Source organism: Vulpes lagopus, chromosome X (assembly GCF_018345385.1).
Source record: "Vulpes lagopus strain Blue_001 chromosome X, ASM1834538v1, whole genome shotgun sequence".
NCBI classification, from domain to species: domain Eukaryota; kingdom Metazoa; phylum Chordata; class Mammalia; order Carnivora; family Canidae; genus Vulpes; species Vulpes lagopus.
In genome coordinates this window covers 44,884,972-45,001,338 of record NC_054848.1, presented here as the reverse complement: position 1 = coordinate 45,001,338, position 116,367 = coordinate 44,884,972, and the positions used below count along the sequence as shown (strand labels likewise).

Sequence of the window (116,367 nt, the reverse complement as noted above, 5' to 3'; positions counted from 1 at the left end):
CTGTAGTCCTGCACCCAACCTGCATCCAAATGCCCTGCAGAGCCTGTGAAGTGTGGATCCCCAGACCTACTTCCCAGAAATACTAATCTAGGAGGTTTGAGATAAGTCTCCAAAATCTGTATTTTGACAAGGCCTTCAGGTGGTTACTTTTATGCCTACTGAAGTTTGGACACCATGCTCTGGAGAGGGAGGAAAAACCCATGAGTCAAAGATAAATTCATAGTGGAAATTAGAAAATATTTTGAACTGACTGATCATGAAAATATTACATTTGAAATCCTGTGGGGGTGCTGCTAAGGCTATGCTTAGCAATGTATAGCCTTAAATTATATATTATTTTTTAAGAGGCAGCAAATCCATCTCAAAAAGTTAGAAAAGTAAACTACACTTAAAGGAAGTAGAAGGAGAGAAATAACAGATGAGGGTAGAAATCAACAAAATAGAAAATAGAACTATTACAGAGAGGATCAACAAAGCTAAAGGTTGGTTCTTTTAAAAATCTAGGAAAATGATAAATCACCAAAACTGATCCAGAAAAAATATGTAGGAGGCACATAACTAGTATCAGGAACAAAAGAAGGAAGCACAACACCGTTCATGGGTATGTTAAAATATAAGACAATATTATGAAGAAGTTTATACCAACAAATTTGAAAATTTTGATAAATGGGAAAATTCCTGGAAAAATACAATACACTAAAACTCACACAAGAAAATAATTTAAATATAAATAAACCTATAACTATTAAATAATTGAACTTATAATTAAAAGGCTTTCTGCAGTCCTCCAGATTCAGAGACTGTCAATGGTGAATTCTATAAGATATTTAAAGAAGGAAATTTGGCAATTTTCTAACCTTGCACAAATTCTTCCAAGGAATTGAAGAAAAATTGTATGATCACTTCAATATATGCAACAAAAGGGACGCCTGGGTGGCTCAGCGGTTTAGCGCCTGCCATAGGCCCAGGGCATGATCCCAGAGTCCCTGGGATCAAGTCCCATGTCGGGCTCCCTGCATGGAGCCTGCTTCTCCCTCTGCCTGTGTCTCTGCCTCTTTCTCTCTCTCTCTCTCTCTCTCTCATGAATAAATAAATAAAATCTTTAAAAAATATATATATATATGCCAAAAAGCATCACAACAAAGTTTACTAAGAATATAAGGGAGGGGCACCTGGGTGGCTCAATGATTGAGCGTCTGCCTTTGGCTCAGGTCGTGATCCCGGAGTTCTGGGATCGAGTTTTGCATCAGGCTCCCCACAGGGAGCCTGCTTCTCCCTTTTCCTATGTCTCTGCCTCCCTCTGTGTGTTTCTCATGAGTAAATAAATAAAAAAATTTAAAAAGAGTATAAGGGAAATTTCTTAATTTAATACGTGTTATCTATCTGAAACCTATAGCAAATATCATACCTAATGAGAGATGTTGAATGCTTTCTGTAAGGATGCCCATCATAACTACTTTTATTCAAATTGTGACGGAGTCCACTAATGAAAGAAAAATAAATAAAAGACATAAGGATTAGAAAGGAAGATGTGAACATACAACATTAGTCAAGAAAATATGCAATAAGTCAACACCCTAAAGAGACTAAAAGAAAAAGACAATACTGAAAATTGCTGAGAATGTGGAGTGACTGGAATTCTCATACAATGGTGATGAGAGTATAGATTGATGTAATAGTTTGGAAACTGCTTAGCAATATCAACTAAAGGTGACCATATGTCCACCCCATAACCCAGCAATTGTTCTAGATATATGCCCAACAGAAATGCTTATATATGTTTACCAAAAGACATATGCATCAATGCTCATAAAAACACTATTTGTAATAGTCCAAACTAGAAATGACTCAAATGCCAACAGAAAAATGAGAAATTAATTGTGGTATATTCTCACACTGGAATACTACACAACGAGAAGAATTGCCCCACATCTACATATATTATGGATGAATTCTACAAACATTATGCTGAGCAGAATTACCAACATACAAAAGAGCACCTGCTGTATGATTCCATGTAGAGCAAGTTCTGAAACAGGTGAAACTAATCTATGGTGATAGAAGTCAGATTCGTGATTGCCTTTAAGGACTGAGTAGGAGGCCTAAGGAGACTTCTGGAATGCTAGAACGTTGTGTTAATTGATTTCCACTCTGATTTCAGGGGTGGTTACTTAGTAACAATTCATTGAGAGTTGTGTATTTATGCCTCCTTGTACTTTATGTGTGTCATACTTCAATCAAAAAAAGTTTTTAAAAATGAAGGAGTAAAATAAGCAGTCAGATTGTTTCATCCTAATGGGAGGTAAAGGTGTGAATTGGGAGTTGTGGGAGCTCAAGGATGTCAGGGGCAGTTGGGGAGAGGTATTGATACCCAAGATAAGTGTAGAAGAAGTGAAAGTGAGTTGAAAGGAGTTTAAGAGTCAATAGTGTATGCCTAATAGCATTTACTCTAGCTCCAGGCTCCTCGAAGTTAGGAATCCCTGCCTCTCACCCTCCTTTCACCTCAAGTTCCTTATCTGTTAACTTGGGGTCATAATAGTGCTTACAGCATAGGGTTGTGAGGATAAATGAGGTAATATTTGTAACATGTTTATAATAACGCCAAGAGGGCAGCCTAGGTGGCTCGGCGGTTTAGTGCCGCCTTCAGCCCAGGGTGTGATCCTGGAGACCCGGGATCGAGTCCCATGTTGGGCTCCCTGCATGAAGCCTGCTTCTCCCTCTACCTGTGTCTCTGCCTCTCTCTCTATATCTATCTCTGTATCTCTCATGAATAAACAAATAAAATCTTTTTTAAAAAACCAATATAATAATGCCAAGAGAGGGGCACCTGGGTGGATCAGTGGTTGAGCATCTGCCTTTGGCTCAGGTTGTGATCCTGGGCTCCTAAAATCAAGTCCCGCCATCAGGCTCCCTATAGGGAGCCTGCTTCTCCCTCTACCTTTCCCTGTGTGTGTCTCTTATTAATAAATAAATAAAATATTTTTAAAAATAACACCAAGACATATAATTAGTACCATGCACATCTTGATTAAATAAAAAAGTGGTTGTCTAGGTAAGCAGAACATCCTATGCAGAATTTTGGGGATCCCAAAAGGCAAGATGTGCTTGGAGCATGGAGAAAGCAATTTGCTATGGCCTGGATGAGGGATGTTACTCTGGCATGGGCCATACCCTGAATGCCAGGCTGAGGATCTCAGACTTTCTCTTGAAGACAGAGATACTGACCTTGACTTCTGCTATCTTGGTTTCCCCTCAGTTAGCTTCCAACCCATGTCCTTCTAAGGCCCTCAGGAGAAAGGATTGTTCTGGTGAGGTCACTGGAGATGGTGAGGAACAGCGATGAGCAAAGAGGGGGGCATAGAAGAGGCCAGCCGAATTCAGGCCCCCCAACCCTATCCTCTGCCCTGAAGCAGCCTTCTTCCCTTGGCAGGGGGAGGAAAGGGTTCTCTCAAAAGGCCTGCCTATGAGATAAGCACATAGGAACCAACAGGCAGAGCTGTAGGGGGAAAAGACGGGGGAAACTGAGTCATTCACTTATAGCTAGTCTCCCATCTTGAGCCAACTTCAACATTCTAGGAATAGGAGACCCCTGCCTTTCTTCTGCTTATGCCCCTCTGTTTACTCCCTGAGCAGGTAAGCACATTTTTAGAGGATTGTAGAAGTTCCTTTTTCCCTGTTGTTCCTTTCTCTGAATGACAGTACTCCACCACCAGGTGGGCAAAAACACCTTAGAAGGGCTGCTGTGTTCTGCTTAATGGGTCTAGTCTCTATCAAATTGGGAGAAAGAGTGCCATGTTGTACCATGCAGTTATGCTTTCAAAAGTTAAACATTTTAAAGTGTGAAATGCAATATACAGATAGAAATGTATATAAGATTTATGCATGCAGATGAACAAATAGTCATACAGTGAAGACCCATGTAACCACGGCTCAGCTCATGAAATAGAACGTTAATGGTATCCAAGCCCCTAGCATGAATGATTCTTTTATTTTAAAGAAGAAAAAAACCACATTCCTATCATAAGGAATGTTCTACCTGGTATCTACTACTGTCATAGTTACTGGATCTAAATGAGGCTTTTACTCCAGGCTTGAATAAAAATGCTTCTTTCCAATTTTTTGGACAATTTTCTTAGGGCTCTCGTTCATTCTCTTAACAAACTTTAATTTTTTATGAACGTTTCAAACATATAAAGTGGAGAGTTAGCATGAACACACAGACACGCACACACACAGTACACCATGAAGACTGGACAATGAATAAGATTCTGCCATATTTTTCCATCTTTTCCATTTTTCTCTTTTTTTGAAGTATTTCAAAGCAAATCCCAGATATCACATCACATTCCGATATACCTTAGTATACATTTCTAATAAGGGACATAATTTAAAAACTCCTAGGCAAAAAAAAAATCCTAGGCCGTTATTATACCTAAGCATAACAACAATTCCTCGTTAATGTCTAGTAATAAGCAAGTCCACAGTCAAATTGTCTTCATAATGAAATGTCTTTTTTCAGTGGGCTTGTTCTAATCAGAATACACTGCACAGTCTGATGTGTCTCTTGAGGGTCCCTTAATCTAGAGCATGTCCTCTCTTCCTGCTTTATTGTGTGTCATGTTCTTGACTTGTTGCAGTTGTGCTATAGATGGACTCATATTCTGATTTTGTATGTTTGCTTCCTGGTGGTGTCATTTACGATGTTTTTTACTCTCCATTTTTCCTGGAGATGGAAATTCGCCCTGAGGCCTCTATTGCACTCAGATTATTTATTTTTATTATTATTAGTCTTGCAAAAACACTTCATTAGTGAGGTTCCTATTTCATCACACCAGGAGGCATACGATATCTGGCAGGTCCTACTTTTAATGCTGTTAAGGTTCATCAGTGGGTTAAGGTGGTAATAGCCTGATCCCATAAATGGATGATGGAAAATTTCCCCATCATCCATTTATCTAATGATCTCATCTGTTGATGATTGTTGCCTGAATCAGTAATGTTTTGAAAACTTTTCTAAAATTCTATTAATTTTCTACATTCTTATGTAAGTAAAAACTTTCCTTCATCAACTTGGGCTATTGTGTTACCAAAAATACAGTTAAGACAAGATAGAGATGTAATTCTCTCATTACAAATGCCCATTTTATTTTTTTTATTATACTACTTTTACTTATTTTTTTTAAAGATTTTATTTATTTATTCATGAGAGACACACACAGAGAGAGGCAGAGACACAGGCAGAGGGAGAAGCAGGCTCCATGCAGGGAGCCTGATGTGGGACTCGATCCCAGGTCTCCAGGATCACACGCTGGGCTGAAGGCAGCGCTAAATTGCTGAGCCACCTGGGCTGTCCACAAATGCCCATTTTAGAGTAATTGATGTTTTATGGTTCTGATGGTTCAAATGAGGTTTTGTTTAGACTATTTCTTTGTTTTTTGCTCCTTCTTGGTTTTATTTTTTTATTTTTAAAATATTTTTATTCATTTGAGAGAGAGAGAGACAGGGAGAGAGAGCAAGAGCTTGAGCAGTGGGGGTGGGGAGGAGGGACAGAAAGAGAGAGGGAGAGGAAGAAGCCAACTCCCTGCTGAGGAAGGAGCCAGACTCTGAGTTTAATCCCAGGACTTTGAGATCTGGACCTGAAGGCAGATGCCCAACCCACTGAGCCACCCAGGCCCCCCACACCTTCTTGTTTTCTTTTTTTTTTTAAATTTTTTTTTAATTTTTTTTATTTATTTATGATAGTCACAGAGAGAGAGAGAGAGAGAGGCAGAGACATAGGCAGAGGGAGAAGCAGGCTCCATGCACCGGGAGCCCGACGTGGGATTCGATCCCGGGTCTCCAGGATTGCACCCTGGGCCAAAGGCAGGCGCCAAACCACTGCGCCACCCAGGGATCCCCCACCTTCTTGTTTTCAATGTCACTTGGAACTTATGGGTTTTTAAAAGTACATATTTGGTGTGTTTCAATCCATTGTAATCATTATTCTGTTTGGTGTTTCAATTATCCCTCATTGAGCCAGTGGGGAACCCCTTCAAGTTTGCTGCTGTGCTTTTTTGACATAACACTGGTAGTTTCTGATAGTTTTCTTGGTTTCTAGTATGGAAAGAGTCTGGGACTCATATTGGGCATTTCCTGCTCCAGACCTGGAATATATATAACACTCACACTTTGCATACCTCTCCTTTCTTAAGCTAAAGGCAGAAGACTGGATATACTTCTTTACACCTTCTGCAAGCATCTACTGAGTGGTTATTATATTTCCAGCACTGGGCTGAGCAACTCAGGCAAGAACAATCCCACTTATCACCATGTTCTAGTGCATTTTTCGGTATTAGAGTTAATTAGGCTGCTGCTGTTATCTCTGTCTCTTAGGAGAAAGTGCTCCTGGGTGCCACCTCAGTGTGATTTATTTATCTCTTACTATCTTGCAGTAAGCACTGACAGTGACAAACAGTTGTCCCTCAACATGTCAAAAGAGTAAACATATTTTTAATTACACAAGTTATGCATGAGAACATGCACATTGTGAGACGCTTGAACAACACAGAAGTGTATAGGATAAGAAGCCATTGTCTGCCTTCACTCTCATCCAATCCCACCACACTCGACTGAAATAATTATTCCGATAGTGGTTGCCAAATGGTGATTTTCTAACTCCATTATTCCTTCTACATTTATTAGTTCACATTCTACACTAAGGAAGAGCTTTTTCTTCTCCTCCGTTATTTATTTATTTGTTTCTTTATTTAGTTTTGTCATAGGGATTTGTGGGCTCTCATTTATTTTTTTTGAATGGGTTATACATTGCAGCATTCATTATTTATTTTGATGCACAGACTGCCCGAGAATTTGACAAGGGGCATCTTTTCAAGCTTGTTTTTGTGTCCTTTTGATATGCCCATCATTCCTTGAACACTTCCTTATTTTCTGGAACAGTAAGATGTTCCAGGCTCATCTTGTACTGTTCCTGCCCTAGCTCTGGAATCAGCTATTTCTCCAAGAATTCAGCCTTGGTTCCTTTTGGTAGAGATACCAAGATATGGGTATCTAGTGTACTCGTTTCTTCTAGGCCATTTCAGCGGGCAGAGCTAGTATAGGAATATATACATGTACATACACACTGCCTATGTCTGTCTATCTATCTATCTATCTATCTATCTATCTATCTATCTATCTATCTATCATCTATCTATCTATCTATCTATCTATCTATCTATCTATCTATGCAATCTCTGTCTTAAAAATCATCAATTCATCTTGGTACTTCAATTCCAATCTCAAATCATGAGGTTCATTGTAGCCTTCTCCCTTTCTATATTTCTAATTCCTTTCTCTAACAGTGAGAAACCTGGTTCTCATTATCCACAATACACTCACTTGTTCAATTCTAAGATACACATTTAGTACTTTCAGAACTGCCAACCCACACCACCATGAAAAATAAAGCTATTAACTAGGGTTTAATATTTGTTTACAGTTCTTTCTGGTTTTCCTCTTCAGTGTAGTTATGTTATTCTTTTGAATTAAGCTTATTTGTATCTGTTCATATTCCATTTCATTTTCCCCCATTGTTGATTGTGTAAAACGTGAACATAATTTAAAAAGTCAAATCTATAAAAAAAATAAATAACCAAAGAAGTGGGTATAATTCCCATTCTCTGTACCCATTCCCAACCACCAATTCTTTCCAAACCATTCCCACTCACATTTTGTGGATAATAAATCCCACTAGTTTCTGATTTACCCTTACTGTGTTTCTTTTTGCACAAATAAACAATATATATTTTTCATTTCTACTTCTTACACAGAATATAGCATACTATACATTTTGCACTCTGCTCTTTTTTCTACTATTTGTTTTACAAATACATCCTGAGAATGTATATACTTATAAAAACACTTTAGTGGTAAAATATAATACAGAAAAGTACATAAAACATACATTCATTTTTAAAGACTAATTATATGACCACCATGCAGTTTAAGAAATAGACATTGTCAGCACCCTAGAAGTCCTCTGGGTGACTTCTGTCAGTCATGGTTCCCTCTCTTCTCATCCTGAATGTTATGGTATTTATTTCCTTGCTTTTCTTTTTTCTTTCTTTTTTTCTTTCTTATTTTCTTTCTTTCTTTCTTTCTTTCTTTCTTTCTTTCTTTTTGTTGTTGTTGTTGTTGTTGTTGAAGTACAACTGGCAATTTCTTTGCTTGTCTTTATGGTTAACCACCTTAGTTTAGTTTTGCCTTTATTCAAGGGTAACACACACAAAAGCACACAAAAATTATGGACAACTTGATAAGTTTTCACAAAGTGAACATATCCAAGTCAAGAAACAGATCATGACCAGTACTCAAGGAGCCCCAACTGTGTTCAACACCCCACCCCCCGCAACCGGTCACCCTCTACTTTAGGGTAGCCACTAGTCTGACTTCTAAGAGCATGGTTTATTTTTGCTCTTTATATAAGTGTAAAGCTAATGGAGTATGTGTTTCTTTTACTTATGTTTGTGAGATTTATCCACTCTGCTGTCTGAAGAATGAAGGATGTCTCAACATTCTTATTGTTGAATAGCATCCCATTGTATAAATATACCACAATTTAAAAAACTGGTTCCACTGGCATTGTTGGGAACTTGAGTTGTATATATATAGCCTGTAAATGAAAGAAAAATAACCTGAAGATCACAGCCTCATAGGTGAGACAGACAAATGAGGCAGAGTTGCAGAACAAGCTCTCCATGAGGGCTATACATGTGGAGTTATGGATAAATGGACTTTGAGATGTTGAAGGTAAGTTTTGAAGGATGAGAATATAGGATCTCTCTAAGAAGATACATAGAGAGAGACAGACAGAAAGAGACAGGGAGCTTCCCGGCAGAGGGAGGGCATGGTGAAGATCGGGGAACTGGTAGCATTTTGGGAAGGCTGAGTCAGAGGGAGCTGCATTTAGAGGTGGAGGGGAAAGCTGAGGTTGCAGGGTCGGTTGGTAAGGCAAAGGATGTGTCACAAAAGTCCTCGGGTGCCAGAATAAAAAATGAGACATTATCCCTTAGGGAATTGGAATGCTACTGAAAGATTGTTTTCTCTCCTCATTTGTTTTTGTCCACTTATTTTTTTAAGATTTTATTTACTTATTCATGAAAGAATACAGACAGAGAGAGAAGCAGGCTCCACGCAGGGAGCCCAATGTAGGACTCGATCCCGGATCCCGGGATCACACCCTGAGCTAAAGGCAGATGCTCAGCCACTGAGCCACCCAAGCGTCCCTGTCCCCTTATTTTTACAACGGGGGCATCATATGGACGGTTTTGCAGTTTAGAAAGGTCCCTCCGGCTGTGGCAGGAATGATGGACTGGAGGGGAAGAGCAGGAGGCTAGGAGACATATTTGTGGTTAAGAGTGAAAGTCTTGGAATCAGTCTTCCAAATTTTATCCAGCCCAGTTCTCTTTTGATCTCTAGACTCTCATATCCAACTTTCCACTCAACATCTCCACTTGAATGTCTAATAGGCATTCTCAAACTCAACACAACCAACAATGAACTCCTGACCTTGCCCCTAAAACTGGCTCCTCTTCTAGGCTTTCTCTTATTGTGTTGGCAACTTCATCCTTCTGGTTGTTCAGGCCACATTTTTAGAGTTCTTCTTCACTCCTCTTTCTTTCATACCCCACATCCAATCCATCTTAAAGTTTACTAACCTATCCATTTGCATTTCCTAGATTCCATATAAATGGAATCACACAATATGTTTTCTTCTTTTTTGCCTGCCTTCTTTCACTCAGCATAGTTTGAGATTCATCCTTGAGGTTGCGTGTGTCAATAATTCATTCCTTTTAGTGCTGAGTAGTATTTCATTGTATTTATACACCACAATTTCTTCATCCATGCACCTGTTGATGGACATTTGGGTTGTTTCTAGTTTTTGTCTATTACAAATAAAGTTGCTATGAGGGCACCTGGGTGGCTCAGTTAGTTACGTGGCTGCTTTTGGCTCAGGTCATTATCCCAGGGTCCTGAGATGGAGTCCTGTGTTGGTCTCCCTGCTCAGTGGGGAGCCTGTTTCTCCCTCTCCTGCTGCAGCTCCCCCTGCTTGTGCTAGTTTTCTCTCTCTCTGTCAAATAAATAAATAAAATATTTTTTTAAAAAGCTGCTGTGAAGATTGGTGCACACAGCTTTGAATGGACATATGCTTTCATTTCTCCTGGGTAAATACATAAGAATGAGTAGGCTGAATTGCATAGTAGATGTAGGTTTAATTTTTAAAATATTTTATTTATTTATTCATGAGAGACACACAGAGAGAGGCAGAGACATAAGCAGAGGGGGAAGCAGGCTCCTTGCGGGAAGCCCAATGCAGGACTTGATCCCAGGACCCCGGGATCATGTCCTGAGTGGAAGGCAGATGCTCAACCGCTGAGCCACCCAGGCATCCCATTTTTGTAAGAAACAGTTAAACTGTTTTCCAAAATGGTTGTACTATTTCATTCCCATCGGCAGTGTATGAGACTTCCAGTACCTTCATATCCTTGCCAAAACTTGCTATCGTCAGTCTTTCACATTTTAGTCATTTTAATAAGTGCGTAGTAGTACTTAATCGTGGTCTTGATTGGCATTTCCCTAATGACTAATGATGATGAGCATTTTTTTTCACATGCAGGTTTGTCATCTGTATATTTTCTTTAATGAAGCGTCTATTCAGATCTTTTGCCCATTTAAAAAAATCGAGTTAACTTCCTATTATTGAGTTTTCAGAATTCTTTACATATTTTGGATACAAGTTCTTTATTACATATATACAGCATTATTCACAATAGACAAAGCATGGAAACAACCTGTGTCCGTCAACAGATGAATGAGTAAAGAAAATGTGGCTTGTGTGTGCATTATATATGTATATATATATTACATATATACATGTATGCACATACATATACACAAAAGTTATATATATTTTTATATGTGCATATAAATCATACACACACACACAGAAGAATATAATTTAACTTGAAAAGAGAAGGAAATCTTGGGGCACCTGGGTGGTATGAGCAGTCAGTTGAATGTCCCACTCTTGGTTTTGGCCCAGATCATGATCTCCCAGTCGTGGGATGGAGTCCCATGTCAGGCTCCATGCTCAGCCCAGAGTCTGCTTGAGACTCTCTTCCTCTCCCTCTGCCCCTCCCCCTTCTCTAAAAATGGATGCACAAATCTTTAAAAATAAAAGAAACCTACTTTAAAAAGAAGGAAATCTTGCCATCTGCAACAACATGGATGAACTTGAAGAGCATTATGCATGATATCGCTTATATGTGGAATCTATTTTTTGAAAAGTTGAAGTTATGGAAATAGAAAGTAGAATGGTGGTCGCCAGGGGCTGAGAGGTGGGGAAAATAAGGAGAAGCTGGTAAAAGGGTACAAACTTTCAGTTATAGGATGAATAAGGTCTGAGGATATAATGTATAACATGGGGACTACTATAGTCACTAATACTGTGCTATATAGTTGAAATTTGCTAAGAGAGTGAAACTTAAATGTTCTAAAAAAAAAAAAAAGAAAGAAAAAAAGAAACCACCAAAAATCAAACAGGTTAATATGTGAGGCAATGGACATGATGGTGGGAATATCTTCGCAATGCAAACATATCAAATCATCATGTTGTACACTATTTTTTTTTAAATTTTACTTACTTTTAATTCAAGTACAATTAACAGTGTTATAATAGTTTCAGGTGTACAATATAATGATTCAATGATTCTATACATTATTCAGTGCTCATCACAATGAGTGCGCTCTTAATCCCTTTCACCTATTTCACCCATCCTCCCACCCATCTCCCTACAATTCCATTTGTCAATCATATCTCAATCAAGCCGAAGAATTTTTTTCTGTCACCCCTTTTTATTTCTTCATTGACACAATATTTAGAAGTGTTATTTTGCTTCAAAATATTTACATATTTCCCAAATATCTTTCAAAAATTTATCTCCAATTTAATTCTATTGTGTTGAGAGAAAATATTTTGTATGATTTCAATCTTTTAAGCTTATGGAACTTTGTTTTGTGGTCCGCAATATGGTTGTATTCATTCCCTAAGGCTGCCATAATAAATCACCACAAATTCTATAGCTTAAAACAATAGAAATTTATTCTGTCAAATTCTGGAGGGCAGAAGTCTGAAATCAAGGTATAGGCAGGGTTGGTTCCTTGTAGAGACTCTGAAGGATAATCTGTTCCATGCCTCTTTTCACCAGCTTCTGGTGGCTTCCAGTAATACTTGCCATTCCTTGGCTACTAGATGCATTACTTCGATCTCTGCCTCTGTATTCACACTGCCTTCATCTCCTTGTCTCAAATCTCCCTCCACCTTTATTTTGTAAGGACAACTGTCATTGGATTTAGAGCCCACTCTAACTGCCCTGACTAGAGCCTCTAGTTGCTTTAGCTTGTTGCTCTCAGAGAGCTACCAGCTTTTTCTTAAATGCTTATCAGCAGGATGTCCATTGTTTTTGAGAGTATACTTAAGTTTGAACTTCTACAAATTCTGTTTCAAATAAAATCAGTTTCTTTGAGGATAAGCTGGAGTTAAGGGATAAGCTCCCTTATGAACTGCCTCTCTTCTTGGGCAAAATCTATGAGCCATGGCTCCAGGCACTGAGTGAGGATCATAACTTCTGCTTTTCCCAGCTAAAACCTCTTCTCACCAGTGAGCTGGGGCAAAGGCTATAGAGGCTCTAGTATTTTTGGCCTGCTGTGCCTGGGGTAAGGTTTCTACCGTAGGAGTGGAGGCTAGATGGAGGAAGGGAATACCAGACCTTTCAGACACTTTCACTAGGAATTTGGCCTCTGCAACAGAATGGCAGTGGATGAGAAATGTTGGTATCAGGTCCTTTCCAGTGAGATATTATATCCCTTGCATGGCTCAAGTGCCACAGACTCTCACTGTGAGATTTAATAGATTTTCTTGAATAAATATTTCCTTATTTGTGGTATTCCCTTAGGACAATTTCTGGAGACTTTAAATGTTTTGATTGTAAAACAATAATTTTTACTAGTCCGCAGAACTTATGTTGCCTTTCTGGAAGTGGAATCCCCTGAGTGGCCTGTCCTTTTACTTTTAACTTATTTGTATCTTTACATTCAAATTAGGTTTCTTTCAGGCAGCATACAATTGAATATTGCTCTTTTATGTAATCCTAAATCATTGTTTTTTTGAAGACTTTATTATTTATTCATGAGAGACACACAGAGAGAGGAAGAGACATAGGCAGAGGGATAAGCAGGCTCCCTACAGGGAGCCCAATGCGGGGCTCCATTCCCAGACCCCAGGATCACAACCTGACTGAAGGCAGACGCTCAACCACTGAGTCACCCAGGTGTCCCATCATTGTTTTTTAATAGAGTCATTTAAACTCTTCACATTTAATATGATTATTGGTATGTCTGGGTTTAGACATTCCATATTGTTATTTGTTTTCTATTTGTCCCATCTGTTCTTCATTCCCAGTATCCTCTTTTTTTTAAAGATTTTATTTATTTATTTATTTGACGGCGGGGGGGGGGGGGGGGGAAGAGGCAGACAGGGAGGGGGAGAAGCAGGCTCCCCACTGAGCAGGAAACCTGATGTAGGGCTTCATTCCACGACTCTGGGATCATGATCTGAGCAGAAGGCTGACACTGAACCACCCAGGCCCCCAGTATCCTCTTTTTATGCTTTGTTTTAGATTAATGTAGTGGTTTTTTTTTTTTTTTTTTTAATGTAGTGGTTTTTTACTCCATTTTACCTCTTTGTTGATTTGTTGGGTTATTTGCTATACTCTTACTTTTTAGTAGTCAATTCAGGGTTTATAATATATATCTACAATTTATCATAATATACTCTAAAGTAATATTATACCACTTTGAATAGAGTATAAGAATTTTACAACTATATAATTCTATTTTATTTCTTCTAGGCTTTTTTTGCTTTTGTTGGCATATATTTTGCTTTTACTTATAACTCCCCAATATATTATTTTTGCCCTAAACTGTCAATTTTTAAAGTTATTTTTAAAACTAAGAAATGGATGGTTTATATTTATCATTTCTGATGCTATTTCTTTGTGCAAGTCCTAATTTCCATCTGGTATAATTTTCATTCTATCTGAAGGATTTTTAAAACCTTTTTTTTTTTTTGAGAGGGAGAGCATGAGTGGGATGGGGGAGAGGCAGAGGGAGAGAAAGAATCTTAATCAGGCTCCCCGCCTAATGTGGAGTCCGACGTGAGGCTCCATATCACAACTCCGAGATCATGACCTGTGCTGAAATCAAGAGTCAGACACTTAACCAACTGAGCCACCCAGGCATCCCTAGGACCTTTTTTTTAACCCTGCATATTTGCTGATGAATTGAGTCTGTATCTCTAAAAAAGTCATTATTTGGTCTTCATTATTGAAAATTATTTTGTCTGTTTTCAATTTTATTTTGACAATTTTTTTCTTTCCCTACATTAATGATGTTGCTCCACTGTTTTCTGGTTCCCATTGTTTCTGAAGAGAAATGTGCTGTTATATTTTACCTTTGAAACATAATGAATCTCTTTTTCCCCACTGTCATCTTTTAAGATTTTTTCTTCTTTACAACTTTTAATCATTTTGATTATAATGTAATTTGGTGTCGTTTTCTGTATATTTCTTGCACTCCAGATTCATTGAGCTTTTTGGGTGTAGGTTTCTGGTTTGCATTAAATTTGGAAATTTTTCAGCTAGTATTTCTAAAAGCATTTTTTCTGTCCACCTCCCTTTGGCAACTCCAATAATAGGTATATTAAGCAATTGGAAGCTGTCCTATAGCTCATTATTGCTCCATTCATTTTTAACAAAGCTTTTTTTTCCTATGTGTGCTTCATTATGGAAGTTTGTTTTTTTTTTTAAATCCCATTATGTCTTCAAGTTCACTAATCTTTTCTTCTGAAATGTCTAATCTGCTGTTAACCTCATACAATGTAATTTTCATCTCAGGCCATATATTTTTTATCTCTAGCAGTTCAATTTGAATCCCTTAAAAATAACTTTATGTCTCCTATTAACATGCTCACTCTTTCCTTTATCTTTTCCAACACAAAGAATACATTTATAATAGCTGTATTAGTGTCCATGTCTATTCACTTTATCACCTGTGTTATTTCTGGATCTACTTCTATTGATTGATTTGTATCCTCATTATTGGTTGCATTTTCTTCTTCTGTGCATGCCTGATAGTTTTTTTAAAGGATTTACTTATTTATTTTAGAGAGGAGGGGAGGGGCAGAAGGAGAGGGAGGAAATCTCAAGTAGATTCCTTGCTGAGTGCGGAGCCTGAGGTGGGGCTCCTCATGAGATCATGACCTGAGCTGAAATCAAGAGTGGGATGCTTAAGCAACTGAGCCACCCAGGTGCCTCTGCCTAATAGTTTTTATTGGATGCCAGACATTCTGAATTTTACCTGTTGGGTTCTGGTTTTTATAATAGTAATAATTCCTTTAAGCAATTTCGAATGTGCTGGGATGCAGTTAAGTTACATGGAAACATGTAACTTTTATCCTTTTGAGGCTTGCTTTCTAGCATTATTAGATGTAATCAGAACAGTCTTTAGTCCAGGATAAAATTTATTGAGTACTGAGAAAATAACTAACTGAAAGATCTACCCTATACCCTGCATATTTGGGGATTTTCTTACTCTGGTTGGTGAGAAGGTGAACTATTTCCATCCCTCTGTGAACTCTGGGGTTATTCCACTCATTCTTTTTTGGTGGTACTTTTCCCTGGCTTGGGTAATTTCTTCATACATATGCACTGATCAGTATTCAGCTGGAGATTCCAGGGGAATCCTATGCAGATCTCCAGAGTACATGCTCTCTCTCTCTCTCTCTCTCTCTCTCTCTCTCTCTCTTTCTCCAGTTCTCTGCCCTCCAAGCAGCTCTCTTTTTGCTGGTCCTCTACTCAAGGAATTTTACTTGCCTTGGCCTCCCTGAATTCTCAACTGTTTCCTCAACTCTGGGAGGCCATGGGCCTCTGTTTGAGTTTCCTCTCCCTGGGCTGAGGCCTGAAAACCCTCTTCAGGCAGTAAGATGGGGGATATTATACTACTTACTTCATTTCCCCCCTTCTCCAGGGTATTTCCCCCCTTCTCTCAGGTATCAGTATCCTGAACTGCCTGTTTTACCATGTCTAAGAATCATCTGTTCCAATTTTTAAAAATTATTTATAGTGGGAGGATAAGTCCATACCTGTTTCTCCATCATGGCCAGACACAAATCCTAAGTCAGTCTTGAATTAATCCTTGAATTCTACGTTAAGAGGATCAGCTATCAGGGCACCTGGGTGGCTCAGTGATTGAGCGTCTGCCTTTGGTTCAGGTCGTGATCCCGGGGTCCTGGGATCAAGTCCTGCACCAGGCTCCCCTCAGGGAGTCTGCTTCTCCCTCTGCCTCTCTCTGTGTGTCTCTCATGAATAAATAAATATAGTCTTAAAAAGACCTAACCCTGGGAAAAGAATAAGGGGTAGTGGAACGGGGTGGGCGGGGCGATGGGGTGACTGGGTGACCAGCACTGAGGGGGGCACTTGACGGGATGAGCACTGGGTGTTATACTATATGTTGGCAAATCGAACTCCAATAAAAAAATATACAAAAAAAATCGTAAAAAGTAAAAGAGGGTGGGGTATGGGGTAAATGGGTGACAGTCACTAAGGAGGGCACTTGACAGGATGAGCACTGGGTGTTATACTTACTATATGTTGGCAAATTGAATTTAAATAAAACTTTTTAAAATAAAATATTTTTTAAAAAGATCAATTGTCTTTCTCAAATGACATGTACACACGTGTCCTGTGATGAAGAGGTTCAAGGAAACTCCCAAAGTTCCATCAATGTAAAGGTGTTGCTATCCTAACAATTACCACTATTTATGATAATGAGGATGTTAGACAATTTTGTGTAATAAAGCATGTGGCATGTGTGCACCATTAAAGAGCATCTGCTACTAGAGACAGAAGGGAGTGCTGTTTAGGTCTGTATACCTAGAGTCACAAAGTACAGTGTGTGAATCCAGGCTTTGCTGTGGACTAGCAGGGGGACCCTGGGCAAGTTGTCTAACCCTTCGGGTTAGACATAAGTCTCCTCATTCACTGCTCTATCAACAGAATCAGGAGTGAATATGGGCTTTGCACCCACTCAGAGGGGAAGAGTGCCAGGAAGGAGGTTGTAAAGGTTCACCTGGATCCAGGAGCAGGGTCTCTAGAACATGGGACCTCAGCATGTCCCACGTGGCATTGCAGGGAGAGGTGGGTGTTGCTTAGATCAGCCTTGGACATGATTCTGCAAGTAGCTAAGAGGCTTCTGGACAACAAGACCCACAGGATGAATTCTACAGCCCATGTGGGGCATGTACAGGGAGGAGTGACTGACTGAGGTTGAGAGTACTCTGGATATCTAGTCTTTCCACATTATATTGTGGGGACCATATTTGTTTCAGGGTCTTTGCTTGGCTTTGGCTATCTTTATGATGACAGCAGCTACTGCTGTCACAGACACTGCTATTAAAAAAGGCACAACCAGGGGTTGGGAGCAGGAGCTCCGGGGTCAGACATACCTGGGAGTGAGTGTTGGCATCTCTTCTCCTGTCTCTGGTGAGCTTGAGTGAGACAGTTAGCTGATACATAGTATATCAGTTACTCACCTGTACAACAGTTTTTAATAATAATAACCATCTCTCAAGTATGTTATGACTATTAACGGAGTTAAATCTGGAAACGATAATAATGACAAAAACAATAATAATACGGGCTAGTGTTTATCTTATGTTATTCTGTGTTGGGCCCTGTGAAAACCCTTGCTGGGACCATCTCATGTGATTTTCACTACAACCTATGAGGACTGGCACTATTTCATGGTGGAGAAGACTGAGGCACAGAGAGAGTGAGGGAAGATCCCGGAAGATCCCCAGTCACACAGCTGATATGAAGAGAACAAGCTGGGGCTGACACTCAGAACACCAGAAACCAAGATCCAGGCCACTGCCAGGGATAAGGGTAGGGCATGGAGTGGTCCATTCCAGAAGGGGCTCTGCTGGGGCTGAAAACTCAGAGAAGCAATCAGAATGGGCTGCTGGGGGCAGTGACTACTGGGAAAACACATCAAGAAGATGAAGGGGTTACAGAGCAAGCGATGATGCCCTCCAGACAGTGGGGATCAGAGTACAGATCCAGGACTTAAGAACAAAGGAGAAAAAGAATTGGGATGCATTGGTTCATACATTTATCATTTTAATAGCATTTCCCAACCTCTTGATGTGTTCTGAAAGGGATCCAGAAGGGTTTCAGGAAAATCTGTCTTGGAACAGAGGCTTCAGAACCAATCTCACTCCCAGACACATTGTTCTGTATGACTTATACAGAGCTAGCTGAACTACGATTTTGTGAATTTAATTTATTTCTATCATTTACAACAACAGGAGATGACAAGTACTCAGATTTCTGGCTACACTGGGAAAATCACAACCGTTGGCCCTGCAGGGATCTCATTCCTGCAAGGATAGTGGGTGGTAGCTGCACTGTGGATGCACCCTCAGATGGGGACACGATTAGTACCCACTCCAGAGGCTGATCCACAGGGAATGTATCATACCCAAGCGCTGCTCTTCCACACCTTGAGATGAGCTGGGTTCTCTTATGTACATTTGCTACATCGTCCCGGTACATGTAAGTCTGAGAACTCTGTTCCTGGACACCCTTCAGACGCCCTCACAAACAAATGCTCTGTGGAGCAGGTATTGATTTCATCACATGACTTTGCTTTATAAAAAGTTCCTCAGGGCACCTGAGTGGCTTAGTGGTTCAGCGTCTGCTTTTGGCTCAGGTCATGATCTTGGGGTCCTGGGATAAATTCCTGCATCTGGCTCCCCATGGAGACCCTGCTTTTCCCTCTGCCTATGCCTCTGCCTCTGTGTCTCTCATGAATAAATAAATAAAATCTTAAGAGAAAAGAGTCCCTCAAATAACATATGAATATGGGCCAAGTGTAAAAGATTCCATCAATACATCAGTGCCTGCCTGGGCCTACCCCTAGAGTTACTTCAGGGTGTTTCTTTCAAATATATTTCTCTATATTTAAACCATATGTGTGGGCGTGCGCACGTGTGTGTGCGTGCACACACACACACACACACACACACACACACACTCACCCCAGGTCCCATTATGAGCGTCTCCCATTTGTTCTCTCCCCCATTATTGGCATATCCTGAAAGGATCCCTCTGATCAGTGTAAACTGGTCCCTTCATTCAGTTCCATAGCCAGTGGGACCTCCATGGTAACACATGAACCCACCCTTCATCTCTTAGCTACCATCCAACAATCACTGACTATGAATGGACACTTAGAGGTTTCTCCTGATTGAAACCTACTACCTTCCTTGAATATACAGCTCTGATCATGTGGGTGATGATTATACATTCTTTTAAGGGGAATTGCTGGGTCAAAGATCAGTCATTCACTAATCACAGTCAGTGTCCATTATACTATGTAGTGCTAGGCACTACAGAGACTAAGGATATTGAAAAGAAAAAGTCCCTGTCCTCATGAGCCTAGCATCGCAAGGTTTTTTTCAGGTCGATACACGCTGCCACGATGCCATCCCTAACTGGTCCAGGGGAAGAAAAGTGTATTGACTAGCATCCTCACATCTTTCTGGGGCAGGAACTCTGAGGCAGGGTACTAGACACTTAGAAATGTGACCCCATCAAGATCTTTAGGGCCTAGGGATAAGACTGTTATCTAGGGGTGTGGTGGGGTGAGGAGGGTGAGAGACAGGAAAGGACTGGTTCACTAGTAATGAGGTGGAGAGAGATGGGAATCAGAGTTCACTCCGTCATTTGGGAGGGAGGGTGCGCCTGCTTAGAAATGAAAATTCCTGGGCCCCACCCCAGATATACTGGATCAGAAACTCTGGGGGTGGGGCATAGCAATCATGCCTGAATAAGACCACCAGGTGATCTTGAAGTTTCACATGGGCATCAGAGCCACCAGAATGATCCACAGGACTTAAGTGAGGAATAGCCCCTCTGAGGTGTCACCTCCTAGGGGTGGACCAGGGATGAGGTGTGAAGATGAAACTGTGGCCTGTGAGACCTAGCAGGCTGGTGCAGAGATGGACCACAAACACTACAGGATGTACCACAGGGGAGGGTGTGTTTATTACGTAACAATACAAATACTGTGTATGGAGGGGCAATAAGTCCACCCTGCCCCAGGGTGATTAGCCCCAACCACTGACAGAGGTGAGGATGATGCCGTCTCACACCCCAGGCCCCAAGCCCAGCATGGGCAGACACCCATTCTAGGACATCCCCACGGGGCCACTCCAGTCCGATTTTTGCCACACCATCTCCTGCACATTTGAATAACACGGGAGGTGGCAGAGGGGGAGGTGGCAGAGGGGAAGGGGGCTGGGGGCGGGATGAAGCAGGCAAGAATGCAGGGTGGCTCTGGTGGTCCATCTGAAGACTGCCAGCTCTGGCTCTTGCAGGGCACAGAGGAAAGGAGCCCCAAGCCCAGGCTCTGCGCTCACATGATCAAGCGCTGTGCTCCACGGGCAGGCATTTGTAGTGAGGGACTGGAGGACCAGTTCAAGCCATTCTGCAGTAGTGGTCCCCTGTCCAGGCAACAGGGCTGAAAATGCTTGCCCACCAGTACAGGGTTTAGTGAGATCACTCTAGGAGTCAGAAGCACCCTGTGCACCTGGTTCTGAGTGTTAGGGGATCATTGATCTGTTTTACAGGGTCCCGAGAACTTCCTAGGTGCCAGCTCACTTAATCCTCATTAGACCCCCTTAGAAGAAAACCATGTCACACCGATGAAGACACTCAGGCCCAGACAAAGCAGGTAACAGACTCGGGTTGTCCTGCTACCTTAGGGCCCAGCTGGCCAGAGGCTAAAGCCCATAAGGACAGCCACTGGAACACTAATGTGATCATGCTGCCCCAGGGCCTCCCAGGGTCCCTTCTCTGTGCTCACAGACCCAGCCCTGCACAGCGTCATCCCATATCCTGATGGGACACTTACTGCAGCTCCTTCTCTCAGAATACCTTCCCTTTACCCTCAGCCCAGGGGAATTGCCCCGGACTCCCAACGTGGGGCTAGCATTTCACCTGCATCCTGGAGAATGTCCAGTTCCTCCTTAACAGGGACCTTATGACAGACCCCTGCATCGTAGCAGGAAAGACTTCTATCCTGCCAATGTTGTGCACTTGCAGGGAACAGAAAAGGCCCTGAGTGGCTGCTCTGAGCCAGAGCTGGGGTGCTGGTTGACAGGACAAAAGGGGGAGAGACAGGGTGCACTTGAGGCCCTGTGATTAGGGCCGGGGAAGGGAGCTAAAGAGGCCCCTGGGGTGGAAGGGGATGCCTGGTGGCTGACAAGGGGAACAGGGAGATTTCTGCAGAGAGAAGGGGTGTAGCAGCTGCCACCAGAAAAGGTGGTTTGGGTGAAAAGACAGGGATGTTCAGAGGGATTTAAGGGGGTTGCCAGGGGCAATGAGAAGGGAAGGCCTCTCCACTCTCCAGGATACTGTATCCTACAGTGGGTGCTAAGAGATGGCAGAGATGACAGGATCCATGGGTCTCCTTTTGTGGATATAGGATTCACCCTAACCCCGAGGGGCAGGATGCAGAAGTTACTATGAACACAGGTGACCCGGGTGGGTCAGATAACAGTCATCCCCAGGATCTAGACTTGAGAGGTCACTCTCAGAACTCTTCAGTCCCAGAGAAATCCCCATCCCTGCGGCAAACCTGATTTCCCAATGACAATGACATGCTGCTGACTTCAGACAGCTGGAGGGCTACAAGACACCAGGCCTCTCCCCCACAGGGTGGACGGAACAGAGATTCACTGTCACTGCCCACATGGCAGCCCTGAGCTGAAGAGCTGTGGCTCTAGGTCACAGAGTACAGCCGGCAGCTCTGTGAGTGGGTGTGTGAGGCCCCTGAGCTGAAGGGGAGCTATTTCCTAAAGGAAATCTCTTAGCCAGTTGGGTCTACGTTGTCAGGTGTGACATTTTTGAGCTGTTTGTGGTTAGTGTCTAGGACGAGAGGTCTCTGAATGACTTGTGGGTCTCTATCCCAGGATATGAGGTCTCTGAACTACTTGAGGGAAGGGGGTCTTTGTCCAGAGGGTTGGGTGTCTGAGGTAGTTCATGTATCTGCATCCGAGAATGTTTTTGAGAGGAAGGCAGGATGGACCTCACTCTCACAGGGCTTAGCACTAGGTCAGGGACTTCACATTTGCTGTGCTTTCTCCCATGCCCGCCCTGCTACCACAGGGATGCTTTTCAAGCATGAAAGCTTAGGCTCCCCATCCTCAGGGAGGGCCTTTCCTCAGTCATATAAAAGGAATACCTGCTAACATTACCCCCATCCCTCCTAGGGGCAAAACCCTGTGACAAACCTACGTATATATGTATTAACTCAGTTAATCTGCCCAGTCCCCAAGTAGAAGATCATCATTTGCAGGTGAAGAGGCTGAGGCCCAGGGAGGAAGGGCAATCTCAGCTCGTGAGGAGGAAGAAACTGGATGACTGAAGCTCTCTGAAGGAGGCAGGCAGAACTCAGCACAGCAAGGCCAGGTAGCGGGTGACCAGGAAGGGGGAACGGCTAGGGTTGCCCTGGGCCACAGGATCCTGTAACCAACTCACTTTCAGGAGGTCTCTTTCTCTCCCACTCACACAGCCTGTTCCCCAGCTCAATACTTGATGTATGAAATGTGGAGGAGGTGGTGGAAGGTAGAGAGCTGAGGGAAGTACCTCGGTGCATCAATTCGCCTAAAGCCTCAAGCAAACCTAAGGATTCCTGCCTTCATTTCCCTCCTTGCAGCATTTTGGGGCTCTGAGATCAGCAGGAGGGCAGGCAAGGGCATGAGGGGGTGTGAGGAACCATGTGTACAACGTAAGCCTCTCCATAACAAAAACAGGTCCTTGTCCTGTGGGCAGAGGGTCCTGATGTAGGTCAAGGCAATGCAACTGAGGCCAGGCCACAGGCAGCTGAGTTATTACCTCAGGGGCATCTTCTGCTCTGGAGAGACAGGCACATTATCCAACAGCAGAGCTGAGGGCCCATAGGTGGGTACAAACTCAGTGGGGCCAGTGTGCTGCCAGAGAGTCTCTCTGTCCTGGTCTCACTAATGTTCTTCCTTTCTGTCATCTCTGTGCCTGTAACTTTGTCTCCGTTGCTACCCACCTGGGTAGGGTCTCACTCATGCCAGGGGGCCCTTGCCTGGCCTCTCCTGAGGTTATTATCCTTTGACAGGGATGCTCATGGGGAACTGTTGCGGAGATGCTCACGAGTCTATGGAATTGTCCAAGGAAGGCATGTTCAGCTGCATAGGAGTAGAAGAAAGGTTCTCCACTGGGACAAGCAAGGAGCTGCTCCCCATACACTGGGTGGCCTGGGCCTCTGAAAGAACCCTAGGGGGTTCTCTACCAAAAACAACAACAAAAAACCCTCAAACCAAACCAACATACAAAAAAACCCAAAACCCAAACCTCCATGACTCAAACAGTTAAAGTCAAAGCCCTCACCATGGCCCTGAAGGTGCTACAGGATCTGGCCCCATCACCTCTCTCCCTCAACCGTGCTCAGCCAGCCACACCGGCCTCCTCACTGTACTTCATACAGCCTGGACTAATGTCCACTCCTGCACTTTTCCACTGGCTCCTACCTCTGTCTGGGATACTTTTCTTGCAGATCTCCTCTAGGTGTCCGCTCAGGGATCACATGCTTTGAAAGACCTTCCTTGACCTGTTTCTAGAAATTGACCCCTCTATTTCATTATTCCGATTTAAATTTAACCGCAGCAATTGCCTGACAACTTCCTTATATTTTTGTGCTGTATGATCCCAACAGAACGTAAGCTCTATGAGACCAAGGTTTTCTTGTGTTTTTTTTTTTTCCTATTTCCAGGGGATTGTATTCCTAATATCCATACTATTACCTGACACCTAACTTGGAGGGAATTAATGAATGAATAAGAGAATGAATAAATAAATGCAAGGCTGTGGTGAGACCCATAGCTGCACACGCCAAAGTATTTTCCTAGGGAACATATTCAGGGGCGACAGGATGGTGATGAACTCGGTGGACATGATCTCACTCTCTCAGTGTCCTCGGGCCTCCTGGGAGATGGCCCCTTCCCTAAGAGAACCAAAGCTCCTGCTCTCCTTCTGATCTATTACCGATAGTCAACCACAGAGACCTGTCCCACACCAGGCCCCTACCATAGTCCAGTGCTCTAATCCGTCCTGCCCGGTTCCCCCACTAGACCCATTCTGCATTCCCTGGGGAGACAAAAGCCAGCACAACGCCCAGCACATGAAAATCGCTTGTAACGCTCCCTGTTGCAATGGCGGCCATTGGAGGGAGTTAAATTTCAGCTTCGGAAGATTTTCTCCCGAGTCCAAGACTGCAGGGAGCTGTGGGGTGTGCACCCTGGCTTTGCCCTCCCTCCCCTTGGGGCCAGTTTAGAATGGCCCATAGCGGGCTGTCTCCATCAGCCAGCCGTTCCAGGTTCGCACCACCAAGGGGCGCGCGAGATGGAACAGGAAGAGTCACTGGACGAACCTCTCAGGGGCACAGAGGTAGGACCTTCCACACCTAGAGGGAGGTACCACTAGGGCAGGGGCGTCCGACTTTAGAATAATCCATTGGGTATGGGACAACACCGAGGGTCGGCATACGCCGCGTGTGGCATCAGCCACGGTTTCCAGCGCAGGCGCCAGGAGCCCCGCCAGGTACTTCCCCATCCGCTCCATTCCATTCCATTCTCCTGACGCATTTGAGCCCGAGTGGACACCCAGTCTGAGGTGGGAACCTCCATTTTAACATCGCCGACTCCACCCCTCCGTTTCTACTTGGTCTCGTCCAGCTGGGCAGCAACAGGGTGTGAGATTGGCTCTCCGACGTATGGGGCGGGGTCAGAGACTTTCTAAGCGGTGATTGGTCCCGGCGATATAGCCGGAGAAGGCCCTTCCCGGGCGCACCTTGCCTCCCGATAAACCCCCTAGTCCCCGCCCCCGTCTTCGCCTACCCAGTTCCCACTGGCCCTCTGGCTGGGACAGGCAAGATCATGGCAGAGCGGGAGCTCAGGGTGAGGGGTGTGTGTGGTTTTTGTGCATGCGTGCTTCCGTGTGTGTGTTTGTGTGTGTGTGTGTGTGTGTGTGTGTGCGCGCGCGCGCGCGTCTGTCTGTGCGAGCGTGTACCTGTGTGTGGCCTTTCAGAATTTCTCTCCCGAGTCGAACTACTCACCGACCGACTGCCCCGAGGGGCTGAAGATGCTGTCCCAGTCGGTGGTGAGGTTCCGCGCAACATCTGGCTTGTAGCCAGTGTCTGGCGCTGGACGCGCGCGGTGACCGTGCCGTCTTCACGTGAGCTCTTTCAGCCTTGGTTCAGCCCTAACTCAGTCACAAGCCTAGGCGGGTGCGTTTGGCACGGCACTGTCAATCGTACAGATGCAATCAATTAATGTCCAGGGTGAGGTCTGTGCGCTTGTTTGGCGTCCCTGTCTAGGAAGGAAAGTGTCAGGCAGTTTGGGGATGTGTATCGCTATAGATAGGACAGTACTGATGCAGTTTGGGTACATTAGATGTTTCTGAGCCTTTGGGGGGATTGTGAGTGAGTGGGATATGCCGTCTGAGTGGATTGTGTACGCTATGGGATAAGGTCTTTTAGGCTGATGTGCCTGTTCATCTGGGGGTGCACTTTCTGAGCTTTTTGTGCATTGGTGTCCCTGGGTCTGAGATCTCTATGTTGGTGTCTGGACCCTAGGGTGTGAGGTCTCTGAGCTGTTTGTGATTCTGGGTTTCAAGTTGTGATATCTCTGAGCTGCCTGGGGTGGGGGCATTGTCTTAAGGTATAAAGCATCGGAGCTGTTTGGGAGTCTGTATCCAAGGTGTAGGTTCTCTGTTTTGTCTGGGGGCTTTATCTGAAGGTTCTGTGATGTTTCTGAGTTACTTGAACTTCTTTCTGTTTTTTGAGGTCTTTCCATTAGCTTGGGAGGTGTCTGCATGGTTTGGGAGTCTCTCTAGGATGTGACCTATCTGAGCAGATGTCTGTTGTGTTCTAGATGAAGACGTTGGTCTGTTGGGGTGCAAGAGTAGACTCCGTGCGTATGGCTTCTGTTGCTTTGGGGAGCCTGTGGCTCGAGTTGTGAACTCTCTGTGCAGAGATTTTTGGAATCTTTTTTAGGTTGTGTTCAGTGATCTCTCTTTGTTGTCTCTGGGTATCTCAGCTGTTTGGCGTCTGTGTCTCAGAAGTAAAATCTTTTACCTTTGTGATTGTGAGGTCTTTGTCCAGGAACTGAGGGTTTGGGAACGTGGCAGATAGGATGCCAAAGCCCAGAGCCCCAAATTCTGGTTCTGTGTCATCGGGCAAGTCACCTGTCTCCTGAAGCCTAAGTATGTATCCTCTTCAATAAAGTGGGGCCAGGGACTGTCTTGGAAGGTACCTGTACAACTTAGAAGTGTGTGTAAAGGTCTTGACTCCCAGCCATCCTTCCCCATGAATTTTCTGATCACCTGCCGTGTGCCTGAGTACTTTTCTAGGAGTTAGGAATGCAACAGAAGACAAAATTGACAACATCTCGCATTTCGTAGACTTAGCCAGTACGTCTATATTGACTACCAGAGGGGCAAGTGCTACATAGAAAGATAAGGCCGGTTAGAGGACAGAGCATGTAGGGAGCATGTTGTTATCTATTCAGGGTGATGAAGGGGAGGACTCCCTCAGACGGTAGTGACTGAGCAGAGAGCGAAGGAAGTGAAGGAGCAGGGCTGTGGAACTAACTACCTGCATTGTTAGATCACTGCAGGCAGAAGGTACAGCAAGCGCATCGGCGCTCAGGGGAAATCCACTGGTTGTGTTCCCGGATATCAAGGAGTCCTGTGATGCTGGTAAAAACCCTCATCACTAGGGTTGAAATCAAAAGGTGTCTGGTATTGCTGTCTCTGTTTCTCCCACAACCTGGGAGGGAGGTGGTCTTCATCCCCATTTTACAGACAGAGGACCCAAGGATCCAAGAAGTATGTAGAATCTGCTCTCCTGCTTACCCTGAAATTGCTAAAAGAGGGGGAAACCTTGTGCTCTGTCACAAGAGACAGAGGGCTTAAGTGTCAGAGCTCCAGGGTGGACACCATCCACGCTGGCTGTTAGCCAGCCAGCTGCTTTAAGCGATAATACAGGCGTCATGACCCTCATTACGTTTCTACACTTGATGGAGGTCAGGACTGGGAAAGAAGTGGGGGTAGAGAAGAGAGGCAGGAAGGGAAAGCTGAAGAGCAGTGAGGAAAAAAAAAAAAACACTGGCTTCATGATATTGCCCAGATTTGGCCCAATTCACCTTAATTAACTGATCAAATTGAGATATATTTACCTCTTCCCTCTCCTCTTTCTTTCCCATCCCTTCCCCTCCCCATTCATCCCTAAAGCCATTCGGTGCTACAGAGCAAGGCAAGTGTACGTGTGTAGGGGCATCTTGTACTTGAGGAGTCAGAGCCCAGGCACGGTGAGAAGGGCATCCATACAGAAGAGCAGGCTGCCCTGGGGACAGAGCCCAAGGTGGTGAGGAGGATGTCCCTGGGGGTTGGGTGGGAAGAAGGCTGACTGGCTCAAAGGATCCCAACTTGAGGGCTGTATGGAAGTCAAGGTCAGAGAATGGTTCATCAGAGCATGTGGGGGTGGGTGTCTGTTGTGCAAGAGGGCTGGCTTATATGCATTGGGGTTCATCAACTCAGTAAATGTGTAAGGATATTGGGAGACACAACTCTCACTTTTGGAAAAGGGAATTTCAAATACAGAAAGGAAGGAAACAACAAAGCTGAGGTGTTACATTGGGATTGGAGGTCTCCGCATGAACTCATGCTTTTCAGTGTGTATGTGTGCGTATATGCATAGATTGAGAGATAGAGATGTATGAATGTGTGTGTGTGTTGGAATGGGAGAGGGAAAGGACCAATGAGCCTGGCTCAGCTTATGGTACCAGGAATAAGGGACAGTTCAAGGAAGGATTGGGTGATGCCAGAAGGACACAGAAAATTGCCTGAAGGGTTCCCAATGGAACATTCTGGGGATAATTTTATTTTTTCAGCTTTATTGAGGTACTACTGATATACAACTTAAGTAAACGTAAGATGTACAAGGTGATGATGTGATACATGTATATACTGTGAAATATTCACTATGTGAGGTTAGTTAACACTCTGTCCCTTCACATAATTATCATTTCTTGTGGTGATAACATTTAAGATGTCCTCTCTTAACTTTCCCTATATAATACAGGGTTATTAATGATAGTCATGCTATCTATATTACAATAGATCCCCATAACTTAATTATCTTCTGGCTGGAATTTTGTACCCAAGACCAACGTGTCCCCCCCAACCTCTGGCAGACACGATTCTAATCTCTTTCTGTGAGTTTGGCTTTTTTGTTGTCCACATATGTGAGAACATACAGTATTTCTCTTTGTCTGTCTGACATATCTCAGCATAAAGCCTTCAAGGTCCATCCAAGTAGTTGCAAAAGGCAGAATGTTCTTCCCTTTTTAACGGCCAAATAATATTTCATCCTGAATCTATGGCACATTTTCTTGATCCGTTGATCCCTCCATGGACCCAAATGTCATTTCCATATCTTGGCTGTTGCTGCATAGTAAATCATAAAATTGGTGTTACTCCTCCAATTTTCTTTTTCTTTTGCAAAATTATTTGACCGTTCTAGTTCCTTTGCCTTTGCACATAAACTTCGTTATCAGTGTATATTACCAAAAAGAAAATTACCAAAGAACATGTGATCATGTTCTTTTTTGATATGATTTACTAATTATTTACTAATAATTACTACTATGATTTACTAATTATTTTTTAAAAGATTTACTTATACTTAAGAGAAAGACAGTGTATGTGTGTGTGTGTGTGTGTGTGTGTGAGTGTGAGCTGAGGGTTGGGGGAAGGAAGCAGAGGGAGAGGGACAAGCATACTCCCCGCTGAGCACGGAGCCCGACATGGGGCTCCATCCCAGGACCCTGAGATCATCATGACCTGAGCCAAAACCAACAGTTGGACGCTTGACCGACTGAGCCACCCAGGCAGCCCTACTAACTGATTTTTGAAAACTACACTGCCTTTGCATTTCCAGGATAACCCAGTTGGGTCAAATGGTCTGATTTTTTTTATATATATATTATTGAATGTGATGTTTGTACTGTCTTTGATTTTGGTATCAGGGTAATTCTAATCTGATAAAATGATTTTTTTATTTATTTATGATAGTCACAGAGAGAGAGAGAGAGGCAGAGACACAGGCAGAGGGAGAAGCAGGCTCCATGCACCGGTAGCCCGACGTGGGATTCGATCCCGGGTCTCCAGGATCGCGCCCTGGGCCAAAGGCAGGCGCCAAACCGCTGCGCCACCCAGGGATCCCTGATAAAATGATTTGAGAAATGTTCCCTCTCTTCTATTTCCTTGAGAGGGTCATGTAGAATTGCTGTCAGTTCTTCTTAAATGTCTGGTAGGATTTTCCAAAGAAAATCACGGCCTGGAATTTCTTTCTTGAATGTTTTTAAATGAAAAAGAAAAAGTAAATAATGTGTTTTTCAGATTATCCAGGTGATTTTTTTGTTTTTTGGTTTTTGGTTGAGCTTTACTTTTTTTAATTTGTAAATTGTCTTTTTTTAAATAATAAATTTATTTTTTATTGGTGTTCAATTTGCCAACATACATAATAACACCCAGTGCTCATCCCGTCAGGTGCCCCGCTCAGTGCCCGTCACCCATTCACCCCCACCCCCCGCCCTCCTCCCCTTCCACCACCCCTAGTTCGTTTCCCAGAGTTAGGAGTCTTTTTTTTTTATTTCTAAATTAATTTTTATTGGTGTTCAATTTACAAATATACGGAAAAACACCCAGTGCTCATCCCATCAAGTGTCCCCCTCAGTGCCCGTCACACTTTCCCCCCACCCCCCGCCCTCCTCCTCTTCCACCACCCCTAGTTCGATTCCCAGAGTTAGGAGTCTTTATGTTCTGTCTCCCTTTCTGATCTTTCCTACCCATTTCTTCTCCCTTCCCTCTATTCCCTTTCACTATTATTTATATTCCCCAAATGAATGAGACCATATATTGTTTGTCCTTCTCCAGTTGACTCATTTCACTCAGTGTAATACCCTCCAGTTCCATCCACGTTGAAGCAAATGGGGGGTATTTGTCATTTCTAATGGCTGAGTAATATTCCATTGTAAACATAGACTACATCTTCCTTATCCATTCATCTTTCGATGGACACCGAGGCTCCTTCCACAGTTTGGCTATTGTGGACATTGCTGCTAGAAACATCGGGGTGCAGGTGTCCCGGCGTTTCAAGGCATCTGTATCTTTGGGGTAAATCCCCAACAGTGCAATTGCTGGGTCTTAGGGCAGGTCTATTTTTAACTCTTTGAGGAACCTCCACACAGTTTTCCAGAGTGGCTGAACCAGTTCACATTCCCACCAACAGTGTAAGAGGGTTCCCTTTTCTCCACATCCTCTCCAACATTTGTGGTTTCCTGCCTTGTTAATTTTCCCCATTCTCATTGGTGTGAGGTGGTATCTCATTGTGGTTTTGATTTGTATTTCCCTGATGGCCAGTGATGCAGAGCATTTTCTCATGTGCGTGTTGGCCATGTCTCTGTCTTCCTCTGTGAGATTTCTGTTCATGTCTTTTGCCCATTTCATGATTGGATTGTTTGTTTCTTTGGTGTTGAGTTTAATAAGTTCTTTATAGATCTTGGAAAATAGCCCTTTATCTGATACGTCATTTGCAAATATCTTCTCTGAAACTGTAGGTTGTCTTTTAGTTTTGTTGACTGTATCCTTTGCTGTGCAAAAGCTTATCTTTTTTTTTAAAGCTTCTTATCTTGATGAAGTCCCAATAGTTCATTTTTGCTTTTGTTTCTTTTGCCTTCATGGATGTATCTTGTAAGAAGTTACTGTGGCCGAGTTCAAAAAGGGTGTTGCCTGTATTCTCCTCTAGGATTTTGATAGACTCTTGTCTCACATTTAGATCTTTCATCCATTTTGAGTTTATCTTTGTGTATGGTGAAAGAGAGTGGTCTAGTTTCATTCTTCTGCATATGGATGTCCAATTTTCCCAGCACCGTTTATTGAAGAGACTGTCTTCTTCCAGTGGATAGTCTTTCCTCCTTTATCGAATATTAGTTGACCATAAAGTTGAGGATCCACTTCTGGGTTCTCCATTCTGTTCCATTGACCTATGTGTCTGTTTTTGTGCCAGTACCACAAGTGTCTTTTTTTTTTTTTTTTTTTTTTTTTTTTTTAGTACCACAGTGTCTTGATGACCACAGCTTTGTAGTACAGCCTGAAATCTGGCATTGTGATACACCCAGCTATGGTTTTCTTTTTTTATTTATTTATTTATTTATTTATTTATTTATTTATTTATTTATTTTTTGGTTTTCTTTTTTAAAATTCCCCTGGCTATTCGGGGTCTTTTCTGATTCCACACAAATCTTAAAATAATTTGTTCCAACTCTCTGAAGAAAGTCCATGGTATTTTGAGAAGGATTGCATTAAACGTGTAAATTGGCCTGAGTAGCATTGACATTTCGACAATATTAATTCTGCCAATCCATGAGCATGGAATATTTTTCCATCTCTTTGTGTCTTCCTCAATTTCTTTCAGAAGTGTTCTATAGATTTTAGGGTATAGATCCTTTCCCGCTTTGGTTAGGTTTATTCCTAGGTATCTTATACTTTTGGGTGCAGTTGTAAATGGAATTGACGCCTTAATTTCTCTTTCTTCAGTCTCATTGTTAGTGTATAGAAATGCCACTGACTTCTGGGCATTGATTTTGGATCCTGCCACACTGCCAAATTGCTGTATGACTTCTAGCAATGTTGGAGTGGAATCTTTTGGGTTTTCTATGTAGAGTATCATGTCATCGGCGAAGAGGGAGAGTTTGACTTCTTCTTTCCCAATTTGAATGCCTTTAATGTCTTTTTGTTGTCTGATTGCTGAGGCGAGGACTTCCAGTATTATGGTGAATAGCAGTGGTGAGAGTGGACATCCCTGTCTTCTTCCTGATCTTAGGGGAAAGGCTCCCAGTGCTTCCCCATTGAGAATGATATTTGCTGTGGATTGTTCGTAGATGGCTTTTAAGATGTTGAGGAATGGTCCCTCTATCCCTACACTGTGAAGAGTTTTGATCAGGAATGGATGCTGTATTTTGTCAAATGCTTTCTCTGCATCTAATGAGAGGATCATATGGTTCTTGGTTTTTCTCTTGCTGATATGATGAATCACATTGATTGTTTTACGAGTGTTGAACCAGCCTTGTGTCCCAAGAATAAATCCTACTTGGTCATGGTGAATAATTTTCTTAATGTACTGTTGGATCCTATTGGCTAGTATCTTGTTGAGAATTCTTGCATCCATGTTCATCAGGGATATTGGTCTATAATTCTCCTTTTTGGTGGGGTCTTTGGTTTTGGAATGAAGGTGATGCTGGCCTCATAGAACGAATTTGGAAGTACTCCATCTCTTTCTATTTTCCAAACAGCTTTAGTAGAATAGGTATGGTTTCTTCTTTAAACGTTTGATATAATTCCCCTGGGAAGCCATCTGGCCCTGGACTTTGTGTCTTGGGAGGTTTTTGACTGCTTCAATTTCCTCCCTGGTTATTGGCCTGTTCAGGTTTTCTGTTTCTTCCTGTTCCACTTTTGGTAATTTGTGGCTTTCCAGAAATGCGTCCATTTCTTCTAGATTGCCTAATTTATTGGCGTATAGGTGTTCAGAATATGTTTTTAAAATCGTTTGTATTTCCTTGGTGTTGGTAGTGATCTCTCCTTTCTCATTCATGATTTTATTAATTTGAGTCTTCTCTCTCTTCTTTTTAATAAGGCTGGCTAATGGTTTATCTCTCTTATTAATTCTTTCAAGGAACCACCTCCAGGTTTTGTTGATCTGTTCCACAGTTCTTCTGGTCTCGATTTCGTTGAGTTCTGCTCGAATCTTTATTAACTCTCTTCTTCTGCTGGGTGTAGGGTCCATTTGCTGTTTTTTTCTCTAGCTCCTTTATGTGTAAGGTTAGTTTTTGTATTTGAGTTCTTTCCAGTTCTTGAATGGATGCTTGTATTGCGATGTATTTCCCCCTCAGGACTGCTTTTGATGCATCTCAAAGATTTTGAATGGTTGTATCTTCATTCTCATTAGTTTCCATGAATCTTTTTAATTTTTCCTTAATTTCCTGGTTGACCTTTTCATCTTTTAGCAGGATGGTCCTTAAGCTCCACGTGTTTGAGGTCCTTCCAAACTTCTCTTTGTGATTTAGTTCTAATTTCAAGGCATTATGGTCTGAGAATACGCAGGGGACAATCCCAATCTTTTGATATCGGTTCAGACCCGATTTGTGACCCAGTATGTGGTCTGTTCTGGAGAAAGTTCCATGCGCACTTGAGAAGAATGTGTATTCAGATGAGTTTGGATGTAAAGTTCTGTAGATATCTGTGAAATCCATCTGGTCCAGTGTATCATTTAAAGCTCTCGTTTCGGGATCCCTGGGTGGCACAGCGGTTTGGCGCCTGCCTTTGGCCCAGGGCACGATCCTGGGGACCCGGGATCGAGTCCCACGTCGGGCTCCGGGTGCATGGAGCCTGCTTCTCCCTCTGCCTGTGTGTCTGCCTCTATCTCTCTGTGTGTGACTATCATAAATAAATAAAAATTAAAAAAAATAAAGCTCTCGTTTCTTTGGAGATGTTGTGTTTAGAAGACCTATCGAGTGTAGAAAGTGCTAGATTGAAGTCACCAAGTATAAGTGTATTATTATCTAAGTATGTCTTAACTTTGGTTATTAACTGATTGATATATTTGGCAGCTCCCACATTCGGGACATATATATTGAGGATTGCTAAGTCCTCTTTTTGGATAGATCCTTTATGTATGATATAGTGTCCCTCTTCATCTCTCACTACAGTCTTCGGGGTAAATTTTAGTTTATCTGATATAAGGATGGCTACCCCTGCTTTCTTTTGAGGACCATTTGAATGGTAAATGGTTCTGCAACCTTTTATTTTCAGGCTGTAGGTGTCCTGCTGTCTAAAATGAGTCTCTTGTAGACAGCAAATAGATGGGTCCTGCTTTTTTATCCCGTCTGACACCCTGCGCCTTTTGATGGGGTCGTTAATGGGCTTAAGCCCATTCACGTTCAGAGTTACTATTGAAAGATATTAGTTTAGTGTCATCATGATATCTATTCAGTCCTTGTTTTTGTGGAGTGTTCCACTGGACTTGTTCGTAAAGGGGAATTTTAAGAGTCCCCCTTAAAATTTCTTGCAGAGCTGGTTTGGAGGTCACATATTCTTTCAGTTCCTGCCTGTCTTGGAAGCTCTTTCTCTCTCCTTCCATTCTGAATGAGAGCTTTGCTGGATAAAGTATTCTTGGTTGCATGTTTTTCTCATTTAGGACCCTGAATATATCCTGCCAGCCCTTTCTGGCCTGCCAGGTCTCTGTGGAGAGGTCTGCTGTTACCCTAATACTCCTCCCCATAAAAGTCAGGGATTTCTTGTCTCTTGCTGCTTTAAGGATCTTCTCTTTATCTTTGGAATTTGTAAGCTTCAGTATTAAATGTCGAGGTGTTCAACGGTTTTTATTGATTTTGGGGGGGGGGGAATCTCTCTATTTCCTGGATCGGAATGCATGTTTCCCTTCCCAGATTAGGAAAGTTTTCAGCTAGGATTTGTTCAAATACATATTCTGGCCCTCTGTCCCATTCGGCGCCCTCGGGAACCCCAATTAAACGTGGGTTTTTCTTCCTCAGGCTGTCGTTTATTTCCCTTAATCTATCCTCATGGTCTTTTAATTGTCTGTCTCTTTTTTCCTCAGTTTCCCTCTTTGCCATCAACTTGTCTTCTATGTCACTCACTCGTTCTTCCACCTCGTTAACCCTCGTCGTTAGGACTGCTAATTTGGATTCCATCTCATTCAATTGATTTTTAATTTCTGCCTGATTAGATCTAAATTCTGCGGTCATGAAGTCTCTTGGGTCCTTTATCCTTTTATTCTAGAGCCACCAGTAGCTGTGTAATAGTGCTTCTGAATTGGCTTTCTGACATTGAATTGTAATCCAGATTTTGTAACTCTGTGGGAGAGAGGACTGTTTCTGATTCTTTCTTTTGAGGTGAGGTTTTCCTTCTAGTCATTTTGCTCAGTGCAGAGTGGCCAAAAACAAGTTGTATTGGGAAAAGGAGAAAAAGAGAGGAGAGAAAGAAGGAAAGAAAAGAGAAAAAGAAAAAAGAAAAAAGGAGGAAAAAAGAGAAGAAAAAGAGAAAGAAAAAGAAAGGAAAAAAAAGGGTGGGGGAAGCCAACAGAAATCCAAAAGCAAAAAAAAAAACAAAAAACAAAACAAAACACAAAAACCGAAAAGCAAAAAACAAAACTAAAGGAAGAAAACACGGGGGAGTATCTTCTGATTCTGCATACTCTAAGTCCCTTGACTTCCCCTGGAACTTGTCCGTCTAGCTGGTCTTCTGGGGGAGGGGCCTGTTGTGCTGATTTCCAGGTGTTAGCAGTTCGGGGAGCTGCTCAGCCCCCTGCCTGGTTCAGGGCTCAGTGAGTTGTTTATTTGGTGAGGCCACCATGACGCCCAGTGGGGGTTGTTTACCTTGTGAGGCCCCCGGAGGAACAACAGCAGGGGCGGAGGCCAGCTCTGGAGCCCTGGATTCAGCTCCCACAGTAACTACGGAGCTCTCCCTCTGCAGGGGCCTGGAGGCTCCGGGTGCGGGGCCGCTGATCTGCTCACCTTGGGGCAGGAGTGTCCTTGCTGTCCTGGGCCCTCCTGGCCTCTGCCTGTCCTGGGGGGCGGTCGGATCCTGGGCTGTGTCCCGGGTGCCCTGTGCTCCCAAGCGAGCCTGCGCTGTTGGATTCGCGCTCCCGGCAGGGCAGGCCCCTCTCCACGGAGCTGCCACCAGAGCCCCTCCGAGCTGCTCCCGGGTCCAGCCCTGTGTGCGCTGCAGCCCTTAGGGAGCTCGGCGCACTCTCCTGGGCGCACCGCAGGTGTCTGTTAGTGTCCCAGGGAGCCCGAGGGCATCCCCGCCCTCCTGGGTCCTGCTCTAACTCCCTGGGGGCCCCTTTGCACCCGGGAAGGTTGGTGCAGCTCCTGCTTCTCCAGGACGGGGCTCTCCTGTCCTGGGGACACTCGCCCCGGCCTTAGCCCGGTTCCTCGCGGGGCCCCTCCGCCTTAGATGCCTTTTGTTTCTGTATTTCTCCCCTCCCCGCCCCCCCCCCCTGTCTTCCTACCTTGATAGAAGTGTGAACTCTTCTCACTGTAGCATTCCAGCTGTTCTCTCTTTAAATCTCAGGCCAAATTTATAGATTTTCAGGATGATTTGAAGGTTATCTAGGTAATTTGGTGGGGACAGGTGACTTGGGGACCCTACTCTTCCGCCATCTTGCCCCTCCTCCTGGTTGAGCTTTGTTTGTGCCTTTCAAGCAATTCTCTGTTTCATCTAAGTTGCCAAATGTAGGTCCATAGAGTTATTTTGTTAGAATCCTGTTAACTTGTTTGTATATTTTTTATTGGAGTTCGATTTGGCAATATATGATATAACAGCCAGTGCTCATCCTGTCAGTGCCCCCCTCATTACCCCACCCACCTCTTCCACTACCCCTTTTTCGTTTCCCAGGGTTAGGAGGTTCTCGTGTTCTGTCACCCTCTCTGATGTTTCCCTCTTCTTTCCCCTATAATCCCTTTCACGATATTTTATATTCCCCGAATGAAGGAAACCATATAATGACTGTCCTTCTCCAATTGACTTACTTCACTCAGCATAATACCCTCCAGTTCCATCCACGTCGAAGCAAATGGTGGGTATTCGTCGTTTCTTATGGCTGAGTAATATTCCATTGTATACATAAACCACATCTTCTTTATCCATTCATCTTTCCATGGACAACAAGGCTCCTTCCACAGTTTGGCTATTGTGGACATTGCTGCTAGAAACATCGGGGTGCAGGTGTCCCGGCGTTTCATTGCATCTGTATCTTTGGGGTAAATCCCCAGCAGTGCAATTGCTGGGTCATAGGGCAGATCTATTTTTAACTCTTTGAGGAACCTCCACACAGTTTTCCAGAGTGGCTGCACCAGTTCACATTCCCACCAGCAGTGTAAGAGGGTTCCCCTTTGTCCGCATCCTCTCCAACATTTGTTGTTTCCTGTCTTGTGAATTTTCCCCATTCTCACTGGTGTGAGGTGGTATCTCATTGTGGTTTTGATTTGTATTTCCCTGATGGCAAGTGATGCAGAGCATTTTCTCATGTGCTTGTTGGCCATGTCCATGTCTTCGTCTGTGAGATTTCTCTTCATGTCTTTTGCCCATTTCATGATTGGATTGTTTGTTTCTTTGGTGTTGAGTTTAATAAGTTCTTTATAGGTCTTGGATACTAGCCCTTTATCTGATAGGTCATTTACAAATAACTTCTCCCATTCTGTAGGTTGCCTTTTAGTTTTGTTGACTGTTTCTTTTGCTGTGCAGAAGCTTTTTATCTGGATTAAGTCCCGATAATTCATTTTTGCTTTTGTTTCCCTTCCTGGATGTATCTTGCAAGAAGTTGCTGTGGCCGAGTTCATAAAGGGTGTTGCCTGTGTTGTCCTCTAGGATTTTTTTTTGTTTTTTTAAATATTTTATTTATTTATTCATGAGAGAACAGAGAGAGAGAGAGAGAGAGAGGCAGAGACACAGGCAGAGGGAGAAGCAGGCTCCATGCAGGGAGCCCGACGTGGGACTCGATCCCGGGACTCCAGGATCATGCCCTGGGCTGAAGGCAGGCACTTTAACTGCTGAGCCACCCAGGTATCCCATGTCTTCTAGGATTTTGATGAAATCTTGTCTCACATTTAGATCTTTCATCCATTTTGAGTTTATCTTTGTGTATGGTATAAGAGAATTGTCTGGTTTCATTCTTCTGCACGTGGCTGTCCAATTGTCCCAGCACGATTTATTGAAGAGACTGTCCTTTTTTAAAAAAATAATTTTTTAAAAGATTTTATTTATTGATTCTTGAGAGACAGACAGAGGCAGGCAGAGACACAGGCAGAGAGAGAAGCAGGCCCCATGCAGGGAGCCCGATGTCGGACTTGATCCCGGGTCTCCAGGATCATGCCCCAGGCCGATGGCAGACACTAAACCACTGAGCCACCCAGGGATCCCCAAGAGACTGTCCTTTATCTAGTGGATAGCCTTTCCTGTTTTGTCGAATATTACTTGACCAAAGAGTTGAGGGGCCATTTCTGGGTTCTCTGTCCTGTTCCATTGATCTATGTGTCTGTTTTTGTGCCAATACCACACTGTCTTGATGACCACAGCTGTGTAGTACAACTTGAAATCCGGCATTGTGATGCCCCCAGCTCTGGTTTTCTTTTTCAATATTTCCCTGGTTTTCCGGGGTCCTTTCTGATTCCACACAAATCTTAAGATGATTTGTTCCAACGTTCTGAAGAAAAGTCCATGATATTTTGATAGGGATTGCATTGAATGTGTAAATTGCCCTGGGTAGCATAGACATTTTCACAATATTAATTCTCCCAATCCATGAGAATGGAATATTTTTCCATCTCTTTGTGTCCTCCTCAATTTCTTTCAGAACTGTTCTGTAGTTTTTAGGGTATGGATCCTTCCCGTCTTTGGTTAGGTTCATTCCTAGGTATCTTATGCTTTTGGGTGCAATTGTAAATGGGATTGATTCCTTAAATTCCCTTCCTTCAGTCTCATTGTTAGTGTATAGAAATGCCACTGACTTCTGGGCATTGATTTTGTATCCTGCCGCACTGCCGAATTGCTGTATGAGTTCTAGCAATCTTGGAGTGGAATCCTTTGGGTTTTCTCCGTATAGTGTCATGTCATCTGCGAAGAGGGAGAGTTTGACTTCTTCTTTGCCAATTTGAATGCCTTTTATTTATTTTTGTTGTCTGATTGCTGAGGCTAGGACTTGTAGTACTACGTTGAATAGCATTGGTGAGAGTGGACATCCCTGTCGTGTTCCTGATCTTAGGGGAAAGGCCCCAGTGTTTCCCCATTGAGAATGATATTTGCTGTTGGCTTTTCGTAGGTGGCTTTTAAGATGCTGAGAACTGTTCCCTCTATCCCTACACTCTGAAGAGGTTTTTTTAATACATTTTTTTTTTATTGATGTTCAATTTGGCAACATATAGAATAACACCCGGTGCTCATCTCATCAAGTGCCCCCCTCAGTGCCCGTCACCCAGTTACCCCCACCCCCTCGCCCACGTCGCCTTCCACCACCCCTAGTTCGTTTCCCAGAGTTAGGAGTCTCTCATGTTCTGTCTCCCTTTCTGATGTTTCCCACTCACTTTTCTCCTTTCCCCTTTATTCCCTTTCACTACTTTTTATATTCCCCAAATGAATGAGACCATATAATGTTGAAGTCGAGGGTATTATGCTGAGTGAAATCAGTCAGTCGGAGAAGCACACACACTCTGAAGCGTTTTGATCAGGAATGGATGCTGTATTTTGTCAAATGCTTTCTCTGCATCTATTGAAAGGGTCATGTGGTTCTTGTTTTTTCTCTTGTTGATATGATCTGTCACATTGATTGTTTTACAAGTGTTGAACCAGCCTTGCATTCCAGGGATAAATCCCGCTTGGTCATGGTGAATAATCTTCTTAATGTACAGTTGGATCCTATTGGCTAGTATCTTGTTGAGAATGTTTGCGTCTATGTTCATCAGGGATATTGGTCTATAATTCTCCTTTTTGGTGGGGTCTTTGTCTGGTTTTGGAATGAAGGTGATGCTGGCCTCATAAAACGAGTTTGGAAGTATTCCGTCCCTTTCTATCTTTCGGAACACCTTTAGTAGAATAGGTATTGCTTCTTCTTTAAATGTTTGATAGAATTCCCCTGGGAAGCCATCTGGCCCTGGACTTTTGTGTCTTGGCAGGTTTGTGGTGACTGCTTCAATTTCCTCCCTGGTTATTGGCCTGTTCAGGTTTTCTATTTCTTGCTGTTCCAGTTTTGGTAGTTTGTGGTTTTCCACAAGTGCATCCATTTCTTCTAGATTGCCTAATTTATTGGCATATAGCTACTCCTAATATGTTTTTTAAATCATTTCTATTTCCTTGGTATTTGTTGTGATCTCTCCTTTTTCATTCGTGATTTTATTAATTCGAGTCTTTTCTCTTTTGTTTTTAATAAGGCTGGCTAATGGTTTATCTATCTTATTAATTCTTTCAAAGAACCAACTCCTGGTTTTGTTGATCTGTTCTACAGTTCTTCTGGTCTCTATTTCATTGAGTTCTGCTGGAATCTTTATTAACTCTCCTCTTTTGCTGCGTGTAGGTTTTATTTGCTGCTCTTTCTCCAGGTCCTTTAGGTGTGAGGTTAGCTTGTGTATATGAGTTTCTTCCAAATTTTTGAGGGATGCTTGTATTGCGATGTATTTCCCTCTTAGGACTGCTTTTGCTGTATCCCAGAGATTTTGAACGGTTGTGTCTTCATTCTCATTAGTTTCCATGAATCTTTTTAATTCTTCTCTAATTTCCTGGTTGACCCATTCATCTTTTAGCAGGATGCTCTTTAACCTCCACGTGTTTGAGTTGCTTCCAAATTTCTTCTTGTGATTGAGTTCAAGTTTCAAAGCATTATGGTCTGAAAATATGCAGGGGACAATCCCATTCTTTTGGTATCGGTTGAGACCTAGAATCCTGTTAATTTCTGTGGAGCCTGTAACCTTTTTCTTTTCTAATATTGGTAAGTTGTGTCTTTGCTTAACTTATGTTTCTTTTTGTGTCGGTATGGATAGAAATTAATGAATTTCATTGACCTTTTCAAAGAACCAACTTTTGGAGTTAAAAAAAAAAAAGATTTTATTTATTTATTTGAGAGAGAGAATGAGCCTGAGAGAGAGAGAGCCTGAGTAGCAGGGAGGGGAGAGGGAGAAGCAGATTCCCCGCTGAGCAGGGCGTAGGACCCTGGGATGGTGACCTGAGCCAAAGGCAGATGCTTAACCTACTGAGCCACCCAGGCGCCCCCCAGCTTTTGGTGTCATCGATATCTCTGTTCTTTTCCTGATATCTGCTCTAATGTCTATTTCCCTTATTTGCTTGCTTTGAGTTTATTTTTATTTTTATTTTTTTCTAGTTTCTTAGGGTGGAAGCTTTCATTATTGATTTGGATCCTTTATTCTTTTTAATACACACACTTGATGCTGTACATGTACTGTTAAACACTGTTGTACCTGCATCCTGCAAATTCGGATATGTTGTATTTTCATTTCCATTCGAGTCATCTGATAAAGGGTTAGTATCCAAACCATTTTCCAATTTCCCTTGAGACTTGCCCTTTGTGCCATGGATTATTTAGAAGCATATGGTGTAATTTCCTTGTGTTTTGTGATTTTCGTCTTAACGTTTTCTTGCGTATTTGTAGTTTTTCTCTTTTGCTCAGACAGCATTCTCTCTGATTTGAACAATTTTATAACTCGTAATATGTGTTTTATGACCCAGGATGCATTGTACCTTGGGGAAACTCCCATATGCACTGAACTTGGAATGTATATTCTGCTGTTGTTACGTGAAGGGTTCTATACTTGCCACTTCCATCCAGGTAGTGCATGGTGCTGTTCAGTTCACCCACATGTTGCTAATTTTCTTTCTGTTCCTTCTGTATATTACTGAGAGAGTGTTAAACTCTACAGCTATCCTTTGTAGATTTGTTCATTTATCCTTCAGTGCTGTCTGACTTGGTTATGTATTTTGAGGCTTTGCTGTTGGTTGTTGTGCAGAGAAGAGTTAACGTAGCAGGCCTGACTCTACTGTCCTTGCAAAGATCAGCATGTTGGCCCTCGCTTTGAAGCCAGGAACTTGAATTTCAGAAAGTTTCCCACCATTCCCTACCTGAGCAGGATGCTTATTCTTCCTGAACTTTCCAAACAGTATGTTTCATGCTCAACACCTGCTTTCCTTCTGGGAATCTGAAATCTCGGTACATGCTAGGCAGAGAGTGCCTATGTGACCAGCCCCCAAAACAGCCCTCAGACACTGTGTTAGTCATGAGCTTCCCTGGTAGGTAACATTTCACATGAGCTGTTGTGATTTCTTGCTGGAGGCCCAAGTAATGTGACTCTACTGGGAAAGGACTCGTGGAAGCTTTCCCTGATTTCCTCCAGATGTTACCCAGGGCACTTTTTCCCCTGGGTCCTCTGGTGTAATAAATCTTAGCCTTGAAGATGACTGTATGCTGAGTCCTTTGGGTCCTTCTGGGGATTCACCAAAAGCAAGGGTGGTCTTGGGACATCTGAAACAGTGGTGGCAGCCATGGGACACACTAGCAAGAAGACCTTGACTCGCTAGAATATGGTCAAAGACTTCTTTGAGTAAGGGAAGGATGATGTGATAGAGATGATAAACCTTTGGTGCCTTGGTGACTATAGATGTACCCATGGTATGAAACAGCAGCTGAGCTGTTCTGAGAAGGAAATGTTACTTAAAGAATGTAAAAACAAAAGAGCCAACTCCAGGGGTGTTAGCACACAGTGTGCCTTGGCTGCTTTAGCCATGCTGGATGATATGAGGGAACAAGTGTAGCCACCATATGACTTGGGTCTTTATTTTCTCAAGGCCAGGAAGAAGGATACAAACCTTCCCAAAGATGAGCTTTGGGTCAGCCAAAATGTTGAAAGTTCAACTTGTTCTCTCCTCCCAAGTGGGAGAAAACGAATCTAATCAGTTCCCTGAGCCGGAAAGAGCTTTCCATAAACTAGAGGCAAAGACGGGGGCGGGGAGGGAGCACTCCAGGCTTCTCTTCAGCTTGCTTATTGCTGCTGTGGCTGCCCCTCCCAGCATTCCAACAAGGATGTCCTCTGGCCCTTGTATGGTCACCTGGTAAGTGTCAGGTTACTGCTCTGAGTTTTGATAAACTTTCAGTGAGAGGGGAAAAGGGAGGATTTCAAAATGGCTTCAGACACTGTGGCTGTTGGCGTCTGGATGTATGAGAAAATTGATTCAAGGTGTGAGGCAGGGGCACTATTCAATGCAGCTGCTCCCAGCCAGGGAACCACCTATTGTAGCCTGGTGGCTGCGTAAATGAGAGAGACAAAAGAAACAGGAGGCGATGGAAATCCATGCTGAAAATTTTGAAAAGTCAGAATTTCATCCTGACCAATTCCTGATGATCATGAGACTTTATCGTTATGTAGTAGGTTTTTCTACGGAAATACTTTTGTCCCTTTTGGGGTTTTTTTGTTGGTTTGTTTTTTAAAGATTTTTAAAATTTACTTATTCATGTAAAACACACACACACACACACACACAGAGAGAGAGAGAGAGAGAGAGAGAGAGAGAGAGAGGCAGAGACATAGGCAGGCTCCATGCAGGGAGCCCTATGCGGGACTCGATCCCAGGACTCCAAGATCATGACCTGAACTGAAGGCAGATGCTCAATCGCTGAGCCACCCAGGCATCCCCCTTTTGTCCCTTTTGATAACAGCCCCTCATACAAAAAGTTTGGAGGAGAGTAGGGGATAAGTAAAGAAATATAAAGGTTCGATTTCAGAATTGTACACACTGATTTTGTAACCGTGGAGAACACACAAGCCTGGCACCTGGGGAGACACAAGGGAAGGAAGCAAAGATTTAATGTCCTCTGTTTGTCCAAATGGTTCCTCGAAACTTGCTATTTTTTTTTTTTTAAGAAATACTCGCAGTACAGTCCTTCCAAGCTGCTGTGAGCACTTTGAATGCAGACTGGCTGCTGCACCTACAGCCACACCTGCCAGAGCGCAGACTGTGGGACAGCAGGCCCAGCCCCAGCTCTTGGGATTTGTAGCCACAATACTTCTACATGACCTCCGCCCTCAGAAAGAGGGTGAACTGGTGTTGCGGACAGAACAAACTTTTGGAGCTGACTGCCTTCAGACAGCCCTCTGAAACCAAGAGCTCAAATGAATATTCCGACTGGACAGGGAGTCCTAAAGGGGAAGGTCCCAGAGTGGGAGGCCACAGCAGGGCCCTGGTGACCTGTGTTGCCTGATCCCTGTATGTCTGGCTCTGGGTTCCCTAACAGTTGTAAACTCTGTTTCAGGAGTATCCCGTGTGCCCACTGGAGTTAGACTTCGTGTGTGTGTGTGTGTGTGTGTGTGTGTGTGTGTGTGCGCTCTGACTAGCCCGACACTGCCTCAGCCTGGAAGACTTTCAGGTCAGCTTCTGCTTCCTGACCAGAGCGTGCTGTGCCTGAATTTGGGCCTCGGGCCAGCTAAAAACAAGGTTCATGCAAAAACTTAAGCAGTAAAGCTATCTCTTTTTCTGCGTTAGACCTTTATGGTTAGAATTGTTGTAACTGGTTAAATCTAGGACCCCTGAGGGACAGAAGGGAGATCAGTACTGTAGGCTGGACTTACCCTGTTGCATGGCTCCTAAGTCCAAGATCTGTGGCACTTCCCTCCCACCCTCTGCAGCCTGACATGGTTCAGCCTGGACATGATTGTGTCATATGGTTCATCATTATGACACCGGGTCCAGCCATTCCCAGTTTACTTCAATTCCACGAGCGTGGACTGGTCTTCTGCCAAGTGTCAGGTCCTTTGCCCTGAGGACACCAAGATGAACTGGGCATGTTTCCAACCTTCTAAGAAGGAGTAAGAGTCTGGTGAGGGAGACAGACATGGAGACAAAGCGGCAGTGGTTAAGCTCGTTTTGTTCAGCCACTCCTGGCAGATGTTCACATTATGAACATCTCCCACTTATCCTGATATTTCCCAGCATATCCTGGAGAAGATCCATCAGGTCCATACAATTGCATTCCCCTCATTCTCCTTCCTCCATGCACAGCCACAGATATCAAGTGATACGGGCATATGTGGTCGCAGACTCAAAGCCAAGAATCCTCCCTGAGCTGATTGTTTTCCAAAATAGTCCAGGGTTTTGGGTTTGTTTCCAGGTGGAACAACATGCACATTTCCCTCATTTACAAGGAAGTTCCACTTACGGTAAATCCAGTGTTTTGAAGTCTCTGCAGAAAAGGTTTGCATCCCTACAACTTTCCCTTCCGAAATGCCAGTACCTCCCTTTCATCATTTCAACAATCAAAATGCCTTCTGAAATTTTCAAAATGCACCAGTGTTTTGGCTTAAATATTAAGTATTCTGTGGTTTTAAACCACAGGAAGGTGATTTTATGCAGGTACCCCCCAAAACCTCTTATTCACAGCCAAAGGATAAGAATGTTGTGGTCCTTGCCTGGCTTTGGTCAGGGGAAATAGCATGGCAGTGTGGGGTAGGGCACAGTACTGCCCAGTAAGGATTCCGGGCCCCTTCCTCTTCTGTTTGCTTACTGTGATAAGAAAATGTTTCAGGGACAGCTGGGCTGTGAGGTAAAGGTTTGTTTCAGGGTCACCAGTGCCATGGCATGTCAGTGCCCAGGATGGTTTGATGGTAGTTATGGCTCTTAGCTCCTGGAACTGGGGTTCTCCTCATTGATGAGAAGGCTTTCCCACGTAGGGACAGCAGAGTGAGGGGCTGGGCTAGGGCTTTAAGCTACTGTCCTGTTTGGGACAGCAGATGAGACCACAGAAGGACAGTTGAAAGAAGAGGGACACGATCTCTGAAGGTCAGGGGCAGGTTTCCTGCAGGTGAAGGGAAGACGTTTGGCCCAAGTTCTGGTTGTTCCAGGCTGATGTGGACTGGAATGTGGGTGCAAGAACAAACCTAAGGCTGAGAGGAGATGGGGATAAGAGATCACATGACCTCACATCATTTGAGTTACATGGTCCCCTAGAAAAGTCTGTGCCATCATGGGATCAAAATGTCATCTCCTGTCACCACTCCCACCGGCCGGCCGTGAAGGGAATAGATTTGAGATCAATAGTGAAGCCTTCAGGGAGAAAGGCCAGTGGGAGCGTGATGTCTTCTCAGAAAATCCACTGCCCTGCCCTGGGTTTGACTCTCACGCTGTGTTCCTTAAGTCCTGTCTTCCTGCGTGCTTTCAGGCTGGTCTTCTCATGTGCATGTCTGTCAGGAAAGAGTCACTCCATTGGAGACCGGCTTGCTGCCAAAGGGATTTAATAAAGTTCTTGACAGTTTCCTAGGCAGAGTTAAAAATCACAGATTCTAGGGCACCATTGTGGCCACACTAAACGAGATTCGCTGGGTGTGGATCACAGCGTGTGCATTTTTTAAAAGTTCCTGGTTTCTGACTTATGTGGACAGCTTGTCTGGGAACTACTAGGGCAGGGGAATGGTCCTGTTTGTCCTGCCACCTGGCCTCTCTCTCCATTGTGAAGGTGGAGAAGTGACAACAGTTTGATACCTTTGCTGATGCACAAACCCAGGACCTTCAGCTAGGAGCCTGACATGCTGGGTGCTGTACTAGGGAGGCTGAGAGTACTGTTTCCATACAGTATCCTGAATCCAGTCCTGTCGAGCTTCCATCTAAATGATTGCTGTTGAAATCACATTTCTGTTTACTGCACAGTTCCATGCTACAAAACCAGTTTGTGTTAGATGTTAGCTCTTACTCTAAATATTTTCCAGTGGCCATTGGAGGTTGACATGGATTGAAGAACTACGTGGCACAGTGGGTTTTCCACAAAGCCTTCAGACTGTGCCTCCAGCACTTAGAGCTGGGCAACACTGAGCAGGTTGCTTAACGTCGGTGTGCCCCATTTCATTTAGCAACAAGGAAACACTAGATAGTTCTTGGGGTGGCTTAGAGCACTGACTCTGTTAAGACAAGCAAGGTTGTCAGGACAGTGCCCAGCATGTGGTGAGCTGCCAGTCAGTTCTAGCTGCTGCTGTTCCTGTTTTTCTCTCCACATTTCCCCGAAGCATGTTCTGGGCAGATGGTGGCAAGACTACCTTTGACTCACCGGCCGGACTTGGCACTATCACGTCAGCTCCTCAGGGACTCGAGAATCGAGTCTGGGGGAGGGGGCCACAAGGGAGGACGTATTTTTATGAGCATGATGAGTATTCAGCTCTCCTTATGGGCTATTGTGATGCCTGAATGCAGGGCTGGGCTTCATCATCGTGTGCTCCTATGGACAGTCTGAATGGAAACCTCTCGAGGAAATTAGACCAAATGACCTGTTCAGACATTTTGTGTGATGGTTGGAAAAGTGAGTGGTCACTGGATAAGGATAGAACATGAGTCCAAGAGTTGGCGTAATCCTTTCAGGGAGAGAAACTTAAAGGCCAAAGAACCTCCTCACATGGCTTCTTTTATTGCCATTAGTTCTCTGGAGTCCAGTTCTCCTGTGTCAGATTGGTCACATTTGAATCTGGGAACGACATGACACTGCTGTTGCTAGTCAGCTCGTCATCGGTAATACTTCATTTCTCATGGAGTTTTCATATGGCCACTTTCATTGTGTTGATTTTTCTCTTCCACTAGCATTCATTATTGATTTAATGAAAGGCCGATGCATTCATATTTTCTGAGCTCAATCATGAGGAGGTGGTAAACAGTGTTTGTGGCGAGTCTGAGGAAAGGGGCAGTGGGGAGGGAAAGGGAGAGGGCGAGGTGAAGGTGTCTGTGGGGCAGGAGGAGAGAAGTTGGTGCAAACAGGAGGGAACGATAATGGGCACCAGTAGAAAGCAGAACTAGAGAGACTTAGGAATAGATGCTCACACTTGAGGAGGCTTACTCTAGGCCTGGCATTGTTTTTAGCCCTTTATCTACAGATACAATTTTTTTTTTAAAGTGTTACATCTGTATTTATTTATTTTTTAATAAATTAATTTTTATTGGTGTTCAATTTACCAACATACAGAAAAACACCCAGTGCTCATCCCGTCAAGTGTCCCCCTCAGTGCCCGTCACCCACTCCCCCCCACCCTCCACCCTCCTCCCCTTCCACCACCCCTAGTTCGTTTCCCAGAGTTAGGAGTCTTTATGTTCTGTCTCCCTTCCTGTACAGATACAATTTTCAAAGTCATCAATACTACATCATCACTACAATACTGGGAGGTATTTTTAAAGTTAACATTCCTTTTTTTACAGACCAAGAAACTGAGTCACGCCGAGGTTAAGAGGTGAGGTAACTTACCCAAAGCCACCAGGCAGCAAGGGTGGAGTTGGGGTTGTACATAAAGAGACATGGGATTTGGCCCTGACCTGCGATGCACCTCGGTGTCAAATGTCCTGTGGCTCAAAAAGCAGGTGAACGTGTGCAGCAGCTTAATCTGATTATGCGGGATCTGTGTATGGAGTGAACAGGATGTCTCTTCAGTGCAGGAAACACTATGGGGTGATAAGTCAGTATAGGTACATCACTAAGTGGATATCTGGTCTGGATCAAGGTCTGTACCTGTGGATGTGAGCACCAGTATCCTCATCGTTGTTATCGTGATGGACAGTAGTTTATGGTATAAAGTTAGGAAACAAAGCAACAGATGAAAGAATGTAGATGACCTCCCCACTCCAGTCTCATAATTCAAAAGATGCATAGAAAGAAGCCTGGAAGGGAGTACACCACATTGAGTCATTTTCCCTAAGTGTGAAACTCTAGATAATTTTCAAATAACATTTTATTCACTGTTTTATTTGCTGTGTCTTCACTATTGTTGCACACAGCCCTTGTGTTTCTGCTACAAGTTTTAGGTCGTTTCTCTTGCATATCTTGACGTTTCAGGGTAACAGATTGCTTTTATATCCTTGCCAGGTGAAAAACCAATCAGTACATTTAGAGCATAGGAGAGAGCTGTGGTACAGTAACGAAGCAGTAATGAAGTGGGGGAAGCAGAGAGGTTTGGATGGAAGGCTAGCCAAGTCTGCAAGTGCAATGAAATCGCCCCAGATGATGGAGGGAGACCAAAACCAAACCAAAACGGACAACAACTTCATGTCCCTAAGAGGAGACAGTTGTGATATTGAGATGAATATCTGCATTAAGATTTCTCAGGCCTTTGCTCTCTTTGGTTCTTATGAGGCAGCACTGGTTTGCGTCATGCTGCGGTTGAGAGTGGCAGCCTCACCTGAAGCACTCTCCTTTTGTGGACCAGTGGAGTACTTTTCTTGAAGTCTGGAAGCCTACAGATTCAGAAGAGAGAACAGAAAATATATAGGACAGTAGTTGGATCCAGCCCTCCTCCGGTAGATCCCTACATCGCAAGTGAAATACAGGCACAGGTGTTGTAGTAGTTGGTTGGAGTTAGCAGGGTTGGGTTGAGTGACTCAAAGAAGAAACACAGAAGTGAGTAAAAGGAGAGAAAACACATCAAGAGGGGACAAACAACAAAAAGCCTGATTTCTGATCTCACTTTTCTGCTAAGAAAATAGTGTGCTCTATTATTTTGCGGAGAGAGCACTGTAGTCCAAGGTCTGGGAAGGAATCACTGCACTTGGTGATGAGCATTCTGAGGACCCACCATCAGCAGTAACAAGGGGACACTGAGTGTGTGAAGGCACAAAGGTCTCAGCCTCTACCGTAGACTCAGAAAGCTTCTTAGCCCTGCCGAGAGTGATGCTGCTTCACCTTACTACAGAAGCTCAGAGCTGCCATCTAGCAAAACTCCTGGTGCTCCTCCACCTCCTAATCCAGCTCAGGGTGGCTGCCTGGGCACTACACACTGATCTTCATAAGGATGATGGTAACAGTGTGTGTGTGTGTGTGTGTGTGTGTGTGTGTGTGTGTGTGTGTGTGTCTGTCTATGTCTATGTCTATGTAAGAAACACAGGAAGAGAGACTCTATTCATTTAACTGTGATTCACCAAGCTCCACTTACTATCTAGATAGTGTGTTGGGTGCCTGTGGATACAATAAAAAGCAGTTCCCTGATTTCAAGGAGTTTATGCCAAATCATAAGAGAATAATAATCATAACCCGAAATAGAAAAATTACACCTGTGATTAGTGGTACCAAAGCGGTACTTTTTATTGAGGTATGATTGATAGGTAAAGCTGTATGTATCTCGTGTACAACTTGAGTATGTATGCAGATGTATGCCATCACTGCATCAAGGTCATAGATGTAGCCTTCACCTCCCAAAGTTTCCTCCCACTCCCTTTGGTTTTTTTTGGTGCAGTTGTTATTATATTATTATCATCAGTGGTAAGAACACTTAACACGAGATCATCTCTTAGCAGTTTTAAGTATACAAGACAGTATCATCAGCTAAAGGTACTATGCTGTAGAGTAGATCTCCAGAAATATTCATCTTGCACAATAGTAACTTTGTACCTTTGACCCTGCCTGACCATTTGTCCCTGCCCCAAACCCTGGCAACCATTGCTTCTATGGGTCTATTTTAGATTGCATAGATAAGCGAGAGCATGTAGTATTTGTCTTTCTGTGTCTGGTTTATTTTACTTAGCCATCATATCCTCCAAGTCCAGATGACATGTTCTTATCCATAGAAGATCCTGAAGACTCTGACAAGAAAAGCAAAAACAAAAAACAAAAAATAAACCACAACTGTTAGAACTAAGGAACAAATTCAGTAACGTTGCTCTCATTTTTAAAAAGTGTTTACTGGATTTGAGGTTCCTGGACGTTGAACATGTTGAAAATAGTATACCACTTCCTTCTGGCCTCCTGAGAAATCGGCTCTAATCTGATTGACTTGTCCTCATAAGTGATGGGTCCTTTTCTCTTGTTTTCAAGAATTTCTCCTTGCCTCTGGCTTTCAGTATTTTTACTATGATGTGTCTGTGTATCTCTTCCCCTTTATCCTGCTTGGAATTCGTTGAGCTTCTCTCAGGCGGTATCTCTGAATATTTTTTCTCCTTTCTGTCTGTGTTCTGGCACATTCATGCGTCTCTGTTGGTGTTCTTAGGAGTGTCCCGTATTTCTGTGCAGCTCAGTTCATTTTCCTCATTTGTTTTCCTCTCTTTCTTCAGATTATAATGATTTCTCTCCGTCTTCAAGACTGCTCAATCTTTCCCTGGTAGCTCAACTGCTGTCGCTCTCCTTGAGTGGATTGTTCACTTCCATTATTGCACTTTTCAGCTCCAGAACTTCTATTCGGTTCTTTTTGATAATTGTTCTCTCTTTATTGTTATTCCCTATTTGACGGGACATTTTCATCATACCTTCCTTTCCTTCTTTGATTGTGATTTCCTTTTGTTCTTGGGACCTATTTATAACTGCTAGTTTGAATTCCTTGTCATATCTGCCATCTGGGGGTGCCTCGGTGGCTCAGTGGTTGAGTGTCTGACTTCAGCTCAGGTGGTGATCCCGGGGTCCAGGGATCGAGTCCCGTATTGGGCTCCCTGTGGGGAACCTGCTTTTCCCTCTGCCTATGTCTCTGCCTCTCTCTGGGTGTGTGTCTCTTGTGAATAAATAAATATAATCTTTTTTTAAAAGAAAAATCAGACATCCGGTTGCAACCACTAACAATTTCTGTTGCTTGCTTATTCATACTTTCCTGTTTCTTTGCATGTATCCTAAGTTTTTTCTTGTCTGGAAACCTGACTATCTAAAATATTCTTATTGCTGTACTATCTAAAATATTTAAAATATGGTAGTGATCTGATTACTAGACCATCCCACCCCTCCCTGTGTTTGTTACTGTGATTTGCTTGTTTAGTTGTTTAGTGTCTGGCTGGTTTATTTTAGTGGAGTCTGATTTCCCTGCTTACTCTCCCCCGCCTCCCTCAGAGAGAGCCGACCTGGGTATGCCCACTGTCACCCTGGGATGACTGGTTTTGGCAGAGCTGTCTTTGATTGTCTCTTCCCCTGACCAAACCCAGCTGTTCAGGTCCACTAACTGGGGGCTGCCTGTTCTAGTGTTTTCAGCAGTGCTCTGGATATATTGCTTCATAATGTAAACCAGTGAAATCCCTGGTCCTTTGAAGGGCTTGCTATCCAAGTTCACGTTTGAGATTTTTTTCTGACCCTAGGCAGGTTCCTTCCAGCTGTCTCTCTCCCTGATTGTCTCAGGTAATCCACCCAGCCTGCAGTTGATCCTCTATGTCCAAGAACTCCATCCATCTCCTCCAGGTTGCCTTTTACCACAGCCTCCTCTGTTTTGAAAGTGCCCCTAGGCTTCACCTTCTTCTCAGCACTGCATTGTAAATCAAGTTCGTTCCTTTGAGAGGGTCAATCTGCTTCAAAACCTCTGAGCCACAGCTCTGTAGTTGGGTAGTGGGGACTGTGGTGGCACACTTCTCTGTCTTGTTTTTTGGTATTACACTATGTAGTGTTGCTTTTTTACAATCTCCCGTCTTTTAATTATTTATGGCTGGTATATAGAAACAGTTTACTTTTGCATACTGATTTGGTATCTTGTTACTTTGCTAAACTGGCTTCTTAATTCAGATAACTTTTCTGTGGATTCTTTTTATGGAGTCAGGTTTTGCCTGTGCATAGTGACTGTGTTACTTCTTTCTTTCTTCTTGACTTTTTTATTGGCTAGAACAGCCAGTAGACCATTGAATCAAAGTGGCGAAAGTACACACCTACTTGCCTTGTTGCCTTAGAGGGGAAGCATTCAGATCTTCATGATTAATGATTAGACTAGCCTCAGATATGTTTGTAGATGCCAATGATCAGTTTAAGGATGTTGCCGTAGAGAGTGAATATTGCCATCTCCCCAGCATTCATGTTGAAGCCTTTCTCCAGTATGATCGTAATTGGAAGTGGGGCCTTTGGGAGGTCCTGAGGTCGTGAGCATGGAGCCCACATGAATGGCATTAGCACCCTTATCAGAGAGACCCCGAGAGCTCCCTAGGCCCTCCTGCCATGTGAGGACAAGAAGTCAGTAGTCTGTGTGATGGGAAGCCGGGCCTTGCCTGATCCAGAACCTGCTGGTGCCTTGATCTTGGGCTTCCGAGCATCGTAAATGTAAGAAATACATTTCTCTTGGTTTTGTAAGTCCTCTGGTATATGTTAGTTTTGTGACATCCACCCTAAAGGACTAAGAGAGAACCCCTCTCTACTCCTAGTTTGCTAGGAGTTTTTATCAAGTGCATTTTATCAAATGTTTTTTACGCATCTGCTGAGATGTTCATATATTTTTAGTCTGTTATTATGCTCGGTTAGAGTGATTGATTATCAAATACTCAACCAGCCTTGCAGCCGTGGAGCAAATGCCATTTCACTGGTATTTTCTCTTTTTTACATATTACTGGTTTCAAAGAGCTAATATTTTATTTTGGATTACTACATCTGTGTTCATGATTTCTGTTGTTCTTGTTAGCCTTAAAAGTAATGAGCCAGTTATTTTACCAGCAAAAGTGGGTTTCTTCAAGAATAGCAGAGATATACAATTTGGAACAAGCCACCTAAGGCAAAATCCTAGGCAAGTCCAACAAACAAAGGGGAGGTACATTATTTTATGGAGGAGGAAGTTGGAAGGGGTTGTTTTGAACAAAAGTCTGTTGGAGAAAAGCAAGAGTTGAGGGTGCTGATAGTTTCTCCTTGGCTGAATTGCAGGGGTAGTCGATATCTTTTTTTTTTATTAAGATTTTTATTTATTCATGAGAGACAGAGGAAGAGAGGCAGAGACATAGGCAGAGGGAGAAGCAGGCTTCCTGCGGGAAGCCCAATGGGGGACTCGATCCCAGGACCCAGGGATCACGACCTGAGCCGAAGGCAGGCGCTCAACCACTGAGCCACCCAGGCTCCCGGGGTAGTTGGTATCTCGTAGGAGATGCAGTGTACATCTTTCCTGTTGGGGCCTATAATGGAGGATTTTTTCATGTTGATCATTCTGTTGGGTCTGTAATGGATAATTGTTCCTGTCAGTGATGTTGAGCAGTATGGCTCAACACTTCTGGGTTCTGGACACTCCTTTACAGTGAGGTTTCCCTTTATTTTTTTCGCAGTCTATAATTTATTTTCTTAAAAAGTTTTTGTCTCGCTTTGATACCAGGATAGCGCAGCTCTGTACAAAACTGGCATTATTTCTTTTACATATGTGTGTGTGTGTGTGTGTGTGTGATGTGTGTGTGTATATTTGGTAGAAATTAAACAGTGAAGCTGCTTAACCTTGAGAGTCTTTTTTAATAAATTAATTTTTATTGGTGTTCAATTTACCATCATACAGAATAACACCGAGTGCTCATCCCGTCAAGTGTCCCCCTCAGTGCCCGTCACCCATTCCCCCCCCCACCCCCCGCCCTCCTCCCCTTCCACCACCTCTAGTTTGTTTCCCAGAGTTAGGAGTCTTTATGTTCTGTCTCCCTTCCTAATATTTCCCACACATTTCTTCTCCCTTCCTTTATATCCCCTTTCACTATTATTCATATTCCTCAAATGAATGAGAACATACACTGTTTGTCCTTCTCCGATTGACTTACTTCACTCAGCATAATACCCTCCAGTTCCATCCACGTTGAAGCAAATGGGGGGTATTTGTCGTTTCTAATGGCTGAGTAATATTCCATTGTATACATAGACCACATCTTCTTTATCCATTCATCTTTCGATGGACACCGAGGCTCCTTCCACAGTTTGGCTATTGTGGACATTGCTGCTAGAAACATCGGGGTGCAGGTGTCCCGGCGTTTCATTGCATCTGAGTCTTTGGGGTAAATCCCCAACAGTGCAATTGCTGGGTCGTAGGGCAGGTCTATTTTTAACTCTTTGAGGAACCTCCACACAGTTTTCAAGAGTGGCTGCACCAGTTCACATTCCCACCAACAGTGTAAGAGGGTTCCCTTTTCTCCGCATCCTCTCCAACATTTGTGGTTTCCTGCCTTGTTAATTTTCCCCATTCTCACTGGTGTGAGGTGGTATCTCATTGTGGTTTTGATTTGTATTTCCCTGATGGCCCGGGATGCAGAGCATTTTCTCATGTGCTTGTTGGCCATGTCCATGTCTTCCACTGTGAGATTTCTCTTCATGTCTTTTGCCCATTTCATGATTGGATTGTTTGTTTCTTTGCTGTTGAGTTTAAGAAGTTCTTTATAGAATTGGAAACTAGCCCTTTATCTGATATGTCATTTGCAAATATCTTCTCCCATTCTGTAGGTTGTCTTTTAGTTTTGTTGACTGTATCCTTTGCTGTGCAAACGCTTCTTATCTTGATGAAGTCCCAATAGTTCATTTTTGCTTTTGTTTCTTTTGCCTTCGTGGATGTATCTTGCAAGAAGTTACTGTGGCCGAGTTCAAAAAGGGTGTTGCCTGTGTTCTCCTCTAGGATTTTGAGGGAATCTTGTCTCACATTTAGATCTCTCATCCATTTTGAGTTTATCTTTGTGTATGGTGAAAGAGAGTGGTCTAGTTTCATTCTTCTCCATGTGGATGTCCAATTTTCCCAACACCATTTATTGAAGAGACTGTCTTTCTTCCAATGGATAGTCTTTCCTCCTTTATCGAATATTAGTTGACCATAAAGTTGAGGATCCACTTCTGGATTCTCTATTCTGTTCCATTGATCGATGTGTCTGTTTTTGTGCCAGTACCACACTGTCTTGATGACCACAGCTTTGTAGTACAACCTGAAATCTGGCATTGTGATGCCCCCAGCTATGGTTTTCTTTTTTAAAATTCCCCTGGCTATTCGGGGTCTTTTCTGATTCCACACAAATCTTAAAATCATTTGTTCCAACTCTCTGAAGAAAGTCCATGGTATTTTGATAGGGATTGCATTAAACGTGTAAATTGCCCTGGGTAACATTGACATTTTCACAATATTAATTCTGCCAATCCATGAGCATGGAATATTTTTCCGTCTCTTTGCGTCTTCCTCAATTTCTTTCAGAAGTGCTCTATAGTATTTAGGGTATAGATCCTTTACCTCTTTGGTTAGGTTTATTCCTAGGTATCTTATGCTTTTGGGTGCAATTGTAAATGGGATTTGCTCCTTAATTTCTCTTTCTTCAGTCTCATTGTTAGTGTATAGAAATGCCATTAATTTCTGGGCATTGATTTTGTATCCTGGCACGCTACCAAATTGCTGTATGAGTTCTAGCAATCTTGGGGTGGAGGCTTTTGGGTTTTCTATGTAGAGTATCATGTCATCGGCGAAGAGGGAGAGTTTGACTTCTTCTTTCCCAATTTGAATGCCTTTAATGTCTTTTTGTTGTCTGATTGCTGAGGCGAGGACTTCCAGTACTATATTGAATAGCAGTGGTGAGAGTGGACATCCCTGTCTTGTTCCTGATCTTAGGGGAAAGGCTCCCAGTGCTTCCCCATTGAGAATGATATTTGCTGTGGGCTTTTCGTAGATGGCTTTTAAGATGTCGAGGAAAGTTCCCTCTATCCCAACAATCTGAAGTGTTTTGATCAGGAATGGATGCTGTACTTTGTCAAATGCTTTCTCTGCATCTAATGAGAGGATCATGTGGTTCTTGGTTTTTCTCTTGCTGATATGATGAATCACATTGATTGTTTTACGCGTGTTGAACCAGCCTTGTGTCCCAAGAATAAATCCTACTTGGTCATGGTGAATAATTTTCTGAATGTGTTGTTGGATCCTATTGGCTAGTATCTTGTTGAGAATTTATGCATCCATGTTCATCAGGGATATTGGTCTGTAATTCTCCTTTTTGGTGGGGTCTTTGTCTGGTTTCGGAATTAAGGTGATGCTGGCCTCATAGAACGAATTTGGAAGTACTGCATCTCTTTCTATCTTTCCAAACACCTTTAGTAGAATAGGTATGATTTCTTCTTTAAACGTTTGATAGAATTCCCCTGGGAAGCCATCTGGCCCTGGACTCTTGTGTCTTGGGAGGTTTTTGATGACTGCTTCAATTTCCTCCCTGGTTATTGGCCTGTTCAGGTTTTCTATTGCTTCCTGCTCCAGTTTTGGTAGTTTGTGGCTTTCCAGGAATGCGTCCATTTCTTCTAGATTGCCTAATTTATTGGCGTAGAGCTGTTCAGAATATGTTTTTAAAATCGTTTGTATTTCCTTGGTGTTGGTAGTGATCTCTCCTTTCTCATTCATGATTTTACTAATTTGAGTCTTCTCTCTCTTCTTTTTAATAAGGTTGGCTAATGGTCTATCTATCTTATTAATTCTTTCAAAGAACCAACTCCTGGTTCTGTTGATCTGTTCCACAGTTCTTTTGGTCTCGATTTCATTTAGTTCTGCTCGAATTTTAATTAACTCTCTTCTTCTGCTGGGCGTGGGGTCCATTTGCTGCTTTTTCTCTAGCTCCTTTATGTGTAAGGTGAGCTTTTGTATTTGAGTTCTTTCCAGTTGTTGAATGGATGCTTGTATTGCAATCTATTTCCCCCTCATGACTGCTTTTGCTGCATCCCAAAGATTTTGGGTTTTTTTTTTTTATAGTTTTTATTTTTTTTAAACATTTTATCCATTTATTCACGAGAGACGGAGAGAGAGACAGACAGACGCAGGCAGAGGGGGAAGCAGGCTCCATGCAGGGAGCCCGATGTGGAACTCGATCCCGGGTCTCCAGGATCAGGTCCTGAGCCAAAGGCGGCGCTAAACCGCTGGGCCACCCGGGCTGCCCCATCCCAAAGATTTTGAACAGTTGTCTCTTCATTCTCATTAGTTTCCATGAATCTTTTTAATTCTTCCTTAATTTCCTGGTTGACCTTTTCATCTTTTAGCAGGATGGTCCTTAACCTCCACGTGTTTGTGGTCCTTCCAAACTTCTTGTTGTGATTTAGTTCTAATTTCAAGGCATTATGGTCTGAGAATATACAGGGGACTATCCCGATCTTTTGGTATTGGTTCAGACCCGATTTGTGACCCAGTATGTGGTCTGTTCTGCAGAAAGTTCCATGTGCACCTGAGAAGAATGTGTATTCAGTTGAGTTTGGATGTAAAGTTCTGTAGATATCTGTGAAATCCATCTGGTCCAGTGTATCATTTAAAGCTCTCGTTTCTTTGGATATGTTGTGCTTAGAAGACCTATCTAGTATAGAAAGAGCTAGATTGAAGTCACCAAGTATAAGTGTATTATTATCAAAGTATTTCTTCAGATTGGTTATTAATTGGTTTAAATATTTGGCAGCTCCCACATTCGGGGCATATATATTGAGGATTGTTAAGTCCTCTTGTTGGATAGATCCTTTGAGTATGATATAGTGTCCCTCTTCATCTCTCACTATAGTCTTCGGGGTAAATTTTAATTTATCTGATATGGGGATGGCTACCCCTGCTTTCTTTTGAGGACCATTTGAATGGTAAATGGTTCTCCAACCTTTTATTTTCAGGTTGTAGGTGTCCTGCTGTCTAAAATGAGTCTCTTGTAGACAGCAAACAGACGGGTCCTGCTTCTTTATCCAGTCTGAAACCCTGCGCCTTTTGATGGGGTCATTAAGCCCATTCACGTTCAGAGTTACTATTGATAGATATGAGTTTAGTGTCATCATGATATCTATTCAGTCCTTGTTTTTGTGGATTGTTCCACTGAACTTCTTCTTAAAGGGGAATTTTAAGAGTCCCCCTTAAAATTTCTTGGAGAGCTGGTTTGGAGGTCACATATTCTTTCAGTTCCTGCCTGTCTTGGAAGCTCTTTCTCTCTCCTTCCATTTTGAATGATAGCCTTGCTGGATAAAGTATTCTTGGTTGCATGTTCTTCTCATTTAGGACCCTGAATATATCCTGCCAGCCCTTTCTGGCCTGCCAGGTCTCTGTGGAGAGGTCTGCTGTTACCCTAATACTCCTCCCCATAAAAGTCAAGGACTTTTTTTCTCTTGCTGCTTTAAGGATCTTCTCCTTATCTTTGGAATTTGCAAGCTTCACAATTAAATGTCGAGGTGTTGAATGGTTTTTATTGATTTTAGGGGGGGGTCTCTCTATTTCCTGGATCTGAATGCCTGTTTCCCTTCCCAGATTAGGAGAGTTTTCAGCTAGGATTTGTTCAAATACATATTCTGGCCCTCTGTCCCATTCGGCGCCCTCGGGAACCCCAATTAAACGTAGGTTTTTCTTCCTCAGGCTGTCGTTTATTTCCCTTAATCTGTCTTCATGGTCTCTTAATTGTCTGTCTCTTTTTTTCCTCAGTTTCCCTCTTTGCCATCACCTTGTCTTCTGTGTCACTCACTCGTTCTTCCACCTCGTTAACCCTCGTCGTTAGGACTTCTAGCTTGGATTGCATCTCATTCAATTGATTTTTAATTTCTGCCTGATTAGATCTAAATTCTGCAGTCATGAAGTCTCTTGAGTCCTTCATGCTTTTTTCTAGAGCCACCAGTAGCTGTATAGTCGTGCTTCTGAATTGGCTTTCAGACATTGAATTGTAATCCAGATTTTGTAATTCTGTGGGAGAGAGGACTGTTTCTGATTCTTTCTTTTGAGGTGAGGTTTTCCTTCTAGTCATTTTGCTCAGTCCAGAGTGGCCAAAAACAAGTTGTATTGGGAAGAGGAGAAAAAGAGAGAGAGTGAAAGAAAAGAGAAAAAGAAAAAAGAGAAAGAAGAAAAGGAAAAAAGAGAAGAAAAAGAGAAAGAAAAAGAAAGGTGAAAAAAAGCGGGTGGGGGAAGCAATCAGAAATCAAAACGAAAGAAAAAAAACGGAAAACAAAACAAAACAAAACAAAACAAACAAAAAACACGGGGGAGTATCTTCTGATTCTGTAAACTTTAAGTCCCTTGACTTCCCCTGGAACTGGTCCATCCAGCTGGTCTTCTGGGGGAGGGGCCTGCTGTGCTGATTTTCAGGTGTTAGCACTTGGGGGAGCTGCTCTGTCCCCTGCCTGCTGCAGGGCTCAGTGGGGGCTGTTCACCCCGTGAGGCCCCAGGAGGAAGCCACAGTGGCGGGGCGGCAGCTCAGGAAACCGGGATTCAGTCCCCGCAGTAACTCCGAGGCTCTCCGTCTGCAGGGCCTGGAGGCTCCGGGGCGGGGCCGCTGATCTACTCAGCTCGGGGCAGGAGCGTCCTTGCTGTCCTGGGCCCTCCCGGCCTCTGCCTGTCCCGGGGGAGGCCAGATCCTGGGCTGTGTCCCGGCGCCCTGTGCTCCGGGGCCTGCGCTGTTGGATTCGCGCTCTCGGCCCCGCAGCCCCCTCCGCGGAGCCGCCGCCCGAGCCCCTCCGAGCTGCTCCTGGAGCCGCGCAGCCCCCTCCGCCCGGAGCTTCTTCCTCTGCCCAAGCCGCCGCCGCCGAGCTGCTCCCGGAGCCGCGCAGCCCCCTCCGCGGAGCCACCGCCCAAGCCCCTCCGAGCTGCTCCGGGTCCCGCCGTGTGCGCTGCAGCCCTTAGGGAGCTCGGCGCATCTCCCCGGGGCGCAGTTCCTCTGTTACTGTCCCAGGGAGCCTGAGGGCATCCCCGCCTTTCTGGGGATCCTGCTCCAATTCCCCGGGAGGCCTTTCCGCCCGGGAAGGTTGGTGCAGCTCCTGCTCCTCCGGGACGGGGCTCTCCTGTCCTGGGGACACTCGCCCCGGCCTCAGCCCGGCTCCTCGCGGGGCCCCTCCCCCTTGGATGCCTTTTGTTTCTTCATTTCTTTTTCCCCGTCTTCCTACCTTGATAGAAGCGCGAACTCTTCTCACGGGAGCATTCCAGCTGTTCTCTCGTTAAATCTCAGGCCGAATTCGTAGATTTTCAGGATGATTTGAAGGTTATCTAGGTAATTTGTTGGGGACAGGTGATTTGGGGACCCTACTCTTCTGCCGTCTTGCCCCTCCTCCAACCTTGAGAGTTTTATGTGAGGGAAGGGTTTTTGTTTTGTGTTTGATTTACTGAATTCAGTCTCTTTGGGAGAGATAGGACCATTTGGTTAATGTCTTCTTGACTGCAGTTTGCTAGCTGCTATCTTTCAAGGAGTTTTCCCATTTCATCTTTTTTTTGGATCATATTTTTAATATTTTCTTCCCTAGTTCATGTCTGCAGGATCTGTATTGATGTCCCCTCTGGCAGTACTTATGTGACTCCTCTGTGTCACTCTGCCCTCCTTCATTTTTAGCAGTCTGGCTGAACCTATTAGATTTACTGATCTTGTCAGAGAACCAGCTCTTACTTTCATCGATTTCTTTGTATTGATTTTGTGCTTTCCATTAAGTCGATTTCTGTTCAAACCTCCGTTATACTTTTTCCGCTTGCCTTAGGTTTAAGGTTTAAATTGACTTTGCTTCTCTAGTGTCTTAAGGTGACAGCTTAGATAATTGATTGGAGACAATTGTTCTTTTCTTTTCTTGTTCTTTTCTTTTAAGATTTTATTAATTTATTCATGAGAGACAGAGAGAGACACAGAGACAGAGAGAGACACAGATACATGCAGGGAGCCCGATGTGGGACTCGATCCCGGTACTCCAGGGTCACGCCCTGGGCCAAGGGAGGCGCTCAACCACTGAGCCACCCAGGCGTCCCCAATTCTCCTTTTCTAATCTAAGTATTTAATGATAAAAATGTCCCTCAGTGCAGTGTTTTAGATCCACCTCACAAATTTTGATACACTGCCTTTTGGTTTTCAGCTTCCTGCAGTTTCTTCTTTGATCTCTGACATTACTTAGAAATGTCATTTAATTTCAGAATATTTTGTGGTTTTCCAGCTACCTCACTGCAACCCCTTTCTATTTTAATTCTTTGTGGTGAAAGTACCTAGTTTGTATTATTTCAGTCCTTTAGAAGTTGTTGAGGTTTACTTTATGGCACGGCATACGGTCTGTCTAGGTGAACAATGTATGTGCACTTCAAGAGAATGTGTATGAGGACGCCTGGGTGGGTCAGTGGTTGGGCGTCTGCCTTCCGCTCAGGGCGTGTTCCCGGGGTTCCGGGATGGAATTCCACATCGGGCTCCCCACGGGGAGCCTGCTTCTCCCTCTGCCTGTGTCTCTGCCTCTCTCTGTGTGTCTCTCAATAAATTTCAAAAACCTTTAAAAAAAAAAAAAAAAGAAGAAGAATGTGTATTCTGCCGTCCTTCTGTAAGTATCACTTAGGTCTTGCCTGTTGATAGTGTTGCTCCCATGTTCCATAGAGTGTCTGATTGTATCGTCCACTTGTGCTGTCTGTTGTGCACAGGATAATGCTGAAGGCTCTCCCTATAACTGATTTGGGTCTGTTCTTCCTTTTAGTTTTTTCAGTTTTCAGCTCTTGTGTTTTAAAAATATATGCACAGGGCACCTGAATAGCTCAGTAGATTGAGCATCTGCCTTCAGCTCAAGTCATGAACTCAGGGTCGTGGGATTGAGTCCCGCATTGGGCTCCGTGCTCAGCAGGGAGTCTGCTTCTCCCTCTCCCTCTGCCCCTTCCCTGCTTATGCTCTTTCTCTCTCTCTCTCTCTCTCTCTGTCTCTCTCTCTCTCTGTCTCTCAAATAAAGAAAAATCTTTTTTTAAGAAAACCTATTTAGTGTGGTTCCAATTAAAATAAATAAAATAAAAATGCATGCCCATTCATGATTTTTAGATCTTCTCGATGACTAGACCTCTCTTTTATTGTGTAAATCTGTCTTTTCTCTTGTGATAACCCTCATTCTGAAGTATACTTTGTGTAATACTAATTTAGCCCCTCTAGCTACTCACTTGGTTCACGTTTGCTGGGTATCTGTGTCTTACTGTGTTTGGGAAGGAGAAACAAAATACCATAGACTAGATGGCTTCTAAACAAACTTCCTCCTCATGCTTATGGAGGTTGGAGGTCTGGGATCAGGGTGCCAGCGTGGTTGGGTTCTAGCGAGGGCCCTCTTCCAGGTCACAGATTTGTGGTCGTGCCCTCACATGGTGGAAAGACAGAGGATCTGTCTGGAGCCTCTTTTATAAGGGCCCTAGTCCCATTCCTGTGGGCTCTGCCCTAGGGCCTAAACCCCTCCCCAAAGCCTTACTGCCTAATACCATCATCTTTGGGGGTTAGGATTGAACATGAATTTTGGAGGAGACACCTTCAGACCATAGCATTATCATTTTCCATTCACGTCCTTGTGACTTCTTTATGTGTTTATATTTAAGGTGGGATTCTTCTGGACAGTATCTACTTGGGTCTTGCTATTTTTATCTAAAGTGACAACTTAGGTCTTTGAATTGATGTGTAGGCAGTGTACATATAGTGTGTTAACAGTTTACATGTAAGTCTACCATCTGGCTGGCTGTATATTTCTATCATATGCATTTTTAATTCATATTTTCCTCTTCCCTTCATATTTTTGGATCAGTTGAACATTTGCTGGTTTTCCATTTTATCTCCACTGTTGGCTTACTACTTCTACACCTTTAAACATTCTTTTCAAATTGTTGCTCTAGGGTTTACAGTATATATTGTTGCTTTTCACAGCATGCCTTCAAATGATACTATACTACTTGGTGTATGCTGTGAGAACCATACGACTGTATGCCTCCGCTTCCTATCTCCCATCCTTGGTGCTATTGTTGCCTTGCAGTTTGTTTCTGCCAGTGTCTTAAAACTCCACAGTGCGTACATCGTTATTGTTATTAATTTAGATAGTTATCTTTCAAAGAGATTGGATATAAGAGAAAAAATTCACATTCGCCCACAATTTACCATGCCCAGCACTATTCAATTCTTTGTATAGATCCACGTTTTCTTTGGATATCATTTGCCTTCTTCCCGAAGAACTTGTAGGGCAGATCTGCTGGCTATGCATTTGCTCAGCTTTTTTGTTTTAAAGTTTTTGTCTTACCTTCATTTTTCAAAACCTTTTGCGTGAACCCGAGATCTGAGCCACATGGATTCTGATGAGTAGCCTGCCATCCTGTTTGATCCCTTGTATGTAATGTGGCTTTTGTATTTGCTTTTACTATCAGAGGGTGTCAGTGTTGGTGTTTGAGTCAATCTTTCCGTTAGTCGACTTGGCCTTCAGTTCTGTTGTTGCTATAATTCTTTTAACCTTAGCAAAGACTTCAGATTCTTCAGGTTGCAAGACAGATTGATATCCAAAAATCAATTCTATTTCTATACATTAGCAGTGAAAAATCCAAATAAATAACCGAGAAGATGATTTCACTTACAGTAGAGTCCAAAGAATGACATGTTTAGGAATCAACCATACAGGTGCAAGAGTTAGACACTGACAATTATAAAACACAGTTGAAAGAGATTAAAGCAAACTTAAATAAATGGAAATGGCTCCTGTGTTCATGGATTGGGAGACCTGATGTTAAGATGGCAGCATTCGGGATCCCTGGGTGGCGCAGAGGTTTAGCGCCTGCCTTTGGCCCAGGGCGCGATCCTGGAGACCCGGGATTGAATCCCACGTCGGGCTCTTGGTGCATAGAGCCTGCTTTTCCCTCTGCCTATGTCTCTGCCTCTCTCTCTCTCTCTCTCTCTCTCTCTCTCTCTCTCTCTCTGTGTGTGACTATCATAAAAACAAACAAACAAACAAACAAACAAACAAAAAAGATGGTAGCATTCCCTAAATTGATCCAGGCATTCAGTATAAGCCCTATCAATATTCTAACTGCAGTGTTTTAGAAATTGAGAGGCTGATCCTGAAATTCATGTGGAAATTTCACGGATCCAGAATAGCTTAAATGATCTTACCAAAGGCAACCAAAGTGGAGGACTCACACATTCTGATTTCAAACATTATTTCAAAGCTCCCGTAATCAGCACAAATGTAGTACTGATGTAAAGATGAACATAGAGATCACAGAATAGAATTGAAAGTCCAGAAATAACCCATACATCTGTGGTGGGTTAATTGTTGACAGCAGTGCCAAGACAATTACATAGGAAGAGTCTTTTTAGCAAATGGTGCTGGGACAACTAGATATTCACATTTAAAGTAATGAATTTGAAGGGCACCTGGGTGGCTCATGGTTGAGCCATCTGCCTTTGGCTCGGGTCATTGTCCCGGGGTCCTGGGATCGAGTCTCACATCGGGCTCCCGGTGGGGAGTCTGCCTCTCCCTCTGCCTCTCCCTCTGCCTCTCTCCCTGCCTCTCTCTCTCTGTCTCTCGTGAATGAATAAATAAAATCTTTTAAAAATAAAGTAATGAATTTGAATCCAACCTTCATACTACAGACAAAAATTAAGTCAGAATGGATCAAATTGAATAATAAGGGCTAAAATGAAACTTCTGTAGAAGAACATAGGAGTAAAAACTTGTGACATTGGGTTAGGTGATGGAATCTTAGGACACCAAAGGGACAGATAATAAATGAAAAATTAGATTAAAATGACTTCATCAAAATTAGAGAAGATCTTGCTTTAAAGGACACCATAAGAAAGTGAAGAAGCGTGGGTGGCTCGGTGGGTGAAGTGTCTGCTTTTGGCTCAGGTCATGATCTCAGGGTCCTGGGATCAAACCTCACTGTGGGCTCCCTGCTGAGCAGGGAGTCTGCTTCTACCTCTCCCTCTGCCTCTCCCCCACTCATGCTCTCCCTCTCTCTCAAATAAATAAATAAAATCTTTAAAAAATAATAAAACTTTCATTAGAAAAAAGAAAGTGAAAGAACAAAACCAAGGAATGGGAGAAAATATTTGTGTATATGATAAGGGCCCAGTATTCAGATTGTAGAAAGAACTCTTACAAGCTCAAAGGAAAAGAGAACCCAATTAAAAATGGACTAAGCGTTGGAATAGACATATCTTTAAAAAAAAAAAAAAGATGTACCCACCAGTATGCTTAAAGACATGAATAGGTGTCAAAAAATATTAGTCATTAGGGAAACAAAAATTGAAAGCATGATGAATTACAACTTCCCACCCAACTAGTGTGGATAGCATTTCAAAAATGAAAATAACAAGTGTTGGGGGAAGATGTGCAAAATCCTCATACATTGCTGGTGGAAATGCAAAATGACACATCTGTGAAAAACAGTTTGGCAGCTCAAAAAATTCATCAGAGTTGCTGTGTGACCCAGTTATCCCACTCCTAGGTATATGTCGAAGATAAGTGAAGTCATAAGCTCACATAAAAACTTGTATACAAATGTTCCTGGCAGCATTAATCACCACAGTCGAAGAGTGCAAACAACCCAAATGCCAACCATGTAATGAATATATCACATGTGGTGATTATATCTATATAGCAGAATAATATTCAGTCATAAAAATGAATGGAGTAGTGATACCAGATGAATCTTAAACACATTATGCTCAGTGAAAGAAGCCAGATGCAAAGGCCACGTAATGTATCGTCCTATTTATTTGAAATATCCAGATTGGAAGATCTGTGGAGACAGGAAGCCGATAAGTGAATGTCCAAGGTTCCTGGGACGGGATTGGGGATGGACTGCCAATGGTATGTTTTTTGTTTTTTGTTTTTTTTCCTGGAATTAGATATTGGTGATGGTTTGCACAACAAACCATTGTGGCATATACAATGAAAAAGGGTGAGTTTGATGGTACCTGACTTACATTTCAATGAGATGAAAAAAATTTAAAGGAAAGCATGTACCTTTGGATAGGTTTTTGGCCATTTTTAGAAACACAGTTGGCTACACCCAAAGACATAAAAAGCTGTCTGAATCTTGCCTTCATCACCTTGGTCATCTGAGGTAAGCACTGTGGCCTAATATGGTGGTGTTTCCTTCTTGTCCCCGTTATCTGCGTTGACATACTGCACGTGCATATACATATACGCGTACAGTTAGGGGGACCTCTTACATGCTACCCCCCTTTTAAAATATATATATATATATATTTATATATATATAAAATTTAAAAAATTATATATTTATATGGTATATATATATATATTAAAAACAAAATAAAATAAAGCTCTCTGGCCAGTACAAAATTGCTCCTCTCATTCTGTTTCAAGGCCAGGGGGAGCTCCATGGTAGGATATGAACACTTACATCTCTCATTTCCCCTTCCAAATGTTGTTGACTACCAATGGCTATTTAGGATATCTTCCCCCCAGAAATTTGCTCTTGTCATTCTATATACACAGCTCTGTGCCTCTGTGAATATTTCTTGAAGACCGGTTTGTAGCATAGTAATTGCTGGATCAAAGAATCCTTTGGCTACAGAAACATCTCTGAAGTACCTACTTGTGCACCTGATACTGTTCTAAATGGTGGGGAGGCATCACAGAAGACCCATGTGTGTTCCTTTTCATGAAGCCGAAACTGTAGTGAGGATGGGGACAGGGTAGAGTCAAATTTTGAAGATGCCACCCTGGAGTCTGCAAGGTTCTTTTACCTTCATGCTTCTTCCCTCAGGGGGGCTGGGGTAACAAATGCCCCTTTGCTGGCATCCTCAGCGCCCCATCGTGCAGCAGGGGCTGTTGACAGGAGGCTGGTTTCCTTATCCAGGCTCTCTACAAGATCTTGGAATCTGCAGCCGGAATGATGCCTGTGGGGATTTTAAGAGTGGCTAGACCAGGATAGAACAATCCGCTACCCATTTAGGTGTATCTCGGGGAGGAGGGGAGCTGGGAATGATGTGACCCTGTCTGGGCAAACTGCCAGAGTGTGGCGTGACAGGAGCAGGTGAAAGCTCGATAGAGGAGCAGTGGACAGAAGGTACCTTCCCGTACTAGGGTGTCCCACTGAGAGGCCCAGAAGCAGCAGTCCTCTCTGGGAGGTACAACTGGGGGTGAGGGAGACTTGTATTCCCAAACCAACCGTTGGGTGCAGGGTGCAGGGGAGCTCACCGGCATGCAAGGACCTCCACCTCTCCTGAGGTCACCATCATCCAACTTCTGGCCTCAACTCGTCAGCTCCACAGATTCTAATCAAGTGGGGACCGGGGAAGATGGCAGCGGAGCACGTGAAAGGTTCCCTAATGGGTGAGCAGGGCAGGGATTAAGGGCAACACTAGATCTGATTGGTCGAGATGGGATTGCTTACCAGGATCTTCCAGGGGAGAGAACCCCCACTGGCTGGAGGTGGGGGTGTCCTCAAAAGAGTTTATGAGTGCAGAAGTGGGGCTTGGAAGAGTGGAGGTGAAAGTGGAGGGTTTGGAATCCTGCTCTGGAAACCCCAGCCACTCATCCACAAAAGGGGCTGAAGATACTAGCCAGGTCAGTGGGATCACTGGCTTTTGTTATATCCTCTAGTCTATCTTCCTGTCACGTTTTTGAATAATGGGACTGCGGGTACTGGATCCCACGATGTGGATATCAGAGCCCAATAACAAATCACTAAATCTTTCTCCGGTGTCCTGTTATGTGCCCAGCAGACACCATGTAGGTCCTAGAGGGGCAGAGACATTTCAGAGAGCTCGTGACATACTCCAGGCCAGGTTTCTACAGGGAACCAGACGGTGAACTACTCATCCCAAAGAAGTGAACGCTTCGATGATGGGACTTTAAGCATTAGATAGGGAAGATGTTTGGGTGAGGGTAGGTAAGTAAGACATAGGTGGGTTCTCAAGTCCCTGAACTTCTCACCAGTCAGTCCTTAAACCCTGACTGTATTCACACCTGTGTCTGAAAGGCTGCTGAAGCAAGACTGGGTTCCTGTGATCCTGGGGGACTGAAAATCCACCATGGCCTCAGAAGTGGCCCAGTGTGTGTGTCCGCTGAGGAGGACAAGGTGCACAAGTCGAGCCCACATCAGCCTCTGCCCTCAAATTCCACAGCCTTGAGTGGCTACTGCCCATGAGCAAATAGCCCTGCTCTGGTTGTTGGCCTCATGGTGGGAGAAGAAGGGGGAAATGAATGTGCTTCAGAGTTTGGACAAAGTCCGGCAGGAACTGTAGAGGCCCTCGTGCCACCTGCCCTTTTAAACCAGAATTAGGCATTGAGAGGAGGGGACAGGTTTCCTCTTTGGGGATGGGGGGGGGGGCGGGGGTGGGGACAGGGGCGTCCCTCGGTGGTATGGTATGTGGTCTGTGGCATGTCTGCCTGGCAGGGCAACGTAAACCCCTTCACCATCTCCTTCCCCCACTGGTATTCACTGGCTGCAAAGGATCTGCCGGCTGAAGGTGTCCTTCTGTTCGGGGTCAGGTGGACACTGGGAAAACCAGGTGGCTGCAGTGCCTCCAAGCTTTAGGAGCTGAGAGGGCTACAGCAAGCACTGTGTTCAGGGTGAACAGGATATGGGCCAGACCTTCCACAAGGCTGGAGGCAGGGCTGGGTCTACCCTGAGCAGCGTGGGACTGTCCTGCTCCACTTTTCCCACAGCTTCCACTCAGCAGGAGGGCTCTGGGGCCTTAAGGACAGTGTGAGTCTCCTGTGGATGGTATGAACCTTTCAAGCCAAGAAGATGGCCCCATTCTGATGGGTGGAAGCCTCTACCGTGTGTCAGGCCTGGGGGCTGCCCTCTTCAGTGTTGCCTGGGCATGCTGCAGTGGTGTCAGTGTCCAGAAACAGCCAATGATGGCAAAATCTGGGGGGCATCCTTCCCTTGGAAAAGGAAGTTCCTCAGTTGCCTTGAGGGGCACACTGGGTTAGGGGCTAATAATGTGGAGACACCTGTGTTCCAGAAAGGCTCTTGGAATTCTGCCTTTCAGTCTCTGCGTCTCACTCAGGGCCTGGGTGAGACCTCATTGTGTCTCTCATTAGCATGTGTCCTGTATGGGCTGACTTTTTGTGTTGAAAACCAAGATGTCATTTCTCTGAACTGGTTTGGGGTCTGTCCGGGATTTGAGGTATCTGAACTGTGTGAGGGTGTGTGCGGTGCATGAGATCACTGAGCTGTGAGGTGTTGTGTGTCCAAGTGAGAGTTCTCTGGGCTATTTAAGGGCTCTCTCCAAATGTATGTGGTATCTGAACTCTTTTGGGTGCAGTGTGCAGAATGTAAGGTGTCTGGGGCTGTTCCCATGATGTATTTCAGTAATTAGGGTTTGAGCACTCCTGAGGGTCTCTGTTGAGGTTGGCATATTTGAGCTCCTGGAGGCCCATCCTCTAGGTTGTGAGGCCACAAAGGTTATTTGTCACAGGGCAGGAGGTTTGGAGCAAGCTCTGTGTTCACAGTACGGGTGCCCTGTGCTGCTTGTGTGTCTGCATGCAGCATTGTGAGCTCTGTGACTGTGTGGTATCGACATGCGGGGTGTGAGGTCTGTGAGCTGTTAAGTTTCTATGTTGCATGTTCTTAGGTTGCTAAAATGCATGTGGGTCTGTATTTTAGAATTCATCGTCTCTGAGCTGCTTCGGGTCTCTCTTCATTTCTTGAGTTCCCCGGAGTTTGAGTTCTGTGGGTTGTTTGATCTTGTATGTGGAATGCCTTGAGGTCTCCTAGCTGCCCTTTCCTGAGTCTGTAGCTCATCCACTTCAGCTCCTAACAACCTGGCTTCCTTGTCTGGGCTATTGAGTCTAAGTGGTTGGCTTCCCTCAGTCTGTTCTTGGGATAGTTTGGGTTTTGCGAGCCATAGTGTGAGGTCCATGAGGTAGTTGGGAGTCTGTGTCCAGGGCGTGATGCCTCCAATCTGGAGGGAGATCCAGGTCCTGGAGTGAGGTCTCCTTTGTCTTTGGTGCTGTGAGGCAGGCACTGAAGCTTGAGCCAAGTTGGAGTTTATATCCCGACTGAGAGACTTGGTCACACACCAGAGTTCAGACCTGAGGTGTTTGTGACCTCTACCCAGTGTTTCAGTCTGACAACTGTCCAGAAAGACAGAGCTTGATCTGGGTTGACTGACTGAACTCAACCATTCCAGCTCCCAATCACCTGGCTTCCTTGTCTCCACCGTTGACTCTGTGTTTGGCCTCCCTCAGACCCTTCCCTGGGGTTGGGTTCTCCCAATCCAGGGCTGTAACTTACCGATATCATGCAAATCTCAAGTGCAGATTGAAATATAGTCAATATCCAAATAAAAACAGCAGAAACAGCACTTTCACAAAAACATTTTACTGAATCCCAAGAGGTTCCAGGTAAGAGACCTTGCCTTTCATAAGGAGTTGTTGCAAGTCTCCTTAAAATGTGGAATCTTTTTAAAAATTTCTATCCTTTCTCTCTCTATTGCTGGTATCTTGAGAGGCTCAGACAAGAAAGGACATTCAACTTTACGTTTTTGACAAGACAAGCAAAAAGAAAAGAAAAAAAGAAAAAGCCCTAACACACACACACACACACACACACACACACACACACACACACAAAACCACCCAATACACCCCAGAGTACTCAGTATAAGGAAATTGTATTGGAAATGTAAATGGAATCCTGTGATTAATTATAAAACCAAATTTCTTATCACACGATATGTCTACTGTCAGGATGGGCCATATTCCAGGACTGGACAACCAAAAATGCCTTCTTTCTCCAAATCTCATACACTGCAGCTTGTAATCTGATTACAACGGTCTAAATAATCCTAACCAGTGTGGGAATCACAGAGCCTATCAAAAGCATGTCTGTTCCTGTGTCACATGTTCTCTCTCCCTCTCTCTCTCTCTCTCTCTCACACACACACACACACACACACACACACACACACACCTCTCTCCTACACAGAATTTCTCTGATGGTTCCATACAGAAATGCAGGAGGCAATGCCAAGGAAACAGACTCTTATCTAAATCTCTGGAACACTGACTGGAGCCCAGTCGTGTCCTGGGGTCTAAGCCGATGCCCGTTAGAAGTCTCAATCTCCTCTCTGCCAAAACTGGCGACGGTAATTAGAGAAAGAGAAATACGCCACACGTAGGTTGTCAAGCCGCAATTCTGATACTGCAGAGATAGGGCTTGTGCGGAAAACATCTATTCTTTCCGACAGCACCGGTCACGCGTGGCCAGAGAGGACGCTGGTCCTGCGACACTTACGCGCACCCGGCTTGTTCTAGGGATATTCTCCCTCTCTCACTCTTAGGCCCTCGCTTTCGCTCCTTCTTCCCTGGGATCGGGTTCCCGCCATCCCGCCTCCAGTGCACCCCCTCCAGTCCTTAGCCCTGGCGGTGACGCGCCCTCAAGAACAGAAGGGTTAAGTCCAGCAAGAGAAGTCCTCCCGGCTTCCTAGAGAGGCGTGTACACGGCCCACGGGAGGAGGGGCTGCGGGACTGCCCGTGACGTCATAGATGTGGGACCCGGTGAACAAGTCGGGTTCTCTATATTTAGCCTTCCTCAGGTTGCGCGGGACGGAGAGGGAGACGGGAGTGGCCCGGAGCATAGTGGGATCTTCGCGGTGGGCCGCGGCGCGGGTATTTGGAACCCGCGACGTAAGCACCCGTGGAATCGAGAAGGTTGAGCCCGCCCCCACGGCGGCGCACCTGAGTGACGGCCCAGGGCGAACGCTTCCTGAGGTCGTAGGGAGAGTTTCCGGGCGGTGCAGGTGACGTCGCGGACCATGCACGTGGTGCTGAGCGGGGAGGGGGGCCAGTACGGAAGGTCTCCGTGACCACGTGATGGCGTCTCTTGTAGCGCGCACGCGTGAGCAGTACCTGTTAACTGATTTTTGTTTTCTTACCAGGTTTTTTTTTCTTTTGCATGGGCTCTACATGCACAGTAGTAAAGACAAAACCCATACTAGTAGAGAGCTTGTCTGTTCAGGCTGTTGCGATCCGTAGAGCAGCCCGGATCTGAAGATTAGAGTGTCTAGACTGTCTTCGGCAGGGTGGTTTTGCCGTCTCTCCACGGGGATGAGTAGACACGTTGTAGTGGGGAGATTTAAGGTGGGAGTGTTTCTGCATTCAGGATTAGTCTCAGCCGAACAGTGACTCCGTGAGCCAAAGAATGACGGCATAAATGTCTCTCTCCGTGTCTAGCTAGTTTCAGGAGAATGGACTTTTGATCACAGTGCTATTCCCGAGACAGCAGGGAGCTGCAGGGACTGTGTCTGGCCCTTCAGCCAGAGGAGGAGGGTCTGTGTTTGGCCTTGTCACACGTGAACCCAGGAGTCGCCCGAGAGGCTTAGGGCAGGTATGACGAAGAGTGAACAGCAAACCTCCTCGCAGTTATAAGGGCAAGAGTATTCCTTTGCGATAAGCTATTTCTGGAACACGAGAGCCTACAGAGATTTTTTTACTGTGGCTTTTTTCAGGGCTCAGGTGAAGTTCAATATTGTGTACAGAGTAAAAAATGGGCTTGGTGACTTTCGTGCCTGTGCAAACAGATATCCAGATAAGCAGAGATCTCTTTTTAGCCCTGGAACTTATTATCCATACTTGAAGAGCACTTTATGGTTTTTAAAAGGCAGTATTTTCCTGATCTAAATGAAGGAAGCATAGGATCATGGTCCTCATCTTACAAGTGAGGAAACTGACCAGAGAGAGGTTAAGTGACCTGCCCAAAGTCACACAAGGAATAAGCGGTGGGGCCCTGATTTCAGATCTCCGTATGGATGGCTTCATCACCTTTTGGCTATGCATGCACACCCTGTTGGTTTCCAGACCCACACATCTGGCTCTGTCCTCTCCTAAACTACATGCTGCCTGAGACAACTGGCAGCTCACAATCAGATTGCACTCAAGTGCTAGCCACTCTTTGGGACACTGGAGAGGACTTCAGAACGAAGGCAAGTGTTGGAGAAAGTAGGTCCCAAAGTCTCACCTGCCACCCCTGAGGGGGTGAGGCTACAGGAAGAAGACTGGAGGGTCTGAAGGGGGCTGAATCTCTGAGAGACAGGCTGATGGGCTAACCTACGGCACACGTGTGATAAAACAGGTTGCTTTGAATTCATTGTTTTTCTTTTAGCACGGGCAATGCATACTGAATGCTGAAAACACACAAGGCAGTTAAACAAACCAACGAATATATGGATAAGTAGAGAGAGGCCCATTTCCCTAGGGAGTACTTAACTATAAAACAGCACTCTGCTGTGCAAAGGGAGAACATTATCCTAGAGGACATGAAACAGAAATTAGCTGTTTTTCCTAATTTTTTGCTATCATTCTTCTATTCCAAATGAGGCATCCCAGGCACAGAGAGGCTAGGAGAGCTCCCCCAGTTCACTGGGGGTACTGAGTGACTACTTAACAGTCAGTCGTCCCACGGGCTAAGAATACACAACATCTCCAAAACTGAACGTGCCCACCCCCACTCCCCATGCATCTCCATGTCCTCTGGTGTTGCCAAACTCCGTGAAAAGCAACCTTCTACCCAGCTGCTTAGGCCAGGCATCCTTAAAGCCATGCTTCCCTGCTGCCTCTCTCACCACCCCCTCAATCACCAAGCCCGGCCAATCCAACCTCCTCCACCCTTCTAAATAAGATCTTGACACTTAGTTCTTCCGTCACTATGGCTAATTCCCTAGTCCAGATGACCTCGTCTCTGCTTGATAATTACCACCAATCTTAACCCTTGGCCACAGATTTTTTCATCCCACTGCTTGAGGGACCTTTCTCAAATCCTAATCTGGTTGAATGGATAAAGAAGATGTGGTCTATGTATACAATGGAATATTACTCAGCCATTAGAAACGACAAATACCCACCATTTGCTTCAACGTGGATGGAACTGGAGGGTATTATGCTGAGTGAAGTAAGTCAATCGGAGAAGGACAAACATTGTATGTTCTCATTCATTTGGGGAATATAAATAATAGTGAAAGGAAATATAAGGGAAGGGAGAAGAAATGTGTGGGAAATATCAGAAAGGGAGACAGAACATAAAGACTCCTAACTCTGGGAAACGAACTAGGGGTGGTGGAAGGGGAGGAGGGCGGGGGGTGGGGGTGAGTGGGTGACGGGCACTGAGGGGGACACTTGACGGGATGAGCACTGGGTATTATTCTGTATGTTGGTAAATTGAACACCAATAAAAAATTAATTTATTTTAAAAAAGAATAAATACAGTACAAAAGGAAAAAAAAAATCCTAATCTGGTCTTGTCTACCCTGCTCAAAACTCTGCAGGGGCTTCCTGCTGCTCTTAGGATAACGTCCAGCCTCCCGGACTGAGCACAGTCCCCTTCCTTACTCCCTGCCCTCCAAAGCCTCATCCTCAGCGGACCGCCTCCTGCTCCACCACCACTCCACATTCCAGCCCCCGTCAACCTCTTCCTGTTCAGTAGATGGCCAGTGGACTCTCTTCTCCCTGCCTCTCATTTCCCCAACCCCACACGTGCCATCCCCTGTAGATCGAACATTCACTTCATTTGCCTGATGCCTACCTATGTTCAGCTGTCAGGTTCAGTAGAGAGCAATTTCCATTTAACCTGAGGAGTACCTGGATGAAAAGGCACTGTTCACAGAACTTTTTACTGAATAGAAGTGATGGAGACTTCATTATAAATTCCTCAAATGGGCAGGTATTTTACTCTGGTTCCCAGTGAGCTAATTGGAAATGCAATCGGACAGCCCAGTTTCTCTGGAAAAGAATAGGATGGCATAGAATAGGATTACACACGGCAAAGATCATACCTCAATTTATGTGGTGCCTGTGATGCATTTTAACTCGGAGTTTGGAATGTGGCACACACTTTCCTGATGCCTAGGGGTCCTACCTTCCAGTGAGGAGGTATAAACAGAAACATGGAAAGATTATGTCACTTTATGGCACCTGTGACCCAGGAAATTAAGCAGCCCTTCAGCTGCCTCCCTTGGACTTTGTCTTGATGAGCTCATTTTTCCACTGTGAAGTGCCATCTGAGTTTTCTGTTAGGACAAGAGGAAGGATTGTAACTGGTCTTTCCTTTACAGCGGGTTGGATTTATTAGTCGCTGTGGCCATCAAGGAGGCTAGCTGCCTGCACCTATGGGAACTCTCCAAGGGAGTCTGACAGTGCCTTCATATCGCTCCCTAGGGGCCCCTACCAGGTGTCAGCAAACCCTGGAGAAAACTATGTCCGTTCCTACAGCGTCCAGTGGAGAGTGTGAACCCACTGCTGGTTCAACATGCCATAGGCTCAACTGTGAGGATTAACCTCACTCAGTACAACCCCTCTGAACACAGCACACCTCGGTATGAGATGAAGTGTGTGCCTTGGACGAAAGAAAAGATGGAACCACTCATCCAACCAGCACTACCCCAACCCCCAAGCCCGGCCAGAGGGTGGGACTAGACTCCTAGGCGCCTGGCATACTTCCCTCTGTCGCTGGCGTGTCCCTAACACAGGGCACGGTGTGATGGGCTCTCCCTGCAGCCTAGCTTGAGGAACTAAGGTGTGCGGGGTATATACAGTTTGATTCCCCAAAGACTCAGGTCTTTGGTAAGTGTCAAAGCCCACCTTCTGTAGACAGGAAAACAAACTGAAAGGCGTTAGGTTGATGAAGCAGGAGAGGGTGGATCTGGGAAGCACACCTCCTTTTTGCCTGACTCCAAAGCCAGTCTTTGCACTCACAGTGACACAGCGGGGTTGTGTTTCAGGTGCTGAAATGCAGGTACTGTTCCATGATTCCATAGTCATCATGGTCCCAACACCATGTCCACCTTGAAATGCAGGCACCCAGCAGGGTATAAAGCAACCCCCAAAGGTTCTAAGACTCTGCCTCTCCCCTGTGAGGAGCTGCCCTGAAGCAACAGATCTGGAGTCCCTTAGCATGGAAGGCTTGCCTCAGAGCCGACAGCCAAGCAGGACCTCAGCTTCCAGGGTTCCCGCAGAGAGATCCTTTGTCTTAATAGAGAGACTTTTGGAGTCAACCCCACCCCACAAATTAGGTCTCCACCAGTCTCATTCTGTTTATCAGATATGAACTGAGAGACAATCAGAGGCAAAGGAAGTACTTTCAGTGGCCGCATCACGGTTGTGGAGCTGGCCGAATTGCAATGGTGGATTGGAGCTCAGTAGACCAAGGACTGAAATCTGGCTCTACCTGTGGGGAATCTCTCGGTTCTTGAGCTTGCGTGTCTGTAAAATGTGGGTGATCGGAGTGCCTACCGCCTCAGCATCCTGACCCCTGAGAAGTGGTCCTGACCAAACACACGCACGTACAGGTAGGTAGGGGTAAGATGCCCTCCTCTGTGTACCTGAGGTACCATGACTTAAATTCCGCCATCTCTCTTCTCACAGGACATGTGGTGGCTATCTGCTGGCAGGCTATAGCTAACTCATCCCTGCATCCCCAATCCGTGTTCAGTAAACAGACACATGGTTTGAGGTGGTGCTTAGAACATGCTTCTTCAATGAGTGAAGGACCTTGACCCAAGGTGACATTATAACTTCATGATAAAGGGTAGTTATTGTGCCAGTTATTTCTCTCTTACAAATGACGTGGAGAGTGGAGCACCTGGGTGGCTCAGTGGTTGAGCATCTGCCTTTGCATCAGGTCATGATCCCAGGGTCCTGGGATCGAGTCCTGCATCGGGCTCCCTGTGGGAAGCCTACTTCTTCCTCTGCCTATGCCTCTGCCTCTCTCTGTGTGTCTCTCTCATGAATAAATACGTAAAACCTTTTTAAAAAATGACACGGGGGAATGGCGTAAACAAGACATCTCTGTATTCTGATTCTTTTTGGGAGGTGGAGGAAGATTGCATCTTTTGTACCAACTTAAATTGCAGATGCTTACAAAAAGGAGGTTACACGGGTATTTTAATTGTGTGGGTCACTCTGTTGCCCCATTCATTAGTCACAGTTGTGATCTCACGGTGGAACGTGGGTCAAGATCCTTGGAACGTCAGTCAGCTCAGAGAATGTTTTCCAAGTACCAAAAGTTACCAGTGCACATAGTAGGTGCGCACAATGACCTGTCCAAGAGGTGGACTGTTGAGTGAATCCAGACTGCTAATTATTAAGTGTGTGATGCTGTGGCTAGAGCACAGCTGCCCTTGGAGACAGGGATGTGGGCACCAGGTGAAGGGGGTGTCAGTGCAGATGAATGCTGTCAGCCTCGGAAGGAGGCGCTCCTCCTCACTCTCCTTCCAGCCCTTTGCCCAAACCTGCCTCTCTCTGAATGGTCTTCTCCATGTCCCTCCTCTGCCTGACTTACAGCCTGATACAGGTTGTCACTCAGCATCTGTGATCCGTGGGTGTCCTTTGTGGTCCAGCTGGCTGAGTAGAAGCCTGTCACCCTCTGCTCTCCCCACTTCCTGTGAGGCTCTCACTCTCTGCCCCTGCCCCCAGTGGCCCAACCTCCTGGCAGCCTCTGCTTCATACACTTCTTCCCAGCTGTTCCCTCTTGTCTGGAAAGTCCTGACCCCAGATGTCTGCTTGTCAGGCTTCTCTCCCCGTTCACATCTTTGTTGAAAGGTCGCCTCCTCGTGAAGCCTGAGCTCACTCCCTAGGGGTAACTTTGTAGGTTAGACTGTGGGGCTCACAGATAATCCAGAGAGGTATTGCCACTCCATACATCTGGAGTCAGGATGCACCTGGGCTGGGGTTCTTCTCTTTCGGGAGGTGAGGCCTTGTGCTGTCACTTAACCCCACCATGCCAGCATTTTCTTCTTTGGGACAATGGAGAAAATAGATTCTGCAGGGTTGATACACCAAATGAGATGTTTAGGAAGGACCTCACATTCTCCTTTATTCCATTTGGTAGGTATTTGTGAATGCCCACTGGGGTTAAGGCTCTGATGGGTGAACAAGACAAAATCTCTGACTGTGTCAGCTCATGGACTAGTGAGTGATACAAATAATCCGCCTCTGATGTCTGGGTGGGGCTGAGGCCGGGATAGGGGAAATGCAGGGTGTTGTGGCAGTTCAGGGGAAGGCCTGCTGTCCAGGATGTTAGGAAAGTGGGTGAAGAAGGCTTTCTGGTAGAAACGCTGCATGAGTCCCCAGAACGAATATGAGGCGAAGGTGTTCCTCACAGCCGTTACTTTCCCAATCCATTCATGCAGGACAGATGTGGTGTCACCTCCCACTCCCTCCTGACTGAGGGATGGGGGTGTGGCCCACGCTGGCCAGTGGGAAAGGAAGAGAATGTTTGCTGGAAGACTTCTGGGAGACTTCCTTGTTCATAGGAGAGGTGCAGGATTAGAGAGCCTCTTTCTGCACTTGAACATTGCCCTATCTGGATGTTGGTCCTGGAACATCTATTTCAGAAAAGGCCAGATCAGAGCTGGAAAGAGCCTGTGTCCTTGCTGGCATCACTGGATCCCAGAGTGTGACCCGCGTGCGCCCACCCTGCCTTCTGATTTCATTTTGCGTGACTGTGAATTGCCTTTGTGCCTAAGCCCACTTGAGGAGGGGGTTCCTCTTTACTCACAGCACAAAGCAGACATCCTGATATGGTGAGCATCATGGGATTTGGTTATCTGTTGGTTTGTGGGAGCCATGCTGTGTAGTGAGTAAGGACACAAGCTCTGATCCTGGATAACCTTCCTTCCAACCCAGTTCAGCCACTTGCAGTCATGTCCTCTTGAGAAATTTACTTGGCCTGGCCCTCTTTGCCTTGCTGTACTCTCCTGTGAAATGGGTTTATTATTCCTCGTAATAACAATACCAAACAAGATTGCATTTCTGAGTATGTAACAAAGTAATGCAAGGATGGTTCAGAGAGAATTGGGCATGGCACATTCCCTATCTACCACCACTGATACTGCCATGGGGTAGGTTGCAGGTCACGCTTCACGTCATATGAGCTACAGCCAAGAACCTAAAGACAGCATCAGATGTCTCAGTTCTGCCATAGAGACTCTCCTTCTGTGCCACACTCTTCTCATTCTTTGCATCGCGCATAGATGACCCTTCACCAGGAGGCTGGCTTTTCCATCGTGGGTCTCCCCACGATGATGTACACAAGTATACATAATCTTCCATCCTGTGCATCAATTCAGTTCACTCCAGTTCTAGCCTCAGATAGCTAGGGGCCACTTCTGGCGCAGGGGTGGGGGTGGGGGTGCAGGGCAGGTACCAGAGCATGTGACACTTCATTTCTGCCATATGGCATTGGAGCGGTCTGTGTCCCTGTGCCTGCATTCATCTCCAAACTCCCCTCCTTCCACCCCAGAATTCAGTTTACACTCACACTGGATTCCAGGTCACACCCTGCTCTTTCAGCCTCTCTCCTTCAGCCTCAAAGTCCTCCTGGTAGAAGGACAGTAACTCTGCCTACTCGACGTTTGTTGGGAGACCTGCAGGAGACGATAGATGGGAAACACCTAGCTGATATTACCTGGCACATGGAAGGCACGGAGTAAGAGGCAGCGCTGTCTGTCCTGCTTCTTTAATCCACAGCACCCGGCCTGCAGATGGTAAGATATCCTTCTCTTTTGTGCAGCTGATAATATCCCATTGTATATATGTGCCACACTTCCCTTATCCATTCCTCTGTTGATTGACAGTTGGGTGGTTTCCATTATCCTGGCTACTGTGTGTGATTAATGCTGCAATAAATACGTGACTCCAGACATCTCTTTGAGACGCTGATTTCAGGTTTTTTGGACATATACCGAGCAGTGGGATTGCTGGAAGATATGGAAGGTTTTTTGTCTTTTTGATCTTGTTGCTTTGAAAGGGGGTACCCAGAGATGAATAGGAACCTATAACAGTTTTAATTTCAGGGTTGTTTTTTTTTTTAAGATTTATTTATTTATTCGTTTATTTATTTATTTGAAAGAGAGAGAGAGAGAGAGAGGGAGAGAGCACATGAGATAGAGTGAGCACTGAGCAGGGAGGAGCAGCAGAGGGAGAGGGAGAGGGAGAGGGAGAGGGAGAGGGAGAGGGAGAGGGAGAAGCAGGCTCTCCGCTGAGCAGGGAGCCCAATGCGGGGCTTGATCCCAGGACCCTGGGATCATGACCTCTGCTGAAGGCAGACACTTAACCCCTAATTTCAGTTTTTTGAGGAACCTCCATAGTACTTTCCATCGTGGCCGCACCAGTTTGCATTCCCACTGACAGTGGGCAAGGGTTCCAGGTTTCTGCATGCCCACCCACACTTGTGATCTTCTGTTTGTTTGGTTTGACGGTAACCATCCTCTCATGTGTGGGGAGATATCTCGTTGCTATTTTGACTTGCCTTTCCCCGATGATTAGTGATGTGGCACAACTTTTCATATGCCTTTTGGCCATTTGTAAGTCTTCTTTGAAGAAATGTGTATTTGCATCCTTTGCCCATTTTTACATTGGTTTGTTTGTTTTCTGGCTATTTGTTGAGTTAGAAATGCTTGTTAGAAATATTGAAAATCAACCCCTTATCAGATATGTGGTTTCCAAATGTTTTTGCCTATTTTGGAGATTGCCTTTTGGCTTTGTTGGTGGTTTCCTTTGCTGTGCAGAAGCTTTTAAGTTTGAAGTCGTCCCACGTGGCAGTTTTTGCTTTTCTTGCCTGTGCCATTGGTGTCGTTTCCACGAGATCATTGCCAAGACCAATGCCATGCAGCTTTTCCTCTATGTTTCCTTTCAGGAGTTTTACAGTGCCGGGTCTTATATTTAAAATTCAGCCTTCTTTGGGTTGATTTTCGTGTGTGGTGTAGCATAGGGTCCAGCTTCATCCTTTTACACTTGGGTATCCTGTTTTCCCGGCGCCATTTGTCAAAAGACTGTCCTTTCCCCATGGTGTATCGTTGGTGTCCTCATCAAGCTCAGCTGACTTTATACACATTGGGTTTATTTCTGGCTGATACTCTGTTCCATTGGTCTGTGTCTGTCTTTCTGTCCGTACCATACTGATTGACTACTACATAGCCTTGTGCTATGTTTTGAAATAAGAACTTTGGTACCTCCAACTGTCTTCTTCCTCAAGGTTGCCTTGGCTGTTCAAGGTCTTCTGTTGTTCCAGATGCATTTTAGGATTGTCTTTCTTTCTTATTAAAAAAAAAAAAAAAGATTTTATTTATTTATTAATGACAGGCACAGAGAGAGGCAGAGACATAGGGAGAGGGAGAAGCAGGCTCCCCATGGGGAGCCGGTGCAGAACTCGGTCCCAGGACCCCTGAATCACAACCTGAGGTGAAGGCAGACACTCAACCACTGAGCCACCCAGGGATCCCTAGGATTGTTTTTCTGTTACTGAGAAATGCCATTGGAATTTTGGTAGGTGTAGCATTGAGTCTCTCATTCTTATTTATTTTCAATTTTTAGTTTTTATTTTTTAGATTTTATTTGTTTATTCATTAGAGACACAGAGAGACAGAGACATAAGAAGGAGAAGCAGGATCCCTGTGGGAAGCCCGATGCAAGACTCGATTCCAGGACCCTGAGATCACAACCTGAGCCAAAGGCAGATGCTCAACCACTGAGCCACCCAGGTGCCCCTTATTCTTCTTTTTACTCTTTCATCTTAAACTGGAGATGACATTGATTAACCAGTTATATTCTAAATCTGGCGATTATGTCGCTTGGGTTTCAGTTATTGAACCACCCTTGCTTTCCTGTGCTAACCCACTTGATCGTGATGTATTTTCTCTGAATATTGCTGGATTCCATTGCTGGCATTTTGTGGAGGAATTTTGTACTTGTGATGAGAAAGATTATTGGTCAGTAGTTTTCCTGGTGTCAGTGAAATGCTAGCCTCATAAATCACTTGCAAGTGTTTCCTCTGCTTCTGTTTTCTTGGAGGAAATTATGTAGAATTTGTGCATGCATGCGTTTTTCCTGTCGATAATTGGTGGAATTCACCATTGATACCATCTGGGATTTTCGTCAAAGTTTTTAACAACTGATTCAATTTCTGTGAACGGTAGTGAACTCTGCATGTTACTTCACCTTGGGTGAGTTTTGGCAGTTTATAGGCTTTGGATAATCAATCCATTTCCGAGTTGTTGCATTTATATATGTGGAATTGAATGTAATATTGCTTTATCATTTCTTTCATATTTGCTGGGTCTCTAGTGAAATCTCTTCTTTCATTCCTGCTATTGGAAACTTATTTCTGGGTGGCCCAGGTGGCTCAGCGGTTTAGCACCTGCCTTCATCCCAGGGCATGACCCTGGAGACCCCGGATCAAGTCCCACATCGGGCTCCCTGCATGGAGCCTGCTTCTCCCTCTGCCTCTCTCTCTGTCTCCTGTGTATTCTCATGAATAAATAATAAATTTTTTTTAAAAAGGAAACTTATTTCTTCTCTCCCTCTTTCCCTCTCTTTTTCTCCAGTTCTCTTGAGATATAACTGACACGCAGTGGCTCATAAGGGATACAGCATAATACTTTTACTTCCATGTATCATGAAAGGATTATCAGAATAAGCTTACTTGGCATCCAGCATCTCATATAGATACAAAAAGAAAACCATGTTTTCCTTGTGAAGGGAGCTCTTAGGATTTACCCTCTTAACAACTTTCATTTATATCACACAGTAGTATTAACTAGAGTCATCATGTTGCACAATATATCCCCAGCACTTATTTATCTTATAACTGGATGTTTGTTCCATTTCACCAACATCTTCCAGTTTTTTCTCCCTCCCCAAATCTCCACCTCTGATAACCACAAATCTTACGTCTTTTTCTATATATTTAGGAGGCTTTTTCCAATTCCATGTATGAGTGCGATCATACCATGTGCATCTTTCTATGGCTTATTTCACTTAGCATAATGCCCTCAAGATCCATCTATGTTGTCACAAATGGCAGGGTTTTCTCCTTTTTTATGGCTGAATAATATTCGGGTGTGTGTAGGGGTGTGTGTGTGTGTGTGTGTGTGTGTGTGTGTTCTTGATCCATTTATCCATCAAAGACACTTAGGGGGGCAGCCCGGGTGGCCCAGCAGTTTGGCATCGCTATCGGCCCAGGATGTGATCCTGAAGACCCGGGATCGAGTCCCACGTCAGGCTTCCTGCATGGAGCCTGCTTCTCCCTCTGCCTGTGTCTCTGCCTCTGTGTGTGTGTGTGTGTGTTTCTCATGAATAAATAAATAAAATCTTAAAAAAAAAAAGACACTTAGGGTTGTATCCATATCTTGGCTATTGTAAATAATGCTGCTATGGACATGGGGTGCAGATATGTCTTTGACATAGTGTTTTTATCTCTTTCAGGTATATTCTCAGAAGTGGAATGTCTGCATCATATGGTAGTTCTATTTTTAAGTTTTTAAGGAATCTCCATACATTTTTTAAAAATATTGTATTCATTTATTTGAGAGAGAGCGAACACGAGCAAGGGGAGGGACAGAGGGAGAGGGAGAAGCAGACTCCCCACTGAGCAGAGAGCCTGACACGGGGCTCCATCCCGGGACCCCAGGATCATGACCTGAGCCAAAGGCAGATGCATAACCAACTGAGCCACCCAGGTGCCCCTCCATACTGTTTTCAATAGTGCTGTGCCAATATACATTTGTGCCAAAGTGTACAGGATTTCTTTTTTTTTTCCTTAAGATTTTATTTATTTATTTGAGAGAGAAGCACTGAGCTCCCCACTGAGCAGGGAGCCTGGGATCATGACCTGAGCCAAAGGCAGACACTTAACTGACTGAGCCACCCAGGTGCCCCTCTTTCTTTTTTAAAGATTTAATTATTTGAGAGGGAGAGAGTGCGCTGGGTGGGCAGAGAGGGAAACTTAAGCAGGCTCTGTGCTGAGCGTGGAGCCCAACTCAGGTCTCCATCTCAGGACCCTGAGATTACAACCCCAGCTGAAACCAAGAGTTTGGGTGCTCAACCAAATGCACCACCCAGGTGCCCCATGATTTCTTTATTCTCCACATCCAAGCCAGCATTTTTATCTCTTGTTTTTTCAATACTAGGCATTCTAACAGGTGTGAGGTGATACCTCATTGTGGTTTGGGTTTGCATTTCTGCCGCAGATCCAGGATAGTCGGAGGCTACGATATGAAGAAAGACTCGGGAGTCTTGCTGAATTTTAATCTGGGGGACAGGGGGACCGAGAGTCAGACTCGGACTCGGACTCAAAGCAGACTCGGACTCCGACCCCGAGGCTTTGTCTCCTCCAGTTTTTATTTTTATTTATTTTTATATTTTTTTTAAATTTTTTTTTAATTTTATTTATTTATGATAGGCACACAGTGAGAGAGAGAGAAGCAGAGACATAGGCAGAGGGAGAAGCAGGCTGCATGCACCGGGAGCCCGACATGGGATTCGATCCCGGGTCTCCAGGATCGCGCCCCGGGCCAAAGGCAGGCGCCAAACCGCTGCGCCACCCAGGGATCCCTCCTCCAGTTTTTATTAAGAGAGTTAGCAGATTGGCTATAGGAATTATTAACTTTGAGAAGCAGAGAAAAACATGTTTACTTCAAAGGGTAAAAGAATAGGCGGTTGACTCAGAGGAGGGGGAGGGGAGCAGAGGAGCTGTATCTGGAGAACAAGGTGGTCAAGAGTCAGTGTGCTGACTCAGGATCTCCCATGTCCCCAGTGTGCTGAGGACTACGAGATTCAGTTCTCAGATAGGCTCCGCAGGTGGTTCCCCACACATTTCTCTGATAATTATTGGTTTGGAGCACTTTTCATCTCTCTATTGGCCATTTGTACCTCTTCTTTAGAAAAATGTCTATCCACATCCTTTACTCAGTTTTACATTGGACGGTTAGCCTTTTTGCTATGGAGCTGTATGAGTTCTTTATATATTTTGCATATTAACCCCTTGACAGACATACGGTTTGCAAATATTTTTTCCCATCCTGTAAGTTATCTTTTCACCTGGTTGACGGTTTCTTTGGTGTGCAGCTTTCCAGTGAGGGGAAGTTTCTTGTTGATTGTGTTGTCTGTGGTTTGGGTGTCACATCCAAGAATTCATGGCCAAGACCCATGTCAAGGAGCTTTGTTGTTATGTATTCTTCTAGGAGTTTTATAGTTTCCAGTCTTACATTTAAGTCTTTTTTTTTTTTTTTTAGATTTTATTTATTCATGAGAGATGCAGAAAGAGAGAGAGACAGAGACATAGGCATAGGGAGAACCAGGCTCCCCATGAGGAGCCTGATGCCGGACCCAATTCCGGGACCCCGGGACCACGCCCTGAGCCACAGGCAGATGCCCAACCACTGAGCCACCCAGGTGCCCCACATTTAAGTCTTTAATCTATTTCAAATTGATTTTTGTTGAGTGTAAGTCAGGAATCCAGCTTTATTCTTTGACATGTGAATATGCCATTTTCCCAGCACTATTTATTGAAGAGGATATCTTTTCTCCATTGAGTATTCTTGACCCCTGTGTCAAATATTAGTTGACCATATATGCATAGGGTTATTTCTGGGCTCTCGATTCTGTTCCATTGGTCTGTGTGTCAGTTTTTGTTTTTGTTTTTGTTTTAAGATTTTATTTATTCATGATAGTCACACAGAGAGACAGAGAGAGAGGCAGAGACACAGGCAGAGGGAGAAGCAGGCTCCATGCAGGGAGCCTGACGTGGGAGTCGATCCCGGGTTTCCAGGTTTTGGCCCCGGGCCAAAGGCAGGCGCCAAACCACTGCGCCACCCAGGGATCCCTGTGTGTCAGTTTTTATGCCAGTGCCACACTGTTCTGATTACTCTGGCTCTGTCATTTGGCTAGAAAGCAGGAAGTGTGCTGTATCTTGCTTTTGTTCCCTCTCTTTCTTCATTTCCTTCATCGTCCTGTGAGAGGTTTGTCAATTTTATCGATCCTTTCAAAAAAGCAACTTTTGATTTGAGTTTCTCTAATCTGTCTTGTCAGAAATTTCATTGATTTCCATTCTTATACTTTAGTAAATTCTTATTCTTCGTAGGGATTTTGAAATTATTTCCATAGGCTTCAACATCCTTTTAACTAGATGAAAGCCAGTGAAAATTCCAAAGAATGTGTCCCTCCCCGTGGTCGAAATACTTAGATTTTAGCAAATGTCTGCTTTTCAAAAGTACACGAACACTTGCGAGGAGAGCACATGCTAGCCACACGTGGATTGTCCTTACAATTATGCTTGAGAACAGATATAAAAAGTCAGCAGGGGGACACCTGGGTGGCTCAGCAGTTGAGCGCCTGCCTTCGGCCCAGGGCGAGATCCTGGAGTCCCGGGATCAACTCCCACATCGGGCTCCCTGCATGGAGCCTGTTTCTCTCTCTGCCTATGTCCCTGCCTCTCTGTGTGTGTGTGTCTCTCATGAATAAATAAATAAAATCTTTAAAAAAAAAAGTCAGCAGGGAATCACCATGGTTGACTGCAGGGCATCATTTTGCATTATAGGTCATGTGGACGCCATAACGGATCACGCTTTTAAGACCCTGATCATATGCCATCAGTCTTCTGAGCTCTTGGAAACGTATTATCTCATTTAAACCACAGAACCATCCTAGGGAGTAGAGCTCATTGTTGCCCCCATTTAACAGGTAGGAGACGGTGGCACGGAAAGGTTAAGTCAGAGGAATAATAACGGGTTTTCTTTCTTCTTTTATCGCCATGTGTTGCAGTCTGGGCTCTTCTGGCCGTGCCCTTCCCTTGCTATCTTCCAGCTCTTTGACAGCCTTCACCTCCACCTTCCTCTCTAGACCCAAGGGCCAGGTGGAGCTATGAGCACCAACTACACCTCCATGGATCCACTCCAGAAGTGTAACCCAACACTGATTTCGGAATCTTCCCCAGTGATCTCTGAAGAGACTTCCCGGGAAGTCACAGCAGCCTCCCCTCCTTCCTTCTCAGAACTGCTGATGATGGGCCTCGGGGACCTCAAAAGCAGTCCTGGCCCCAAATACCCTGCCCCTCTGCCAGAGGGGCTGCTCCAGCAGCAGTACAGGGATGACAAGACCCTACAGGAGAGGCGCTGGGAAAGGTCAGCATCCCCTCAGAGGAAGAGAACACTTCTGGGGCACATGAGACGGCGACACCTTGATCACGTGGCGCCTTATCGGGTTGAAAGAAATGCCAGGATCTCTTCATCAGGTGATAGAGATCAGAACGGATTCCGATGTGAATGTCGATACTGCCAGAGCCATAGGCCCAATGTCTCTGGGATGCCTGCAGAGAGGAAAGGGGCCCCACATCCTTCCTCCTGGGAAACGCTGGTGCAGGGCCTCAGCGGCTTGACCCTCAGCCTGGGGACCAACCGGCCTGGCCTTCTGCCTGAAGGGGTGCTCCAACAGCAGGAGAGAGAGGAGAAGCTCCAACTGGAGATGCAGCAGGAAAGCAAAAGAATGTTTCAGAGGCTCCTAAAACAGTGGTTGAAGGAAAACTGAGGCTCTCGTCCTCATGTAGCAGAGATCTGAGTGGATTTGGACATGGTTGCTGGTGTTGCCAGATCCTGAGCTCGGATTCCTGTTGGGGACCAAACAGGAAGCAATCAGAGAAGATAGAGAAATAAGAGCAGTGTGAGGACTGAAAACTCTGTCAGTGTGAGCATGGATCCAATCCCAGGAAGGTCTTACTTTTTCCTGCCTGGAGTTTCTGGATCACCGTGGGGCTTTCTATGGAACACTGCATACCAGAGGTCCTTAACTTCTGTATTGTGGCTCCCATGATGCATGTTGTCACTTTCCCACCCCAGATCTCTGTCTCTCCTCCCTGCCTTGTTGTCAATAAGATACCAGGTTTCTCTGTAGCATGAATGCCCTGTTGATGGCCATGTGCTTTTGTGCCATTTCACTGACTGCCTCCCAGAAGCAACACTAGTTCTGCCGGAATGCAACGTGTGCTCAACTGAGATCCACTTCCAAGAATCTGATGCCAAACAACGTGCAGAAAGGGACGCGGGACTGGAATGTGGTGTTTCACCATTGTGTTATCTGTGTAAGCCATTATGAATATGCTGAGCTAACTGTAGGTCAGTGTTTCCCTGCTTTGTAACATTGATTGTATTCTCCTTGGCGGAGTTTCTGATGGGTTACCTCACTGTGCATACCTAATAAATATACATAAGAAAGGAAAATAGCTTTTGATTCTGGTTTCTTGATCCATACTGGTTTGTTGTTTGTTTGTTGTTTGTTTGTGAGACCACGACATTTCAGTCCTACAGCAGTAGATCATGGTGGTTTATGGGATGAGCTCTAAACTGTGCGGATTTGGAGCAAGGGACGGGAAGGGCACCAGGGAACCCCGTCAAGTCACCCTTGGTGGCCCTGCAGGAGGACCAGCCTTCAGATCATCCAGGTGGAGCCAGTGGAAGAGAGTCTTCCTGGCCACAGCAGAGTCCACTGGCCACAGTAGGAGGTCCTGTGGGATGGTGCTGGTTGCCCTGGCCACAGGATCTTCAGGAGCCATTCTGCCTTCATTGCCTGGTGTCCCTGAGTCACTGCATGTGAACAGCAGCTTCATGACTGCTCCTTGACAACCAGAGCATCGTGGAGATATTTAAGAGTCATTTTAAGATTTAGACACGTGCCTTTTCATTTCAGGAGGCATGAATGAATCAATCTTCCTCCTCCCCCCGCCCCTGACACACACAGAATCCAATGCTGTGCACCCAGGAAGTGCCCATGCAACTCCTCTGAACTGAAAACACATTCTGTTTTCTGACAGTCTCTATTTTTAGTTAGCCACCACAGCTGTGTTGCTGCAGACACCTATGAGTCTCCTGCAGAGAGAAGTGGCTTGAGGACAGGTATGTTTATTATGCTCTGAACTTGTGATCTTGTCGGAGAGCTTAGGAGCTCAACTGACCCTGCCAGGCTTGTCTCCCACTTGAAGGGAGAAGGTAAATAAAGTAGGACTTTTCTTTCTTGAAACTCTGAAACCTAAATTCGGACTGGTCACTTGGGTGCGGTTAGCAGGAGTAACATGGCATTTCACTTTATCGATCCTGTACTAGCTCTCAGACACCATTCTACATATTTCCATAGAGCAGCTTATGTAACCTGCTCCCAAACACTCATCATTGAGCAAGAACTCAAGGTCAATTAGTAGATGGGAAAGCAGAGAACAGAGAGGTTGGGTGACTTGCTCAGCGTCACACAAACCTAGCTACATCCTTGAACCCTCTCCAGAATGCACTGGGATGGGGGCAGTCATCTCCACATGGCAGAGTTCACAGAGATGGTATAAAGATGGCCTCGCCCAGGCAGCCAACCACTTGATTGTGGCTAAATCAAATATTTAGCCACTCATGAAGATTTCATTGTCTCCCCCTGCCTCCCTCCCCCCCCCACTCCATGCTAGGCAGGCTGCTGGGGCAGGGAAGTTTGGAATAACCGCGAGGCAGTCACGGCTCTTGGGAGTTGAGCCTTGACTCGGGGAGAGCTGTGACATCCATACCTGTGGCAGAGAGCTGTCATGGATCCCCTGTGCAGCTCTCTTGCCAGGAGGTGAGAGAGTGGGAAGGATCAGGATGGAGCAGTGTGGACCTGGGCCTTGCTGAGGGTGAGCGCAGACTTATGAGTGCAGACTTATGGCTTACCTGGGGGCTCATGGAGAATGGGTGGGTGGGTGTAACTGAGAGACCCATTGGTGCCACCCCATCCCCACCTCAAAGGCATTGTCCCCTTGCCTACATATCAAGTGTATCAGCATATCCGAGGGTCCCATCTGATACAGCATACGGTCCCAAGTTACTGGCTAGGAGTCGGGATCCAGTGACGTCTAGAAATATTCAGCATGCCAGGTTCCAGAGCGGAGGCAGAGGCAGAGCCACCAGGAGGCAAGAAAATCCAGGGAGAGAATGAAGGTAAAATGGAATGCTCACAGAGAAAATCTGAATGTACCTATCCCAAGTAAAGAAATTGAATTTGTGAATTAAAAGCCTCTCCACTTGGGACGCCTGGGTGGTTCAGCGGTTGAGCGTCTGCCTTTGGCTCCGGGCGGGCGTGATCCCGGGGTCCGGGGATCAAGTCCCACATCGGGCTCCCTGCGTCCAGGAGCCTGCTTCTCCCTCTTCCTGTGTCTCTGCCTCTCTCTCTGTATGTCTCTCGTGAATGACTAAATACAAAAATAAAATAAATAAAATAAAATAAAATAAAATAAAATAAAATAAAATCCCCCCCCCCCCGCAGAGAAAAGCCCTGGGCCTGCTGGCATCATTGCTGAATTCTGTTAAACTGTAGGAAGAGATAATATCCATCCTTCACAGACTCTTCCAGAACAGAGAGGAGGGAACATGTCCTAACTCATCCTATGAAGACAGTATTACCTTGCTACCAAAGCCAGACATGACAACACAAGTAAACTGTAAGCCAAGATCTATCACAGGTGTCCATACGTCAGTCCTCAACGAAGTGGCACACCATATCCAGCAGCATTTACAAGGTAGTGTGTGTCTAAGCTAGGGAGATTTATCCCAGGTTGCAATATTGCTTTAACATTCAAAATACAATTAGGGTAAACACCATCATAGTGTAATGAGGACAAAAACCATGTGATCATAGACAAAGAAAAGACATTTGACAAAAATCAAGACCCATTTGTGATACAAATGCTCAGCCACAGTAGGGCTAGAAGGAAGGGCACGTCCTCGTTCTAATGAAGGGTATCTAGAAGAAAAATAGGTCTCTTGTCACATCATATTTAGTAGTGAAAGAAGGAATGCTTTCCCCTTGAGATCCAGACTAAGGTGAGGATGTCGGCCCTACCGTTTCCTTCCAAAATTGGCTGAAGGTTCTGTCCAGTTGCAACCATGCAAGACAAAGAATGAAGGCATGGAGAAACTAGAAACGAAACCTATGGCCAGGCAAAGACTTGTACTCAGACGTTCACAGCAACAACAACAACAACAACAAAAAGGAAACAGTCGAAACGCCTGTCAACTGGTAAAAGGATAATCAAAATGTGGCATAGCATGCAGTAGAATGGCACTGACCTACAAAGAGAGGTGACCTCCTGATGTCTGCTACAACATGGATGAGCCTCCACAGTGTTCTGCTAAGTGAAAGGACACAGACACAAAAGTCCACTTGAAGCAAGAGACAGTTTAGAGGAAATGCCCAGAGAGAACATTAGATTTTGCCTCAGCCTAGAGGTGGTAATGGGAGTTGAGTCCTGACGGGTACACAGGGTCTTTCTGGAGTGATGGAAATGTTGTAAAACTGAATCGTGGTGATGGAAGCACAATTCTGTAAATCTGCTACAAGTCCCTACATTGGACCCTTTCATTGGGTGGATTTTGTGGTATGTAAATGATAGGCTTTAGAAAATGGAATGCAGATGCCTAAGTCATAGAGGAAAAGGTACGCTGTTGATTTTATAAAACTAAGGAACTGTCCTGTCTCTCTTCCCACGTTCTCTGGGTCCTGCCTGCAGGACCCATCATCACCTGCCTCTTCCATGTGTGCTAGCTGCTCCCGCCAGACTGAGTCACTGTGCACAACAGAAAGGAGTGCTGGTGAGTGCACACATCCGTGCGTGTGCTCTGTGTTCTCGTGCACAGACACCCACTGGATGAACATAGTGGTTGGCTCAGAAATCCACGGCTGTGGGCAGGCTCCCATAGTCCATTGTGCATCTGAAAACCCTCTTCGGGATTTTCCATCCTTCAGGAATCACTTAGAACTGGCTGCGGATTCCCTGGCAACCAGCCTCGCTGTTAGCTTCAACCTCTAGCCACAGGAAGACATGTAGAGTGGGGAGGGATGTCCCCCCCCCCCAACACATACAGAGCTCCCTGATCCACTCAGCAAGCCAGGGGGCATCCACAGCAGAGGGGTGACCAAGACAATGGAAATCCTGCTGCCTGTCCATCCTCGAGGCCCTCCCCACCCTCCTCCCCCTGCCTGTCATGTAAGGAAGGGGACATTGCCACACAAACACACTCTGAGTCCTTGAAATTGTTCTAAATATGGTGTAAAATAAATATGTCACAAATAGCTCTTGACATATGAACACAGAAAGCCAACTGAAGGGGGGTGGTAGATGGGAAAGTTGAGTGAAGGGGAGGGTGAGATACAGGCTTCCAGGGAAGGAATAAGTCACTGGATGAAAGGCACAGCATAGGGAATATGGTCCATGGTATTGGGATGGCACTGTATGGTGACAGATGGTAGCTACGCTTGTGGGGAGCAGAGCATAATACTAGACTTGGTGAATCACTGTGATATGGACCTGCAACTCATGTAACATTGTATGTCAACTAGACTCAAATTAAAAAAGAAAAAAAAAGTTCTGCAAGAGAAGACATATAAGGAATTTTTTTTTAATTTTGTAGTAGTACATATGGCCCTAAAGTCCAAGATTCTATTTAACGCCGGACAGGTGAAGCTCAGCAATGCTTCTCAAGCTCAGCTGCACAGCGACTTTTTCCTGGAGCAATTTACAAACAACTCAACACCAGGGCGCCTGGGAGGTTCAGTGGGTTAAGCACCTGCCTTTGGCTCAGGTCATGATTCCGTGGGTCCCAGAAACTGGTGCAGTTGCTCTAGAAAAGAGTCTGGAGGCTCCTAATAAAGTTAAAAATAGAACTACCCTATGATCCAGCAATCACATTGCTGGGTATTTACCCAGAAATACAAAAACACTAATTCAAAGGGATACATGCACCCCTGCGTTCACAGCAGCATTGTTTACAACAACCAAATCGTGGAAGCAGCCCAAGCGTCCATGGATAGATGAATGGATAAGGAAGATGTGGTGTGTACACATACAATGGAATATTATGCAGCCATAAAAGAGAATGAAATCTTCCCATTTGAAACAACACAGATGAAGCTAGAGATTATTACGCTAAGCAAAATAAGAAGAAAGACAAGTATCATATGATTTCACTGGTGGAATTTAACAAAACAGCTGGGGAAGAAGGAGGGCACTTGTCCTGATGAGAACCCAGTGATGTATGGAATTGTTGAGTCACTGTACTGGACACCTGAAACATAGAACACCATGTTAAGTATACTGGAAGTAAAATTTAAAACTTACTAATAATTAAAAAAAAAAAAAAAAGAGGGACCGATGCTGGTGCTCCATCCCCAGAGAGTGATTTAGAGAGTCTGGAATGTGACCCCAGCGTGACCATTATTTGGAAACTTCTATGAGAACCTAGTTTGCAGCTGTGGCAACAGAACCATCCTTAGGGAGAAAACCTCCAGTCAGAAATTTGAGACTCCCCTCATAAGGCAAGCAGGTTTTCATCATTACCTGCTGTGGTTGGCAGATCTCATAGGCTGTGAGGAAAGGAAAAGCACTTCAAAGTAAATTTGGGCATTAAAACTACATTGTTTTTGCTGCTCTCAAAGTTCCTAAAAACCCAAGTGTGAAGTTAAAACACTGGATTTGCTAATGAAACGTATTACTTTTTATTTCTTGTCAAGATCCTTTGTGCTTAGTTACTTTAAGATTGGAGAAAACACTGTACAGATAACTTCATCAGAGAAATCACAGTAATTCTTTGAAAATGTGTTGGCTGAAATTTGTATCAGTTGATGGAGATGGATCAGCTGTCAGGCTTATCTGCCAAGTTTACGGAGTTGCATTTTTTAACTTTCTAGTATAATTTCTGTTGCAAAATTCATTCCCATGCTCAGATAAGGGCCCACACAGGTCCAGGTACTTATGATGAAAAGTAAAATTGAGCAATCCCTTGTTTCATGCTCACCCATGGACACGTGCCTCCCCAAACTTTCCCTTTGAGCGATTTCTTCCGGATATTCAACTCCCATGTTCGAAATCCCGGGCTTACTGCTATGCCGAAATAGAAATAGAGTTTAGACAGTGAATTCTTAACAGAAGATGAGGATTTCAAACTCCCAGGTATATTACAGGGCCCAGGTCTTCTCGGGAATTCCTGTGGGGAACCCGCCCAAACCAGGGGCATTCCCAGCTGCTAGGACCCGCTGAGACTGTATCTGCCCAGAAGGGTCCCTCATGGGGGACTTTTGCACATCTGTGGCAACGTGAAGATCATGGTCTGGCCTTTTCCAGAGCACGTCCCAGAGAGTCCTGGGGCTATGGAGAGCACACCAGGCAGCACCCCCAGGATTTCACCTTAAGGAATTGGGTGGATGGCAGTGCCCACCCGTGAGATGGGGAACGTGGGTCTGGGGTCATCTGCAGATTGGCAGGGCTTCTGGGCCCTCTGAGTATTGATGCCCCATAGGTTCAGCCCACGGGGTTCTGGGGCCCAGCAGACATTTCTTCGGTAGACCTGTTGATGGGAAGAGCCACCGGAATAGAAGGAGGTACAGATGAAAACAAGCCATGCTTCTGTGACCCACGGAGATATGGCTTCAGAGATTCATCATCTTCCAGGTAAAAGCCCCAATGGCTGGTGTCCGGGGAGAGTCCAACATGGGGTTATCAGACTAGAGTGAAATGGAGAGGGAGCAGTTGGGAAGTTGTGGCAGAGGTGGCATCAGAGGGCAGGAGTCCTGCTGGGGGCTCTCAGAGCAGTGCTGCTATTGAGGGCACTGGATGTAAGGGGGCTGGGGTTTAGGCGATGGCAGACATGGGTACGTGGGTATTTGGCCACAAATTCAGACAGAGTGCCTGCGACAGAGAGGTTTCTTGATTCGCAGGAACCTCGCCTGTGATCCTGGCCTGGACAGTCTGAATTGTCTGTAAAACTGAGGCCTGATCATGAGATTGGCCTCAACATGTCCTATCTGGTGGTGTTCAGGCTGGGCTTTGGGGTCCTTCCAGTGAGGAACAGAGAGAGAGTCTGGGCCATAGAGCAGCAGAACAGGACTGCCCTGTGACTCTGGCCCCTGCCAAGCTGGGATCAGAGTGTAGTTCTCAGATCACCATGAAGGGGATGCAGTGTGCCGGCTCCAGCGGGTTTTGGAAGCACAGGGAGTGGCCCAGATCTGGAGTGTTTGAAGATCTTACACAAGGGCCACTGTTCAGGCCACCATGCAGTAACTCAGGTGCATGCTCTTAGGCAAAGGACCAAGGTCCAGTCTGAAGGCAACTTCAGCCACTGCTAGGTGGCCACAGTCCAGGCACTATCAGAGCTCACATCTTTGTGAAGGAAACCCCAGCATTCCAAAGCTCCTTACCCCTGCTGGATGGGGAAGGGAGGGATGGGTCATTATCTGAGAGGAGGCCAGATGAGGAAGGGAGGCCAGGTGGACCACGACTGTGATGAGACCGAACCCTTGCTCCAGGTTGACCCCTTCCATCCCCCGAGTGACACGAGAGGCTGGTGGCTTCTTCAGGACTAGACCCTGGATTCCATTAGAGAGGCCCTAGGGCTTCAGGGCACCACTGTCTCAGTCAGATGAAGCGGGGTAGAAAGCATGACTTCCTGAGTTCCAAGAACCACATGGGGCAATGGGTCTAAGTCAGTGTGTTTTAACTCCTCCAGCTTCCTCTAACGAAAGCCTGTGGGGTACTGTTCCTGCTGCATGACCGTGCGGTGGCCAGTACCTAATGGTCTCCCCTCCATGGACAGAACAACCCTGGGGCCAGTGACAGCAACTGGAGCTGTGACATGTGTCCTATACTGGAGCATCAGATTGCTGCTCACTCCAAAGAAAAGCCAGTGTCCCTACATGAGGCCGTGCCAGGTCTAGGGGACAAAGGGAGGATCTCCCTCGAAGATGAGATATTCTGAGGACCCAGCACCCAGGAAAGGATCTGGGAGATATTTGCTGGGTCTGCCAGCAACTACTGAGATTCTCACCTAGGCCTCTTGGCTCCCTGGAGGAAACTGACATGATTGACCTTCAAAAGACATAAGAAGGGAAAAACCTCTCCTTCTTCTAAGAAAAACCGCTGGCTCTTAGGCACACACCTCCAGGCTTCCTACTCTGGCTCTGGAAACATTTTCTGAAGCCCAGCTCCAGAACTCAGGCCCTGAAGTGAGTGAGTGTGTTGTGAAAGGAGAAATTACCGGTGGAGGGCCAGGATGGCCATGAGGAGACCCAGCTCACCTCATCTGAGTCAATTACTCCCTTATGTGTGTCCATGTGGGCCTCTCTTCTTTCTGCCATCTGCTCTGGGGGTCCGTCTGTGAATGGTAAAAGCTTCCTGAGTTAAAGCAGAGAATAAGACAAGCACCCCTAATCTCCTTTTCCATGGATGGCTTGAATGGGCCGTGGGCAGAGGAAAACCCAGTGGGGATGCTGAGCTCAGATCACAGACTCACTCCTGCTCCTCAGACCACAAGGGCACTTTGGTTCATTTAGTCCTCTGACTGATCTGACCTACACCATGAGCCCCGCCGCCCCGCCCCCCCCCACCCGCCCCCTGGACTGGAAGGCAAGGGGAGAAAGAAGCCATTCATTTACATCTAATATGACAAGTAAGTGTGCTGGGATGCAATCACTGAATGGTCCACATATACAAATGCTCAGCCTCACATTTCCACCACCCTCCCCTCTGCCCCCTACTCCTTTCCAAGTGAGGAAGGGATATGTGTGGCTTACAGGTCCACATGATGATGTGGAAAGGGGGACTATGACACACCTACATGGCCCACAGCGCCCCTGGATGGTCTCTGACGGAAGGATGACTCTTGCCCCCCAGATCCACTGGTGATGCCATGCGTGGGAGCTGGTGTAACTTGCACTTTTGTGTCTCTCCTCCTGCTCAGGACCTGGTGCTCCCTGGCTGACTCAGCCTTACCTCTCAGCTGGGATCCGCACATACCTCTGTGGCTGGGTCTCATCTTCCATCCCACCTCTGGGCAAGACTGTCTGCTGCTCAGGCTCAGCTGCAGAGTCATCAAAGCCTTTACCAGGTTAAAGCCTCCTTCATGAACCTCCTGCTATGAGCCCAGCCACATTCTGTATCCCCCCCCCCACTGGGAGCGTAGCCTCCATGCCCCCAGTCTCATCTACAACACACCAGGAGCTAAGATCAGCTCCAGAAAGCTATATATATAAACTCCAGCTATCCTTCTACTCAAAGAGAGGGCTGGCTCACTGGGCAGAGTGTATCCTGTGAGTCTCAAGTGTGCATGAGGTGAAACCCTCCTTTACCTGGAGCTCTTCCTCATTTCTTGAACAGCTTTCCCTTGTCGGAGCTGTTTTACCTCTGCCCCCACTTCTTCTGGGGGCCTCTGCCCCCTTCTGGGCCTGAAACGGACACTCTTTCTTTGGCTTGTCACTCATATTGACCTGACTTCCCATACTATATCCAGGTCAAAAGGGGGGCATGGTGTGAAATTGGTACCTTCTCAAAAACAACAGAAATTGACATTACATAACCCTCCCACCTCAAATATATATATATAAAGGACTAGATGGATAAATGAACGGTCACAATGCCAGAGGTTCCCTAAGATGTGCATAGAGAGAGAGAGTGGTGTCAGGCAATATGGATATGAATGGAGGCCTTGGCAAGACCAGTTGCAGTGCAGACACGGGGACGAAAGCTCTACTGAAGGGGGTCGAGGAGCTAATAATGGCCTCAGGAGAAGCTGAAGCAGTTTTGCTTTGAAAGGAACAGATGAGGGCAGCCCCAGTGGCTCAGCGGTTTAGCGCCGCCTTCAACCCAGGGCGTGATCCTGGAGACCCGGGATCGAGTCCCACGTCAGGCTCCCTGCGTGGAGCCTGCTTCTCCCTCTGCCTGTGTCTCTGCCTCTCTCTCTGTCTCTGTATCCGTCATGAATAAATAAATAAAATCTTAAAAAAAAAAAAAAAGAAAGGAACAGATGAGGTGCCAGTAGCTGCAGGAGGACATGGGGGAAGAGGGTAGGGGCTCTTCCCCTTTATTGTGGAATGCTCCAGTGTAGAGAGAGGAGGAGAGAGGAGAGATCCTTGCAGGAACAAGTTCTCTGAGAAGGTGGGAGGCGTGGGATCCAGAGCAGAGGTGAGGGGCTGGTCGCAGTCTAGACCATGTATGCAGAGAATGCCGGGACAAAATCCCCTAGGTTGGGACTGGGAAGGTCAGAGAATGCCACCTGATTGCTACTGTCCTCTCCATGAATTATTAGGGAGGTGCTTGGGAACAGAAGAGAGTTGCTAGGGAGTAACATAGTAGTGTGGGTAGGATGGTTGGAAGTGTGAGGCAATTCTCTCCTGGACATGGAATCAACATAGAAGTATTCGGTAGGATTTTAAAATTTCATCATCGATGCTCTGGTGCTCAGATACAGACAGGGAGTGTCCCTTACTGGGGGTGAACCTTGAGGTGGCCCTGAGGTCCCTGCACTGGAGGCCCCCAAGAGGCTGAATGCTGGGGAGGTAGAGGTATTAGAGGGAGGGGGCTGAGGGAGGAGGCATTCTGTTCCAAGTGATGAGCCAGAGGACTGCTAGATAAGGACAGCAGAGAGGGGCGCTGGGTTTCCTGATGCCCGGGGCATGTAAGTGGGTAGAGGATGCTCGGGTTGGGGAGAAGGAGAATATCCCTTGGAGGTGAGAAGCCCCGAGGCGGTCAGGTCAAGTTCTTGGCCCATGAGGTGCCCCGAGACAACCAAGGCGTGAGAGCTGAGAGGACAGCGAGGGTGCCACGGGACTGGCGTGTTCAAAGCTGGGGCACAGGAGGACAGTGAACGAGGGACCCGTACACACGTCGCAGCGGGGCGGTGGGGGCACCCGGGTATGTGGTGACAGTACCCGGATACCACCAACACGCCTGGTCCTGGAACCCTTCCCGGAACCCCCAGCGAACCCGGGCCCACAGCCTGGCACCGACCTCATTCAGCGCCTGCGCGCATGCCCAGAACTCACCAATCGGAGCGGAGCTCTGGGGATTCTTCCTCCCTGGTGCCGGGACTTCCGGGCGCGTGCCTTTGGCCGCTATTACCATATTTCCGGAGCGGGAGAGCGGCCGACTTTGTGTAGGGAAGGATGCTGCCGGGTCCCTTTGGCAGCTTCCTGGCTTCTCCGCCCCTCAGCGGCATTGCACGTAGCTCCTTCAGCTACTATCTCCAGCTCTCCTCACACAAGAGCGGTGGTAAAGATTAATTTTCCTTCCCAAATGTGGCGCTCAGTTTCTGTGGCCGCTAGGTGGCAGTAGTGTGCCGTGTCGCATTTGGGAGGACCTCCGCCCCCGCCCTTCGTGCTTGAAAAAAGTGGCAGCAGCCGTCTTCTCGAAAATGGGGCTTTCTGTTGCGCCTGCGCGAGGTTAGACCGCCCAGGACTGTCTCTGCTTTGTTCCGTTTTGTGAGGGCTCCTGTGAAAACGCACCTCCCACGGACTGAGCCCTTCTGCTTTGCCACTTGGCCTTTCTGAAATTGCTGCGTAGGTGCCTCAGCAACTTGCTTTCTGCGTCTCTCAGTCGCCTGCTCAGTGGAAGTGGCTTTCCCTAACACCCAGGGCTTAGCAGGCGCGGAGGGTAACCTGTACTGGCCAGTGTTTAATGAAAGGTCCAAAGATACACGTCGGGGTGATGAGAAATCCGCGAGATGGGTGATGCTGGCACAACACTACCAACTTACTGATACTACTGTGTCTTCACTTATTTATTCTTGAGAGACACAGAGGCAGAGACGGAGAGGGAGAAGCAGGCTCCCTGCGGGGAGCCCCATGCTGGATCCGATCCCGATCCCCGATCCCCGATCCTCCCGGGCCACACACACACACACACACCCTGGGATCAGGCCCTGAGCCAAAGGCTGGCTTTCAACCACTGAGCCACCCACGCGTCCTTGTCTCTGCATTTAAACATGCCAAAAACGGTAAATTTTATATTCTAGGTATTTTACCACCACGAGAGTGAGAAAAAAGCATCTTTCATTGAAGGTGACTTGGCATAGAGTTTGCTTTAAATCAGTAATTGCCCAAATGGATCCAAATGAAATGCAGGTATCCAATGTTGAGAAGGTGAAGGAACGCCCCCAGGGACACGCCTGTGCACCTGTGTGTGCATGCACAGGACCCTTGGACAAGCACACACAGTGACAGTCCCAGCTCCGTGTCTGTGGCTGGCCTCCCACACAGTACGTCGTGTGTACATCCTTTCCACTCCTTTGTCTTCCTTGGGTTTGTTTGTTTGTTTATTTTCCCCTCTTGAGTCAGAGGGATTAAGCTGCAGTTACCCTAGTAACCAATTTTTTTTTTTTTTAAATCATCTCAGCATTGTTCACAGAAAGAGAGCGAGTTGGAGACAAGTGCTTTCTCTTCTGTCCTGGAGCTGGGCTGTTGTCAGAGCTGAGTGACCCAGTGGGGAGCAGCAGAGGAGTGTTGCCAGACAATGCACTCCGACACCCCCTCCAGCACACAGGCCCTTCTCCTCCCTCTCCCTGCTTGCTGGGATCTCCCCTGAGGATGGGAATGTGCTCTGGCTAGCAGGGAAGGGATAGATGTGTGGTAGAGGATGCAGGGAGACAGGTGGGATCTTAGGATGTCTGCAGAAGGGACTGGGGGAGGGACCAGAGTCCCACAGAAGGCACTCTGTACAGCACTGAGGTCCCAGGAGATGATGAAGGCTCTGAAAGTAGAGTGGCCCTAAATGTGGTTCTGTGATTTTTCTCCAGCACTGCACAGTGCTACACCATTTTCGGAAGCTAAGCTCCCTGGCTCAGGCTCTGGAAAACCGGGCCTGTGTTGTCACGGGAGAAAGAGCCTGGCATGGCCCTGGAGGCAATGACAGCCTTGAGAAGGCCCTGCTCCCCCCAGCGACAGCTCCACTCTGTGTGTGTCTGGTCTGCTCTTCCTCCTGTGCTCCGTGTTGGGGGTTCCCTATGGGTTGAGAACCATTGCCCTAGTTCAAGGAGAGAACAAGGCAAAGACGTCCCAATCTCCTCTCTCAGGGACTGATTGGAGGGTGGACAGAGATAGAGGTGGTGGGGATGGGGAGGTGAGATCACGGGTGCCCTGGGGCTCCTCAGACCACAGGCCACGTTGCTTAATTTATTCTCTCTGGCTGTTGTGATCTTCATGCTTGTTCACTGTCCCACCGCATAGAAAAGGAACAAGACACCCACTGAAACCATTTCTGATCTGGCAAGTGTGCTCAGATGCCATCAAGTGAATGGTCTAGTTGATTAAATGCTCAGTCTCTCAGATTTCCACCCCAGCTCCCTACTTCTTTCCAAGATGGGGAAGGAGTGTGTGTGGTTTACAAGTCTCCTGGGTGATGCTGGAAGGGGAACGGCTATGAAATTCTTTGGGTCTCTCAGTATGCTCTGTGTCTCTGAGGGGAGGAAGACTGTTGAACCTTCACCCAGGTTCAGCTGGTAAAGCAGACCCGCAACGCCCATGCAGGTAGCTGGTGAAACTTGCCTCTTCCTCTCTCCTCTTGGTTGGGACCTGGTGCTTCCTGGCTGACCCAGCCTCAGCTCACCTCTACTGGCATCTTAGATCCTTCTGACACTTGGTCTCCATCCCCACTCTGGGGAGGGCTGACACTCCGCAGCCTCAGCTGCAGAGTCACCTAGCCCTTTGCCTACTTAGGCTTCCTTCATGAACCCCTGCCTGGGGACTCAGTCACTTTCTACATTTTTCCCTCACCTATCCAGCCCCTGGGAGTCTCACCTATAGCACAGCAGGAGCCAAGATCAGCTCCAAAAAGCTAAGTAAGTGCCTAAACCGGAGCCACGCCCCCACCCCAGGAGCCAGCACCGGGAGGCTGCTGGGTCATCCTGCAAAGTGAACTCCGAGTCCCAAATGTGAAGGAGGGCAAAATCCTGTCCTCCCCGCCCCCCCTTTCTCTCTCTCTTTAAAAAAGATTTTATTTATTTATTCATGAGAGAGACATAGGCAGAAGGAGAAGCAGGCTCTGTGGGGAGCCTGATGCAGGATTGGATCCCAGGACTCCAGGATAAGGCAGCCGCTCAACCGCTGAGCCACCCAGGCATCCCTGTCCTCCTCTTCTCTGATACAGCTCACTTACAGCTCCCCTCCCATACAGGGGAGACTGAGACTTGAGAGCCTTCCCCCCACCTGCCACCTCCTTTGTCTTCTATTCCTCTGAAGCTGGGACAGAACAGTCTTCTTTAGCTTGACCTTCATGCTGACAAGGCTCCCCAGAGTATGTCCAGATCCCAAAGGGAAACCTTTAGGGTTTTGTTTTGTTTTGTTTTTTAAAGGAGTAAGGAGGCTGGTAACTGATAAAATAGGCGGGATTAACCAACATGAATGCCTCAGCCAAAATCAGTGGCGATGACATTTAAAAGTGAACTCAGGGTCCAAAGACAGACACACCAGGGCAGCCCAGGTGGCTCAGCGGTTTAGCGCTGCCTTCCGCCCAGGGCGTGATCCTGGAGTCCCGGGATCCAGTCCCACGTCGGGCTCCCTGCATGGAGCCTGCTTCTCCCTCTGCCTGTGTCTCTGCCTCTCTCTCTCTCATGAATAAATAAATAAAATCTTAAAAAAAAAAAAAAAAAAAAACAACAGACAGACACCATGCTTTAAAAGGGTCCTGGGAGATGCTGCGTCAACAATGTTTTAATGTCAGTGCCCAGAGAGCTTCACTCCTAGTCCCCTGCTCCCTCCAGGCCCTGCTAACTATTAAGGAGAGTTGAGCAGCAGAGATGAACTTACCCAAAGCTCATGTTGTCTTCCAGGAGTTCCGGGGGAAGCCCAGGTGCCTGTTCCTGTCTGGTCGATAGGAGGGTGGGCAAACATTTTACCAGTCTCATATATATCACATAATAAAAGAGCAGCACTTGAGATTGGCTGGATAGTTTCACCTTTTATTTATTTATTTATTTTTTTAATTTTTATTTATTTATGATAGTCACAGAGAGAGAGAGAGAGAGGCAGAGACACAGGCAGAGGAAGAAGCAGGCTCCATGCACCGGGAGCCCGACGTGGGATTCGATCCAGGGTCTTCCAGGGTCTTCCGGATCGCGCCCTGGGCCAAAGGCAGGCGCCAAACCGCTGCGCCACCCAGGGATCCCAGTTTCACCTTTTAAAAGAAATACTTGAGACGCCTGGGTGGCTCAGCGGTTGAGCGTCTGCCTTCAGCTCAGGGCATGATCCTGGAGTCTCGGGATCCAGTCTGACATCAGGCTCCTTGCAGGGAGCATGCTTCTCCCTCTGCCTGTGTCTCTGCCTCCTCCCTCCCTCTCTCTCTCTCTCTCTCTCATGAATGAATAAATAAATAAAATCTTTAATAAAAAAAAAAAAAAAGATCCAGGGACTGGACTGTTTGAGGCTAAAGAGAACTGATTACCGGATGCCCTCACGAGGGAAGATGCCTGGCATGTTCGAGGAACACAAGTAGGCCACAGTGATTGCCATGAAGGCATGAGCTGATGGATTGCTTGGGATATTTGAAACAGTGGGCCTCCAGGATCACAAGCTGAGCGGAAGGCAGATGCTCAACAGTTGCGCCACCCAGGCGTCCCTCCCCTTCGATTTTTAAAGGAGGCCCAGGATTTGTCCGCAACTTTTATTTTGGTTTTTGAGGTTTCTTTTTTGGCGTCTCTGCACCGTAGCCTGGCTTTTGTGGAATTGGGTTCCACATATGATAAAATATATTCTCTCATTATAGAAGTCACTTAACGTTATGAGAGATTATTTGGAGGATAAAGTGTAATAGAGTTAATAGTATGCATAGTCACATCACCCTAGGGATGACCATTAATATTTCGTGAGAAATTTTCCTCGAGATTTCTCACTCATAAAAGTGCATTTGAACATTTGTTTCTATTGCATCATATTTCGACTTTCCTGCTATTTATTTTTTTAAGATTTTATTTATTTATTCATGAGAGACACACACAGAGAGAGAGAGAGAGAGAGGCAGAGACAGGCAGAGGGAGAAGCCGGCTCCACGCAGGGAGCCGACAGGGGACTCCAGGATCACGCCGTGGGCTGCAGGTGGCGCTAAACCACTGAGCCACCCGGGCTGCCTGACTTTCTTGCTTTTTTTTTATTTTTTTATTTTTTTTAATTTTTATTTATTTTTTTATTTTTTTTACTTTCTTGCTTTTTAAACATATTTTTATCCTGTTGTCCCCATAGCAAAAAAAAAAAAAAATTGAATAAGACGTGAAAATTTTTTATTCATCCTTAAAACAATACACATTCTGAAAGAGTGAGATAAAATTAATATCCATATTAATGTTTTTGAAAGATTTTGGCCCGCACGTTATCCTGTACATTGCAAACACTTTTCTTGGAATTTGCTTTTTAATCATTTGTACTTTTCAGATGCATGGATAATTTTACTTTTTCTGAACAAGTTCTATCAATCTTTCATGCATAGCTTTCCCGCCTGCAGGCTTTAGGTACCCCCCATTTTGCCCTCAAAAGACTTCGGAAATTTTTTTCAACGACGAAGGGCGGGGGAAGACTCAGAAGGAATGACTACGAGGCGCACCACTGCCACCTAGTGGCCATAGAAACAGACCGACGCACATTGCAAGAGAAAATTCCTAATTTCGGCTATTACCCTATGAAAAGCCCTGAACAACGTGACAGAAATAGTTACGAAAATTCTCTCTGAGCCTTAGACGACGCAGGAGAAGAGCAAAAGTAAGTGTGCGTAACAGACCTCAGAACGAAACCTTCAGTTGTCCCGACCCACAACCTTGCCTACAGTGGCAGGAAGTGCCGAGCCCCAAGTCCCCATAGGCAGGATGGAAAAGAGGCCAGGCGGATTTCCGATTGGAGCGTTCTAGACGTGGGCATGGGGTTTGAGCGAGGTCGGTGATAATCCCTGGGCACAGGTCAGTTGACAGTTTCCGGGCGTGACCAGAAAACAAACCAGGAATATCCCAATATCGTCCCCAAAACGACCAGCGCCCAACCGCCCCTTGGGCGGCACCTGTACGAACCCCCTGGTCATTGTCCTCCTACCCCAACCCAGCCTGGGTACAAGGCCGCCCTTGGCACACTCGCTGTCCCCCTCTCAGCCCTCACTCTTCCGATGCCTCCGGGCCAACTCTCGGGTCACGAAGACGATCTAGTCGACCCGGGGCCTCGACCTCGGGACGTTCTCCTGCTCCCCAACCCGAGCATCTCTTTGCCCATGGACATCAGGACACCCGCGCCCCTCCATGCTGTCCCCTCCAGCATTCCTCTCGCTCCTCACTCCTATCTCGAACTCGACGTCCTTCTTTCCCAGCTTCCTCCCTCTAATGCCTCTACCTTCCCAGCATTCAGCCTCCTGGGGGCCCTCCAGTGCAGGGACCCCAGGGCACTTCACCTTCCACCAGGCAGCTCCTTCCCCCAGCCTTTTCCGCTCCTTGCTCCCTCCTCCCTACCGTCCTAGTGCAACCCAATAAAGGACACGCTGCACCCTCCACACCTGTGTCTGCTCGCTCCTCGACCTGCAGTAGCCTTCTAGAGCTGCAGCACCCACGCTTCTCAAGATGTTCCATGGTAATGCATGAAGAGAAGGAAGGAAAAAAAAAAAAAAAAAAAGGAAAGTGGAGCTATCAGACACCCTAGCACTTCCCAGCAACACTGACTCTGCACCTTCGCTCTCTGCTGCCTCTGCGGAAGGAGGGACCTGATCCCACTTGAGGCCAGGCGCCTCACCTGGATCCCATGCACCTCTCCTGGAGGAGGAGTAGGCCTTCGCAGTGCTCCTGAATTGTGACCTGTCCACATATTCTCCATCATTCTGTTCTCTACGAACATGCTCCCATTTTGCACCCCGATAGGAGATGAAGTAAAACAGAAAGCCATGCCTTATCCCAGATCTTTCTGAGACACTGCCACATTTCCCCGATGCTCCAAGCAGCAAGTCTCCCCTTGCTCTGTAACCATTTTCCTTGCCACCCACTCCAGTCGTGCTTCTATCAGCTGTCCCCCAAAAGAACACCGGTTTGTGAAGGGCACCAGTAACCTTCACATATCACCAACCCCCCTTGACGATGTCCTCTCCTCAACTCACCGAATCTCTCAGGTGCCTTTGGTACATTTCACAATTGCCTCCTTCTAGAATCTGTCCCTCTCCCACCCTTTTTTTTACTTTTTCCATGTTTGACAATATACTCTCTGGGCGTTGTTCCTCCCAATACCAATGGCCACTCTGCTCCATGTCAGTATTTATCGTTTATTCCTCCCGTTCCACTGGCTTTTAGTTTGAACAGGGCCCTTCTCACACTACACTCTCTCCATGGGTTGTTTCATGCTTTTGGCCAGCATACAGCATGTCCACAACGTGACCTCCCACATTCCTACCTCACTCTGTGCCCTGAGATCCACATTTGTGTCTTTGTTTGCTGGCCAGCAGGAAGCATACACTTCACGTGTCCCAAGCCCGCCTCTTCATGTGTCGCATTTTGTTGGTCTCCACTGCAGTCCAGCAACAAGTCCTCTAGATTCGATCTTCTGAATATATCCTGTATCCATCCCCTTCGGTGCCTTTCTCCTGCCACTGTTTCAATATCCAAACAATCCCATCAGCTCATGCCTTCATGGCAATCACTGTGGCCTACTTGTGTTCCTCGAACATGCCAGGCTTCTTCCCTCGTGAGGGCATCGGTAATCAGTTCTCTTTGCCTCAAACAGTCCAGTCCTGGATCTTTTTTTTTTTTTTTTATTAAAGATTTTATTTATTTATTCATTCATGAGAGAGAGAGAGAGAGAGAGGGAGGGAGGAGGCAGAGACACAGGCAGAGGGAGAAGCATGCTCCCTGCAAGGAGCCTGATGTCAGACTGGATCCCGAGACTCCAGGATCATGCCCTGAGCTGAAGGCAGACGCTCAACCGCTGAGCCACCCAGGCGTCTCAAGTATTTCTTTTAAAAGGTGAAACTGGGATCCCTGGGTGGCGCAGCGGTTTGGCGCCTGCCTTTGGCCCAGGGCGCGATCCGGAAGACCCTGGAAGACCCTGGATCGAATCCCACGTCGGGCTCCCGGTGCATGGAGCCTGCTTCTTCCTCTGCCTGTGTCTCTGCCTCTCTCTCTCTCTCTCTGTGACTATCATAAATAAATAAAAATTAAAAAAATAAATAAATAAATAAAAGGTGAAACTATCCAGCCAATCTCAAGTGCTGCTCTTTTATTATGTGATATATATGAGACTGGTAAAATGTTTGCCCACCCTCCTATCGACCAGACAGGAACAGGCACCTGGGCTTCCCCCGGAACTCCTGGAAGACAACATGAGCTTTGGGTAAGTTCATCTCTGCTGCTCAACTCTCCTTAATAGTTAGCAGGGCCTGGAGGGAGCAGGGGACTAGGAGTGAAGCTCTCTGGGCACTGACATTAAAACATTGTTGACGCAGCATCTCCCAGGACCCTTTTAAAGCATGGTGTCTGTCTGTTGTTTTTTTTTTTTTTTTTTTTAAGATTTTATTTATTTATTCATGAGAGAGAGAGAGGCAGAGACACAGGCAGAGGGAGAAGCAGGCTCCATGCAGGGAGCCCGACGTGGGACTGGATCCCGGGACTCCAGGATCACGCCCTGGGCGGAAGGCAGCGCTAAACCGCTGAGCCACCTGGGCTGCCCTGGTGTGTCTGTCTTTGGACCCTGAGTTCACTTTTAAATGTCATCGCCACTGATTTTGGCTGAGGCATTCATGTTGGTTAATCCCGCCTATTTTATCAGTTACCAGCCTCCTTACTCCTTTAAAAAACAAAACAAAACAAAACCCTAAAGGTTTCCCTTTGGGATCTGGACATACTCTGGGGAGCCTTGTCAGCATGAAGGTCAAGCTAAAGAAGACTGTTCTGTCCCAGCTTCAGAGGAATAGAAGACAAAGGAGGTGGCAGGTGGGGGGAAGGCTCTCAAGTCTCAGTCTCCCCTGTATGGGAGGGGAGCTGTAAGTGAGCTGTATCAGAGAAGAGGAGGACAGGGATGCCTGGGTGGCTCAGCGGTTGAGCGGCTGCCTTATCCTGGAGTCCTGGGATCCAATCCTGCATCAGGCTCCCCACAGAGCCTGCTTCTCCTTCTGCCTATGTCTCTCTCATGAATAAATAAATAAAATCTTTTTTAAAGAGAGAGAGAAAGGGGGGGCGGGGAGGACAGGATTTTGCCCTCCTTCACATTTGGGACTCGGAGTTCACTTTGCAGGATGACCCAGCAGCCTCCCGGTGCTGGCTCCTGGGGTGGGGGCGTGGCTCCGGTTTAGGCACTTACTTAGCTTTTTGGAGCTGATCTTGGCTCCTGCTGTGCTATAGGTGAGACTCCCAGGGGCTGGATAGGTGAGGGAAAAATGTAGAAAGTGACTGAGTCCCCAGGCAGGGGTTCATGAAGGAAGCCTAAGTAGGCAAAGGGCTAGGTGACTCTGCAGCTGAGGCTGCGGAGTGTCAGCCCTCCCCAGAGTGGGGATGGAGACCAAGTGTCAGAAGGATCTAAGATGCCAGTAGAGGTGAGCTGAGGCTGGGTCAGCCAGGAAGCACCAGGTCCCAACCAAGAGGAGAGAGGAAGAGGCAAGTTTCACCAGCTACCTGCATGGGCGTTGCGGGTCTGCTTTACCAGCTGAACCTGGGTGAAGGTTCAACAGTCTTCCTCCCCTCAGAGACACAGAGCATACTGAGAGACCCAAAGAATTTCATAGCCGTTCCCCTTCCAGCATCACCCAGGAGACTTGTAAACCACACACACTCCTTCCCCATCTTGGAAAGAAGTAGGGAGCTGGGGTGGAAATCTGAGAGACTGAGCATTTAATCAACTAGACCATTCACTTGATGGCATCTGAGCACACTTGCCAGATCAGAAATGGTTTCAGTGGGTGTCTTGTTCCTTTTCTATGCGGTGGGACAGTGAACAAGCATGAAGATCACAACAGCCAGAGAGAATAAATTAAGCAACGTGGCCTGTGGTCTGAGGAGCCCCAGGGCACCCGTGATCTCACCTCCCCATCCCCACCACCTCTATCTCTGTCCACCCTCCAATCAGTCCCTGAGAGAGGAGATTGGGACGTCTTTGCCTTGTTCTCTCCTTGAACTAGGGCAATGGTTCTCAACCCATAGGGAACCCCCAACACGGAGCACAGGAGGAAGAGCAGACCAGACACACACAGAGTGGAGCTGTCGCTGGGGGGAGCAGGGCCTTCTCAAGGCTGTCATTGCCTCCAGGGCCATGCCAGGCTCTTTCTCCCGTGACAACACAGGCCCGGTTTTCCAGAGCCTGAGCCAGGGAGCTTAGCTTCCGAAAATGGTGTAGCACTGTGCAGTGCTGGAGAAAAATCACAGAACCACATTTAGGGCCACTCTACTTTCAGAGCCTTCATCATCTCCTGGGACCTCAGTGCTGTACAGAGTGCCTTCTGTGGGACTCTGGTCCCTCCCCCAGTCCCTTCTGCAGACATCCTAAGATCCCACCTGTCTCCCTGCATCCTCTACCACACATCTATCCCTTCCCTGCTAGCCAGAGCACATTCCCATCCTCAGGGGAGATCCCAGCAAGCAGGGAGAGGGAGGAGAAGGGCCTGTGTGCTGGAGGGGGTGTCGGAGTGCATTGTCTGGCAACACTCCTCTGCTGCTCCCCACTGGGTCACTCAGCTCTGACAACAGCCCAGCTCCAGGACAGAAGAGAAAGCACTTGTCTCCAACTCGCTCTCTTTCTGTGAACAATGCTGAGATGATTTAAAAAAAAAAAAAATTGGTTACTAGGGTAACTGCAGCTTAATCCCTCTGACTCAAGAGGGGAAAATAAACAAACAAACAAACCCAAGGAAGACAAAGGAGTGGAAAGGATGTACACACGACGTACTGTGTGGGAGGCCAGCCACAGACACGGAGCTGGGACTGTCACTGTGTGTGCTTGTCCAAGGGTCCTGTGCATGCACACACAGGTGCACAGGCGTGTCCCTGGGGGCGTTCCTTCACCTTCTCAACATTGGATACCTGCATTTCATTTGGATCCATTTGGGCAATTACTGATTTAAAGCAAACTCTATGCCAAGTCACCTTCAATGAAAGATGCTTTTTTCTCACTCTCGTGGTGGTAAAATACCTAGAATATAAAATTTACCGTTTTTGGCATGTTTAAATGCAGAGACAAGGACGCGTGGGTGGCTCAGTGGTTGAAAGCCAGCCTTTGGCTCAGGGCCTGATCCCAGGGTGTGTGTGTGTGTGTGTGGCCCGGGAGGATCGGGGATCGGGGATCGGGATCGGATCCAGCATGGGGCTCCCCGCAGGGAGCCTGCTTCTCCCTCTCCGTCTCTGCCTCTGTGTCTCTCAAGAATAAATAAGTGAAGACACAGTAGTATCAGTAAGTTGGTAGTGTTGTGCCAGCATCACCCATCTCGCGGATTTCTCATCACCCCGACGTGTATCTTTGGACCTTTCATTAAACACTGGCCAGTACAGGTTACCCTCCGCGCCTGCTAAGCCCTGGGTGTTAGGGAAAGCCACTTCCACTGAGCAGGCGACTGAGAGACGCAGAAAGCAAGTTGCTGAGGCACCTACGCAGCAATTTCAGAAAGGCCAAGTGGCAAAGCAGAAGGGCTCAGTCCGTGGGAGGTGCGTTTTCACAGGAGCCCTCACAAAACGGAACAAAGCAGAGACAGTCCTGGGCGGTCTAACCTCGCGCAGGCGCAACAGAAAGCCCCATTTTCGAGAAGACGGCTGCTGCCACTTTTTTCAAGCACGAAGGGCGGGGGCGGAGGTCCTCCCAAATGCGACACGGCACACTACTGCCACCTAGCGGCCACAGAAACTGAGCGCCACATTTGGGAAGGAAAATTAATCTTTACCACCGCTCTTGTGTGAGGAGAGCTGGAGATAGTAGCTGAAGGAGCTACGTGCAATGCCGCTGAGGGGCGGAGAAGCCAGGAAGCTGCCAAAGGGACCCGGCAGCATCCTTCCCTACACAAAGTCGGCCGCTCTCCCGCTCCGGAAATATGGTAATAGCGGCCAAAGGCACGCGCCCGGAAGTCCCGGCACCAGGGAGGAAGAATCCCCAGAGCTCCGCTCCGATTGGTGAGTTCTGGGCATGCGCGCAGGCGCTGAATGAGGTCGGTGCCAGGCTGTGGGCCCGGGTTCGCTGGGGGTTCCGGGAAGGGTTCCAGGACCAGGCGTGTTGGTGGTATCCGGGTACTGTCACCACATACCCGGGTGCCCCCACCGCCCCGCTGCGACGTGTGTACGGGTCCCTCGTTCACTGTCCTCCTGTGCCCCAGCTTTGAACACGCCAGTCCCGTGGCACCCTCGCTGTCCTCTCAGCTCTCACGCCTTGGTTGTCTCGGGGCACCTCATGGGCCAAGAACTTGACCTGACCGCCTCGGGGCTTCTCACCTCCAAGGGATATTCTCCTTCTCCCCAACCCGAGCATCCTCTACCCACTTACATGCCCCGGGCATCAGGAAACCCAGCGCCCCTCTCTGCTGTCCTTATCTAGCAGTCCTCTGGCTCATCACTTGGAACAGAATGCCTCCTCCCTCAGCCCCCTCCCTCTAATACCTCTACCTCCCCAGCATTCAGCCTCTTGGGGGCCTCCAGTGCAGGGACCTCAGGGCCACCTCAAGGTTCACCCCCAGTAAGGGACACTCCCTGTCTGTATCTGAGCACCAGAGCATCGATGATGAAATTTTAAAATCCTACCGAATACTTCTATGTTGATTCCATGTCCAGGAGAGAATTGCCTCACACTTCCAACCATCCTACCCACACTACTATGTTACTCCCTAGCAACTCTCTTCTGTTCCCAAGCACCTCCCTAATAATTCATGGAGAGGACAGTAGCAATCAGGTGGCATTCTCTGACCTTCCCAGTCCCAACCTAGGGGATTTTGTCCCGGCATTCTCTGCATACATGGTCTAGACTGCGACCAGCCCCTCACCTCTGCTCTGGATCCCACGCCTCCCACCTTCTCAGAGAACTTGTTCCTGCAAGGATCTCTCCTCTCTCCTCCTCTCTCTACACTGGAGCATTCCACAATAAAGGGGAAGAGCCCCTACCCTCTTCCCCCATGTCCTCCTGCAGCTACTGGCACCTCATCTGTTCCTTTCTTTTTTTTTTTTTTTAAGATTTTATTTATTTATTCATGACGGATACAGAGACAGAGAGAGAGGCAGAGACACAGGCAGAGGGAGAAGCAGGCTCCACGCAGGGAGCCTGACGTGGGACTCGATCCCGGGTCTCCAGGATCACGCCCTGGGTTGAAGGCGGCGCTAAACCGCTGAGCCACTGGGGCTGCCCTCATCTGTTCCTTTCAAAGCAAAACTGCTTCAGCTTCTCCTGAGGCCATTATTAGCTCCTCGACCCCCTTCAGTAGAGCTTTCGTCCCCGTGTCTGCACTGCAACTGGTCTTGCCAAGGCCTCCATTCATATCCATATTGCCTGACACCACTCTCTCTCTCTATGCACATCTTAGGGAACCTCTGGCATTGTGACCGTTCATTTATCCATCTAGTCCTTTATATATATATATTTGAGGTGGGAGGGTTATGTAATGTCAATTTCTGTTGTTTTTGAGAAGGTACCAATTTCACACCATGCCCCCCTTTTGACCTGGATATAGTATGGGAAGTCAGGTCAATATGAGTGACAAGCCAAAGAAAGAGTGTCCGTTTCAGGCCCAGAAGGGGGCAGAGGCCCCCAGAAGAAGTGGGGGCAGAGGTAAAACAGCTCCGACAAGGGAAAGCTGTTCAAGAAATGAGGAAGAGCTCCAGGTAAAGGAGGGTTTCACCTCATGCACACTTGAGACTCACAGGATACACTCTGCCCAGTGAGCCAGCCCTCTCTTTGAGTAGAAGGATAGCTGGAGTTTATATATATAGCTTTCTGGAGCTGATCTTAGCTCCTGGTGTGTTGTAGATGAGACTGGGGGCATGGAGGCTACGCTCCCAGTGGGGGGGGGGATACAGAATGTGGCTGGGCTCATAGCAGGAGGTTCATGAAGGAGGCTTTAACCTGGTAAAGGCTTTGATGACTCTGCAGCTGAGCCTGAGCAGCAGACAGTCTTGCCCAGAGGTGGGATGGAAGATGAGACCCAGCCACAGAGGTATGTGCGGATCCCAGCTGAGAGGTAAGGCTGAGTCAGCCAGGGAGCACCAGGTCCTGAGCAGGAGGAGAGACACAAAAGTGCAAGTTACACCAGCTCCCACGCATGGCATCACCAGTGGATCTGGGGGGCAAGAGTCATCCTTCCGTCAGAGACCATCCAGGGGCGCTGTGGGCCATGTAGGTGTGTCATAGTCCCCCTTTCCACATCATCATGTGGACCTGTAAGCCACACATATCCCTTCCTCACTTGGAAAGGAGTAGGGGGCAGAGGGGAGGGTGGTGGAAATGTGAGGCTGAGCATTTGTATATGTGGACCATTCAGTGATTGCATCCCAGCACACTTACTTGTCATATTAGATGTAAATGAATGGCTTCTTTCTCCCCTTGCCTTCCAGTCCAGGGGGCGGGTGGGGGGGGGCGGGGCGGCGGGGCTCATGGTGTAGGTCAGATCAGTCAGAGGACTAAATGAACCAAAGTGCCCTTGTGGTCTGAGGAGCAGGAGTGAGTCTGTGATCTGAGCTCAGCATCCCCACTGGGTTTTCCTCTGCCCACGGCCCATTCAAGCCATCCATGGAAAAGGAGATTAGGGGTGCTTGTCTTATTCTCTGCTTTAACTCAGGAAGCTTTTACCATTCACAGACGGACCCCCAGAGCAGATGGCAGAAAGAAGAGAGGCCCACATGGACACACATAAGGGAGTAATTGACTCAGATGAGGTGAGCTGGGTCTCCTCATGGCCATCCTGGCCCTCCACCGGTAATTTCTCCTTTCACAACACACTCACTCACTTCAGGGCCTGAGTTCTGGAGCTGGGCTTCAGAAAATGTTTCCAGAGCCAGAGTAGGAAGCCTGGAGGTGTGTGCCTAAGAGCCAGCGGTTTTTCTTAGAAGAAGGAGAGGTTTTTCCCTTCTTATGTCTTTTGAAGGTCAATCATGTCAGTTTCCTCCAGGGAGCCAAGAGGCCTAGGTGAGAATCTCAGTAGTTGCTGGCAGACCCAGCAAATATCTCCCAGATCCTTTCCTGGGTGCTGGGTCCTCAGAATATCTCATCTTCGAGGGAGATCCTCCCTTTGTCCCCTAGACCTGGCACGGCCTCATGTAGGGACACTGGCTTTTCTTTGGAGTGAGCAGCAATCTGATGCTCCAGTATAGGACACATGTCACAGCTCCAGTTGCTGTCACTGGCCCCAGGGTTGTTCTGTCCATGGAGGGGAGACCATTAGGTACTGGCCACCGCACGGTCATGCAGCAGGAACAGTACCCCACAGGCTTTCGTTAGAGGAAGCTGGAGGAGTTAAAACACACTGACTTAGACCCATTGCCCCATGTGGTTCTTGGAACTCAGGAAGTCATGCTTTCTACCCCGCTTCATCTGACTGAGACAGTGGTGCCCTGAAGCCCTAGGGCCTCTCTAATGGAATCCAGGGTCTAGTCCTGAAGAAGCCACCAGCCTCTCGTGTCACTCGGGGGATGGAAGGGGTCAACCTGGAGCAAGGGTTCGGTCTCATCACAGTCGTGGTCCACCTGGCCTCCCTTCCTCATCTGGCCTCCTCTCAGATAATGACCCATCCCTCCCTTCCCCATCCAGCAGGGGTAAGGAGCTTTGGAATGCTGGGGTTTCCTTCACAAAGATGTGAGCTCTGATAGTGCCTGGACTGTGGCCACCTAGCAGTGGCTGAAGTTGCCTTCAGACTGGACCTTGGTCCTTTGCCTAAGAGCATGCACCTGAGTTACTGCATGGTGGCCTGAACAGTGGCCCTTGTGTAAGATCTTCAAACACTCCAGATCTGGGCCACTCCCTGTGCTTCCAAAACCCGCTGGAGCCGGCACACTGCATCCCCTTCATGGTGATCTGAGAACTACACTCTGATCCCAGCTTGGCAGGGGCCAGAGTCACAGGGCAGTCCTGTTCTGCTGCTCTATGGCCCAGACTCTCTCTCTGTTCCTCACTGGAAGGACCCCAAAGCCCAGCCTGAACACCACCAGATAGGACATGTTGAGGCCAATCTCATGATCAGGCCTCAGTTTTACAGACAATTCAGACTGTCCAGGCCAGGATCACAGGCGAGGTTCCTGCGAATCAAGAAACCTCTCTGTCGCAGGCACTCTGTCTGAATTTGTGGCCAAATACCCACGTACCCATGTCTGCCATCGCCTAAACCCCAGCCCCCTTACATCCAGTGCCCTCAATAGCAGCACTGCTCTGAGAGCCCCCAGCAGGACTCCTGCCCTCTGATGCCACCTCTGCCACAACTTCCCAACTGCTCCCTCTCCATTTCACTCTAGTCTGATAACCCCATGTTGGACTCTCCCCGGACACCAGCCATTGGGGCTTTTACCTGGAAGATGATGAATCTCTGAAGCCATATCTCCGTGGGTCACAGAAGCATGGCTTGTTTTCATCTGTACCTCCTTCTATTCCGGTGGCTCTTCCCATCAACAGGTCTACCGAAGAAATGTCTGCTGGGCCCCAGAACCCCGTGGGCTGAACCTATGGGGCATCAATACTCAGAGGGCCCAGAAGCCCTGCCAATCTGCAGATGACCCCAGACCCACGTTCCCCATCTCACGGGTGGGCACTGCCATCCACCCAATTCCTTAAGGTGAAATCCTGGGGGTGCTGCCTGGTGTGCTCTCCATAGCCCCAGGACTCTCTGGGACGTGCTCTGGAAAAGGCCAGACCATGATCTTCACGTTGCCACAGATGTGCAAAAGTCCCCCATGAGGGACCCTTCTGGGCAGATACAGTCTCAGCGGGTCCTAGCAGCTGGGAATGCCCCTGGTTTGGGCGGGTTCCCCACAGGAATTCCCGAGAAGACCTGGGCCCTGTAATATACCTGGGAGTTTGAAATCCTCATCTTCTGTTAAGAATTCACTGTCTAAACTCTATTTCTATTTCGGCATAGCAGTAAGCCCGGGATTTCGAACATGGGAGTTGAATATCCGGAAGAAATCGCTCAAAGGGAAAGTTTGGGGAGGCACGTGTCCATGGGTGAGCATGAAACAAGGGATTGCTCAATTTTACTTTTCATCATAAGTACCTGGACCTGTGTGGGCCCTTATCTGAGCATGGGAATGAATTTTGCAACAGAAATTATACTAGAAAGTTAAAAAATGCAACTCCGTAAACTTGGCAGATAAGCCTGACAGCTGATCCATCTCCATCAACTGATACAAATTTCAGCCAACACATTTTCAAAGAATTACTGTGATTTCTCTGATGAAGTTATCTGTACAGTGTTTTCTCCAATCTTAAAGTAACTAAGCACAAAGGATCTTGACAAGAAATAAAAAGTAATACGTTTCATTAGCAAATCCAGTGTTTTAACTTCACACTTGGGTTTTTAGGAACTTTGAGAGCAGCAAAAACAATGTAGTTTTAATGCCCAAATTTACTTTGAAGTGCTTTTCCTTTCCTCACAGCCTATGAGATCTGCCAACCACAGCAGGTAATGATGAAACCCTTTCCTTTGGGGGAGTTCAAATTTGACGGGGGGTTTCTCCCTAAAGG

At 46.0% G+C, this 116,367-nt stretch overlaps 1 protein-coding gene across 14 annotated transcripts; it reads left to right on the top strand.

Moving 5' to 3' along the window:
- Nucleotides 1-24,564: 24,564 nt before the first annotated feature.
- Nucleotides 24,565-88,187, top strand: FAM156A (family with sequence similarity 156 member A). 14 transcript variants are annotated; one of them, XM_041741347.1, is made up of 5 exons: nucleotides 25,026-25,144; nucleotides 78,531-78,719; nucleotides 79,489-79,682; nucleotides 83,401-83,435; nucleotides 86,737-88,187. In XM_041741347.1, the coding sequence occupies exon 5, from the start codon at nucleotides 86,836-86,838 to the stop codon at nucleotides 87,496-87,498; it is 663 nt and encodes a 220-aa protein (XP_041597281.1). In that variant the 5' UTR covers nucleotides 25,026-25,144; nucleotides 78,531-78,719; nucleotides 79,489-79,682; nucleotides 83,401-83,435; nucleotides 86,737-86,835; the 3' UTR covers nucleotides 87,499-88,187. The 14 variants fall into 14 exon arrangements, with proteins under 14 accessions (XP_041597288.1, XP_041597286.1, XP_041597290.1 ...); XM_041741345.1 differs by having other exon boundaries at nucleotides 79,439-79,682; XM_041741350.1 differs by lacking the exon at nucleotides 25,026-25,144 and adding an exon at nucleotides 75,563-76,484 and having other exon boundaries at nucleotides 79,439-79,682.
- Nucleotides 88,188-116,367: the final 28,180 nt, after the last annotated feature.

Excerpts from the sequence above, each read along its gene's own strand:
- FAM156A (XM_041741354.1), top strand. The coding sequence starts at position 86,836 with ATGAGCACCAACTACACCTCCATGGATCCACTCCAGAAGTGTAACCCA.